Source organism: Neovison vison, chromosome 14 (assembly GCF_020171115.1).
Source record: "Neovison vison isolate M4711 chromosome 14, ASM_NN_V1, whole genome shotgun sequence".
Classification (NCBI taxonomy): domain Eukaryota; kingdom Metazoa; phylum Chordata; class Mammalia; order Carnivora; family Mustelidae; genus Neogale; species Neogale vison.
In genome coordinates this window covers 8,232,277-8,354,397 of record NC_058104.1, presented here as the reverse complement: position 1 = coordinate 8,354,397, position 122,121 = coordinate 8,232,277, and the positions used below count along the sequence as shown (strand labels likewise).

General features: G+C 41.2%; 2 protein-coding genes and 1 pseudogene across 2 annotated transcripts; all 3 read right to left on the bottom strand.

Moving 5' to 3' along the window:
- Nucleotides 1-20,754: 20,754 nt before the first annotated feature.
- LOC122895360 (cytochrome P450 3A12-like) lies at nucleotides 20,755-69,440 on the bottom strand. The gene is made up of 13 exons (XM_044232711.1): nucleotides 69,338-69,440; nucleotides 63,791-63,884; nucleotides 61,832-61,884; nucleotides 55,465-55,564; nucleotides 50,579-50,692; nucleotides 50,059-50,147; nucleotides 48,423-48,571; nucleotides 35,847-35,974; nucleotides 34,737-34,803; nucleotides 29,692-29,852; nucleotides 27,890-28,116; nucleotides 24,296-24,458; nucleotides 20,755-21,117 (listed from the first exon to the last, which is right to left on the bottom strand). The coding sequence occupies exons 1-13, from the start codon at nucleotides 69,406-69,408 to the stop codon at nucleotides 21,034-21,036; spliced, it is 1,500 nt and encodes a 499-aa protein (XP_044088646.1). The 5' UTR covers nucleotides 69,409-69,440; the 3' UTR covers nucleotides 20,755-21,033.
- Nucleotides 22,481-23,372, bottom strand: LOC122895356 (annotated as a pseudogene).
- On the bottom strand, nucleotides 63,803-121,619 carry LOC122895359 (cytochrome P450 3A12). The gene is made up of 14 exons (XM_044232710.1): nucleotides 121,438-121,619; nucleotides 116,399-116,492; nucleotides 114,468-114,520; nucleotides 109,509-109,608; nucleotides 102,616-102,729; nucleotides 102,277-102,365; nucleotides 100,721-100,869; nucleotides 94,398-94,525; nucleotides 93,339-93,405; nucleotides 86,606-86,766; nucleotides 85,111-85,337; nucleotides 80,398-80,560; nucleotides 78,825-78,992; nucleotides 63,803-63,884 (listed from the first exon to the last, which is right to left on the bottom strand). The coding sequence occupies exons 1-13, from the start codon at nucleotides 121,506-121,508 to the stop codon at nucleotides 78,897-78,899; spliced, it is 1,512 nt and encodes a 503-aa protein (XP_044088645.1). The 5' UTR covers nucleotides 121,509-121,619; the 3' UTR covers nucleotides 63,803-63,884; nucleotides 78,825-78,896.
- Nucleotides 121,620-122,121: the final 502 nt, after the last annotated feature.

Here is a 122,121-nt window from a genome sequence, read left to right as displayed (position 1 = left end):
CGCTATTGATCACCATCCTGCCTTCCCCGGGAAGGCATCCCTGCCATAAAAGGCCCTGGAGGGGTGCCGGTGTCCCTCCACTTCCCCATCGCATCCTAGGCTACAGATGGGTGCCTGGTGAATGGACTAGGAAACTGCTATGCCATGCCATTGTCTGTCCTGAAGACTGCATACTGTTTTGCCGTATTAACCCATGGAAATACTAGAAAAGTTTGGCAAGGGGAAATTACCTAATTTCATAGCTATAAGCAGTTTGTAGAAGACACGAACAAGAAACAGTAAAGGCTGAAATCCATCATGGTCTAAGCGACATTCCAACACATGTGGTCCTTGCAGCCAACTTCCCTAGGAAACGGTCCCCGGTTGCGTTTTAATTCAATCGGGTACTGGTTTCAGCTGGCTCCCAGTGGAGGTCTCGCGGCCAGAAGTGACTAGACCAGGGATGTGGAGGGGATCACATTAGATCAATCAGGAGGAAACCTCACACGGGAGTCTTAAGATTGGCAGCCGTCCTGGTGACTTAGGTGGCTGTCCCGTGCCCAAGAGAGACAACTTTCTATAAGAACAGGAATAAAGAGAGGACATCAAGTTTCTGGGTCTTATTGCCATTCCGGCCAGGGTACTAACTTACAGCCAAAAGGCAGACGCTCTCCTCCCCGTAGAGTAGCCACGGGCTAGAGGATTACAGCCTGAGCAATTGACATGCAAGTGTTCCAATAAGACCATACTCCTTGAGAAGCCCTGAAATCAGAGTAAAGGAAAAAGAGAGAAAAGTACTCACCAATTTTGCACCGAAGCTCAGAGTCCAAATGTAAAGATTCACAAATCTCCTGGCTGGCTCGCCAAAATGATGAAGTTCTAGAGCCTAGGTGAGGTTCGGAGCCGACGGCTAAAGAAAGAATTCTTAAGACGTTTCTGGTGCAAAAAGGTGGTTTATTAGAGCACGGGGACAGGACCCGTGGGCAGGCAGAGATGCGGCTGCCCCGAGCCTGTGAGGAGTGTCTGGTTATATACACAGGAGTTGGGTAGGTGAGGACAAAGGGGTGTTCAGAAGAGCTATTGGGGCAAAGAATACTATCAGGATATTGAAGGCCTGGTTACTATCAAGTCAAGGCCACTTCCCTTCTAATGAGGCATTAACATAAAGACAATTGGGAGTTTCCTGGTGGAATGTTACATTCCTGCTATCAAGCATCCTTGTGAGTGAGATTTAGGTTTAGAAGAAATTTAACTTTATTTACTTTTCTTTTTACCTCCACCTCCTTTGGTTTCTCATGGAGGGGAGGGTGGCATTAGGGCTTGAGGAACTGAGTTATGTGTCCTTGGAAATTGGGCTATTGATAAGGTAACTTCTTTGTTGTAAATCTCAAGGACATTTGCAAACAAAGGGAGACTCCTGCCTTAAGGGACTGTGATCTCTGCAAGATAACCATTTGTTCTTCTTTCAGGGCAGTCAGGGGTGCCTGAGGAATGTCACACATATTATTAAGGGGAGTGGGTGGAGAGGGGGTGCAAGGCGCCAGCCCCTGCTCCTTCCTCAGCCAGCCTCCTGCTCCCTCATCATATATTTGTAGAGAGGCCTGGAGCAACAACAGTCTTATTTCTGTACAATTAAAACTGTGTTCGAGGCTCTACTGACCTTACTGAAAAGTGAGATGCTTTCGGCTCCACCCAAGTCTATTGTCAGGCACTCTGGTTCTCTTGTAGCACAGAGAAGGGGGACTGACCTGTGTGTGCCCTAAATGATACCATATGAAAGAATCAGTAAGAAACAATCCATTTCCAGGCCATTCTTCCCCTCATGGCATCTGGTCCTTCAACCTGAGATACTCACTGGCTCAGCACACTGTCAGGTATACTCATTTTTTTCAAGATGGTCACTCACAAAGAGTTTACCAACTCTGTGCATCAGCTATCTCAAAAGCCCATTACAGATGGTGCTTCCAATGGCAGGGCTACCTGCCATCATCTTTCATGTGTCCCACAACTGAGGGTTCTAGATTCTTGCAGTCCTTCCTCTTAGGTGTTGCTGGGAGATGACAGAGTGTTGGAAGAAGAGAGGTGGGGGAAGAGGCTGCCAGAAACCATTTTAACCATGAGCCTGCTAAGCCTACAAGGCTAACCCCATCGAGGCAAATAAGGAAAGTATGGTAGGTAGAAATGGCTCAGCAAGCCCTGAGGTGTTTTCAGCTAACTGATAGGGGGGCCTTCAAAAATCCAGGTACCTCCAGTTGACAGCAGAATATGTATTATGCAACATAAAATGAGTAATGGTAAAATGTTCCAGAGATTGGGATTAAGGCCTTGTCTCCTCTTCTTTGGAGGCTAGCCTTTAATGGAGTACAGGTTCTGAATGTTCTGTTCAAATCCAGCAAATATTATATTTTATAGTCAAAGAAACCCACAAAGTTGCATGAAAGGACATGTGCTTTAGGAACCTGGCAGAGACACCACAGGTCCACCTGGGTATTTGGATCCTTCCTCTACTACAGCTAGATGCATCAGTACCAATTGCAGAAGCCAGGGTGGCCTTGGTTAGTCCCACCTCCATTCCTTCTTTACCATCCCAACCACAACAAATCAGTTCCCGTTTCTGAACATTCAACATGCTACATGAATTCCCAAGTGAAGCCAAGCAAGTGAGTGAATGTGTCAGTAACACCGGACCCAAGGACAGATCTGATCTAGTGTCTAAACTCACATGGATCCATAAGAAGGCAGAAGGTGGACTGGATGAATTTTTCTGATTCTTTCCAGCTTTCCTCTTCTTGGTAGAGTCATGCTGGTGTTGGCACAAATGAAGGGGCTAAAAATAAAGCCACTCATTTTTATTGCTATTACATCGCATTCCATGCAGAGGGCATGGTCTATAGCTACTGATTTTTGCCCACACCAGTGTCTTCTAAGTCTACAGGGTTGTTTGCCTGGTGGTGACAGGATCCAGTGACAGCTCCACTGCCAGACAGAAAACACACAATGTGGCTTACATGGTGGTCTTGTCTACTGGCTTCAAGCAGATGAGATGCTAATCCTGTGGTCCCGTGATGACCTTCTGTAGGGCCAGGTTCAAGGAGTATCCCCAGAAGTCTTCTCTGAGGGAGGAATATTCTCCCTCTTCATCCCCAGACTTAGCTGGATGCTTCTCACATCAGTACTGAATCACAGTCTCACTACTCACCTGTGCTGAAAGGTTAAAATTGTTGCTGGGTACATGTATTAAAAATACATGGTGTTCCATCAGAAGGTTATCCCCAGAAGCAAATAATGTCACCTAAACCCTCCTAGCTACAGAAATTGTAGTAGAGGTCTGGGTGGGGGGCACTCCTCAGGAGATCTGGTAAGGGTAATTATGACCCCTTAAGTGTGCCTAGCATTTCTGAAGTATCCAACACTATAGCAACTTCCCCATTGTTAACTCTTGTTCCTCAAAACAGACAAGGAAAAGGGGTGGATGCTGATTAGCAATCCAACTCAAAGGTTCTGGAGGCAATGAATCTGGACAGTTACTCACAGATAGAACAGAACCAGGATGGTAGCCAGAAGAAGCCAGGTTTCCATGGAAAAGCTTGGAATCAGGTCCATGGCCACTTTTCCTCTGTGAATTCTCTCTGCTTCTGTTCAGCAGTGTGTGCTAGTCTTTGCCGGCCTGTGTGTGCGGAGCTTCCCTTCCCACCAGCGGTGATTCAGTGAGGCTGGACTATATATACTGAAAAGGGGGTGGGGCTGGACTGCAGTCACTAGCACGTCTCCACCCCCAACCAGCCATGAGTGTTGGCAAAGCATTGTGGACACTCCCAGATTGACCTTTGAGTTCATAGTCTGTCCAAAATCAGTAAACAACTCAGTCAGTGTTATTGGTAATTTCAAAGGTTACAGAAAGTCAGGTAGTCACTATCCTTAAATCTCTAACTTGCCCTTGTCACATGGCTGCCTCTAACTTTAAATACATGAAATCATTCAAATAAGCTTGGTCTGTGTGTCTTTACCCATGAGGGTTCCTCTGCCTGGAAATGCCACCGTGGCCCTTAGAAGGAACTATTCATCCTTCAAACCCAGCTCTGACAGGATCCCCTGCATTAGGGTCTTTCCTCACATGCCTCCTTTAACACATATAACCAACCTCCTCCTCCTCTGGGAAATTTCTACACCCCCAGCCCTAGTTCTATTATTATTGTCCTCTCCACCCTCTAGCCCCATTGTTGGGCTCCACACCTATTAGCCATAGATAGAGAGCTTCTCAAAGGTGAGCCTGAGTATTTGTCAACATTATGTCCCTAGTCCCCTGCAAACCACTATATGCTCAGGGGGGCATTCAGAAAGGTGGTTGGAGTTGAGCTGGTAGGGGTGAAATTGCTGGGCTTCCTGTGTGTCCTTTCTGGGTGGATTGTTGGTGACCAGACCACAAACCTGCTGGGAGAGATCTGAGAATATAGCATCTGGAAATTACACTGGCTTATTATCATCACTCTGACTGTGATGATGTTCTGTGTCTGCATGGCCTGAGAAACTGTGGATTATGTGGCATACCTCAGGAATCGCTGGGAAAATGGAGCCCTACAAAGAAAGAAGTGACTCCAACTTGAATATCAACAATGGATAGGCATGGGAAGGAAGATGCCCCTCAGATGAAGTAGAAGAGAAAGTTCTAGGAATTCTGAAATATTTCTGCTCCCTTTGGTGCCTTCACTGGGCACCATTTAATAGGGTCTTGCAATTATCCTTGTTTACAGAAGTAGAGACTGAGACTCAGTGACTGCAATGGGCTTTTCAACAGTCACTGATCACAAGAACAAATTGTAAATAAGTAAACATGAAGAGAGACTGAAAAGTCTTCTGAATTATGCAACACTGGTAATCAACATTTGCCCTTTCCTGATAAGGGTCATCAGAAAACTGAGACCTAAGACAACAAAAGCAAATTGGTTAAACTTCTGTTATACCTCCATGGCGACCTGAACAACAGCTTTCTTATGTGTCTTCCTGAATGACAGACTATGCCTCACCTCAGCAGGGAACACAGATACTAGTCAAGATGACAGTAAGAGTATTGTTGAGAGGGAACTGTCTTCCTATGTTCCCGAGTACACAGAATACATGCAAACAAGGAAAGAATCAAGTCATCTGATAATCTGGACAACTTAATTCTCTCACTTGAACAGAAAGCCTTTCTCATTTTACTTAGAAACCAAGCCTCTGTGGAAACTAATGGACTTTCATCTTCCTCCAAAATTCATGCTTGGCTATGATGATTTCATAGCTAATCCTAATACAAGCATCTGCCTGCCTTTGTCACCTCAGGGTTTCCTCCAGTTGTTTGGAATCTATCTCAGTCATTGCTGGGGACTAAAATGCAGCCAACACTGACCCAATGAAAATGACCTTGTCTACAAGGGGGAAATAATAGAGGTATGAGGTATGCACCTCATCCTTCCCCAGAAGGGAACACCTGACATGAGGAAACTTGCATCCTCAGAGTTGTACAGAAGGTGTGAAGGAAGACACCATGTGTCAGCAGAACACCCCACACACCCCGTGGCTCTCATCTACTCTGTCCTGCACTACGCACATCATGTACTTTCCATTCTCTGCTCTAATGCATGGGGTAGAAATATAACTAAGACTCAGACATGATTCTGGGTGAAGATAGAAGAATCTAACAGATAGTTCTGGTACAGCCTATCTGTAGAAAAGAAACCATGAGTCCTCCTCAACAGTAAAAGATTCATCTGCTTTCTCAATCTTCCTAGATATTGGTCAAAATTGAATCTCAACTACCATTCAGGGAAGACATAGGCTCAGATATCAGTATAGATGGACAGGTTGTCAGAACGTCAGTGATGTGACAAGCCCTGGCTAATAGTCCCATCCCTTTGTATTGTGAGCCCATATGGTGCCTCTTCTCAGAAGCTGGGTCTGATTTCTACTGACCAAGAAAACTGCTCATGGTAGGGAAGCCAGTGTTGTTCTGGAATGATTTGTGCATTACATTCAAATTTCACAGGCCACAATCTCAAGTGTACAAAAATGAAAGCAAGATTATGTGTCTGTTCCTAAGCTGTCAAGCTCCCATTCTTTTCAGTAAGGCCAAACTTGATCTTTCCAATTCTGGATAACCAGTGGTATCTAAGTGTTGGTGGTTGGGCCTTGTGGTTGGTGTGGCAGTGGTGAGGTAAGTGACAAGTCCGTGGACATTCCTGCCATTGGAGGAGGTGGGCCCCTCTCCCACTGTCATTCAGGATTGCTTGGCTTTTATATCTGCTGCATTCAGTCCACAGGCCAAACACTAAATATTAAAAAGTCAAAATCCTCTCGTCTTTCCAATTGAAGGGGGAGGTGAACCATGAGAGACTATGGACTCTGAAAAACAATCTGAGGGTTTTGAAGGGGCGGTTGGGGTGGGAGGTTGGGGGAACCAGGTGATGGGTATTAGAGAGGGCACAGACTACATGGAGCACTGGGTGTGGTGCAAAAACAATGAATACTGTTACGCTGAAAAATAAATAAATTTAAAAAATAAATTCCAATTAGTTAAAAAAAAAAGTCAAAATCCTTGCCTTATGAACTTGACACTCTAAAGGGATGAGAGACACTAAACAAATAACCACACAACTATCAAGCTATAAATCAAAACCTGCTATAAAGTAATGGTATTTGGTTTATCTGTTGACTTTGCCCAGCCAGATACCTAACCCTCACAGGCCCTTTAGAAACGTTCACTGAATATGAACTAAGAAACAGTTCAACTTTTATCCATTTCAAGTTTATCTTTGTGTACAGTGTAAAAGAAGGTTGAGTTTCTTTCTTCTACATATAGCTGTCCAATTTTCCCAGCACCATTTATTGAAGAGACTGTCTTTTTTCCATTGTATATTTTTTTGTGTTTTGTTGAAGATTATTTGACCATAGAGTTGAGGGTCCATATCTGGGCTCTCTACTCTGTTCCACTGGTCTATGTGTCTGTTGTCATGCCAGTACCATGCTGTCTTGGTGATCACAGCTTTGTAGTAAAGCTTGAAATCAGTAACGTGATGCCCCCAGTTTTATTTTTGTTTTTCAACATTTCCTTAGCGATTTGGGGTTTCTTCTGATTCCATACAAATTTTAGGATTATTTGCTGCAGCTCTTTGAAAAACACTGGTGGAATTTTTTTTAATAAATTAATTTATTTATTTTCAGAAAAATGCTCCATGCAATCTGTGCCCTCCATAATACCCACCGGTGAAAATTTAATTGGAATGGCATTGAAAGTATAGATTGCTCTAGGCAATATAGACATTTTAACAATGTTTATTCTACCAATCCAAGAGCATGGAATGGTCTTCCATCTTTTTGTGTCTTTTTCAATTTCTTTCATGAGTGTTCTGTAGTTCCTTGAGTGCAGTTCCTTTACCTCTTTGGTTAGGTTTATTCCCAGGTATATTATGGTTATTGGTGCTATAGTAAATGGAATCGATTCTCTAATTTCCCTTTCTGTATTGTCATTGTTAGTGTATAAGAAAGCCACTGATTTCTGTACATTGACTTTGTACCCTGCCACATTACTGAATTACTGTATGAGTTCTAGTAGTTTGGGGGTGGAGTCTTTTGGGTTTTCCATATAAAGTATCATGTCATCTGTGAAGAGAGAGAGTTTGTCTTCTTCATTGCCAATTTGGGTACCTTTTATTTCTCTTTGTTGTCTGATTGCTGTTGCTAGGACTTCTAATACTATGTTGAACAAGAGTGGTGAGAGTGGGCATCCTTGTTGTGTTCCTGATCTCAACGAGAAGTCTGAGCTTTTTCCCATTGAGGATGATATTTGCTGTGGGTTTTTTCATAGACAGATTTTATGAAGTTCAAGAATGTTCCTTCTATCCCTATACTTTGAAGCGTTTTAATCAGAAATGGATGCTGGATTTTGTCAAATGCTTTTTCTGTATCAGTTGAGAGGACCATGTGGTTCTTCTCTCTTCTCTTATTGATTTGCTCTATCACACTGATTGACTTGCGAATGTTGAACCATCCTTGTAGCCCAGGGATGAATCCCACCTGGTCATGGTGGATAATCTTTTTAATGTGGTGTTGGATCCTATTTGCTAGGATCTTGTTGAGAATCTTAGCATCCATATTCATCAGTGATACTCAACGTGAGTCAGGAATCCATGAGAATCCTAGAGGAGAACATAGGCAGTAACCTCTTCGGTATCAGCCACAGCAACTTCTTTCAAGATATGTCTCCAAAGGCAAAGGAAACAAACGCGAAAATGAACTTTTGGGACTTCATCAAGATCAAAAGCTTCTACACAGCAAAGAAAATAGTCAACAAAACAAAGAGGCAACCCACTGAATGGGAGAAGATATTTGCAAATGACAGTACAGACAGAAGGCTGATTGATACCCAGGATCTATAAAGAACTCCTCAAACTCAACACACACAAAATAGATAATCAAGTCAAAAAATGGGCAGAAGATATGAACAGACACTTCTCCATAGAAGACATACAAATGGCTATCAGATACATGAAAAAATGTTCATCATCACTAGCCATCAGGGAGATTCAAATTAAAACCACAGTGAGATACAACCTGACATCAGTTAGAGTGGCCAAAATTAGCAAGACAGGAAATAACGTGTGTTGGAGAGGATGTGGAGAAAGGGGAACCCTCTTCCACTGTTGGTGGGAATGCAAATTGGTGCAGCCTCTTTGGAGAACAGTGTGGAGATTCCTCAAGAAATTACAAATAGAACTTCCCTATGACCCTGCCATTGCAATCCTGGGTATTTGCCCCAAAGATACAGATGTCGTGAAAAGAAGGGCCATCTGTACCTCAATGTTTATAGCAGCACTGGCCACGGTCACCAAACTGTGGAAAGAACCAAGATGCCCTTCAACAGTCGAATGGATAAGGAAGATGTGGTCCATATACACTATGAAGTATTATGCCTCCATCAGAAAGGACGAATACCCAACTTTTGTAGCAACATGGACGGGACTGGAAGAGATTATGCTGAGTGAAATCAGTCAAGCAGAGAGAGTCAATTATCATATGGTTTCACTTATTTGTGGAGCATAACAAATAGCATGGAGGACAAGCAGAGTTCGAGAGAAGGGAGTTGGGGGAAATTGGAGGGGGAGATGAACCATGAGAGAATATAAACTCTGAAAACCAATCTGAGGATTTTGAAGGGGTGGTGGGTAGGAGGTTGGGGGAACCAGGTGGTGGGTATTAGGGAGGGCACGGATTGAATGGAGCACTGGTGTGGTGCAAAAACAATGAATACTGTTATGCTGAAAATAAATAAATAAATAAATAAATTAATTAATTAAAAGAAACAGTTCTTCTGGTGGCTGAGAGAGGACCAGAGTTATAGAGTCACCCCAAATGATGCAAAGCCGTTTCTTTTAGCAGGAGGAGGAGACATGAGTTCAAGTTTTAAATGAAACATAACTAAAAAGGTGAGAGTCCACTGGATGTGGACTATTGACCTTTTTCTTTCTTATCGATTATGTGTAAATGGCTCTTTTTATTCCACTGAGGGTAAGGAGCCGCTGAGGACATAAATGTTTAGAAACTTCATTTTCTGGATTCTAATTGGAGCCTACAGTGTCTGTCCCACTGTGTAAACACAGGGCAGAGAGCAGGACAACCACACCTCACTTTTCCCCACCTCTGTAGGATCTAAAGAAACTCTAGGATGAGAACCCACTTGTCCTCCTTTCCTAGTGGGCAGAATTTGTCTCTAAACAGATCCCTAAGTGGAGGGCCTTGTGGGTCAAGAAAACTTAAATTTCAAAATCATGAAACAGCAGGAGAAAGGACAACTCATTCTCTCTCTACCACCACAGTGTTTTAGAAAATACAGTCGGATTCCAGGCAGGACTAGGACCAGAGAAAAGAGTGATGCATTCCACTTAAGGGCAAAATTTCCAAATTCTCAGTAATCATACAAATAACACACTTGATTTGAACATGATTTTTTTGGTTTTTTTTTCCCTAAGATTTTATTTATTTATTTGACAGAGATTACAAGCAGGCAGAGAGGCAGGCAGAGAGAGAGGAGGAAGCAGGCTCCTCGCCAAGCAGAGAGCCAGACAGGGGCTTGATCCCAGGACTCTGAGTTCAGGACCTGAGCCAAAGCAGAGGCTTTTAACCCACTGAGCCACCTAGGCACCCTTGAACACGATGTTTTAAAAATCAATATTAATGCAAAGAAATCAAGGAAGGAAATGATAAGATTCCATCCTTTTTGGTGGCTGAGACACACACACACACACACGTATATATGCCACATATTCTTTATCTGAGCTTCAATGGAACTGGAGGGTGTTATGCTAAGCAAAATAAATCTATCACAGAAAGGGGATTATTATACAGTTTCACTCATGTGTGGAATTTAAGAAACAAAACAGAGGATCATAGGAGAAGGGAGGGAAAAATAAAATAAGACAAAATCAGAGAGGGAGAGAAACCATAAATGACTCTTAACCATAGGAAACCAACTGAGGGTTGCTGGAGGAAAGGTGGGTAGGGGATGGGGTAACTGGGTGATGGACATTAAGGAAGGCACTTGATGTAATGAGCAATGGGTGTTATATGCAACTGATGAATAACTGAACTCTTTATCTGGAACTAAAAAGAATAAATAAATCAAAATAAGTCAATCAGAAAAAAATAAATGAAGCATAACAGATCAAAACTTTAAATAAAGACATGTTCACTCGTTAATTTTATGTGAATAATTCACTCCAAAAAAAGGTACAGAAAGGTAGGAAAACTAGAGAATAATTCAAGGAGTCCCATTATCTGACCATAGGGGTTTCTGAACAAAGAAAGGATAAAATGAAAGAAATAATTCAAGAGAATTTCCCAGGATTGAAGAGCAAGTCTCAAGAATGAAAGGCCAATCCACTGTGTTGTCTAATACACAGCACCCAGACACATGTGGCAAGTTACATTTAGATTTACATTTATTAAAAATAGATAAAAACAGAAATGCGTTCCTCAGCCACACCAGCCACATTTCAAGTGCACAGTAGCTTCATGTGGCTGGAGGCAAGCATGTTGGACAACACAGATACAGAACATTTGCCTCGTCGCTGAAAGGCCTCTTGGACACCTCTGCCTACCATAATGGATGACAGCAGATGCATGAAGGCACACTATAATCAACTTTCAGAATATCAGGGACAAAAAGAAGATCCCAAATGCTTGCAGAGAGTGTGAGGGGAGCAAGATGAAGGTCCCATACAAGGAATCAGAAACCAGAAGAGTACTTATCTTCTCAGCAGTGATACTAGAGACAAGTATCTAGGTCTTCAAGTTCACAGAGAAAATCCTAGCCCACCTGGAGGTCTATGCTCAAATCATCCATCAAGCTAAGAGTGCAGAGCAGAGATATTTTCATACACACACATTCTTAAGAAAAATTTACTCCTTTGCATCATTCTTCTGAAAACTACAAGGAGATGGCCTCTTGCCAAGAGGAGGGAGAAAACTAAGAAAGAGATCAGGTGAAGCAAAGGTGTCACTACATTTGCTATAGCCACTATAGTACTGGTTCAACTTTCTAAAGCATGCACATCTATACATTTATTCTTAAAGATAAATTTTTACAAGCCTCAGACAAGATATCAGCTCCCCCAACCCCCTCTGGAGACAAGCGCTCCTTCTCTGTGCTCTCAAACCACTGCAGTTGACCTTCCACCATATTGAATCTATTGAGTATATCCATGAGTCTGGACTTTGCCCTGCCTACAGGGCATATTTGGACCCGATCCAGAGTGGTAACTAGGAAATGTTTGTCGATCTAAACAAAAACCAGAGTAAGAAACTTCTTGCTGACCTCTAGGCATTTTTGAGGTTCAGATGAGCCTCGGATAGCAGGTGTTGGGAAGTGCCCAAGTGACAAAACAATAGAGGTAATGGTGGAGTTCACAGGCTGCATCCAAGATGTGTCTCACAAACAACCACGATATTTTGCTGAAGTGAAGAACACTGTGTGCTCAGCACTGCGTAGGCTCTGAAAGGACAGCTGTGGGGTCAGCATTAGTCACAAAGCCTTTTCTGTCCTTTGGGGCGAGTGGGCTCCAGCCCAGCACTGGGACTAATGAAATTGTCTGGAAGCAGCTCAGCATAGTGAGTGAGGCCACAGGTCAAAGGGCTCCAACTTTTCTACTTTCTCACTGTAAGCAAGTCACTAACCTCTCTGTGCCTCAATTTCTTCAGAGGGCTATTAGGAGGATTAAATGAGAAATCTGTAAAATTAAAGTCTTCGATTTCAACAGTGAGATCTTTCCAGCTTGCTGATTCTTCCATTTCATCTTTGTTAATCAATCAATGGTGATATGGTTCCAACTGCAGAAATGGGACTGCTCTTTTTTTTTCTTTTTTTGTGATTGATTAAAAAAACATTTATTAAGGACCAATTTTATATCAGATACTTTGTATAGTAGAACACAACTTTTAGCATTTGAATGTCTAAATTCTACTTAGACCACTTGCTAGAAGTGTGATCTCAGACAGATCATCCCACATTCATTTCTTTCTTTCCTTCTTTTCCTTCTTTCTTTCTTTCAAGAATTTATTTATTTGAGAGAGAGAGAGTGAGAGAGGGAGAGGGAGCATGAGTCTGGGGGAAAGGTAGAGGGAGAGAGACAAGCAGACTCCCTGCCCAATAGCAAGCCTGACACAGGGCTTGATCCGAGGACTCTGGGATCATGATCTGAGCCAAAGACAGATGCTTAATTGACAGCCACCCAGGTGCCCTGGTCATCTCATATTTATGAGCCTTAGTTTTATCATTTTTTATATAGGAAGAATAATAGTATCCACCTTCCAGTTTTGTTGGGAGGACTTTAGATGAAATAATATATGTAAAGGGCCTATACAACTTCTAGTGTGCAGTGGGTGTGGACTAAAAGTTCTTTATTTGCCACGTGGGATGAAGAGGTGAACATGTAGGAGCTAGCCTACCAAAGGAAGTTGATTTCTTCTTTGGATTGGTACTGGACTTCTATACAAAGAGAATACATAAATAATGATGTATATTGGCTTCTGTAAAATTTCTTTGTGATCTCTTTGTGGACAGAATGAAGAAACATGGGCTGAATGATGGAGTAGCATATGATCCCTAAGTTTAACTCCAAAATAGTTGATTTAAGTTTTATGACAGCCTAAAAGAGATATCTAGCTATATACTAGACTTGTTACTTTTCTAGACAACATTTTAATCAATGATATGAAGATATAGACAGTGATATAGACAGTGATATGGTTAAATTGAAGTTGACAGAAAGCTGGGGAAAAGCGTTAATATGTTGAATGTCAGAATCAAGATGTAAAAAATTTTTGGATAAACTAGTATAGCATGTCAAAACAAACATAATAGCATTAAATATGAACAAAATAGGTCTTGCTTTTGTAACTACAAATATCTAGGACAGGGACACTGAAGAATAAACCAAGAACCAGTATGAGAAGGAGGAGAGTATTGTGCCTTAAAATACAAAGGATAGAAAATCTCTCAAGGTCTACTGTACCCTGGAGCTAGCTTTCCTTTGATCTGCATACCAAAAAAGCAGCCTGTGGTTTTAGTAGCTTTTTTTTTTTAGCAGCCATGTCGTAATTTTAGCTCATAACTGAGCTTTCTATCATTTGCAATTCCCAAGTCTTAGCTATAAGAATTGTAATCCATTCAGACAGACTGTTCTTGAAAACACATAGATGTCCAAAGAAAATGTAGATCTTTGATTTTTTTGTCATTGACATCATCATCCCCATGAGACTCTTCTTGGGGTGACATTGAGGAGGAAGGATTTCTTGTTACCATCAAGAACTTCTTGGTCTCACTTAGATAATGAGCTTCTGAGTTCAGTCTTTCTGATCCCCCCACCCCATTTCCCTCTCCCTGCTCCTCCCAGAATGAGCTCAGGATGTTTGGGGGTGTGACTTCTTCTGAGCTGGGAAAGTGGGCCTCAGATCTTCTCTCTGCTCTGGACTTTACAGGTGGCACCTGGCCTCTTCCCTGGCTCTACAGAGGGTTCCGTGATGGTCTGTAGCTGTGTCCATGGCTCCATGAGGACTTGGAGCTGCCCTTGCTGACCTGGGTCCTTCTCACTAATACCCAGGACCTGTCTCACCATTCCCCCCAACTCTGATGAGAGTACACATTCACTGCTGTGTGTTCTCTAGCCCTCGGTGACAGGCATGTGAAGGCCCACTACTATCATCCCTGCATCATAGATGGGGAAACTGAGACCCTTAGGTTGAAATAACTAGATCCCCTAGCTCGTTTTAGCACAGCTGGCTTTGGATCCAGGCAGAGTCTGCCCCTCAACCAGCACAGCCTAGTGGTGGCAGTAATCTTCAGCTTCCCAATAGAACAACTGCTGGGACCCTACCTCTTTACCTATGTGTATGCATACCCATTCCAACACACTCCCTTGTACCCAAACCCCTATATATACACACATGCCCCCCTATACACACATCCTGTACACAGAAACACACACAACTTCTGGACACACACACTCCCCTGTAAACACAAACACACATCTAAACACACACTCCCATTACACAAAAGCCACACACACACACATACACACACCCCTAGACATACACACCTCTGGACACAAACACACCACCACCACCATCACCCCCCTCTCTGCCCAACAAGCCCAGCAGACAGTCAACCCCTGGACACTCTGCTGAGTTCTAAGCTGTGGCATCTAAGACATCCCAGCTCCTCTGTCTCTGTATTAGTTACTACACTGTAATCAATTACCATAGAACACAGTGGCATAAAGCAATGATTTTATTATCTCAGAATCTGTTGGTGAGGAATTTGGAAATGACTTAGCTGAGTGGTTCTGACCAGAGCCTCTCATGAGGCTGTGGCCAAGCTCTTGGCTGGGGCTGCCATCCTCTGCAGGCTGGACTGAGCTGGAAGCTACATCACAAGTAGCTCACTCATGGGTTTGGCAGGTCAGCACCAACTCTGACAGGTCTCAGGTGTGTACCATGTGGCCACTTTACTGTCCTTACAACATAGCAGCTGACTTTTCCTAGTCACTTGACCAAGAGGGGCAAGGTGGAAGCATCTTTTTCTCATATGACTCAGCTGCAGTCACACACTGACATGCCCAAAATATCCTCCTGGTATCCCAGGCCAGCCCTGTTCATGGGGAGGGACTACACACCAGGGGGAGAGATACTGGGGTGCTCTTCAAACCTAGGTACCCTACAGCCAAAGTGTTGTCCTACTGAGAGGCATGGAGGGGCATAAAGCCTTGGTGTCATGAAGGTCCAGCATGTGACAGGTGCTCAAGAAAGTCAGTCCTCTCCCTTCTTCCCTTTTGTCCTGATCCACAGGACTCCAAGAACCACCCCTGTTTAGACAACCATACTCCTTTCTCTGAGCTCATCCACAACCCCACTGCTGCCTCCATAATTCACAGGAACTGAAAGGTGATGGCTTCCACCAACTTCCCCCAACTGTCACCTCTCTTCTGGGTCCTATACATCTGACTCCACTGAAGTAAAGAAGGGGTATTGCAATGATTTAATGTAGCATGACAGACCACCCAAAAGGACTGTACAATCTTTTCTTTTACCCATGAAATAAGGGACTGGACTCAGCTGGCCAACCCTTGCTTGGAGTCTCATGTGGTTGGAGACAGGTTGGGGCTGGAGTCATCCTGAAGGCTCTCTTTCCATGTCTGGTTTGAAGAGACCTGAACATCTGGGCCTGGAATGCCTGGGGCTTCTAGAGACTTCAGCATTTCTAGATACGTACAACAGTGACTGGTGATGATGAGGATAAATAGATAAATGATAGATAGATTATAGATAGATATATATATATATAGATAGAGATAGAGATGACAGGTAGGTAAAGAGGTAAATATGATTAGGTGATAAAGAGATAGAGACAGGTAAATAGAGAATTCTATATACTTACATATAGACTTACAGTACTACATTTACAAACAAGGATTTGCATCTTCAAACAAGATTCCATGGAGAAGACAACTCTTGAAATAAAAAAAGTGAATATAGAAGTTCACACACCCTATAGGTCCTATCAGTCCCATGGACAGTCACCTCCTCTGCAGAAGCTAATCTGTCACAGGAGAAGAAATAAGCCCCTGAATGAACTAATTTTGACTCGACATTTCTGGTCCTGCCTTTGACCCTCAAAGATTTAAGTAGCTCTCATCTGAGCTCTTCATGTATCCTGGACACCGTACAGCGTGAAGATGACCAGACACACTAGGCAGAACTCTGGTACCAGAAAAGCAATTCTAAGAGAGTCCTGGAGAGAAGCCATCAGAACACGGAGCTATTACTGCAGTGCATCCCGGGCCCCAAGACTGCCTGCTCCTAGTCGTGATGACTGTTAACCTTAAAACTAAAACCTGCCAGTTGTTCTAATAGCACAGAGGAAGTTAATCAGGAAGAAATGAGAATTGCAATCCAGAACAAACAAGCTGCAGCAACCATAGCCAAGTCTGAAGAACAAAAGGGAGCTGTACTTTTTCAGAAGGAAAGGGGAAGCAGGGAAGGCTGTTATAAACAGGAGTCCATTGGAGTAACCCAGGAGTCTCAAGTGTGCTGGCTTCTCATTGCCAGAGCTCTTGTGGGGCAGAAGGGGTGGTAGTTGTGGTGACAAGGAGATCACTTTTTCCTCCAGCTGGGATAGTAAGGTAGAGAGCAAGGCCAAGTTCCTTTGAGGCCAAGTCCATCACTTCATGTTGGGTCTGGGTGCTAGGGCATGAGGGTGCCCCTGCTGACCATCCCAGTGAGGTTCACATGTTGATTTTCATCTTACAAAGTCACTTCTAGATGGGGGGTGTTTATATTGTTTTTTGGAAAATTCCTGGACAAGACCAGCTGAGGCATTAGTATCTTCATAGTTAAGCCTCTGGGAAAGATGTCTGCAATTACTTTCTCAAATGGCAGATTGAAGCTGGACTTCACAGGGATGGAGCCCAAATGTCCAAACAAACATGGTCTCTAGAGGACTGAGGCTAATACAGCTACGAGAGTAATAGTCAACATTGATTATGAGCTTGCTGCATGCGCCCTGGTCTGTGTCCCAAACACCTCACACACATAATCTGGTTTCATCATTATGTCAGATAGGCACCGGTATTCTGCCCCTATTTTACACAATCTGAGGCACTAAGTACCAAGGAGGGAAGGTGTTAACTAATTAACTCCAGGTTCCATGAAAAGTGTCTGTAGAGGAGGCGGGTACCAGACTCCCGTCGCTAGGCAGCATACGCATCCCCCAGTCTCTGGCAAAATTCATTCTTATGAGCTCAAGCTGCCCCACTCTCTGGGGAATCACCCTTGGCCAATCTGAACCCACTTCACCTAGGAGTTTGTGCCTCTTGGAGGCGGGAAGGCAGTCTATGACCCACTGATGGAGTAGAAAATGCTAGTGACTAACTCATAGTGATATCAACTCTGTAATACAATTCTAGCTCCAGAGCTCTCCATGATACTAGGCTCCCCCTGCCCCAGCTTTGCTCAGTTTGTGCTCCTGCCCTACCCAGCTCCCCTCAATCCTTTATCCTGAGAGCATTGTCTTAGTAAACCATTTGCTCTAGAACCCCCACCTCAGGCTCAACTTTTAGGGACCTGACCTGAGACAATAAAAAAGCCCTAGCTAACTTCTGCACAGTGGCATTCAGCTAAGGGGCATACAGGTGCTAAAATGTGGCCCAAAGCTTGTGGGCCCAGCTATGCAAAGGGGGTACCTTTTCTTTCTCCTGACACATCTCAGAGTAAATGCTGACCCGATATTTCAAAATCCCCCATATTCCTATGAAGATATCTCTATCAAAGTCAGGAAGTGGATGATGACACATTACGGCAAGGAACAACCAGAACCTTCAATTCCCTGGTGGCTCAGTCAGTTAAAGCCTCTGCCTTCTGCTCAGGTCATGATCCCACGGTCCTGGGATTGAGCCCGCACTGGACTCTCTGCTCAAAAGGGAGCCTCCTTCCCTTCCTCTCTCTCTGCCTGCCTCTCTGCCTGTTTGTGATCTCTGTCTGTCAAATAAATTAATAAATAAAATCTTTTAAAAAAGAACCTTCAATTCCCTCAACTGGTCTCACAATGTCCTTTATAGCAGAAGGACCCTGCTCACACACTGAGGTTACATGTCACCCTTCTTTAGTCTCCTTTGTTCAGTCTGGAATACTGCCTTATTTTGTCTCTGGTATTTTGTTTAAAAACACAACAAACAAAACAAAATTCTGCAAGCAACTTGAACATCGGATTGGCTTTATTAAGCAATTCATGAACTGGCACCATCCCACCTGCCAACTCGAAAGATGCTCCCAGGAGGTGTACAAATGCACGGTTTTCTAGGGACGAGAGTGGGGCGGGAAGAGCACAGAGGGAAAAGGAAGCATTGCTTCAGGACAGGACACCTTCATTCTGGGGAATGGACTTGCAGGGTTTCTATCCTGCAATGACTCACTAGTGTACATCAGGAAATTTCAGACAGACTCTTGAAAGGTCCCCTTCCTGGGATAGGTTGAAACACAGTTGCTTGCTGTAAGGTGGGGTTGTGGACCAGCGACTCCAATCCTGGCTTGTGTTTTCTTTTTTTATTGCTTTCAGGACCATGATGTTGTAGAAGATTGCACACCAGTTACAAATTAGGAGTAGATATTCTTTTATTTCAGTGTGTCTCACAATTTGGGGGGTTTCTTTTCAGGTTTGCCTCCTTGGCAAGAATATACCAGAGGGGACGCTGGGTTCCTCCAACCACATCCTATCTGATGATGCTCCATCCCTTCCTCCTGTTCCTGATGGTGCTCACTGGTCTGCCGGGTCTCTGCTCTGTCAGCTGCTCTTTCTTCAGGAACTCATGGGTGTCTGAGCTGTAGTACTTTGAAACTGTGATAGTACTTTGAAACTGTAGTACTTTGAAACTGTGTCCTCATTGATTGTAATCTGTTCCTGTATTTCTCTCCACCTGTGGGTACTCGAGTGTCCAGTTTTATTCAATGGGCTATAATCTCTCCCTATCGCTAGTTAACATGATGCCCAAATTGTTCCTGAGGGGTGGAAGAGACCCCACATATTAGCACTGTGTCCTGTGGATGATTCCCCATCACTGTGGAGTACACAATGCCCCTGGCTCATCATGTGCTTTCCCAGCCTGGAATCAGTCATTTCTCTCAAATTCCCTAGTTCCCTTCAGTGGAAAATGACATTTGTGAGCCAAGATCTGGGCAGTAGGTATGCTCTTTGCCCTTACCACGTGACTGTTTCTAAGAACTGTCCGTGGAGAGAGGTAGGGGATATGTGTTCTTGCACAAACACAGACAGACACACACATTTCTCTCTCTCTACCAATCTGACATCTATCCATAGGAAAGCATGACATTGCATTGACACACTCACTTCCAGTCTCTGAATACACAGGCTTCATTTGGCTTTCTCCCTTTCCAAATCAGTGACTCCCTTCTCCAACAGTGAGAAAGTCCTGACACCATTTAGCGGTAATATATTTACCTATTTGATCAATCCCCCTTTATGTAACTAACCTTTTTTTTTCCAATTTATTTATTTTCAGAAAAACAGTATTCATTATTTTTTCACCACACCCAGTGCTCCATGCAAGCCGTGCCCTCTATAATACCCACCACCTGGTACCCCAACCTCCCACCCCCCCGCCACTTCAAACCCCTCAGACTGTTTTTCAGAGTCCATAGTCTCTCATGGTTCACCTGCCCTTCCAATTTACCCAAATTCCCTACTCCTCTCTAACTAACCTTTATTCCATCTCTTACCACTCATGTATGCACCGACCATACTACCTGGGTTCTCCACACTGTACTTGGGCTCCCAGGGCTCCTTCAGACCAACCTCTGTGTGGGCACACTTCTCATCTAGCTTGGGCTCCCACACCCATGCCAGCCTGCTTTTCCATGTATACACCCTCCCCACCCCACTCAGTCTCTAACTTGGAGTCACTATGACTCTTCTCTGCCCCTGACCCCAGCATGGGGCTGCCACCTGGCTGTGCCCCACTGATGGCATTAGGACTAAATTATCTGGAAAGGAAAGGAAAAGGAAGTGGCCAGGAAAGGAGATAGAAGGGGCTGGAGGGAAGGGGAGAAATGGGAAGAATTCTATGCAGCAACTCATACCAACTGAAATGGACAGATGTTTTTAGCCTTCCTGCCAAGTCAACCGGCCAATCAACCACATCTGATTCAACGTTCATTCTGTCAGGACATTTGGGAGCTGAGGCTAGAACACAAAGAGAAAGCATGTCCTCTGGGTACCAGAATATCAGGGCAGATGAAATAAAAACTAATCATATAATACTAAGTGCCTCAATTGAGAGTTAGAAAAAACATGTGCTCCAAAACCTGTAGAATTCAATTGTGAATAGACTTTCTGACCAATGGGCAAAGTCACAGTGGATTAACTCTCACTTATCTTAATATATCACACTGGAGTTCTGAACGAGCTCCTCCCACCCAGCGACTGTGATGGTCAAAACATTCAGTCACTGGCTCTCACTCATCATTCTACAGATTCCCTTTTAATGTGCACAAAAACATCAGTTCAGAGTTTTGTAAAGTGATATTGATAGACTTGATCAGTGTGATAGTTAATGTGGCATATTCAAAATAAGACATGTGATACTATCACTCCCATAGTCATGACAATAATTCTCATTTTCATTAAAGTAGGTTGATAAAATTGTTGAGAAAGTTTTATTCTTGATCAGGGGAACAGATGGTACTAACTGGGGTAGTCTGTGTGAACCAGACAGGCTGAGTCGACATTGCTGGCTCTTATTGGGCACCTCCTTCACTCTCCACAATACATAATGCTCTACACAGACACCAAAAAGGCTAAATGAAGGTATGGAAGCCCTAGTCATCTGTCACAGGCAGTAGATGCAGGCCATCTTCATTTCTGGGTTTTACTCACAAAGGAAACTGAGGTCTCTGGTGATCTGGGATACAGCTTCTTGGAGAACAAAAGGGAGGTCCATAGGGGAAGTCAGGCTCCATTTACACTCCGTCTCTTAGCTCAGCCTTGAGAACAATGGGTTTTTCTGGTTGAAGTAACCCTTGAACGTTTAATTTCATGGGGATCTGCAACAGTTAAACAAGCATATGAGAATCAACAAATGAAACCCTGCCAACAACAGAAGCAAAGAAGGCAAGATACATGAAGGACAACAATGCACTACAAACATATAAATACTATTACTAGATTCATCTATCTCTGATTTTTTAAAAGTACTCTGTAAGCTGTCAAGACTGGAGCATGAAGGCATTCATCCATCACTCATTCAACAGATGATCTATTGTTACTCTGTACCAGGCTGGAGACACATTGATGTTGGCTGGTGTTCTTCTTTTATTTATTTATTTATTTATTTTTAACACTTCTTGTTCTTTGTTTTTATTTAACTCAAAATAGCTAACAACAAAACATTTAAAAAATATCTCCCACACATGAGTATTCAGTTATTTTTGGTTCACGACACTAGATTACGGAGTCCTTGCCTGTTTCTAGCATGAAGTAACACATCTATCATAAACATGATCTCTCAAAGTCTGCAGCAGGCTTGAAACCCGTATATTTAGATCCTAACCAAAAACCATGATTTAGTTATTCATTTTGAACCCAAATATTTTTCTCCCACACAGATGCTTAGTAAAATGAATAACCATAAATAGGCTAGCTATTAATCAGTTTTCGACGAAATGCCCCCATACGGCACATACATAAAAGTCTGTATATATGCTTTTGTCCTTTACTACTCAAAATATGAATGTCAGTGAGATGTACAGTGGGGTCAGCTCATTCGTTGAACTTACATCAATTCCATATAGGAGGTCAGCGAAAAGGAAACAATAAGGAAAATAACAATGAATCCCATGAAAATCTCACCAGTTGAATGAAAGAGTAAACCCTGATGAGGGTTGAAGAACCTTGAGGAAACCAAGCGCTACCACTGTGGCGTCTCCTCAGGTAAAGTCAGTTCACGTCGGTCTCTCAGAAGACAAGCATCCTGGACAGCGCAGGGTGACTGATTCTAGTGTTGAAAGGTATGCGGTTCTATGCAACATTGCCCTAAACGAACACCGACAGTGTCAAATGGTCTTCAATGGAAGAAACTGTCCTTTCTTCCAATACCAGAGGAAAACCTGGTTGCGTTGGATGCGCAGATTTCCCATAAGGCGCCTTTTGAAACGGCTGTCAAGGAGGCGCTCTCCACGTTCCATTTCATCTTGGGTCCTGACACGAGAAGCTAAACCCCGGGTATGAAGCAACTCCACTGCCGTGTGAATCGCAAAGACAAGAGTCTTAAAAATGCCCTAACATCGTCAGCATAGTTTAATTTCCAGTTAGGTCCGTCCTCACATCGAGCACAGGCTGTTTCTGTGACCCTCGCATGGAATGTACCTATCACTGACCGAGAAAATCTCATGATGAAAAGACCGGCATCCTAAAATCTGAACAACAAAAAAAGCTACCAAAGCAGATAGGTCTCAGCCATGGTTCCGGATAAGATGTTCAATCAGCAAACAGTGCAACTAAAGCACAGAGTAACTTCTGTTTTGTTACACTTGCCCCTCCCCGCCATTGCCTACAGTTTCGAAACTGGCAGTTACCTTCTATGTCTCAAACACTTGGCCTTAACCTCAGCACCGCCCAGGTTCAGGTTCTATTTTTAAAAGCACCATTCTAATGGAAATGTCCCTGCCCTGCCTTAAGCTGGGGCTGTGAATTTGACTGCGGGCTAGAGCTGTTATGTCGTAGAGTTTAGGTTAATTTGGCAGGTAGCGATTTCCGTGAAACCCGCTTCAGCTTCTTCTAGCCGTGGAGGATTTCTACCTGGGCTGTAGATGGGGGTAAAATACCCCATGGAGGACCCCTTCAGTAACCACATTTGGAAAATCGCTGGCTGTAGGCAAGACGAATGGATCCCTGAGGAAGAGCGGCACGGGCTGGTGGGACTGTTTGCTTGATTCTTCAGATTCTGTCTCATCAAAAGGTCCACAACTCTCTGCCTTTGGTAGCGAGGGCAAGTGTCACACGTTTAGGAAATCAAGGAACAGTTTGGGAAGCTCTTCATTTTCCAAAATGACAGCCTGTATGTTTTCAAACCTTGTCGCCGTTGTTCCAAGACCTTTGGCACCCAGTTCCTAACATGTTTAGAAGGGATTTCTGGAGTTTTTATACATTTCTTCAGCTTTTTGTGCAAGGCGTGAAATTCGCTGTACCTTTTTTCAACAAAGTGTTTTCTTCCATTCATTAGCACTTCTATCTTAAACACCGTGTAGCCCCGCTCCAGGTCGCTCTCCTCGTAGCGAAAGGACGGGATGTAGACCTACATGGCCGCTCCAGCCGGCCGGCGGAGGGCCGTTCTTCTTTTATTTTAAGGAAAAAGGGTGAGTCTTTACCATTTAAAACAGATTCTTAGCCATTGTGGCAAACAATTTTGAAAAGTGCCAGAGTTAATTTTCTATACGTTGACTCCTGAGTGTTTATTACACATTTTGTTGTATGGACATCCACACTGCTAAACACGCTGTCACCTCTCTCGTGGAAACATCCATTCATGATGACAGATTGGGATGGAAGGAAGCACAGCCTGACAGGAGCTAGACTTGCAGAAGGGGGAGTCACGTACCCAGGATGGCCTGGACCCTGGGAGTCCTTCACATCAGGCAAACATGCTTCACACCAGATTCTCAACCTTGCTTGCCCTTGTGAATCACACAGGCTTCATTAAAGGGGGCACCTTTAAAGTCACACTGGGTAAATTAGGTTAGAGTTTCTGAGATGACCTGGGCATCAGGATTTTTCACAAACCCACTGATTCCCACGTACAATGAGGGTTTGAGAACTTCGGTCACCAGAGTGTCTGTAAGTCGTGGTGGAGAGGAGCATCCTTCAAAAGTCACAGTGTGGTTATCACTGCAAGTCATGACTATGCACAACTTGGTTCCTTCCTTTCCATGGACTTAAAAGAAATTTAAAATATTGCTCAAGGTCATCATTCTGTGTATAATGATGTCACATGAACTGTACTGACCATGTGACCCTTATGGTTGGGTGGTCATAAACCACAGATATGGCACTCAGGAACAGAAGGGCCCTTGAACATCACAGATGGCTTCAAATAGATTCTCTGACGGATAAAACAAATTACTAGGCATGAATGAGTCCACACACACACACACAGCTCTATTCCATATCCCTTAATTTAAAAAAATACAATAAAACATTCTTTTTACAGAAAATGCTCTCTCTGACCTGTGTTTCTTTACAAGGTTTGAAGGAGAAGTTCTGCAGGACTTTGACAAGGGCAAGTTTCATGTTCAAGATCGCAAACCTCATCCCAAGGCAATTTCGGGGTCCAGTTCCAAAGGGCAGGTATATATAAGGGTTTATGCTGTCCTTGTTCTTCTTACTGAACCTGATTCCACAACAAAAGTTGGAAACAAGTTAGGGAAGCTTAAAAATCACAAGAGCTACATATTTGGGGTTCTCAACCAGGGATACATAGGAAATTTGATGGGCTGGTTACAGAAGTCCTGCTATGCTACTCTGCTGTGGTCATTGCTACAGGTCATTGGATACCCCTTCCCCTATGGGGTCATTCAGTCTTGTTGAAGAGATGGGAGGAATGTTTTTGAAAAGATTTATCTTAAATACTCAAATTATATTCAAGGTGGTGAGATGTTCACCCTCTGAAAGGCAAGAAATGAGCCTGTTGAAGGAAATGTAGGATCTCGCCTACACTGACTGATGTTGGTCTTATATCCATGGAGAAAGGAAGCAGGACAAATGCCCTCCATGATTTACATTATTATTATTTCCCTTTACCTCCTTACCCTCCTGCTAGGACAACCCCAACCAATTTCCAGATGATTTACATAGGTATGTGATACAACTCCACTATAATCATACTCACAATTATGAATAATCACTCTAATTACTGAGTTTTTGTCTACCTGCGCCACAAAAGCTATAAATTCCTTAAAGGTTAGAACTACAATTTATTTACAATTCATTCCTCCATATTTATATCAATGAAAAGTGATAATGGCATTGTGGAGAGGTACTATTTAAAACTCACTATATTATAGAGAAGATACTAGAATGTTTACCGATGATATGTTTTAATGTAATACAGAAAATAGATAAGGAATTATAACAGTGCATGGATGGGGCAGCTGATATGGGTTGGTGTTTGTTGGGCAGGTGATGGGCACAGATAGGTTCATGTAAAGTATTTCATAGACTTGCTTCTATAGAATATGCTTGTACATGTGTCAAAAATTCTCCACAATAGGGGCACCTGGTGGGTCAGTTGGTTAACCATCTGCTTTCAGCTCAGATTATAATCCCAGGGTCCTGGGATCAAGCCCCATGTTGGGCTCCCTGCTCAGTCCGGAGCCTGCTTCTCCCTCTCCCTCTGCCCCTTCCCCCACTTGTGCTCTTTCTCCCTCTCTCTCACTCAAATAAATAAAATCTTTAAAAAAGGATTTTATTTATTTATTGGACAGAGAGAGAGACAGAGCGAGCAAGAGAACACAAGCAGAGGGAGCAGGAAAGGGAGAGGCCGGCCTCTTGCTGAGCAGGGAGCCTGATGTGAGGCTCGATCCCAGGACCCGAGATCATATCCCCAGTCAAAAGCAGCTGCTTAACAACTGAGCCACCCAGGTGCCCGTCAAATAAATAAATAAATAAATAAATAAAATCTTCAAATAAATCAAATAAATAAAATCTTTAATAAAATTATCCATAATATGCATTTTTAATACTTGGATTGCATACTGCCTGGCACAGTCCCTGACCCACACAGATAAGCACTTCCTCTTGTGACTGAATGAATCACAGACAAGTATCAGGAGTGCTCCCTGTTTTCCATTAGAGAAGCTACAGGAGAGGGAACTGCTGAGCTTCTGGGAACCATCAGGTCTCCTGGTACAGAAAACAGATGACTTGGTCATTTTGAGATCTTTCAGCAAGTACTATGTGTGGATGCATTGCTAGCACTAGGGACGCCATGCAACAGGACAGGGGCTCTGCCATCAGGGAGCTTAGAGACAAGGTCTAAACGTCTAAATCCCTAAAATGTTCATCCAGATTTTGCTCAGCAATACAATAAACAGGAAAACACGGACTGTAGCAGAATTCATGCTGCACCCAAAGCCAGACTGCTCTGAATCATCAGAAGAGAAAGCTCAAGACCCCTCCAAGGAGGATGGCTCAGACAGCTAGAGAACAGATGAGCTTGCTCTGCATGAACCCCAGATGCTGAGAGAGGTGGGAGTCTACGGCCATACCACCCTGAACGCGCCCGATCTCGTCTGAGAGAGGTGGGAGCTGGCACAGGACTGCAGCCACAGACAGCACAGGCCTGTGTGCCTATGTCCTCCTGAGGCTGTTCCTCCTGTCAAGGACGTGATCTCTCAGCTCCACAGCTGCTGCTCTCCCACTACAGCTAGCAGAAACGGGGGCCCAGGGTTGCAAAGATGGAATGTGAGAATGTGAGGAGTAAATTTAGATAGCTAGAGGAAGCAGAAAAACTTAAAGGAAAAAAAGTCCCATTGTCTTCTTTTTTAATTTTTTATTTCTTTTCAACGTAACAGTAGTTATTGTTTTTGCACCACACCCAGGGCTCCATGCAATCCGTGCCCTAATACCCACCACCTGGTTCCCCCAACCTCCCACCCCCCACCCCTTCAAAACCCTCAGATTGTTTTTCAGAGTCCATAGTCTCTTCATGGTTCACCTCCCCTTGTCTTTTTTTTAAGATTTTCTTTTTAATTTTTTATTTGACAGAGATCACGAGAGACGGAGAGGCAGGCAGAGAGAGGGAAAGGAGGAAGCAGGTTCCCCACTGAGCAGAGAGCCCAGTGTGGGGCTTGATCCCAGGACCCTGGGACCATGACCCAAGCCAAAGGCAGAGGCTTAACCGACTGAGCCACCCAGGTACCCCAAAAAAGTCTCATTGTCTTAAAAAGGACAATGGTAACATATATTATGGTATATGCATAATCACAAACACAAATATGGTATTTTGTTTATAGCTTACTGTTATGTCAAGTAAGTAGTTCAAAAAATATATAATGCCATTGTATATAAGGACCATGTCTTCATAAAGAAGATATGGACAATAGGAAGATATGGACCAAAGAAGATATGGACCATTATATACAATGGAATATTATGGCTCCATCAGAAAGGATGAATACCCAACTCTTGTATCAATATGGTTGGGACTGGAGGAGGTTATGCTGAGTGAAATAAGTCAAGGAGAGAAAGTCAATTACATGGTTTCACTTACTTGTGGAGCATAAGGAATAAAATGGAGGACATTAGGAAAAGGAAAGGAAAAGTAAATTGGGAAAATCTGAGGGAGAGATGAACCATGAGAGACTGTGGACTCTGAGAAACAGAGTTTTGGAGGGGACTGGGGTGGGGGGTTAGGTGAGCCTGGTGGTGGGTATTAAGGAGGGCATGTATTGCATGGAGCCCTGGATGTGGTGCATAAACAATGAATCTTGGAACACTAAAAAAAAAAATCTAAATTTTAAAAAAGTACATATATATATAATGCCATCCTTTTATTAATTTGTATGCATAGAAAAATATCCACAAGGACATATATCATATGATTAATAATGATGTATGTGACTGGTGATGACATTAATCTTTTTTCTCAACTAGAGTTTGCAAAATTTTGACAATGATCATCTTGTAATAAAAAATACTTCTAAGAATAAAAAGATGTACAAATAAATAATTGTACAACCATATGCTTGTCATCTATATGAAGGAAATATCGGAATATCCTCCAATATGAGGGTGGGTTCCCCATTCCAAGTTTTCCTGTACCTTTCAGGACGGAACTCCTCAGGCTCGGGCCAAAGATCCTGGTCTCGTTGAAGAGTAAAGACTGGCACCATCACCACTGTCCCTTTGGGAATAAACACACCACTGATCTCCACATCTTTCTTACAGACCCTCTCAAGTCTACCACCGATTGGGTATAATCTCAGAGTTTCATTCAACACCATGTCCAGATACTCCATCTGTACAAGGCCATCATAAGTAGGTGGTGCCTGGAAGGAAAGGAACAGATTTTGATACATTGAGATGTGGAATCAACATTCAACTCACTCTATACACTACTACTGAAGTGTTAGGAGCACCTAAGAATCGTGAATTTTGGTAAAGGGCATTTATGGTCGTTTTAATATCTACCATGTCCTTTGATCTGCTCAGTGGCCCGCTGACATGTGTGCAATAGTAATGACGAGGGGAGACGGCTGGGACAATCCCCTAAACAGGGTCTGAAATCCTTCCTAGGTAGTGATTTTTCTTCCTCGTGTGAACAAAAGAGACTAAGACTGTGACACTTAATGGGGGTTTATTTTAGTTTTTTATTTAAGTTCAATTTAGTTAACATATAGTGTATTATGAGTTTCGTGTGTAGAATTTAATAATTCATTAGTTGCATATAACACCCAGTGCTCATTACATCAGGTGCCCTCCTTAATGCCCATCACCCAGTTATCCCACCCTCCCATCATCTCCCTTCCAGAAACCCCCAGTTTGTTTCCTATACTTAAGAGTTATAGTTTGTCTTCCTCTCTGTTTTTTTAATTATTTTTTAAAATTTCTTTTCAGCGCAACAGTATTCATTGTTTTTGCACCACACCCAGTGCTCCATGCAATCCGTGCCCTCCCCAACACCCAGCACCTGGTTCCCCCAACCTCCCACTCCCAGCCCCTTCAAAACCCTCAGATTGTTTTTCAGAGTCCATAGTCTCTCATGGTTCACCTCCCCTTCCAATTTCCCTCAGCTCCTTTCTCCTCTCCATCTCCCCATGTCCTCCATGTTATTTGTTATGCTCCACAAATAAGTGAAACCATATGATAAGTGACTCTCTCTGCTTGACTTATTTCACTCTGTTTTTATCTTATTTTATTTCTCCCTATGACCCTTAGTCATCAGTGAAATATGTTGAAGTCACCATTTCCTTTCAAAACAGAGGTCACACACCCACACCATAAAAGAAGAACATACAACAGAAAATATCTCCTCTTCCACATAAACTCTTCTAGTGGAAATATCCTGCTTTCTATCTTTTCAATTATATTTACAGTATTTTAAGAGAAACACTATATTACATAAAAACCATAATTGGGGGAGACACTAGTTCCTTTCAACACAAATAGGACAAGAGAGGGGTAGGACTGGATGCCACCGACTGTGGGAACACAGTTTCAGTTCTAGGGAATATTGTGAAGGGGATCAGATCTCAGCCCCACTCTCTGTTGCTGGAAAAGTCTCCTCATTGTTGGTCTGGGGTTTCACTGTTTGCTCAATAAGGTACTCCAGCTCCCGAGGCCAGGTCTCTTCATAAGCTGGGAGCTCCTGTTTAGGCAGCTCTGTTCCTTGTTCCCCAACCAACAATTAGTCCCCAAGTTCCAGATAATACAGGTAAGAAGGTGGAGCCTCTTTCACCAGTACCACCAACAACTATATGAAGCAGAGACTCACCCCATGCTGGACATGCAAACATGAGTTAGATGTAAACCTTTTTATGAAAACCCTCTGGATTTGAGAACTAATCTGTTACTGAGATATAACCAAGCCTATTCTGACTCCCTCCTCAGTAGGATCCACTCACCTTCTTGGGGAAAGTCGCATCAATCTCCTCCTGCAGTTTTTGCTGGACATCCGGGTGAGTGGCCAATTCATACACAAGAAAGGAAAGAGAAGTGCTAGTGGTCTCATAGCCAGCAAAAATAAAGATAATAGATTGGGCCACGAGTTCCAGATCAGACAGAGCTAAAAGGAGAAGAAAGATATTTGAGCTAAAACAGATGAATATAAAATACCACATTTTAGATGATGAGAAATCTATTTGAAACTCACATTTCCTTTGGAGGAAATTTTAAAAACAATCCAGAATCAAACTCACAGGGGTTTGCACTCTGATATCTATCTTACAGAGCCAGAAAAGCCATAAGTTGTCTTGACCTGGTTATTCCCATAGCCAATTCTCATGTTCTTGACCATCCATTCCTGCTCATGCCACCTTCCCCACCAACTTGGATAGGTGATTTCAGAAAATGGCATTTCATCTAATGTACACAGAGTTATCAGTATGTCCTTTGGAGAATCCCAACAGGACTTCAGTCCTAAGTCACATGGGATAGTATTCTCTCCCAGGAAAGTTTAAATCCTTTCCGCTAAAACAGAACATAAATTTCTTTAGAGAATTTGCAATGCTAAGGCTTAATTTTCAGGAAAAATGAATGATGTTTTACCTAAGCATATTTGTGGGGAACTTTAAAGAATGCAAATGGGCTACAGATAAATCTCGCTGCCCCAAATTGGGATCTGCAGTATCTGGGAGCTTATTAGAAATGCAGACTCTCAAATGTCACCCTAGAACAATCGAATCAAAATCTGACCTTTCATGAGATGTGGTGATCTGTGTGCACAACCTATCTTGAGAAGCACAGCTTATACCTTTCCGAGGTCTCAGCTAATAGACCTGGCACACAACTTCTCAAGTGGATGACCTCCAGTATGTACAGAAACTATGACACAGACAAAGTGAGAAGAGTGGTGACTAAACTAGGATAATTCATGCCATTAAAGGAGCAGAAGAAAGAAGGTATCAATAGAGGGTACTAGTTAGCAAGAAACAGACAAACTGAATCCAGTGAATGGCATTAGCAATGCCTATTCAATCAAAACCTGAATGTCACCTTCCTTAGTGAATGGCCCCACTCTGAATACAAGTTGGCATCTCCTTTGACTTTTCTCTTGGCAGAAACTCAGCATGGTCATGCTCTAATTTCTTTCATCACAACTGTGTCAGGACATTTAGATACTTAGAACACTGAAATGAACATGGTACCTGCCACCAATATGTAAGTCACAACTAAAAACAATACAAAAAGTCTAAGAAAGGGGCGCCTGGGTGGCTCAGTGAGTTGAGCCGCTGCCTTCAGCTCAGGTCATGATCTCAGGGTCCTGGGATCGAGTCCCACATCGGGCTCTCTGCTCAGCAGGGGGCCTGCTTTCCTTCCTCTCTCTGCCTGCCTCTCTGCCTACTTGTCCTACTTGTGATTTCTCTCTGTCAAATAAATAAATAAAATCTTAAAAAAAAAAGTCTAAGAAAGGTCTGTAGAGTTGTGATATGACAGTCTTACTTTCTGTGATGCTGCTGTGGATAAATTCAACAATCAGAGTTTTTCCATGATTTCCATGAGCCCCACTATAATCAAAGTTTGGGGCTGTGCTGTCCAATAAGATAGTTACTTGCCAGATGTGGCTATTTCTATTTGCTTTACTTAGTTATATTAAATACAATATAAAATTCAGATCTTCAGTGATACTAGCCACATGTCAAGTGCTCGATAACCACATGTGTGTAGTGGTTCTGTACAGAAACAAGCATATATAGAATATTTCCTTTATCATAGAATGTAGTAGAATGAGAGAGAGAGAGAGAACAGAATGATATAGGAATATGTGGGAGGCTCAGTCTGCCCCTGGCTCAGATCATGATCCCATAGTCCTGGAATCAAGCCCCACATCAGGTTCCCTGCTCTGTGGGAAGTCTGCTTCTCCCTCTCCCCGTGCACCTACTTGTGTTCCCTCTCTCACCATCTCCCTCACTCTCTCTCTGTCAAATAAAGAAAGTATTTTTTAAAAATTTTTAAAAGAATAGAAATAGACATCATAATAGATACAGAAATACAGATATTAGTGGTGTGGTAAAGTAAGCTAATCATTTTTTCTCTAGAATAAGCTGTTATATAAGATACAGATGTCGTGAAAAGAAGGGCCATCTGTACCCCAAAGTTTATAGCAGCAATGGCCACGGTCGCCAAACTATGGAAAGAACCAAGATGTCCTTCAATGGACGAATGAATAAGGAGGATGTGGTTCATATGCACTATGGAGTATTATGCCTCCATCAGAAAGGATGAATACCCAACTTTTGTAGCAACATGGACTGGACTGGAAGAGATTATGCTGAATGAAATAAGTCAAGCAGAGAGAGTCAATTATCATATGGTTTTACTTATTTGTGGAGCATAACAAATAGCATGGAGGACAAGGGGTGTTAGAGAGGAGAAGGGAGTTGGGGGAAATTGGAAGGGGAGGTGAATCATGAGAGACTGTGGACTCTGAAAAACAATCTGAGGGGTTTGAAGTTGTAGGGGGTGGGAGGTTGGGGTACCAGGTGGTGGGTATTATAGAGGGCACGGATTGCATGAAGCACTGGGTGTGGTAAAAAAATAATGAATACTGTTATGCTGAAAATAAATAAATTAATTTAAAAAAAAAGAATTTTGTAAGGTGGTTGTCAAATCATGCATGACTTAAAATTAACCACAATGGGAATATTTCTGTCACAAAAACAACTATAAATCAAACCCCCTTTTTTCTTTCAGATGCGGAGACCATAATTAGATCACTGGTTATGGTTATAGAAATATTTATGTTGATTAGTCCTATGTAAATATAGTTAACATTCAGGCCTTGACCTACTGAGAGGAAATAGAAGCAAAGACACCCTCATAGCAACAAGCACTCCTAGATCCCAGATTCTGGTTCCTAAATACCATTCTTACTAAAAGGAAACAGAGCTTCTTGGAGAAAATGGCTCATTCCAAGGGATCATCACAGGAAACAGTAGAGAAACTGGAATGTTTCACAACAGAATGCAAGAAAATGCTCAGGAAATAATATGGTAAAAGGATACAGAATACTCTGTGTGCCATAATGGTGGATATACATCACTATACATAGGTCTAAACCCATAACATATACAACACCAAGGGTGAACTGTAATGTAAACTATGGATTTAGGGTAGTAATAACGTGTCACTATAGGGACATTGTCTATAACAAAACTACCACAGGGTAGGGGATTTTGATAGAGGGGGTGCTGCATGTAAGTGGAGCAGGGGGAATATGGGATAAATCACTGTGTCTTTCACTCAGTTTTGCAGTGAACCTAAAATTGCTATAAAAAATAAAGTCTGTGATAGTTGTCTTTCTCCGCTTGACTTATTTCGCTAAGCATGATACGCTCTAGATGATCTCCCTGATATGAGGAAGTGGTGATGCAACATGGGGGCTTAAGTGGGTAGGAGAAGAATCCATGACACAAGATGGGATAGGGAGGGAGACAAACCATGATTGACTCTTAATCTCAGGAAACAAACTGAGGGTTGCTGGGGGGAGGGGGGTTGGGAGAAGGGGGATAGGGATATGGACATTGGGGAGGGTATGTGCTTTGGTGAGTGCTGTGAAGTGTGTAAACCTGGTGATTCACAGACCTGTACCCCTGGGGATAAAAATATATGTTTATAAACAAAAAAAAATAAAAAAAAAATCTGTTGAGACACCTGTGTGGCTAGAAGGTTAGTTAAGGTTAGTTAAGTGGCTAGAAGGTTAGTTAAGTGGCTGTGTGGTTAGTTAAGCTTCTGCCTTCAGCTCAGGTCATGATCCCAGAGTCCTGGGATCAAGTTCTGTATCAGTCTCCTTGCTCTGCAGGGAGCTTGCTTCTCTTTCTGTCTGCTGCTCCCTCTCCTGTGTTCTCTCTCTTTTGCTCTCTTTAAATAATAAAATAATTTATAATTAAATACTATAATTTTATAATTTAATTATAACTAATTTTATAATTTAATTATATTTAAATACTTAAATAATGAAATATATAAAAATAAATAATAAATAAAAAAATAAACAAATCTTTAAATAAATAAAGTCTACTGAATACATAAAAAAAGAAGTTAAAAGGGAAAAAAAAGGACACAGGAGTCCAAATGAAAGTGTTTACAGAGGATAAATCTGAGAAAATTAACAATCCAAATAAAAAATGATATAAAAGACTAGTTAGTAATATATGAGATCATACTGACATATATAAATAGACAAATACAGAATACTGGATTTTATACGCAACTAGTGAATTGCTGAACACTGCATAAAAAGTCATAATATACTCTATGCTGGCTAATTGGACATAATAAAAATAAAAATAAAAAATAAATAAACAAATACAATAATGATGGTGAATGGAAAGCTGACCCTAACAATGGACTATCACTCCTAATGTAGAAGCAATGGCAGAAGTAGAAAGTCATCATCTGCAACCATCATAGTAATAATGGTTTTAGTCAAATACCATCCATGGATGATAAAAGTAATAGGTGATGACTTAAAGAGAAACACCGTATGTACACAGTCACAAAGGCATCCTGCACCAGTTACTTCTTAATTACAAAAGTAAAAGAAAAACTTGCAGTAGATTAAGTCAGTGAACACAAGTTTAACCAAGTGTTCCAAGTGAAGGTCACCAATACTGCAGCCAGGTGCCTCATGATGTGATGAAACCTTGATGTGAATTTCCAGGCAGAGGTTTTGATTCAGTGGGCCTAGATTAGGCTGGAGGATAGCCATTGCAAACAAGACCCTATGTGGCAGACCACTGAGAGCTTTGTCTATCATTGCCCTTCGAGCTTTGAACAAATTGTCACTGTATTCTTCTGGAAAAAGCTCTGGCTACCATTTGTATCTGAACATGTGTCTTCCTTCAATTTTCTGATATTCCATCTGCTAAAAATCTTCCTCTGTATCTGAGAAATATCTCCTGTCTCTGGGCTGCCCCATCAAGAGCCCTCTGTAGCTCTCCTGGCTTACCTTTCTGGGTGTCCATTTCTTTGGAATTCTGGGAGTTAATCATCAGCTGAAGAAAATCCACTCGGTGCTGGACACAGAAAGAGACATTTCAATGACAAAAAGTCACTTGTGAAGCCAGAAATACTAACTTCTTTCCTAAGTATATGATGCCTTTACACCTGGAAATTTAACTAATGTTGTCAGAGTCATCAGTGAACAAAAATGTCCAGCAACAAATCTTGGAGAGCACGATATTTCCCTGACAGGAATCCAGACATTATGTCCCACTGCTTTTTGGCTCTTGCTCTCTCTGTTCCTCAGCTTCTCTGGCTTTTGAACACAGCTTCCTGGCCCAAGAGTTGCCTACTCCCTCTTCTATCACACCTACTAGCTCAGGAGAAAGTATCTGATTTTAGTCTGTTTGTTTTTTCAGCCTCAATTGTTAATGAATGGCCATATATATGAATCCCCTGGCCTCTGTAGATTCCACAGGAAGCTTCTGTGTCAGCATCTTCCAATGTCCCACCCTTCCAGAGCTCTGCACAATCCTCAGAGACATCCTGGGGGACCCAGCTCTGTCTCCCTGTCCTGCACACATCCTAGTGCTGGCCACCAGGCTTCAGGAAGGCAAAGCCTGCTTGGCCAGATTGCAGCCTCAGTGCCCAAAGAAGACACCTGTTCACTCCATGACAGCCTCAAATTTAATATAAGCAGGTGCCTGGGGAGAACTTCCACTGGAGAATGGGTAAGAAAAGAGGCTTGGAATTGAAGGGATTCTTTGCCATCATAAGATATGGCAAAATTATACTACCAGGAAAATGATTGTACACATAATTTTTATGTTTTGACCATTTATTGAAGGGAAGTGGTAGTTTTTCTCTCACCAAACTGATGCAGTGACATACTAGTTGGCATGCTTATTCTTGAATTTTAAACATCAGCTGACTCATCTTATTGCCTCTCCTGACCTCTACCTTCTTCTTTCTCTCTAAAGTGTTAGAAATCTCTTGCCCTAAACTCTAGAGTTCTCTATTTACCATGAAAACATACTTAGTAGCATGTACATCAGATGTATACAGCTCAATAAAAGATCAAAGGTGAATATGCACATGTAACCACCATTGGATTTACCTTTTGTTTATCTTGGAGGCGACTTTCCTTCATCCTCTTTATAGATTTCTTGAAAAAATCAATAGTACTTTTTGGAAATAGTGAGATATTTAACATTTCAAAAACTGGGGTAAGAAATGGAAACAGTACTATAAGAAAAAAAAATGGAAATATCAATGAAAATTCAAAATTTCCCTGGAGCATGTATAATTTCCTCTACCAACTGAGGATTAAAAGACATCAGGATTCATTCATATCAGGAGTTAATCCCTCTATGAACTTTACTTGAACTTTCAAGCCAATGGCTGAACCAGAGCAAGTCACACACATGGGCCACCAATAGAGCAGTCAGATCCAAAGGAAGGGGATTACATTCCCAGATCTCTTAGACTTTTATTTTTGGACTAGAGAATATTTGGAAACACCAGATCATAATATGTTACTTTGATTTATCACACCGTTTAAGAAATTGTGTCTGGATGGAAATAATACATAGGTATACCCTTCAACTACAATGGAATAAAATTAGAAAACAAGAACACAACTAACATGGAAAACCCATGAATCTGTGGAAATTACACAATACACTTTTATATAGCCAGTTAGCAAAGAAGAAATCTAAAGTGCATTTTAGAATTACTTGGAGAACACAAAAATGAGGAAACCACATACCAAAACTCATGGGATGTAGCAAAAGCAATGGCTGGAAAGAAATTTTTCATTATATATGCCTATCTTTAAAGAAAACCAAGATTTCAAATATACGACCCAATACCCTGTAAAAAACATGCCAAAGAACCCTCTTACACTGTTGGTGGGAATGCAAGTTGGTGCAGCCACATTGGAAAACAGCATGGAGTTTCCTTAAGAAGTTAAAAATAGAGCTTCCCTATGACCATGCAATTGTACAACTGTATATTTACCCCAAAGATACAGATGTAGTGAGAAGAAGGGCCATCTGTACCCTAATGTTCATAGCAGCAATGGCCACGGTCACCAAACTGTGGAAAGAACCAAGATGCCCTTCAATGGACGAATGGATAAGGACAATGTGGTCCCTATACACTATGGAGTATTATGCCTCCATCAGACAGGATGAATACCCAACTTTTGTAGCAACATGGATAGGACTGGAAGAGATTATGCTGAGTGAAGTAAGTCAAGCAGAGAGAGTCAATTATCATACGGTTTCACTTATTTGTAGAGCATAAGAAATAACATGGAGAACATGGGGAGATGGAGAGGTAAAGGGAGTTAGGAGAAATTGGAGGGGGAGACGAACCATGAGAGACTATGGACTCTGAAAAACAATCTGAGGATTTTGAAGGGGCAAGGGGTGGGATGTTGGGTGAGCCTGGTGGTGGATATTATGGAGGGCACGGATTGCATGGAGCCCTGGGTGTGATGCATAAACAATGAATTCTGGTACACTGAAAAGAAATTTTAAAATAAATTTTTTTTTAATGCCCCAAATATGAGCATGCTAAAAAAAGCAAGCAGAAGGAAGCACATAATACAGACAAGAGCAGAAACTTAGGAAATAGAGAATAAAAAAACAAGAGAAAATTCAAAGAAAGCAAAGCTGATTCTTTCAAGGACCTTTAGCTAGACAATCAAGGAAAAAGGAGAAGAGATTCCAATTACTGCCAACAGAAGTAAAAGAGGAAATTACTGCTGACATTACAAAACTAAAAAGGACTATAGGGAATACTATGAACAACAGAATGCCAAAAAACTAGACGGAATGGAAAAATTCCTAGAAAAAGAGAACTAGAAAGTGACATAAACAACACACGCACACACGCACACACACACACAGACACAGAGGCAATATGAAAGACAAATAAAATGACTGAGTTAGTAGTGAAGAAACTGCTGACAAAAAAGAAGCTCAGTTCCAGGCGATTTCTCAGGTGAGTTCTAGCAAATATTTAAAGTGCAATCAACACCAATTTTTCACAAATTCTTCCAAAAATAGAAGAGATAGAAACACTTCCAAACTCATTCTACTTGGCCAGTATTACCCTAATACTAAAACCAGACAATGATATTACAAAACAAGAAAACTACAGACCAATGTATCTTATGATACAGATCCTCAAATTCTCAACAAAATACAAGCAAACTGAACGCAGCAACATATCAAAAGAAGGATATACTATAACCAAGAGGGGTTTATCCCATCAATTCCAGGTTATATAATACAATAGAATGACAAAAAATTTTAAAAACCACACAGTCATCTCAATACATCCAGAGAAAGTATGTAACAAAAATCCAACACAATTTGGCAACAAGAATACTCAACAAACTAGAAGCAGAAAGGAATGTCCTCAATCTGATAAAGGGCATCTATGAAAAACTCAGAGCTAACACCACACTTATTGGATACAGACTGGACACTTACCCATAAGATTAAACAAAATGAGGATGTCTCTATCACCCTTCTATTCAACATTGTACTAGAAGTTTTAGCCAGGAAATATATGCAAAAAAGAGAGAGATAAGAAAGAAGAAAGAAAGAAAAGAAAGAAAGAAAAGGAAGAGAGGGAGGAAGATGGAGGGAGGGAGGGAAAGGGAGTGAGGAAGGTAGGAAGGAAGGGAGGGAGGGAGGAAGGGGAAACACAAGTTATTCATAGAGGAAATAAAGAAGTAAAAGCATCTCTATTATCAGAGAGCATAATGTTGTATATAGAAAATCTGAAGGAATGCAATAGGAGTCTATTGGAAATAATAAAACAGTTTAGTAGGGTTTCAGAATACAAGATCAACATACAAAATCAATTGTATTTCATAAACTACAATAAAAAATCCAAAAGCGAAATTAGGAATACAACTCCTTTGCAATAACATCAAGAAGAACTGAATACTTAGGAATAGCTTTTTTTTTTAAGGTTTTATTTATTTATTTGACAAAGAGAGAGATCACAAGTAGGCAGAGAATCAGGCAGAGAGAGGAGGAAGCAGGCTCTCTGCTCAGCAGGGATGCTTCAGCAGATGCGGGGGTCACCCTGAGATCATGACCTTAGCTGAAGACAGTGGCTTAATCCACTGAGCCACCCAGGCACCCCTTGCTTTTTTTTTTTAAACAAGGAAATATATTAACTGATAGCTCCCTAAAAATATAAACTGAGAGCAAAATGGTTTAATTGCAGAATGTGGAACAGATTTAATGAAAGAAGTGCTATACTTTGAAAACCGCAAGTATTGATGAAATAAATTAAAGAAGATCTATGTAAATGGAAAATATTTAATGACCATGAATTAGAACTTAATATTGTCAAGATGGCAATAACTCCTCAAGCTGATCTAGAGATTAATGCATTCCCTATCAGAATCCTAGTTGGCTTCTCTGTTGAAATTGACATACTGAATTTAAAATTCATATGGAATTATAAGAACCCAGAATGACCAAACAATCTTGAAAGAAAAAAGAATAAAATTATAGAACTCCAACTTCCAGTTTCAAAACTTAGCACAAAACTATAATGATCAAGACAGCATGGTCCAGCACAGGGAGGGGCTGGCTCCCAGAAAGCAGCGGAACAACGGAGCACAAAATCAGGACTTTTTAGAAATCTGCTCCACTGAGGGACATCGCTCCAGAGGCTAAACTGGGGTGAAGCCCACACGGGGTCAGCATGGCCCCAGGTCCCACAGGGTCACAGAAGGATTGGGGGTGTCTGAGTGGCACAGAGCTCACAGGTATTAGAGCAGGGAAGCCAGCTACAGAGACGGAGCTGAGGAGTGAGCTCTCAGCTCAGGGTTACCTTGAACCAGTCACACGAGCTAATTGAGCTCAGAGTGCAGCTGGAGGCCAGGGAGATGGGAGTGACTGGGCACTTTTCTCTGAGGGCACACTGAGGAGTGGGGCACTGAGCTCTCAGCTCCTCTGGGCCAGAGATTGGGAGGCCGCCATTTTCATTCCCATCCTCCTGAACTCTACAGAAAGCGTTCAGGAAACAAAAGCTATAGAAGCGAACCTGAGCGGATTACTTAGCCTTGCCCCTGGTAAGGGCGGTGCAATTCTGCCTTGGACAAAGACACTTGAGAATCACTACAACAGGCCCCTCCCCCAGAAGATCAACAAGAAATCCCACTTATCAAGGAGAGCAGCAGAATTCCAGAGAAGGAGAAAGCAAAGCATGGAACTGATGGCTTTCTCCCCATGATTCTTTAGTCTTGCAGTTAATTTAATTTAATTTTTTTTAATTTAATTTTTTTTCTTCTGCTAAATTTTTTTTAAATTTTACCCTTTCCTTTTTAACGTTTTTAAACTAGTTTATCTTAACAATACCTTTCAAAAAATAATAATAATAACCTTTTTTGAACCTTCATTATTATAGTCATATTTTATCCTTCATTGTATTTAACTTTATTTTTTGTATACACATTGGGTTTCTTCTTCTAAAAAATTTGGGGTACAACTTCTTCTAATAGATCCAAATATACCCTAAATCTAGCTCCAGGATTGTTCTAGTCTTCAGCCTGAGCAAATTCTCTCTACTTTCTTTTTCTTTAGTCTCCCAACCAACTTACTTTATCAACTCCTTTTATAGAAATTTAAAAAAATTTTTTTTCATCTTTATAGGCATATTCCATCCCTTCATTGTGTTTTACCCTTATATACGTTTTTTATTCTTTTTTTATTTTTTATTTCTTTTCAGCATAACAGTATTCATTGTGTTTTTTTCCAATTTATTTATTTTCAGAAAAACAGTATTCATTATTTTTTCACCACACCCAGTGCTCCATGCAAGCCGTGCCCTCTATAATACCCACCACCTGGTACCCCAACCTCCCACGCCCCCGCCACTTCAAACCCCTCAGACTGTTGTCTACGGCCATACCACCCTGAACGCGTCCAATCTCGTCTGATCTCAGAAGTATTCATTGTTTTTGCACCACACCCAGTGCTCCATGCAATCCATGCCCTCTCCAATACCCACCACCTGATCCCCCCAACCTCCCACCCCTTGCCCCTTCAAAACCCTCAGATTGTTTTTCAGAGGTAGTTTCTTCTAAGAGACCATAATACTCCCAAAATTAAGTGGGTGACCCTGTTCTAGTCACCAGTCTAATATATGTGTATTTTTTCTTTTTTATATTTTTTCTTTATTTGTTTTCTTTTCTAATTTTTTTTCTGAACCTCGTTTTATCCCCTTTCTCCCCCCGCCAAATCTTGGTTAAATGCACATTTAATGTGGTTAAAGCACATTTTCCTGGGGTCTTTGCCACCCTTTTAGTATTTTATTTGCTCCTTCATATATTCTTATCTGGACAAAATGACAAGGCAGAAAAAATAAATAAATAAATAAGAGGCAGTACCGAAGGCTAGGGACCTAATCAATACAAACATTGGTAATATGTCAGATCTAGAGTTAGAATGACAATTCTCAAGGTTCTAGCCAGGCTTGAAAAAGGCATGGAAGATATTAGAGAAACCCTCTCTGGAGATATAAAAGCCCTTTCTGGAGAAATAAAAGAACTAAAATCTAATCAAGTTGAAATATAAAAAGCTATTAATGAGGTGCAATAAAAAATGGAGGCTCTTCTATGACCTTGCAATTGCACTAATAGGGATTTACCCCAAAGATACAGATGTAGTGAAAAGAAGGGCCATCTATACCCCAATGTTTATAGCAGCAATGGCCATGGTCACCAAACTGTGGAAAGAACCAAGATGTCCTTCAATGGATGAATAGATAAGGAAGATGTGGTCCATATACACTATGAAGTATTATGCCTCCATCAGAATGGATGAATACCCAACTTTTGTAGCAACGTGGACAGGACTGGAAGAGATTATGCTGAGTGAAACAAATCAAGCAGAGAGAGTCAATTATCATATGGTTTCACTTATTTGTGGAGCATAACAAATAGCATGGAGAACATGGGGAGATGGAGAGGAGAAGGGAGTTGAGGGAAATTGGAAGGGGAGTTGAACCATGAGAGACTATGGACTCTGAAAAACAATCTGAGGGCTTTGAAGGGGCAGGTGGTGGGAGGTTGGGGGAACCAGGTGGTGGGTATTAAGGAAGGCACGTATTGCATGGAGCCCTGGGTGTGGTGCAAAAACAATGAATACTGTTACGCTGAAAAGAAATTAAAAAAAAAAATTTAATGGAGGCTCTTACTGCTAAGATAAATGAGGCAGAAGAAAGAACTAATGATATAGAAGACCAAAGGACATAGAATAAAGAAGCTGAGCAAAAGAGAGACAAACAGCTACTGGACCACAAGGGGAGAATTTGAGAGATAAGTGACACCATAAGACAATAGCATTAGAATAACTGGGATTCCAGAAGAAGAAGAAAGAGAGAGGGAAGCAGAAGGTATACTGGAGACAATTATTATAGAGAATTTCCCTAATATGGCAAAAAGAACAAGCATCAAAATCCAGGAGGTGCAGAGAACCTCCCTCAAAATAACAAAAATAGGTCCACACCACGTCACCTAATAGAAAAATTTACAAGTCTTAGCAACAAAGAGAAAATCCTGAAAGCAGCCCGGGAAAAGATGTCTGTAACATACAACAGTAAAAATGTTAGATTGGCAGCAGACTTATCCACAGAGATCTGGCAGGCCAGAAAGAACTGGCATGATATATTCAGAGCACTAAATGAGAAAAACATGCAGTCAAGAATACTATATCCAGCTAGGCTATCATTGAAAATAGAAGGAGAGATAAAAAGCTTCCAGGACAAACAAAAACTGAAAGAATTTGCAAACACCAAACCAGCTCTACAGGAAATATTGAAAGGGGTCCTCTAAGCAAAGAGATAGCCTGAAAGTAGTAGATCAGGAAGGAACAGAGACAATATACAGTAACAGTCACCTTACAGGCAATACAATGGCACTAAATTCATATATCTGAATAGTTACCCTGAATGTTAATGGGCTAAATGCCCCAATCAAAAGAAACAGGGTATCAGAATGGATAAAGATACAAAACCCATCAATATGCTGCCTACAAGAAACTCATTTTAGACCCAAAGACACCTCCAGATTTAAAGTGAGGTGGTGGAAAACAATTTACCATGCTAATGAACATCAGAAGAAAGCTGGGGTGGCAATCCTTATATCAGGTCAATTAGATTTTAAGCCAAAGACTATAATAAGAGATGAGGAAGGACACTATATCATACTCAAAGGGCCTGTCCAACAAGAATATCTAACAGTTTTAAATATCTATGCCCCTAACATGGGAGCAGACAACTACATAAACCAATTAATAACAAAATCAAAGAAACACATCGACAATAATACAATAATAGTAGAGGACTTTAACACTCCCCTGACTGAAATGGACAGATCATCCAAGCAAAAGATCAACAAGGAAATAAAGGCCCTAAATGACACACTGGACCAGATGGACATCACAGATATATTCAGAACATCCCATCCCAAAGCAACAGAATACACATTCTTCTCTAGTGCATATGGAACATTCTCCAGAATAGATCACATCCTAGGTCATAAATCAGGTCTCAACCAGTATCAAAAGATTGGGATCATTCCCTGCATATTTTCAGACCACAATGTTCTGAAGCTAGAACTCAATCACAAGAGGAAATTTGGGAAGAACACAAATTCATGGAAACTAAACAGTACCCTGCTGAAGAATGAATGGATCAACCAGGAAATTAAAGAAGAATTGAAAAAAATCATGGAAACAAATGATAATGAAAACACAACAGTTCAAAATCTTTGGGACACAGCAAAGGCAGTCCTGAGAGGAAAATATATAGCGGTACAGCCTTTCTCAAGAAACAAGAAAGGTCTCGGGACGCCTGGGTGGCGCAGTTGGTTGGACGACTGCCTTCGGCTCAGGGCGTGATCCTGGAGTCCCGGGATCGAGTCCCACATCGGGCTCCCAGCTCCATGGGGAGTCTGCTTCGCTCTCTGACCTTCTCCTCGCTCATGCTCTCTCTCACTGTCTCTCTCTCTCAAATAAATAAATAAAATCTTTAAAAAAAAAAAAAAGAAAGAAACAAGAAAGGTCTCAAATACACAACCTAACTCCACACCTAAAGGAGTGGAGAAAGAACAAATCCACCAGGAGAAGAGAAATCATAAAGATCAGAGCAGAAATCAATGAAACAGAAACAAAAAAAAATAGAACAAATCAACAAAACTAGGAGTTGGTTCTTTGAATTAATAAGATTAATAAATCCCTGCCCAGACTTATCAAAAAGAAAAGAGAAAGGACCCAAATAAATAAAATCATGAATGAAAGAGGAGAGATCACAACCAACACCAAGGAAATGAAAACAATTATAAGAACATACTATGATAATTGACTCTCTCTGCTTGACTGATTTCACTCAGCATAATCTCTTCCAGTCCCATCCATGTTGCTACAAAAGTTGGGTATTCATCCTTTCTGAGGGAGGCATAATACTCCACAGTGTATATGGACCACATCTTCCTTATCCATTCATCCGTTGAAGGGCATCTTGGTTCTTTCCATAGTTTGGCGACCGTGGCCATTGCTGCTATAAACATTGGGGTACAGATGGCCCTTCTTTTCACGACATCTGTATCTTTGGGGTAAATACCCAGGAGTGCAATTGCAGGGTCATAGGGAAGCTCTATTTTTAATTTCTTGAGGAATCTCCACACTGTTCTCCAAAGAGGCTGCACCAACTTGCATTCCCACCAACAGTGTAAGAGGGTTCCCCTTTCTCCACATCCTCTCCAACACATGTTGTTTCCTGTCTTGCTAATTTTGGCCATTCTAACTGGTGTAAGGTGGTATCTCAATGTGGTTTTAATTTGAATCTCCCTGATGGCTAGTGATGATAAACATTTTTTCATGTGTCTGATAGCCATTTATATGTCTTCATTGGAGAAGTGTCTGTTCATGTATGGTTTCACTTATTTGTGGAACATAACAAATAACATGGAGGACATAAGGAGATGGAGAGGAGAAGAGAGTTGAAGGAAATTGGAAGGGGAGGTGAACCATGAAAGACTATGGACACTGAAAAACAACCTGAGGGTTTTGAAGGGGCGGGGGTGTGGGAGTGGGTATTGGGGAGGGCACATATTGCATGGAGCACTGGATGTGGTGCAAAAACAATGAATACTGTTATGTTGAAAAGAAATTTAAAGAAAAAGAAAAAGAAAGAAAGAAAGAAATTAAAAAAAAAATAAAAGAACATACTATGAGCAACTCTACGCCAACAAATTCGACAATCTGGAAGAAATGGATACATTTCTAGAGACATATAAACTACCACAACTGAACCAGGAGATATTGAAAACCTGAACAGACCCATAACCAGTAAGGAGATTGAAACAGTCATCAAAAATCTCCAAACAATAAAAAAAAAAATCTCCAAACAAACAAAAGTCCAGGGCCAGATGGCTTCCCAGGGGAATTCTACCAAACATTTAAAGAAGAATTAATTCCTATTCTCCTGAAACTGTTCAAAAAAATAGAAATGGAAGGAAGATGTGGTCCATATACACTATGGAGTATTGTGCCTCCATCAGAAAGGATGAATACCCAACTTTTGTAGCAACATGGACGGGACTGGAAGAGATTATGCTGAGTGAAATAAGTCAAGCAGAGAGAGTCAATTATCATACGGTTTCACTTATTTGTGGAGCATAACAAATAGCATGGAGGACAAGGGGCGTTAGAGAGGAGTAGGGAATTTGGGTAAATTGGAAGGGGAGGTGAACCATGAGAGACTATGGACTCTGAAAAACAATCTGAGGGGTTTGAAGTGGCAGGGGGGTGGGAGGTTGGGGTACCAGGTGGTGGGTATTATAGAGGGCACGGCTTGCATGGAGCACTGGGTGTGGTGAAAAAATAATGAATACTGTTTTTCTGAAAATAAATAAATTGGAAAAAAAAAAGATATAGATGTCGTGAAAAGAAGGGCCATCTGCACCCCAATGTTTATAGCAGCAATGGCCACGGTCGCCAAACTATGGAAAGAACCAAGATGCCCTTCAATGGACGAATGGATAAGGAAGATGTGGTCCATATACACTATGGAGTATTATGCCTCCATCAGAAAGGATGAATACCCAACTTTTGTAGCAACATACACTATGGAGTATTATGCCTCCATCAGAAAGGATGAATACCCAACTTTTGTAGCAACATGGATGGGACTGGAAGAGATTATGCTGAGTGAAATCAGTCAAGCAGAGAGAGTCAATTATCATATGGTTTCACTTATTTGTGGAGCATAACAAATAGCATGGAGGACAAGGGGTGTTAGAGAGGAGAAGGGAGTTGGGGTAAATTGGAAGGGAAGGTGAATCATGAGAGACTATGGACTCTGAAAAACAATCTGAGGGGTTTGAAGTGGTGGGGGGGTGGGAGGTTGGGGTACAAGGTGGTGGGTATTATAGAGGGCATGGATTGCATGGAGCACTGGGTGTGGTGAAAAAATAATGAATACTGTTTTTCTGAAAATAAATAAATAAATTTAATTTTAAAAAACTGTACTACAAAGAACACAGTGTTATATGCAAACAATGAATCATGAAACACTACACCAAAAATTAATGATGTACTCTATGGTGACTAACACAACATAATAAAATTAAAAAACATAAGTGAAAAGATACCTACAGAATGGGAGAGAAAAATTGCAAGTCATCTATCTGATAAGGGACTTTTTCTAGAAGATACAGAGAACTCTTACAAACAGATGAATGACAAAACTATAATTGAGCAAGAATTTGAACACACATTTATCTAAAGAAGTTATGATGTAAGCAGCAAGCATATAAAAATGTGCTCAACCCCACTAGCCATTAGAAAAATGGAAAACAAAACCATAATAAGATACCCTTCACACCATTAATGTGGCAATCACCCAAAAGGTAGACAGGTGTAGACCAATGCACCAAGGATGGACAGAAACCAGAACCTTCTTACTTTCTGGTGGGAATGTAAAATTGTATTTCTATTGTAGAGAAAAGTTTGGCACTTCCTTATTAAATTAACCACACTATATCTTAGCAATGTAACAAGTTACAATACAAAGCATTGTACAAACATAGCAAATTTACTTCACAATTCCACCTCTGAGTACATACCCAAAAGAACTGAAAAGAGGTATTTTTTTTATTATTGTGTTCTGTTACTCACCATGCAGTACATCATTAGTTTTTAATGTAGTGTTCTATGATACACTGTTTGTATATAAAACCCAGTGCTCTGTGCCCTCCTTAATACCCATTACCGGACTTACCATCCTCCATCCCCCTCCCTCCTAAAACCCTCAGTTCGTATCCCAGAGTCCATAGTCTTTCATGGCTCATCTTCCACTCTGATTTCTCCCCCATCATTTTTCCAATCTCCTAATGGTCCTCCATGTTATTCCTTATGTTCCACAAATAAGTGAAACCATATAATTGACTTTCTTTGTTTGACTTATTTCACTTAGCATTAAGAGGTATTCTAACAAAAACTTGTGCATGAATGTGGATAGTAGCACTATTCACGATAGCCAAGAGTTGGAACAGTCCAAACATCCATCAAATGATGAAAGGATAAACAAAAGACAATATGTCGACATGATGGAATATTAACTGGCCATAAAAAGAAAGTTCTGATGGATGGTGCCACCTGGATAAACCTTGAAAACATTACACTAGTGAAGGAAGGCATCCACAAAGATCACATGTTACATGATTCTATCTGTATGAAGAGTCCAGAAGAGGTAAATCTATTAAGACAGAAGAGGATTAGTGGTTGCTTAGGGCTAAGGAAAGTGGGAAGTTATGGTAAAAAAAAAAAAGTACAGAATTTCTGTGTTGACAACAATATTCCAACCACTGACTGCAGTAAAAGTTGCTTGTTATCTTTGAATGCACTAAGCAGAGTTTTCAGCTTCCTTGAGTTATAACAGACATACAGTACTGTATATGATAAGGCACACTATATATACTTGACACACACATATAAAAAATGATTAGCACAATAAGATTAGTTAACATCCATCATCTCATATGGTTATAAAACCAAATTTTCTATTATGATGAGAACTTCTACAATCTACTCTTAGCAACTTACAAAACATCATATAGCAGTGTCAACTACAGTCACCGTGTTGTGTTTACAGTCCAGTACTCATCCATCTTGTGCCTGAAAATGTGTACTTTTGGTCACCTTCATTCAAGTACCACCCCACAACCCCTGCCTCTGACAACCACAAATATAATCTCCTTTTCATAGGACTTGGTTTCTTGTACTGTTTTTTTTTTTTTATTCCACATGTAATTGAGGTCATATAGTATTTGCCTTTCCCTGTTGGACTCATTTCACTTGTCATCATGCCCTTGGGATCCAACCATACTGTCCAAATAGAGAATGTCGTTCCATTTTTATGGCTGAATAAGATTTCATGGTATATACATACCACATTTTCATTATCCATTCCTTGGACGATGAACACTCAGACTATAAAAATTGAATCATACATTTTAAAAGGGGGACATATATATTAGATGAAGTTCTATCTCAGCAAAATTGGTGTAGAAAGGTAGGAAGGGAAAAAGTGAAGGAGGAAAGAAAGAAGGGAAACGGGGGGAGGAAGGAAAAAGGAAAACTAGTATTGTACGTACATATTGAGAAGAAAAATGGATCAAGGAAATCAAATTTTAAGAGCTTCTTAATATTTTCCACAAAGGGATCCTGTGGGTTGTTGAGGGAATCAATGTTCACTCCAAACGATGTGCTGGTAATCACATCCATGCTGTAGGCTCCAAAGACGCTGTGAGAGAAAGAAAAACATATGTAATTAAAATCACCACCTCTTTACTGTCCTTATCCAACACATGCAGCAAAAAAGGCTTATAGATTCTGATGTCCAGACAAGACAAATGTCACACATTCAGAACCAGCTGCTGCATCATCTGAAGAGTCTAGGTGCCATCACACTCACTCATGAGGTGCTTGTGAGGTGCCAATGATGTAGCTGGCCTTGTGCTAGGGATGATGGGGACACTGGGACACATTAGACACACCTATGAGCTCAAGGAGCTCAGTCATGAAGGCATAGAGACCCAAAGTTGGACAAATTACAGTAGTGTGTTTTGAATATGGGCAGCAGGAGGTGGTTAAGCACTGTCTGAGAAGGACAAATGGTGGGATAATTAACTCTTCCTCATGGTGTCATGAACCATGAAACTGATCTGGATCTTCTCTCACCACAGTATCTGTGCTCAGAGCTGATTTCTTTTCAGCACATCACAGAACACCAACACCCTGTTCCGTGCTGCCAGGAACACCATCCCTTCTTCTCTACACCCCTGCTAAGTCTCCTTCAGGACCCACTCTGTCTCATCTTCATTGATCTGAGATTGCCCTGAGGATGCACTCATTTCTGGAAAAAAGAAGAACTAAGAATGTTCATCCTTTAAATATATGTTAAATCACACCAAAATTGATTTAGGAGATTCCATAGATAAGTGATTATATGCCACTATTTTTCCTAGGACAGACCCTATGTACATCAGTTCATCCTGCATAATTAAAATATATCCCAGATTATTCTCAGTGCACTTTGAACCTGGAAAACAATCCAAACAGGCCCATGGCATTACGGGGCCAGGAGGGGGGACACGTCCCCTCCATCCAGGAACCGTGATGTCTAAGAAAATATATCCCAGATTAGCCAATAGATATATGATGGATAGATAGATAGATGACAGATAAATGATGATAGAGAGATAGAGAGATAGAGAGATAGATAGATAGATAGATAGATAGATAGATGATAGATAGTCACACTCCCATCCCATGAACAGGGCCTTCTCTCTTTTGAGATAGAAAGAAGGATAGCTGGGGCTGAAGCTGTTCCATGTCCCACATGTTAATGTTCCTGCCCCACCCCAGTGCCCACCAATATGTACCAAGTGCCTTCCCCTCCCACCATACCATACCCTCCTCACTCAAAGATTTGGTACAATCATGTATTTTTTTTCAGGCATGTAGTGTTGTCTTCCGGAATTTGCAAGGTGACAGTTAAGCAGATAAATTAATCCTGATTCATGTACACTAAAAGAGACCCTTTCTCCCCTGACTGCCCTGCCTTTTTAGGTAAGCTACCTCTTCCCGGCTGGCCCACTGGAGTTGTAACACCACACGCATACTTCAGCTGCTTCACTGGAGTGACTCAACAGTGGCAGTTGGCTCTGTGGCAGCAGCTGGAAAATGTCATGACAGAGCTGGAATCCCAGCAACTGCACTCCTACTTACTCTTTCAAGTTGATAGGCTTGCCTTTCTCGGCCTCCTTCCTCATGTTCTTCACCAACACATCTCCATATTGGTCAATGATGGAGAACATCTACACACAAAATATAACACCACCTGAAGTTAAATCTGAGAATCAAGTCCTAGAGTGATGTAGCTCTCACAAGCACGGAGCAGTGATTTGTAATAACAAATCTTATCATGTCTCTTATAGGACATAAAAAGACCATTTTTATGAATCCCAAATTCCACAGACTTCCCCTTAGAGATAGACTTATGATTGTATTTCCTACCTGCTCCCAGATGTATTCCTTCCTTTCTTTTTTTTTAATGTTGAATTTTTAGACTGTTTTATTACTATTACTTTTTTTTCCAATTTATTTATTTTCAGAAAAACATTATTCATTATTTTTTCACCACACCCAGTGCTCCATGCAAGCCATGCCCTCTATAATACCCACCACCTGGTACCCCAACCTCCCACCCCCCTGCCTTACTTTCTAATTGAATGTCTTCTTTTCTTACCTCCTTGAGCTTTCCACTAGTGAAAGTAGGGGACAACAATGTTCGCATCCTCTTCCATTCTTCATCCTCAGACAAAGAGATTGCACTTTTCATAAATCCCGCTGGACCAAAAGACTAGAGTCAAAGAAAAACACAATTTGCCCTACATAAGTTTTGGAGGTCTCAAAGGTTGTGGAAAATTTGTTAAACAGGCAGAAATTATTCAACAAACATTTTGGATTATCAACTTCATTGTAGGCCCAATGTAGGTAATCAACAGATACTTATCCCAAAGGCCTATCCTTTTGCAAGGCTGGGGATACATCCAGCCACCTGCTATGCTTTCCAGCCTTTATATTCCATCTTCATTTCAGTGCAAATGTCGTATGAGGGAATTTGGAAGGAAAACAACTCCTCCAGTGGAGTACACAGGATTAACACCTAATACAGTCTCCTAAACTGAACTGAGTAGAATTGGATTGGTGGAAGGTAGTCAGTTGTCCTGGCAAACTGTATGTTGCCTCAGACCAGTTCTACATTTTATATATATCCACAGCATGAGAAACTTGAAAACTGGATGTCTTGAAATGGTGATTTAAAAAAAAAAACAACAGGGCGCCTGGGTGGCTCAGTGGGTTAAGCCACTGCCTTCGGCTCAGGTCATGATCTCAGGGTCCTGGGATCGAGTCCCGCATCGGGCTCTCTGCTCGGCAGGGAGCCTGCTTCCTCCTCTCTCTCTCTCTGCCTGCCTCTCTGCCTACTTGTGATCTCTCTCTGTCAAATAAATAAATAAAATCTAAAAAAAAAAAAAAAAAAAAACAACAACATTGTAGTTAACAGTAAAAAGATTAGGAATCTCTTTGCTCTTGTGACAAAATGGTACAATAACATGGAAATTTCTTCCCCGTTTTTTCCCCCAAAAGAACATAAGGAAAAAGGAGAAAAATGTTAACAACTCAGGGAACAACAGATGTTGGCAAGGATGCTGAGAAAGGGAACTCTCTTCCATTGCTGGTGGAAATGCAAACTGATGTAGCCAGTTTGGAAACAGTATAGAGATATTTCAAAAAACTTAAAAATAGAGCAACCCTACAACCCAGCTATTGGACTACTAGGCATTCATCAGAAGGATACAAACATAGTGATTTGAATCCCAATGTTTCCCATCCAAGTACTAACCAGGCCTGACCCTGCTTAGCTTCCGAGATCAGACGAGATCGGGCGCGTTCAGGGTGGTATGGCCGTAGACTGAATCCCAATGTTTATAACATTCCAATATTTATAGCAACAATGTCCACAATTGCCAAAATATAGAAAGAGCCCAGGTGTCCATGACAGATAAATGGAAAACAAAGACCTGGTGTATATATATATAGATATATGTGTCTACATATATACACCCATACATACATACATATATACATGCACATACACACACAATGGAATATTACTTAGCCAGCAAAAGAATGAAATCTTGCCATTTGCAATGACATGGATAGAACTGAAGGGTATGATACTAAGAGAAACAATTCAGTGAGAGAAAGACAAAGGCCATATGATCTCACTAATATGTGGAATTTAAAAAATAGAACAGGGGTGTATGTGTGGCTCAGGTCATGATCCTAGGGTCATGGGATTGAATCCCACATCGAGCTCCCTACCCAGTGGGGAGGCTGCTTCTCCCACTCCCTCTGCTTCTCTTCCCTGCTTGTGCTCTCTCACTCTTTCTCTGTCAAAAAAAAAAAGATGAACATATCAGAAGGGAAGGAAAAATAAAACAAGAGGGAAACAGAGATGGAGGAAAACCATAAGATACTCTTAACTAAAGGGAACTATAGGGAACAAACTAAAGGTAGCTGGTGGGGAGGGCAGTGAGGGATGGGGTAACAGGATGATGGGCATTAAGGAGAGCACTTGATATAATGAGCACAGGATATGGTATGCAACTGATGAATCACTGAATTCTACCTCTGAAACTAATAATATAGTACATGTTACTTAAATTGAATTTAAATTTTAAAAAATTTTAAAGATTTATTTATTTTTCAGAGAGAGAGAGAGAAAGACAGCACAAGTAGGGGAGCAGCAGGCAGAGGGAAAAGCAGGCTCCCCACTGAGCAAGAATCCTGAGGCAGAATTAGATCCCAGGACCCCAGGATCACGACATAAGCCAAAGTCAGATGCTCAACCAACAGAGCCACCCAGACATCCACCCCTCCAAAATTTTTAATTACAATAAAATGAAAATAAAAAATGAAATGGATACCTTCAACACCATTTCACAATAAAAACTCACAAATGAAGAAGAGACAGAAAGTTCCTCAACTTCATAACAAGCATCTAAAAACCTTACACCTAACATCACCCCAGTGAGGAAAGACTGATGTTATATCCCTAAGACGATGAAACAGGACACTTCAGCCTCTAACACCCCACAAACAACAACAATCAGACCGCTATCCACAAAGCAAAAATAGGCTCAAGGGCTTAGGAGTCCATTTAAGAAGCTTCAACAACACAGTGGAGCAGAACTCCTAAGAATAACTGAACAAGAAAAGTAGGGAGAAGAGCTTCATTTTGCCTGCATCACCCCATGACCCAGGCCAGCACCGCTCAGCACCAAGAGGACCCCCTCTGACCTGAGATAGTTCACCTTCCTGGGGAACAACAGAAGGGTAAGCGACCATTAGCCCCAGCCCTTCAGGGCACAGCACAAATTACACAAATTACCCGTTTTGGTTTCAAACCTCTCAGAGACTGGCATGGCTGACACAGGTGGCCACAGCTAGGAACAAAGAAGAACAGGACTACCAGTATCAGTCAAGTGGAAGGAGTGACCATGCTTCTCTGTGTCCTGCTCTGCAGAAGTCTCCAGCAGGCTTTGCTGCTGAGATGAACAGTTGGCCCAGCACTGTGTACCCTCTAAGACTTTGCTGCTGATAATCCCAGAGGTTTTCACACTTGCAGAATCAAGGTGCCAGAGTCCTGCTGTGTCCCATCTGCACTCCACGAGTTGCCTCAGCCGGTGCCACCACCCACACTGTGACCTCCAAATCTACACCACCAGCCAATATTCGCCTTTATGACTGGACATATGGACAACACCAGCCCAAGCGCCAGCAGTTTCTGGGCCTGAGGCCAGGCCTGACTCCTGTCGCTGGACTGCACTGACACGAGACCACAGCTAAACCCTGAAGATGCACACCTACACACTGCCAGCCTGACCTCTGAGCCCCACTGCTGGGCATGCCATACTGGCTAGCCCTGAAGCCACGTGAGTACACACAGACAGCTCAGGAACTCAAAGCTACCTGTATGCCCACAGTTGGTACAGCCCCCACCACTGGCCTAGCTCTTTGGGGCATGAGCCTGCTTTCAGCCCTCCAGATGAGTGTGTGCATAGCACCAACTCTGGCCATTATTGTCCTTCCCCAGTCTCCAGGCACTGGATCTGGTGGTGCTGCTGAAGACCCCAATAGCTACCACAGCCACAAAGAACCCTCCTCTGCTCCTGTTGCCAAGGATCATGCAGTTGCTCAAGGTGTGGCCCCCAAATGCATGAACTAACCATACCCTCCTGGATTATTTTAAATTATCCAGTCAGGGGCGCCTGGGTGGCTCAGTGGTTAAAGCTTCTGCCTTCGGCTTGGGTCATGATCCCAGTGTCCTGGGATCGAGCCTCACATCGGGCTCTCTGCTTGGCAGGGAGCCTGCCTCCCCCTCCTCTCTCTCTCTCTCTCTCTCTCTGCCTGCCTCTCTGCCTACTTGTGATCTGTCAAATAAATAAAAATCTTTAAAAATAAATAAATAAATAAATAAATTATCCAGTCAGAGTGGGGAACAAAAATGAAAAGAATTGGGGAAAAAGCCTACAGGACTTACAGGACACCATCAAGTGAAACAACATTCACATTATGGGAGTCCCAGCAGGCAAGGAGAGAAGTGGGCAGAAATCTTACTGAAAGAAACAATGGCTGAAAACTTCTCAAATGTAGAGAAATGTATGGAAATCTTGGGTCATGAGGCTTAAAGTCCCCAATAAGATTGAATCTGAAAAGGACATCTCCAAGAGACATTATAATAAAACTGTCAAAAATTAAACCCCACCAAAATCTTGAAAGCAGCAAGAGAAAAGGAGTTCAACACAGCCAAGAGAACACCATGCGACTACCAGTGGAATCCTCAGTGGAAATCATGAAAGGCAGAAGACAGTAGGTGATTTATTTGAAATGCTGTTAAAAATACCAACTAAGAATACCTTACCAAGAAAAACAAGGCTTTCAGAAATGAGAGAGAGAAAAAGACATTTCCAGACCAAAAAAGGTGGACAGAATTCATTACCACTAAGCCTGCCTTACAGGAAATATTAAGGAGTTCTTCAAGCTGAAAAAACAAAAGGGCTGTGACTAGTAACATGAAATCACGTGAAATTATAAATCTCTTTGGTAAATACAAATGTCTAAGTTCAGAACACAGTGATATTGTACTGGTGATGTAAGAATTACATATGTCTCTAGTAAAAGCTTAAAACATAAATAATTTTAAAAACCACAACTAACTTCTTATAGATCTTGGATACCAGCCCTTTATCTGTAATGTCATTTGCAAATATCTTCTCCCATTCTGTGGGTGCCTCTAACATAACATAATTTTTAAAATGGAAAAAAAACAGGATGGCAAATATGAGTGCATATAAAACTGTTGAAATCTAAGTTCTGTGACTAGAACCAATGTCAAATTCAGCTTGGATACTGTACTATGGTTATGCAGAATATTACCATAAAGGAAATGGCCTGAAGGTTTCATGACATGGGACCTTCTGTGACAACTTCCTGTGAATCTATTCTTATTTTAAAATAAAAGTTTTATATTTAACTATGCAAAATTTAAAATACATCCATGCCTACCCGCCGGTTTGTGAAGACAGAATAACATTCTTTCACTAGTACTGTCTTGATCATGTCCGTATCTGTGATAGCCAGCACAGGCTGTCGCCCATCATAAAACCTGTGTGGGGAAAACAGACCTGATTATACTTAACCTGACAGTTTCTACAGTGCAGTCATGCCTGGAAGTAGACCTTTTTTTTAAATATAAAGAGCTTTACTTTTATTTATTTATTTTTCATTGTCCTTTATTTTTTTTTATTTTTTCAATTTATTTATTTTCAGAAAAACAGTATTCATTATTTTTTCACCACACCCAGTGCTCCATGCAATCCGTGCCCTCTATAATACCCACCACCTGGTACCCCAACCACCCACCCCCCTGCCACTTCAAACCCCTCAGATTGCTTTTCACAGTCCATAGTCTCTCATGATTCACCTTTGTTTTGTTTCTTTTCAGCATAACAGAATTCATTGTTTTTGTGCCACACCCAGCGCTCCATGCAATATGTGCCCTCCTTAATATCCACCACCTGGCTCCCCCTACCTCCCACCACCCGCCCCTTCAAAACCCTCAGATTGGTTTTCAGAATCCATAGTCTCTCATGGTTCAACTCTCCTTCCAATTTCCCTCAACCCCCATCTCCTCTCCATCTCCCCATGTCCTCCATGTTATTTCTTATGCTCCACAAATAAGTGAAACCATATGATAATTGACTCTCTCTGCTTGACTGATTTCACTCAGCGTAATCTCTTCCAGTCCCATCCATGTTGCTACAAAAGTTGGGTATTCATCCTTTCTGATGGAGGCATAATACTCCATAGTGTATATGGACCACATCTTCCTTATCCATTCGTCCATTGAAGGGCATCCTGGTTCTTTCCACAGTTTGGCGACCATGGTCATTGCTGCTATAAACACTGGGGTACAGATGGCCCTTCTTTTCACGACATCTGTATCTTTGGGGTAAATACCCAGTAGTGCAATGGCAGGATCATAGGGAAGCTCTATTTTTAATTTCTTGAGGAATCTCCACACTGTTCTCCAAAGTGGCTGCACCAACTTGCATTCCCACCAACAGTGTAAGAGGGTTCCCCTTTTTCCACATCCTCTCCAACACATGTTGTTTCCTGTCTTGCTAATTTTGGCCATTCTAACTGGTGTAAGGTGGTATCTCAATGTGGTTTTAATTTGAATCTCCCTGATGGCTAGTGATGATGAACATTTTTTCATGTGTCTGATAGTCATCTGTATGTCTTCATTGGAAGCAGACTTTTATCCTGATCATACCTAATCCATTCTCTGAGATCATGGTTAGAAAAAAAACATTAGAACAATTATTAAGTTTAGATTTGTACATGTATATTTCCTGGACCATTCTCCATAATTTTTTGTATGTTCATAGCAGCAATGTCTACAATAGCCAAACTGTAGAAAGAGCAGAGATGCCCTTTAACAGACTAGTGGATAAAGAACATGTGGTTCATTTGTGACGATATGGATGGAACTAGCGTGTATTATGCTTAGTGAAATAAGTCAAGCAGAGATAGACAGCTATCATATGATCTCCCTGATATAAGGAAGTGGAGATGCAATGTGGGGGGTTTGGGGGTGGTAAAAGAATAAATGGAACAAGATGGGATTGGGAGGGAGACAAACCATAAGAGACTCTTAATCTCAAAACAAACTGAGGGTTGCTGGGGGAGAGGGGTAGGAAGAGGGTGGTGGGATGATGGACATTGGGGAAGGTATGTGCTAGGATGAGTGCTGTGAAGTGTGTAAAACTGGCGATTCACAGACCTGTACCCCTGGGGCTAATAATACATTGTATGTTAATAAAAAAAATAACATGTAGTTCATATATACAATGGAATATTCTCAGCCATCAGAAAGGATGAATACCCAACTTTTGCATCAACATGGATGGGACTGGAAGAGATTTTGCTAAGTGAAATAAGTCAAGCAGAGAAAGTCAATTATCATCTGGTTTCACTTATTTGTGGAACACAAGGAATAGCATGGAGGACATTAGAAGAAGGAAGGGGAAAATGAAGTGAGGAAATTGGAGGGGGAGACAAACCATGAGAGACTATGGACTCCAGGAAACAAACTAAGGAATTGAGAAGGGAGGGAGTAGGGAAATGGTTGAGCCTGGCAATGGGTATTAAGGAAGGCACGGATTGCATGGAGCACTAGCTGTTATACTCAATGATTCACAGAACACTACATCAGAAACTAATGATGTACTGTATGGTGACTAACACAATAAAAAAAGAGTAAGGTTTACACTTAGTTGAGACTTAGAGAACATCACATTGTATGTGTTTGTCATGTTAAAATAGCTACCAATAAAAATAAAATATTTTGTTTATTTGAAAAAAAAAATTTTTTTACGAAAATTAAAATACTGTTTTTCTGAAAATAAATAAATTGGGGGAAAAAAAAGAAAGCAAAAAAAAATCAGGGATTTTATTTGGTTATGTTTTTTTTCCAATTTATTTATTTTCAGAAAAACAGTATTCATTTTTTTTTCTCCCAATTTATTTATTTTCAGAAAAACAGTATTCATTATTTTTTCACCACACCCAGTGCTCCATGCAAGCTGTGCCCTCTATAATACCCACCACCTGGTACCCCAACCTCCCACCCCCCCCGGCACTTCAAACCCCTCAGGTTGTTTTTCAGAGACTATGGACTCTGAAAAAAATTTTTTTTAACTTCACCAAAAAAGACTTACAAATGGCTGACAGACACAAGAAAAACTGTTCAACATCATTAAACAATCAGGGACATTCAAATCAAAACCTCATTGAGATACCAACTCACACCAGTTAAAACGGCAAAAATTAACAAGGAAGGAAACAACAAATGCTGAAGAGGATGTAGAGAAAGGGGAACCCTCTTACACTGTTGGTGGGAATGCAAGTTGGTGCAGTCACTTTGGAAAGCAGTGTGGAGGTTCCTCAAAAAATTGAATATAGAGCTACCTATGATGCAGCAATTATACTCCTGGGTATATACCCCAAAGATACAGATGTAGTGAAAAGAAGGGCCATATGCAACCCAACATTCATAACAACAATGCCCACAATAGTCAAATGGTGCAAGGAGCAGAGATGCCCTTCAACAGACAAATGGATAAAGAAGATGTGGTCCATATATCCAATGGAATATTACTCAGCCATCAGATAGGATGAATACCCAGCTTTTGCATCAACATGGATGGGACTGGAGGAGATTATGCTGAGTGAAATAAGTCAAACAGAGAAGGGCAATTATCATATGGTTTCACTTACTTGTGGAACATAAGGAATAACATGGAGGACATTAGGAGAAGAGAGGGAAAAACGAAGGGAGGAAATTGGAGGGGGAGATGAACCATAAGAGTCTGTGGACTCCAAGAAACAAACAGGATTTTAGAAAGGGGAGGAGATAAGTTGGCCTGGTGATGGATATTAAGGGGGGCAAGTATTGCATGGGCACCGGGTGTTATACACAAACAATGAATCATGGAGCACTATATCAACAACTAATGACATATTGTATGGTGACTAACAATAAAAATTAAAAAAATTATTGTAAACATTTTAGAAGTATGTCAAGCATTTAAAATAATTTATCTATATTAACAAAAAGGAAATGAGGGTGGTAAATAACTGAAGGTAAGTAAATTATCTAGGAACCAAAAAAATGGAGAATCCATCTACCCAGTAACTAAACATTCTAATTTTGAAGCTGTTTCAAACATGAAAGACATTAGAGAGAATATTAAATGAAAATTGTGCATACACTGACCACATATATGGAAGATGCCTTTGCAAATGAAAAGACTTGGAATGCTCAAGAAGTGATGGTTAAATTAGGAATTATTTCTTTGCCCTATTTACTAAAATATGCTTCCCAGTTACATTCAAAAGGAAGTATTATTTTTAATATTGGGAGAGATCCTTGACAGCATTAAGTCAGAAATTTTTCAAACTAAAGAAAAGAGGAAAAATAAATACAGAAAAGTATAACTTATTTTGAATATATTTCCTTTTATTATTTATATTTATTCTTATATGTGAGTCCCAGGTGTGAATTCCTTGGGCTTCATGTGACATCCTTAAGCAGCAGGCCATGCCCACTTTTGCACATGTCTCACACAAAGCTGACTCTTTATATGTGATCCATCCTTTTTTTTTAAAAAATAACATATAACATTTAATGTATTATTTGCTTCAGGTGAATCATCAGTCTTACACAATTCACAACGCTCACCACAGCACATGCCCTCCCCAATGTCCATAACCCAGCCACCCTATCCCTCCCGCCCCCACCCCTCAGCAACCCTGATTGTTTCTTGAGATTAAAAGTCTCTTATACTTTGTCTCCCTCCTTGGTCCCATTTTGTTTCATTTTTTCCCTCCCTTCCCCCCACAACGCCGACCCCACCCTGCCTCTCAAATTCCTCATACCAGAGAGGTCATATGAGAATTGTCTTTCTCTGGTTGACTTATTTCACTTAGCATAATACCCTCTAGTTCCATCCATGTCATTGTAAACAGCAAGATTTGGGTGTGTGTGTGTGTGTATGTGTGTGTGTTTTAATTATTTTTTTTACTTCTTTTCAGCCTAACAGTATTCATTGTTTTTGCACCACACCCAGTGCTCCTTGCAATCCGTGCCCTCTCTAATACCCACCACCTGATTCCCCCAACTTCCCACCTCTCCGCCCCTTCAAAGCCCTCAGATTGTTTTTCAGAGTCCATAGTCTCTCATGGTTCACCTCCCCTTCCAATTTCCCTCAACGCCCTTCTCCTCTCCATCTCCCCTTGTCCTCCATGCTATTTGTTATACTCCACAAATAAGTGAAACCATATGATAATTGACTCTCTCTGCTTGACTTATTTCACTCAGCATAATCTCTTCCAGTCCCGTCCATGTTGCTACAAAAGCTGGGTATTCTTGATGGCTGCAGAGTATTCCATTGTATATATATACCACATCTTCTTATCCAGCCTGACTTGATTGTCAGTATGGCCTGTTAATGGGAATCTGTCACCAGCATGAGGTTTACCTTAAGCTTAATTATACCATAAATAAATAAAATTTATTTTGTTTCCACTATTTATTAGAACAAACTGCATTTGCATTTACTAGAACAAACTGAAAGATTTTCCGCAAGTCCTCTATTCTCTCCTTGACGTCATAGAGGATTTTCAAATGGTTTCGTGATCACATCTAAAAATGGATGAGACCACTACACTAAATATGACCCATCTCCAAAAAGTATTCTAAAACTCAGAAGGTTGTAGTGGGGGTTGGGTACATTTAGTGTTAAAGCAGTGATAGCAGTTACTGAGGTGGCACTTAGGTCTGCTCTCCCAGCAGCCTGATCATATTTCTTTGATGATTTCCCTTGTCCCATCATGTTTCTTCAGAAACATGTGGGTGGACAAGGGACAGTGCTTTAGGGTAACCTTTTTTTTTTTTTTTGAGATGTCTTTCACCATAGCTTTTTTTTTTTTTAAATCCAATTAGCCAACATATAGTACATCATTAGTTTTTGGTATAACGTTCAATGATACATTAGTTGCATATAACACCCAGTGCTCATCACATCATTTGCCCTCCTTAATGCCCATCATCCAGTTACCCCATCCCCCCAACCACCTCCCTTTCCACAGCCTTCAGTTTGTTTCCTGGGGTCAAAAGTCTCATGGTTTGGTTCGCTCTCTGATTTCTTCCCATCAGTTTTTCCTTCCCTCCCCCATGATGATATGTGCTAACGCTTTATATTTATGGTCTCACCCAGTCCTAATATTGCTTCCACTACTAGTTAAATTCAGATTCTTGGGAGAGACCCCATATCCTCCAGATTCAGCATTCTGGAGGATGGAAACAAAGAATCTGCCTTTTTAATAAGCTCTCCCATGTGGTTCTTATCCACAGTCAACCATGAGAACCATGTACTTTTGGCAGAACTAAGGTCCATGATATAAGACTGGCTCCATCCAGAGCTGACCAGGACTGAATGTGGGAAGGGGCAGTGGAGCTGAACCACTGGTTATCCAGAGATCTGGGTTCTTTCTATGCCACCATATTGCTTATGGGCTAAAGCAACTCAGCAGAGTCTGCTGGTTTCTGAAGACATGACTACAGAAGATAAAAAGGTACAGAGGGGTACAACACTGGCTGTGAGTGGCCCAGCACCCCATATACCTCTCCAGACCCAATTCATACTTAGACCTGCACACCTGGTGACACATGGGACCCCAGGAATCAGAGGTTCCAGAAGCTTTACTACAGCAGGCTTTATCCCAAAGGGCTCTCAATAGAGACTGTTCACAACACGAGGGCTTCATCATAATGAGCCTATCCAATGAAATTTTCCAGAATACTCACCCCCACATTCTTCCATACTTTCTAAAACATGTCTCGTCAAAAACAGAAAAACCCTGCAAGAAGAAACAAAACATATTACTAATCTAAATGTACTGAGTCCTACCTCCAACAGGGACAAAAATGACCCAGACCGCATGAAATGCAGCTTACTACCTCTCACTGGTAGTGAGAGGGAAGCTCTTATTCACAGGTGTCTTACTGGAAAGGAGAAAAAACAAGAGGATATTGAAATGGAGAAATTCAAGCCCCTCTTGAATCCCTTCCAAGTATTGCAGATACTGAACAACTCACCCCATCTGTCAAGGCTACAGAACCTCTGTATTTCTGGCATGTTTGGCTTGTGCATTTGTTGTCTCTAAATCTCAGAACCCTCTGTATTATTACCTCAGGGCCACGTGGGAAAACAAGAGCTGAGGGAAAGTCAGTGTGGCCTGCACACTCTGAACCCCCAGTCAGCATCCTGTACATTGATCTCAAAGCCCAACTGAAATTCCAATGGATTTAGGAAATTAAGACACCAGTGACCTCTTTTCACCTAGCAAATTTACATAACTCTAAACATGTTGGTTGAGTGAGAAAGTGAGAGATGAGTGAATGAATGATAAGGCAGCTTCACCTTTCACTCATCCAGCTCCACACAGAAAGGGGGGACCAGGCCACCACTCCACAAGGGTGGAGAACAAATTAGAACACTTGATAGGAGTTTTCAGTTTTGTCACTTAAGAAAAAACAATAAAACTTCCTGTCCCTAAGTTTCAGCTGTGATTTTGATGTTCTAATCATGCAAAACAGGGTCCCAGAAATGTGGATCTTGGGGTGCTGGTACTAAGGAGTTGATCTGAGAAAAGTGGAAAGGGATTACTGCTTTTTCAGAGAGAAAAAGTCCGGGGAGGTATTAGACGATATTGGTCACTGAGGGTCTCAGTGGGGAGAAGTGGGATCTGAGAAACAAGCCTCAGGTCTGGGGGAAAGGAACCCCACAGTAGAGAGCAGCCTGCACATGAGACTGCCAGCTCACCCTCTGATAGGATCTCCTAACCTTCAGGGGCAGGGCCTTACATGAGGCGTAGGAGCTACATGAGCCACAATGGCTCCACCAATATCAGTCTGTGTTTCTGCTAGTACATCCCATTAAGTACATTAATTTCTTAATAATTTTGTCAAAGCATCTCTTTTCTAGTGATTTTGTATGCATGGTTCTACCTTTGTGTGAAAAACAGCACATGCATACACACACCTCAATCAAATGTTAAAATACAAAGTCAATAGACAAGCACCACCTCCCCTCAGCAAAACTCCCTCTCTGCTCAACTCACCGAAAAGGTACCCACAATGAAAGTAGAGAAGTAAAGCAGAGAGCTCTGGGTCAACCTCTCAAATCCCCAGAGATGTCACCATTAGCAATGGGGGAGTTAGAGTTTGGAAATAACTGCGGGGGGTTGGCAATTCTTGAGATGGTTCAAGTGTGTGCACATCCCCAAAGGTGAATTTGGGCTGCCCAATAAAATGAAGTTCCAGAGGTATACAGCAAAACAAAAGGTGGCCCAGAGCTTGTACAATGAACAGAAGAGTCTGACTCTAGCATACACAGTTTAATGGACCACTAGCATGGACCCCCTTGATACTTTTCTCCTCATACCAAGTATGGTGATGCCTTCCTGGGAATCTTCACCTGCCAGAAACAAAAGCCTCTTCTTGATGCTCACAAGCTAGAACAGTAAGCCCTGGGTTGAAGCAGCCAGAGAGCTGGTCTGCCCACTGAGGCAAACCCTGAGGCTCCAAACAGCAGAGAATAGAGCCCTGGGGTAGACCTGGCCTTATGCTAGGTGGTGCCTGTGACACCACTTCTGCGAAGTCTGAAACCTAAGTACTTCTCCTGAGGAGGAGAGTATTCACTATGGAGTTAAGCTAGGATTAGCAAATATAAGATGCAAAAGAGGGAGCTCAAACAACACTCACCTTGCGGTAGGCCAGAGCAGTTCCCACAAAAGGCAGAGGTTTTGGCCCAGGAATTCCCAGCTTCTTAAAAAGTCCATGTGTGGAGGTCCCATATCTATGAAGTGAAAGAGAAAGCCAGGTCACAGGAATGGTGCCATAAGCTCTGAGGCTGGCCAGTCACTAACACAGAGCTGGGCAGGCAAGGGAAGGAGGAAACATATAGGCAAGAATAAGAGCGATCCCAATGGCAATAAATATATTGATTCATCATCTCCTTTCCCACCTCCACTGCGAGCCCCACAAAACATAATGATGATTGTGTAAGAGCAGCTGAAATCTTCACGGTCCCAATCCTAAAGTGAAGACTTGATAAGTGTTTCCACACTTGAGTGCTCCTTCAAGGCTCGTGCTGATTTTTTCCAGAAAATTCACTCATGCCTATTTAGTAAATGATTCTTCCATAACTTTCTCTAGGGAGAAGAAAAATTTCTTTCTGTTCCAAAGATGAGATTTTGTTTAGTTATATCCACTCAATAGTAGAGGGTTTGTGAGAGCCTACCATGAAAGTGTGTTGCAGTTTTCTCAGAGACTTTTGTGTTTTCCCTTCCTTGCAGGACCTATCACTGTGTGAGATCTGGTCCTTCTTAAATCTATCTTCATTGAGACACCTTGAACAAGTTTTCTCATTTCTATACAATGTTTCCAAGGCTCCACTGGGCTCATTGAAAAGTGAGATGCTTTCAGCTCCACCCAAGTCTCTGTTTTCAGGCACTCTGGTTCTCTTGAGCTGCAGAGAAGAGGACTGACCTATAGGTGCCCTAAATAATACCATATAAAAGAATCAGCAAGGAAACAATATGTTTCCAAACCATTCTTCCCCTTATGGCATCTGGTCCTTCAACCAGTGTATCAACAGATACACTATTTTTTTTTTCAAGATAGTCACTCGCAAAGCAGTTCATTTACTAATTCTGTGCATCAGCTGTCTCAGAAACCCATTATGGATTGTACAGCCTACAGCAGGCTCGTCTACGATCATCTTTCATGGGTCATGTGTGGAATCCCACAATTAGTGTTCTGGATCCTTGCAAGACTTACACTTACGTATTGCTGAGAGATGGCAGAGTGGAGGAAGAAGACAGGTTGAGGGAAGAAGCTGCCAGAAACCATTTTAATCATAACTTGCTAGTCCTACAAAGCTAAACCCATAGAGGCAAATTAGGAAAGTGTGCTACAAAATAATGTTAGGAAGAAATGGCTCAACAAGCCCTGTAGGTGTTTAAGCTGACTGATAAGGGGCCCTCCAAAGTCCAGATACCTCTAGTCGACAGCAGAATCATGTTATGCAACATAAAATGAGTAATAATAACATATTCCAAGATTAGAATTAAGACCTTTTCTCCTCTTCTCTGGAGGCTAGCCTTAAAGGCACTACAGGTTCCATATACTCTGTACAAATCCAGCAAATCTTATATAATCAAATAATTCCCCAAAATTGCATGAGAGAGCTGGGTTTGAGGAACCAGCAGAGATACCTCAGCCAGGAACAGATGGGTGTTTGGATCCTTCCTCCAGAACAACTGGATGCAGGAACACCAACTTCCAAAGCTGGAGTGGCCTCAACCCACCTCCATTCCTTCCTTGCCTCACCACCACAATTATCAATTCCTGTTTCTGAACATTTGACATGCTCCATGAACTCCCAAGTGAGGCCAAGCAAGTGAGTGATGTGACCCAAGGAATGATGTGGTCTAGTGTCTAAACTCACATGGCTCCATACGAAGGAGCAGAGGGTGGGCTGGGTAAATTTTTCTGATGGTTTCCAGTCTCCCTCTTCTTGGTAAAGTCATGTTGCTTTTGGTACAAATGAGGGAGTTAAAATAAAGCCACTCATGTTTCTTGCCTTTACATTACACTGGCATGTGGAAGGTATTGTCTATAGGCAGTAACACCTGGCATACCAGTGTCTTCTAAGTCTACATGATTGTTTGCCTGGTGGTGACAGTATCCAGGGACAAATCCACTGCCAGTCAGACCTCACACAGTGTGATGTATATATAGTGGTCCTCTCTCTTGGCCTCTAGCAGATGAGATGCTAATCCTGTGATCCCGCAACAATCTTCTGTAGGACAGGATCAAGGAGTATCTCTCAGAGTTCTGCTCTGAAAGAGAAATATTCTCCTACTCCATCCCAGAGTCCTACCTGGATGCTTCTCACATCAGTAATGGCTCACAGTCTCACCACACACCTGTTCAGAGAGGTTTAAATAATCTGCTGGGTCAATGTATTTAAAAAATATACAATCTAGGCCACAGAAGTACGTATGGGTACACCAAATTCATAATGCCAATATTACTCTAGAAGGCTGAGGTTAGATGTGTACCTTTATAGTCACAAAAGCTGAACCAACAACCCTGTTGTATTGTTCAGAAAGAACATGCTGTAAATAGTCTTCTCTCAGTAGAAAACCTATTATTAAATAGAATTAAATTAAACTATATCAATTAATCTTTTGTATGTCTGGTTTCTATCTCATTGATCTCTGCTAATCTTAATTATTTCCCTCCTTGAGCATGGGTCAGGCTGAATTTGTTGTTGATTCACCAGTTATTTAATATGTAAAGATAGTTTTTGTATTTGGGATTTTTCTGGGGTTTTTTGAATGAGGATTGAGTATCTATATATTCCCCCCATAGGACTGCCTTTGCTGTATCCCATAGGTTTTGGCCTGGAGTGTTTTCATGAATTGTTTAAGTTCTTCTTTGATTTCCTTGTTGACCCAAACATTCTTTTTTTTTTTCCAATTTATTTATTTTCAGAAAAACAGTATTCATTATTTTTTCACCACACCCAGTGCTCCATGCAAGCCGTGCCCTCTATAATACCCACCACCTGGTACCCCAACCTCCCACCCCCCCGCCACTTCAAACCCCTCAGACTGTTTTTCAGAGTCCATAGTCTCTCATGGTTCACCTCCCCTTCCAATTTACCCAAATTCCCTCCTCTCTAACGCCCCTTGTCCTCCATGCTATTTGTTATGCTCCACAAATAAGTGAAACCATATGATAATTGACTCTCTCTGCTTGACTTATTTCACTGACCCAAGCATTCTTGAGCAGGGCGGTCTTTAGCTTCCCAGTGTTTTAATTTCTTCCAAACTTGTTCTTGTGTTGGAGTTCCAGTTTCAAAGTACTGCGGTCTGAGAATATGCAGGGGAAAATCTCAGTCTTTTTGTATCAGTTGAGACCTGATTTGTGACCCAGTATACGGTCTATTCTGGAGAAAGTTCCATGTGCACTCGAGAAGAGTGAGTATTCTGTTGTTTCAGAGTGGAATGCTCTGTATATATCTGTGAAGTCCATCTGGTCCAGTGTGTCATTCAAAGCTCTTGTTTCTTTGTTGATTTTCTGCTTAGATGATCTGCCTCTTGCTGAGATGGAGTACTGAGATCTCCTACTATTAATATATTATTGTCAATATATCTCTTTACCTTGGTTAACAATTGGCTTATGTAGTTGGCTGCTCCCAAGTTGCAGGCACAGATATTTACAGCTGTTAGATCTCCTGATTGGATAGACGCTTTAAGAACAATATAGTGTCCTTCTGTATCTCTAACCACAGTCTTTAGCTTAAAATCTAATTTGTCTTATCAGAGAATTGCTACCCCAGTTTTCTTTTGAGGTCTGTTGGAATGAAAGATGGTTCTTCATCCCTTCACCTTCAGTCTGGAAGTATCTATAGGTTCTTTAGAATCTTTTGTAGGGTCTTTCTTTTGTAGAGACTTTTTTAGCATCTTTCGTAGATAGCATATGGATGGGTCCTGTCTTATTATCCAATCTGCAACCCTGTGCCATTTTATGGGAGCATTAGTCCATTCATGTTGAGTGATTATTGAAAGACATGATTTTGTTGTCATCATGTTGCCTGTGAAGTTCTTATGTCTATAGATTGTCTCCATAAATTTCTCTTTTATATCACTCTTGGGGTCTTTCTCCTTTTATAGAACCCCTCTGAATATTTCTTGCAGGGATGGCTCAGTGGCCACATATTCTTTCAGTTTTTGCTGTTCTTGGAAACTCTTTAGCTTTCCATCATTCGAAATAACAGCCTAGCCAGAAAAAGTATTCTTGGCTGCATGTTCTTCTCATTTAGTATGCTGAATGTGTCTTGTCATCCCTTTCTGGCTTGCCAGGTCTCTGTGGACAAGTCTCACATTATTCTGATGTTCCTCCCTCTGTATGAAAGGAATCTCTTCCTCCTTGATCTTGGGGGTTCCTCTCTTCCTCTAGGACATGAATGCTTGTTTCATTCCCCAGAACAGGGAAATTCTCAGCTATGATTTGCTCAAATATATCTTCTAGTCTTCTCTCTCTCCCTCCACCCCCCACCAAATGTTATCACACAGAATATGTGTTGCCACAATACCTGGCATTCCTAGCCTTTCTCTCAGGAAATGAAAATGAGGTTTCCATATTATATGTTCATATCCTCATGATTTCCTATACTTAAAGAATGTGAAATTGAGACGGAGGTCAAATGTGACATCAACAGTCTGTCTCTACCCCCGCTGTGAAACTATGTCCTTTCCCAACCTGTTCCATGATGCTGGAAAACCCACGACTGAAAGGAAGTCCTCTGATAGATGGTTTGATTCTTCCTACTGTAGTATAACATAAAGGTAAAAACAATTTAAAATCCATTAGGTTTTAAAGGTAAAAACAATTTAAAATTGGCTTTCAGGGCTCGGTCACTGACAGATTTCATATCATGAGTAAAGAAATCTCCATACTGATTCAAACCCTCCCAGAGACTGGAAAGAAAAGGTGAGATGAATAAAATATTAAGAAATCTGCCTTGTCTTCTCAACTCTAAAGATGCTCATTTAGGGGTATAGTATGTATATATTATATATTATGTATATTATGGGGGGAGGAGGCTCTGGCCAGGAGAACGGCAGGAAAGAAGGAAGAGCCCAGTCGTGAGAGGAAGGTGAGGCATTTTCAGCCCCCCTGTAAGTCTAGTTGCAACAGGTGCCTTGTATACATCGTGCTTGGCAGTGGAGGGAGGGGAGCAGGAACCACCTAAATGACACAGGCCCCGTCCTTCTACATGCTCTCCATAGTGAACAGAGAGGAGAAGGTGAAAATAATGAGACAAAGACTCCAGCCACTCCCTCAGCCTCCAGAATCCCCACAGCTTGGGAAGGGCTTGAGGACCCCAGAGCACCAGACCTGGTGATTTTACTCTGCCTCTGCCGAATTATGATTGATTAGTCTAGGTCCCAGCTGCTAGTCAATCAGAAGCTCATCCCTAGAAGCAAATAATGTCACTCTACCTCCTGGCTATAGCAATTGGAGTTGGGATGAGGGGGCCACTCCTCCTTCAGATCTGGTGAGGTCAATAATAACCCCTTACCTGTTCCTAACATGTTTGAGGTGCCCAACACTTAAGCAACTTCCCCTTTGTTAACTCTTTTGATCCTCAAAGCAGAAAAGGAAAATGGGGTAGATGCGATTAGCAACCCAGGTCCAGGGTTCCAGAGGCAGTGAGCCTGGACAGTTACTCACAGATAGAGGAGGACCAGGCTGGTAGCCAGGAGAAGCCAGGTTTCCATGGAAAAGCTTGGGATCAGGTCCATGGCCACTTTTCCTCTGTCAATTCTCTCTGCTTCCGTTCAGCAGTGTGTGTTAGTCCTTGCTGGCTTGTGGGTGCGGAGCTTCCCCTCTCACCAGCGGTGATTCAGTGAGGCTGGGATGTATACACTGAAAAGGGGGCGGGGCTGGAGCAACAGCCAGTAGCATGGCCACCTGAGCTCCACCCACAGGTGCTCCCCAGCCATGAGTGCTGACAAAGCATCCTGGACACTCCAAGTCTGACCTTCTGAGAGTTCATACCTTGTGGGAAATCAATAAACAATTCAGTGTTATCAGTTATCTCAAAGGTTACAGAAACTCATTAAAGTCACTGTCCTTGGGGGCGCCTGGGTGGCTCAGTGAGTTAAGGCCTCTGCCTTTGGCCCAGGTCATGATCCCAGGGTCCTGGAATCGAGCCCCGCATCGGGCTCTCTGCTCAGCAGGGAGCCTGCTTCCTCCTCTCTCTGACTGCCTCTCTGCCTACTTGTGATCTCTGTCTGTCAAACAAATAAATTTTAAAAAAGTCACTGTCCTTAGATTTCCAACCTGTCCTTGTCAGCATGGCTCCTTGAACCTCTAAATACTTGAAACCCTTCAAACAAGAATGGACAGATCTACACCTCTTTACTGATATAGTACTCTGTGCCTAGAAATGCCCCTTACACCCTCCACAAGGATCCTCCTCATCCTTTAAACCCATCTCCATAGAATCCCCTCTGTTAGAGTCTTTCCTCCTCAGCATCTTTGAAGAGATATAACCACTTCATCCTCTGGGAAATTTCTGTCCCCCAGTCCCACTTCTATTATTACCTTTTCTACCTTCCAGGCCCTGGACATCTATTAGCCTTACAGAGAGCTTCTCAAGGGCACAGTCTGTGTACTCATCAACATTATGAACCTAGTTCCCCTCGAAGCACCATAAGCTCGGGGACAACCAGAAAGGTTGGTGGTGTTGAGTTGGTAGAGGTGAAATTACTGGGCTCCCTGTGTCCTTGCCTGTGGGTCTTTGGTGACCAGGCGACATTCCTAATGGGAAAGATCTGAGAACATAGTCTGGAAATTATACCAGCTCATTATCATAAGTGTGACCCATGTTCTTTGTCTACAAGGCCTGAGAAACTGGATTATGTGGTATACCTATGGAATCCAGGGGACAATGGAGACCTACAAATAGATAGTTAATGGCTCTTAGTGACTCGGCTGGATAAACACCTGCCTTTGGCTCAGGTTGTGGTCCTGGGGTCCTGGAATTTAACCCCACATCAGGTTCCCTGCTCAACAGGGAGTCTGCTTCTCTCTCTCCCTCTGTCTGCTGCTCTGTCTGCCCATTCTAGTGCGCTCTCTCTCTCTCTCTCTCTCAAGTAAATAAGACCTTTTAAGATTTTGTTTATTTATTTGAGAGAGAAAGAGAGAATGAGAGAGAGAGAGCATTAAAGGAGAGAGGTCAGCAGAAGAAGCAGACTCCCTGCTGAGCATGGAGCCCGATGTGGGACTCAATTGCAAGACTCCAAGATCATGATCTGAGCTGAAGACAGTCGCTTAACCAGCTGAGCCACTCTGGCGACCAACACCAAGCCTTTCTTATTTTACTTGAAAATCAGGCATCTGTGGAAACTAATGTGGCTTTATCCTTGTCCAAAATGCATACTCAGTTATGATGATTTCATAACTAAGTCTAATCTGAGCATCCACCTGCCTTTGTCACCTCACCACCTGCCCCAGCTGGATGGATCTATCCCAACAGTGATAGACTAGTTAGTGCTGGGGGCTGATAAACAGCCAGCACGAACCCAGTGCAAATGGCCTTGTCTGCAAGGGGATAACAGAGGCTTGAGCTTTGCACCCCACCCTTCCCCAGAAAGGAACGCCTGACATGAGGGAACTTGCATCCTCAGAGTTGTACAGAAGGTGTGAAGGAAGATACCGTGTGTCAGAAGAACACCCTAAACACCCCATGGCTCTCATCTACTCTGTCCTGCACTATACGCATCATGTACTTTCCATTCTCTGCTCTAATGCATGGGGCAGAAATATAACTAAGACTCATACATGATTCCGGATGAAGATAGAAGAATCTAATAGATAGCTATGTACAGCCAAAGAAAAGGAACTACGCATCCTCCTCAACAGTGAAAGATTCATCTGCTTTCTCAGTCTTCCTAGATATTGGTCAAAATTGAATCTCAGCTACCATTCAGGGAAGACGTAGGCTCAGATATCAGTGTAGATGGACAGGTTGTCAGAATGTCAGTGATGCAATGAGCCCTGGCTGTCTAATAGTCCCATCCCTCTGTGTCGTGAGCCCATATGGTGCCTCTTCCCAGAAGCTGGGCCTGATTTCTACTAGCCAAGAGAGCTGCTCATGGTAGAGGAACCAGTGTTGTTCTGAAATGATTTGTGCATTACATTCAAATTTCACAGGTCACGATCTCAAGTTTACAAAAATGAAAGCAAGATTATGTGTCTGTTCCTAATTTGTCAAGCTCCCATTCTTTTCTGTAAGGCCAAACTTGATCTTGCCATTTATGGATAACCAGGTGGTATTTAAGTGTTGTTGGCTGGGCCTTGACATTGGTGTGGCAGTGGTGAGGCAAGTGACAAGTCCGTGGACATTCCTGCCATTGGAGGAGGTGGGCTCCTCTCCCACTGTCATTCAGGATTGCTTGGGTTCTATACCTGCTGCATTCAGTCCATGGGCCAAGCACTAAATATTAAAAAGTCAAAATCCTTGCCTTATGAACTTGACACTATAAAGGGATGAGAGACACTAAACAAATAACCACACAACTATCAAGTTATAAATCAAAACCTGCCATAAAGTAATGGTATTTGGTTTATCTGTTGACTTTGCCCAGCCTGATACCTGACCCACACAGGCCCTTTAGAAAGATTCCCTGAATACAAACTCAGAAACAGTTCAACTGGTGGCTGAGACAGGACGAGTTATAGAGTAACCCCAAATGATGCAATGCCATTTCTTTTAGTAGGAGAAGACATGAGTTCAAGTTTTAAATGAAACATAACTAAAAAGGTGAGAGTTCACTGGATGTGGACTATTGACCTTTTTCCTTATCGATTATGTGTAAATGGCTTTTTTTTTCCACGTGAGGATGAGGATCTACTGAGGACATAAATGTTTAGAAACTTCATTTCCGTGCTCGCTTCGGCAGCACATATACTAAAAATAGAAACTTCATTTCCCGGATTCTAATTGGAGCCTGCAGTGTCTGTCTAGCCGTGTAAACACAGGGCAGAGAGCAGGACAACCACACCTCACTTTTCCCCACCTCTGTAGGATCTAAAGAAATTCTAGGATGAGAACCCACTTGTCCTCCTCTCCTAGTGGGCAGACTTTGTCTCTAAACAGATCCATAAGCATAAGGCCTTGTGGGTCAAGCAAACTTAAACTATAAAAGCACCAAACAGTAGGAGTAAGGACAACTCATTCTCTCTTTACCAACACAGTGTTTGAGAAAATTCAGTTGGACTCCTAGGCAGAACTAGGACCAGAGAAGAGAGTGACATTTTCCATTTAAGGGCAAAATTGCCAAATTATCAGTAATTATACAAATAACACACTTGATTTGAACACATTGTTTTAAAAAATAAATATTAATGCAAAGAAATCAAGGAGGGGAATGGTAAGATTCCATCCTTTTGGTGTGTGGGTAACATTCCATTGTGTATCTATACCACTTCTTTATCCATTCATCTATTGATGGACATCTGAGCTTGCATGGAACTAGAGGGTGTTATGCTAAGCAAAATAAGTCCATCAGAGAAAGGGGATTATCATACAGTTTCATTCATATGTGGACTGGGTGGCTCAGTTGGTTAAGCGGCTGCCTTCGGCTCAGGTCATGATCCCAGCGTCCTGGGATCGAGTCCCACATCGGGCTCCTTGCTCGGCAGGGAGCCTGCTTCTCCCTCTGCCTCTGCCTGCCACTCTGTCTGCCTGTGCTCGCTCTCTCTCCCTCTCTCTCTCTGATGACTAAATAAAATCTTTAAAAAAAAAAAAAAGAAACAAAACAGAGGATTGTAGGGGAAGGGAGGGAAAAATAAAATAAGACAAAATTAGGAGAGGAGACAAACGCTTAGAGACTCTTAACCATAGGAAACCAACTGAGGGTTGCTGGAGGGGAGGTGGGTCAGAGATGGGGTCACTGGGTGGTGAGTATTAAGGAAGGTACTTGATGTAATCAGTAATGGGTATTATATGCAACTGACAAATAAATGACCTATTTATCTGGAACTAAAAAGAATAGTCTTTTAAGCCTTGCCGGTCTTGAAAACTCTAAATAAGTCAATCAATGTGGTTTTTTTTAAAGATTTTATTTATTTATTTGACAGACAGAGATCACAAGTAAGCAGAGAGGCAGGCAGAGAAAGAGGAAGGGAAGCAGGCTCCCTGCTGAGCAGAGAGCCCGATGCAGGGCTCAGTCCTAGGACCTTGGGATCATGACCTGAGCCCAAGGCAGCGGCTTTAACCCATTGAGCCACCCAGGCGCCCCAATCAATGTGGTTTTAATTTGAATCTCCCTGATGGCCAGTGATGATGAACATTTTTTCATGTGTCTGATAGCCATTTGTATGTCTTCATTAGAAAAGTGTCTGTTCGTATCTTCTGCCCATTTTTTGACATGATTGTCTGTTCTGTGTGTGTTGAGTTTGAGGAGTTCTTTATAGATCCTGGATATCAACCTTTTGTCTGTACTGTCCTTTGCAAATATCTTCTCCCATTCCGTGGGTTGCCTCTTTGTTTTCTTGACTGTTTCCTTTGCTGTGCAGAAGCTTTTTTGTTGTTGTTGTTCATTATTATGTCTTTTAATTTTTTTTTCAATTTATTTATTTTCAGAAAAACATTATTCATTATTTTTTCACCACACCCAGTGCTCCATGCAAGCCGTGCCCTCTATAATACCCACCACCTGGTACCCCAACCTCCCACCCGCCCCCCCGCCACTTCAAACTCCTCAGATTGTTTTTCAGAGTCCATAGTCTCTCATGGTTCACCTCCCCTATCTATACTTTTAATGCCATTCCGATCAAAATTCACTATGCCTCCATCAAAAAGGATGAATACCCAACTTTTGTAGCAACATGGACGGGACTGGAAGAGATTATGCTGAGTGAAATAAGTCAAGCAGAGAGAGTCAATTATCATATGGTTTCACTTATTTGTGGAGCATAACAAATAGCATGGAGGACAAGGGGCGTTAGAGAGGAGGAGGGAATTTGGGTAAATTGGAAGGGGAGGTGAACCATGAGAGACTATGGACTCTGAAAAACAATCTGAGGGGTTTGAAGTGGTGGGGGGTGGGAGGTTGGGGTACCAGGTGGTGGGTATTATAGAGGGCACGGCTTGCATGGAGCACTGGGTGTGGTGAAAAAATAATGAATAATGTTTTTCTAAAAATAAATAAATTGGAAAAAAAAGTATAGATTGCTCTAGGCAGTAGAGACATTTTAACAATGTTTATTCTTCTGACCCAAAAGCATGGAATGGTCTTCCATCTTTTTGTGTCTTCTTCAATTTCTTTCATGAGTGTTCTATAGTTCCTCGAGTACAGATTCCTTATCTCTTGTTTAGGTTTATTCCCAGGTATCTTATGGTTCTTGGTGCTCTAGTAAATGGAATTGATTCTCTAATTTCCCTTTCTGTATTTTCATTGTTAGTGTATAAGAAAGCCACTGATTTCTGTACATTGACTTGACAGGGATGGAGCCCAAATGTCCAAATGAACATGGTCTCTAGAGGACTGAGGCTAATACAGCTACGAAAGTAAAGGCCAACATTGATTATGAGCTCGCTGCATGCTCCATGGTATGTTTTCCAAAGACCTCACACACATCATCTGGTTTCATCATCATGTCAGATAGGCACCGGTATTCTGCCCCTATTTTACACAATCTGAGGTACTAAGTACCAAGGCAGGAAGGTGTTAATTAACTCCAGGTTACCCGTAAAAGTCTCTATAGAGGAGGAGTGTACCAGACTCCAGTCGCTGGGCAACATACTCATCCCCAGTTGCTGGCAGTATTCACTCTTATGAGCTCAAACTGCCCCTTTCTCTGGAGAATTGCCCTTGGCCAAACTGAATCCACTTCACCAAGGAGTTCTTGCCTTCTGGGGGCAGGAGGGCAGTCTATGACCCACTGATGGGGTACAAAATACCAGTGACTACTTCACAGTGATATCAACTCTGTAATATAGTTTTGACTTCAGAGCTCTCCATGCCCTGCCCTACCCAGCTCCCCTCAATCCTTTCTCTTGAGAGCACTTCCTTAGTAGACCATTTGTTCTAGAACCCCCACCTCAGGCTCTACTTTTAGGGACCTGACCTGAGATAATGACAAAGCCCAGGCTAACTTGTGTATATTGGCATTCAGCTAAGGGGCACACAGGTGCTGAAATGTGGCCCAAACCTTGTGGGCCCAGCTATGCAAAAGGGGTACCTTTTATTCATTTACCCAAGGTCACTGATTGGTCTAGACTCAGCCCTGGACTGAGCTGGGATTCAAACCCCAAGAGCTCCAGCCTCAGAGTTCCCCATCTCTCAATCACTATGTTTATTAAATAATACAAGTCAGACAACAACAAAGAACGGAGAGAAATGTGTGGTCTCAAGCTGTTTTGATGACCCTCTCCTCCTGAAAACAATCACAGCCTTCCAGAAGAGTCTCTTCCAAGAACTATGTTCCTGATATATCTCAGAGTAATTGCTGACACGGTATTTCATAATCCCCTGTAATCTATGAAAGTCAGGAATTAGAAGCTGACAATTTTGCAAATAACAGTCAGATCTTTCAATTTCCCTAACAGCCCCATAATGCCCTTCATAGCAGAAGGACACTGCTCACACACTGAAGTTACATATCACCCTTCTTTAGTCTCTTTTGTTCAGTCTGGAACATTTCCTTACTTTGTCTCTGGTTTTTGTGGGAAAAAAAAAAATCCAGCAAGCAAGTTGAACATCTAATCGGCTTTGTTAAGCAATTCATGCACAGACACCATCCCACCTGCCAACTCGACAGATGCTCCCAGGATGTGTACAAATGCAGGGTTTTCTAGGGAGCAGAGTGGGGCAGGAAGAGCACAGAGGGAAAAGGAAGCATTGCTTCAGGACAGGACACCTTCATTCTGAGGGATGGACTTGCAGGGTTTCTATCTCGCAGATGACTCACTAGTGCACATCAGGAAATTTCAGACAGACTCTTGAAAGGTCCCCTTCCTGGGATAGGTTGATCCACAGTTGTTTGTTGTGAGGTGGGGTTGGGGGCCAGTGACTCCAATCCTGGCTTGTGCTTTCTTTTGTATTGCTTTTTTATTGCTTTCAGGGCCATTACATTGTAGAAGATTACACACCAGTTACAAATTAGGGGTAGATATTCCTTTATTCAGGTCTGTCTCACAATTCAGGGGATTTCTTTTCAGGTTTGCCTCCTTGGCAAGTATATCCGAGAGGGGACGCTGGGTTCCTCTCACAGCAACCTCTCTGGTGATGCTCCATCCCTTCCTCCTGTTCCTGATGATGCTCACTGGTCTGCTGGGTCTCTGCTCTGTGAGATGCTCTTTCTTCAAGAACTCGTGGGTGTCTGAGCTGTAGTACTTTGAAACTGTGGGTGTCCTCATCAATTGTAATCTGTTCCTACATTTCTGTCCACCTGTGTGTACTCGAGTGTCCAGTTTTATTCAATGGGCTATAATCTCTTCCTGTCGTTAGTTATCATGATGCCCAAATCATGCTTGAGGGGTGGATGAGACTCCACATGTTTGCTCTGTGTCCTATGAACATGTACCCATCATTGCGGAGCACAAGATGCTCCTAGCTCATCATGTTCTCTCCCATTCTGGAATCAGTCATTTCTCTGAAAAGCCCTAGTTCCCTTCAGTGGAAAATGACATTTGGGAGCCAAGATCTGGGCAGTAGGTATGCTCTTTGCCCTTACCACGTGACGGTTTCTAATACTGTCCATGGAGAGGGGTAGGGGATATGTGTTCTGGCACACACACAGACACACACACACATTTCTATCTCTCTACCAATCTATCATCTATCCATAGGAAAGCACAACATTACATTGACACACTCACTTCCCGTCTCTGAATACACAGGCTTCATTTGGCTTTCTCTCTTTCCAAATCAGTGACTCCCTTCTCCAACAGTGAGAAAGTCCTGACACCATTTAGTGGTAATATATTTACTTATTTGATCAATTCCGCATTATGTAACTAACCCTCACTCTATCCCTTAACACTCATGTATCACCCCCACCATGCTACTTGGGTTCTCCATACTGTACTTGGGCTCCAAGGGCTCCTTCAGACCAACCCGTTGTGTGGGCACCCCTCTCATCTAGCTTGGGCTCCCACACCCATGCCAGCTTCCTTTTCCATGTATACACCCTCCCCACCCCACTCAGTCACTAACTTAGAGTCACTGTGACTCTATTCTGTGCCTTTGACACCCAGTGTGGGGCTGCCCACCTGGATGTGCCCTACCGATGGCATTAGGACTGAATTATCCATAAAGGAAAGGCAAAGGAAGAGGCCAGGAGAGGAGATAGATGGGGTTGGAGGGGAGGGAAGAAATAGGAAGAATGCTATGCAGCTCCTCATACCAACTGAAATGGACAAATGCTTTTAGCCTTCCTGCCAAGTCAACCAGCCAATCAACCACATCTGATTCAACGTTCATTCTGTCAGGACAGTTGGGAGCTGAGGCTAGAACACAAAGAGAAAGCATGTCCTCTGCCTACCAGAACATCAGAGCAGATGAGATGAAAACTAATCATATGATACTAAGTGCCTCAATTGAGAGTTACAAAAAACATGTGCTCCAAAACCTGTAGAATTCAATTGTGAATAGACCTTCTGACCAATGGGCAAAGTCACAATGGATTTACTCTCACTTATCTTAATATACCACACTGGAGTTATGAATGAGCTCCACCCACCCAGCAACTATAATGATCAAAACATTCAGTCACTGGCTCTCACTCATTGTTCTATGGATCCCCCTTTAATGTGCACAAATCTATCAGCTCAGAGTTTTGAAAGTGATGTTGATTGACTTGCTCAGTGTGATATTTAATGCAGCATGTTCAAAATAAGACATGTGATAGATATATTACTACCATAGTCATGACAATAAGTCTTATTTTCATTAAAGTAGGCTGATAAAATTATTGAGAAAGTTTTATTCTTGATCAGGGGAACAGATGGTACTAACTGGGGGTAGTCTGTGTGAACAAGACAGGCTGAGTCTATATCTCTGGCACTTATTGGTCACCTCCTTCCCTCTCCACAATACAGAATGCTCTATACAGACACCAAAAAGGCTAAATGAAGGTATGGAAGCCCTAGTCATCTGTCACAGGCTATAGATGCAGGCCATCTTCATTTCTGGGTTTTACTCACAAAGGAAATTGAGGTCTCTGGTGATCTGGGATACAGCTTCTTGAAGAACAAAGGGGAAGTCCATAGGGAAAGTCAGGCTCCACTCACACTGCCATCTCTTGGCTCAACCTTGAGAACAATGGGTTTTTCTGGTTGAAGTAACCCTTGAATATTTAATTTCATGGGAATCTGCAACAGTTAAACAAGCATATGAGAACCAACAAATGAAATCCCACGAACAACAGAAGCAAAGAAGGCAAGATACATGAAGGACAATGATGTATTACAAACATATAAATACTATTATTAGATTTATCTATCTCTGATTCTTTAAAAATACTCTGTAAGCTGTCAAGACTGGAGCATGAAAGCATTCAGCCATCACTCATTCAACAGAAGATCTATTGTTACTCTGTACCAGGCTGGAGACAGATTCATGTTGGCTGGTGTTCTTCTTTTATTTTAATTTTAAGGAAAGAGGATGAGTCTTTAAAATTTAAAAGAGATTCTTAGCCATTATGGCAAAAAATTTTGAAAAGTGTCTGAGTTAATTTTTTATATGTTGACTCCTGAGTGTTTATTCCATATTTTGTTGTATGGACATCCACACTGCTAAACACGCTCTCTCATTGAAACATCCATTCATGATGACAGATTGGGATGGGAAGGAAGCAGAGCCTGGCTGAGCCAGGCTTGAAGAAGGTGGAGCCACGTACCCAGGATGGCCTGGACCCTGGGAGTCCTTCACATCAGGCAGACATGCTTCACACCAGATCCTCAACCTTGCTTGCCCTTGAGAATCACAAGGGTACCTTTAAAGCCACACTCTGGGTGAATTAGATTAGAGTTTCTGAGATGACCTGGGCATCAGGATTTTTCGCAAACCCACTGATTCCCATGTACAATGAGGGTTTGAGAACCTCGGTCACCAGAGTGTCTATAAGTTGTGTCTGTAAGTCTAGAGGTGTCTATAAGTCTGTAAGTTGTGGTGGAGAAGAGCATTGTTCAAAAGTCACATCATGGGGGCGCCTGTGTGACTCAGTTGATTGGGCAACTGCCTTCGGCTCAGGTCATGATCCTGGACTTCCAGGATCGAGTCCCACATCGGGCTCCTAGCTCCTTGGGGAGTCTGCTTCTCCCTCTGACCTTCTCCTCTCTCATGCTCTCTCTCACTCATTCTCCCTCAAATAAATAAATAAAATCTTTAAAAAAAAAAGTCACATCATGGTTATCACTGCAAGTCATGGCTGTGCACAACTTGGTTCCTTCCTTTCAGTGGACTAAAAAGAAATTTAAAATATTGCTCAAGGTCATCAGTCTGTGTATAATGATGTCACATGAACTGTACTGTCCATGTGACCCTTATGGTTGGGTCACATGGACAGCACTCAGGAACGGAAGGGCCCTTGAACATCACAGAAGTCTTCAAATAGATTCTCTGGCTGATAGAACAAATTACTAGGCATGAATGAGTACACACACACAAACACACACACACACACACACACACACACACACACACCTCTATTCCATATCCCTTAGTTTAAAAAAAATACAATAAAACATTCTTTTTACAGAAAGTGCTCTCTCTGACCTGTGTTTCTTTACAAGGTTTGAAGGAGAAGTTCTGCAGGACTCTGACAAGGGCAAGTTTCATGTTCAAGATCGCAAACCTCATCCCAATGCAGTTTCGGGGTCCAGTTCCAAAAGGCAGGTAAGTATAAGGATTTATGCTGTCCTTGTTCTTCTTACTGAACCTGGTTCCACAATACAAGTTGGAAACAAGTTAGGAAACATAAAAACCACAAGAGTTATATATTTGGGGTTCTCAACCAGGGGTACATAGGAAATTTGATGGGCTGGTTACAGAAGTCCTGCTACGCTACTCTGCTGTGACAATTATAAGCTACAGGTTGCTGTATACCCCTTCCTCTATGGGGTCATTCAGTCTTGTTGAAGAGATGGGAGGAATGCTTTTGAAAAGATTTATCTTAAACACTAGAATTATATTCAGGGTAGTGAGATGTTCACCAGCTGAAAGACAAGCAAGAAATGAAACTGATTGAAGGAAATGTAGGATCTTGCCTCCACTGACTGATGTTGGTCATATATCCATGGAAAAAGGAAGCAGGACAAATGCCTCCCATGGTTTACATTGTTGTTTTTTCCCTTTACCTCCTTACTCTCCTGCTAGGACCACCCCAACCAATTTTCAGATGATTTACCTAGGCATGTGATACGACTCCACTATAATCATATTCACAATTATGAATAATCACTCTAATTACTGAGCTTTGGTCTATCTGTCCCACAAAGCTATAAACACCTTAAAGGTTAGACCTACAATTTATTCAAAATTTATTCCTCTGTATTTATATCAATGAAAAGTGATAATGGCATTGTGGTGAGGTACTATTTAAAACTCACTATATTATAGAGAAGCTACTAGAATATTAACTGATGATATGCTTTAATGTAAACAGAAAACAGATAAGGAATTATAATAGTGCATGGATGGGGAAGCTGACATGGGTTAGTGTTTGTTGGGCAGGTGATGGGCACAGATTGTTTCGTGTAAAGTATTTCATAGACTTGTATCTATACAATATGCTAGTGCAGGTGTCAAAATTCTCCACAATAGGGGCACCTGGGTTAGTCAGTTGGTTAAACGTCTGCCTTCAGCCCAGGTAGTTTCGTGTAAAGTATTTCATAGACTTGTATCTATACAATATGCTAGTGCAGGTGTCAAAATTCTCCACAATAGGGGCACCTGGGTTAGTCAGTTGGTTAAACGTCTGCCTTCAGCCCAGGTCATAATCCCAGGGTCCTGGGATTAAGCCCCATGTTGGGCTCCGTGCTCAGTGGGGAGCCTGCTTCTCCCTCTTGCTCTGCCCCTTCCCCCACTTGTGCTCTTTCTCCGTCTCTCTCACTTAAATAAATAAAATCTTTAAAAAAGATTTTATTTTTAAAAGATTTTTCTTTATTATTTTCTTTATTATTAAATATTTATTTCTTTATTATTAAAGATTTTTCTTTATTATTTTTATTATTTTGTATTTTTTAAAGATTTTTATTTTTTAAAAATTTTATTTATTTATTGGACAGAGAGAGAGACAGAGTGAGCAAGGGAACACAAGCAGGGGGAGAGAGAGAGGGAGAATCAGGCTTCTCGCTGAGCAGGGAGCCCAATCTGAGGTTCGATCCCAGGACCCTAAGATCATGACCCAAGCTGAAGGCAGCTGCTTAACAACTGAGCCACCCAGGTGCCCATCAAATAAATAAAATCCTTAATAAAATTATCCATAATACGCATTTTTAATACATGGATTGCATACTGTCTGGCATAGTCCCTGACACACATAGATAAGAACTTCCTCTCATGACTGAATGAATCACAGACAAGTACCAGTAGTGTTCCCTGGTTTCCATTAGAGAAGCTACAGGAGAGGGAACTGCTGAGCTTCTGGGAACCATCAGGTGTCCTGGTATAGAAAACATATGACTTGGCCATTTTGAGATCTTTCAGGAGGAATGTGCAGATGCATTGCTAGCACTAGGGATGCCATGCAACAGGACAAGGGCTCTGCCATCAAGGAGCTTAGAGGCAGGGGCTAAACATCTAAATCCCTAAAACGTTCATCCAAATTTTGCTCACCAATACAAAAAACAGGAAAGCATGGACTGCAGCAGAATTCAAGATGCACCCAAAGCCAGATAATGCTCTGAGTCATCAGAAGAAAAAGCTTAAGACCCCTCAAGGACAATGTCTCAGACAGCTAGAGAGCAGATGAGCTTGCTCTGCATGAATCCCAGATGCTGAGAGAGGTGGAAGCTAGCACAGGACCACAGCCTTTGGCACAGGCCTGTGTGCCTATGTCCTCCTGAGGTTGTTCCTCCTGTCAGGGACATGAACTCTCAGCTCCACAGCTGCTGCTCTCCCACTACAGCTAGCAGAAACGGGGGCCCAGGGTTGCAAAGATGGAATGTGAGAATGTGAGGAGTAAATTTAGACAGCTAGAGGAAGCAGAAAACTTAAAGGAAAAAAAGCCCCATTGTCTTACAAAGGATAACGGTATTGTATATTATGGTATATGCATAATCACAAACACAAATATGGTATGTTGTTTATAGCTTACTGTTACATTAAGTAGCTAAAAAATATAATGTCATTGTATACAGGGACCGTATCATTTTATTTATTTATTTATTTATTTATTTATTTATTTATTTATTTTCAGCATAACAGAATTCATTGTGGGTTTTTTTAATTTTTTTCTTTATTTTCAGCATAACAGTATTGTTTTTGTACCACACCCAGTGCTCCATGCAATACGTGCCCTCTATAATACCCACCACCTGGCTCCCCAAACCTCCTACACCCTGCCCCTTCAAAACCGTCAGATTGTTTTTCAGAGTCCACAGTCTCTCATGGTTCACCTCCCCTTCCAATTTCCCTCAACTCCCTTCTCCTCTCCATCTCCTCATGTCCTCCATGCTATTTGTTATGCTCCACAAATAAGTGAAACCATATGAGAATTGACTCTCTCTGCTTGACTTATTTCACTCAGCATAATCTCTTCCAGTCCCATCCATGTTGCTACAAAAGTTGGGTATTCATCCTTTCTGGTGGAGGCATAATACTCCATAGTGTATATGGACCACATCTTCCTTATCCATTCATCAACTGAAGGGCATCTTGGTTCTTTCAACAGTTTGGCAACCGTGGCCATTGCTGCTATAAACATTGGGGTACAGATGGCCCTTCTTTTCACTACATCTGTATCTTTGGGGTAAATACCCAAGAGTTCAATTGCAGGGTCATAGGGAAGCTCTATTTGTAATTTCTTAAGGAATCTCCACACTGTTCTCCAAAGAGGCTGCACCAACTTGCATTCCCACCAACAGTGGAAGAGGGTTCCCCTTTTTCCACATCCTCTCCAACACATGTTGTTTCCTATCTTTCTAATTTTGGCCACTCTAACTGGTGGATGGTGGTATCTCAATGTGGTTTTGATTTGAATTTCCCTGATGGCTAGTGATGATGAACATTTTTTCCTGTGTCTGATAGCCATTTGTATGTCTTCGTTGGAGAAGTGTCTGTTCATATCTTCTGCCCATTTTTTGATATGATTATCTGTTTTGTGTGTGTTGAGCTTGAGAAGTTCTTTATAGATCCTGGATATCAACCTTCTGTCTGTACTGTCATTTGCAAATATCTTCTCCCATTCCGTGGGTTGCCTCTTTGTTTTCTTGACTGTTTCCTTTGCTGTGCAGAAGCTTTTGATCTTGATGAAGTCCCCAAAGTTCATTTTCGCGTTTGTTTCCTTTGCCTTTGGAGACATATCTTGAAAGAAGTTGCTGTAGCTGATGTTGAAGATGTTACTGCCTATGTTCTCCTCTAGGATTCTAATGGATTCCTGACTCACGTTGAGGTCTTTCATCCATTTTGAGTTTATCTTTGTGTACGGTGTAAGAGAATGGTCGAGCTTCATTCCTCTACATATTGCTAGAGACCATATCTTCATAAAGAAGATTTTATGAAGATATGGTCCCTATATACAATGAAATATTATACCTCCATCAGAAAAGATGAATACCCAACTTTTGTATCAACATGGACAGGACTGGTGGAGATTATGCTGAGTGAAATAAGTCAAGCACAGAAAGTCAATTATATGGTTTTGCTTACTTGTGGAGCACAAGGAATAGGATGGAGGACATTTTGAAAAGGAAAGGAAAAGTGAACTGGGAAAATCTGAGGGGGAGATGAACCATGGGAGACTGTGGACTCTGAGAAACAAACTGAGAGTTTGGGAGGGGACATGGGTGGGGGATTAGGTGAGCCAGGTGGAGGGTATTAAGGAGGACACATATTGCATGAAGCACTGGTGTGGTGCATAAACAGTGAATCTTGAACGCTAAAAAAAATTTAAATTTTAAAAAAGTATATATATATATATATATATATATATATATATATATATATACACAAACATACACATATATACGTATATATATAATGCCATACTAACTTTTATTAATCTATATGCATAGAAAAATATCCACAAGAACATATATCATATGATTAATAATGATTTATGTGACTGGTAATGACATTAATCTTCTTTTTTCCCAACTAGGCTTTGCAAAATTTTGACAATGATCATCTTGTAATAAAAAATACTTCTAAATACAAAAAGATATAGAAATAAATAATTGTCAACCACATGCTTCTCATCTATATGAAGGAAATATCAGAATATTCCCCAAAATGAGGATGGGTTCCCCATTCCAGGGTTTTCTGTACCTTTCAGGGCAGAATTTCTCAGGCTCTGGCCAGAGATCTTGGTCTCGGTGAAGAGTAAAGACTGGCACCATCACCACTGTCCCTTTGGGTATAAACACACCACTGATTTCCACATCTTTCTTACAAACCCTCTCAAGTCTACCACCGATTGGGTATAATCTGAGAGTTTCATTCACCACCATGTCCAGATACTCCATCTGTACAAGGGTATCATAAGTGGGTGGTGCCTGGAAGGAAAAAAACAGATTTTGATACATTAAGATTTGGAATCAACATTCAACTCATCTATACATTATTATTGAAGTGTTAGGAACACCTAAGAATCATGTATTTTGGTAAAGGGCATTTATGGACGTTTTCATATCTACCATGCCATTTGACCTGCTCAGTGGCCCACTGACATGTGGGCAATAGTAATGACAACGGGAGATGGCTGGGACAATCCCCTAAACAGGGTCTGAAATCCTTCCTAGGTAGTGATTTTTCTTCCTATTGTGAACAAAAGAGACTAAGACTGTGACACTTAATGTTTTTTTTTTTAGTTTTTATTTAAATTTAATTTAGTTAACATTTGGTGTACTATGAGTTTCAGGTGTAGAATTTAATAACTCATTAGTTGCATATAATACCCAGTGCTCATTACATCAGGTGCCCCCCCTTAATGCCCATCACCCACTTACCCCAGCCTCCCATCCACTCCCTTCCAGAAACCCCCAGTTTGTTTCCTATACTTAAGAGTTATAGTTTGTCTCCCTCCCTATTTTTATCTTATTTTATTTCTCCTTCCCTATGACCCTTAGTCATCAGTGAAGTATACTGAAGTCACCATTTCCTTTCAAAACAGAGGTCACACACCCACACCATAGAAGAAGAACATACAACAGAAAATATCTCCTCTTCCACATAAACTCTTCTAGTGGAAATATCCTGCTTTCTATCTTTTCAATTATATTTACAGTATTTAGAGAGAAACACTATATTACATAAAAACCATAATTGGGGGAGACACTAGTTCCTTTCAACACAAATAGGACAAGAGAGAGGTAGGACTGGATGCCACCGACTGTGGGAACACAATTTCAGTTCTAGGGAATATTGTGAAGGGGATCAGATCTCAGCCCCACCCTCTGTTGCTGGAAAGGTCTCCTCATTGTTGGTCTGGGGTTTCACTCTTTTCCCAATAAGGTACTCCAGCCCCCGGAGGCCAGGTCTCTTCGTAAGCTGGGAGCTCCTGTTTAGGCAGCTCTGTTTAGTTCCTTATTCCCCAGCCAACAATTAGTCCCCAAGTTCCAGATAATACAGGTATAAGAAAGTGTAGCCTCTTTCCCCAGTACCACCAAACAACTATATGAAGCAGAGACTCACCCCATGCTGGACATGCAAACGTGAGTTAGAAGTAAACCTTTTTATGAAAACCCACTCAATTTGAGAGCTAATCTGTTACTGAGATATAACCAAACCTATTCTGACTCCCTCCTCAGTAGGACCCACTCACCTTCTTGGGGAAAGTCGCATCAATCTCCTCCTGCAGCTTCTGCTGGACATCAGGGTGAGTGGCCAGTTCATACACAAGGAAGGAAAGAGAAGTGCTAGTGGCCTCGTAGCCAGCAAAAATAAAGATAATAGATTGGGCCACAAGTTCCAGATCAGACAGAGCTAAAAGAATAGAGACATTTGAACCGAAACAGATGAATATAAAATACCACATTTTAGATGATGAGAAATCTATTTGAAACTCACAATTCCCTTGGGGGAAAATTTAAAAGCAACCCAGAGTCAAACTCACAGTGGTTTGCACTCTGATGTCTATCTTACAGAGCCAGAAAAGCCAGAAGTTGTCTTGACCTGGTTATTCCCATGGCCTATACTATTATTATTTATTTTATTTTTTTATTTCTTTTCAGGTAACAGTATTCATTTTCATTGCACCACACCCAGTGCTCCATGCAATCTGTGCCCTTTCTAATACCCACCACCTGGTACCCCAACCTCCCACCCCCTGCCTCTTCAAAACCCTCAGATTGTTTTTCAGAGTCCATAGTCTCTCATGGTTCACCTCCCCTTCCAATTTCCCTCAACTCCCTTCTCCTCTCCATCTCCCCATGTCCTCCATGTTATTTGTTATGCTCCGCAAATAAGTGAAACCATATGATAATTGACTCTCTCTGCTTGACTTATTTCACTCAGCATAATCTCTTCCAGTCCCGCCCATGTTGCTACAAAAGTTGGGTATTCATCCTTTCTGATGGAGGCATAATACTCCATAGTGTATATGGACCACATTTTCCTTATCCATTCATCCGTTGAAGGGCATCTTGGTTCTTTCCACAGCTGGGCGACTGTGGCCATTGCTGCTATAAACATTGGGGTACAGGTGGCCCTTCTTTTCACTACATCTGTATCTTTGGGGTAAATTCCCAGTAGTGCAATTGCAGGGTCATAGGGAAGCTGTATTTGTAATTTCTTGAGGAATCTCCACACTGTTCTCCAAAGTGGCTGCACTAACTTGCATTCCCACCAACAGTGTAAGAGGGTTCCCCTTTTTCCACATTCTCTCCAACACACGTTGTTTCCTGTCTTGTTAATTTTGGCCACTCTAACTGGTGCAAGATGGTATCTCAATGTGGTTTTAATTTGAATCTCCCTAATGGCTAGTCTTCGACAAAGCAGGAAAAAATATACAGTGGGAAAAAGCCAGTCTCCTCAACAAATGGTGCTGGGAAAATTGGACAGCTATAAGTAGAAGAATGAAACTCGACCATTCTCTTACACCATACACAAAGATAAACTCAAAATGGATGAAAGACCTCAATGTGAAACAGGAATCCATCAGAATCCTAGAGGAGAACATAGGCAGTAATCTCTATGATATCAGCCACAGCAACTTCTTTCAAGATATGTCTCCAAAGGCAAAGGAAACAAACGCGAAAATGAACTTTGGGGACTTCATCAAGATCAAAAGCTTCTGCACAGCAAAGGAAACAGTCAGGAAAACAAAGAGGCAACCCACAGAATGGGAGAAGATATTTGCAAATGATAGTACAGACAGAAGGCTGATATCCAGGATCTATAAAGAACTTCTCAAGCTCAACACACACAAAACAGATAATCATATCAAAAAATGGGCAGAAGATATGAACAGACACTTCTCCAATGAACAATGAAGACATACAAATGGCTATCAGACACATGAAAAAATGTTCATCATCACTAGCCATCAGGGAGATTCAAATCAAAACCACACTGAGATACCACCTTACACCAGTTAGAATGGCCAAAATTAGCAAGACAGGAAACAACATGTGTTGGAGGCGATGTGGAGAAAGGGGAACCCTCTTACACTGTTGGTGGGAACGCAGGTTGGTGCAGTCACTTTGGAGAACAGTGTGGAGATTCCTCAAGAAATTTAAAAAAAAAGAACTTCCCTATGACCCTGCGATTGCACTACTAGGTATTTACCCCAAAGATACAGATGTAGTGAAAAGAAGGGCCATCTGTACCCCAATGTTTATAGCAGCAATGGCCACGGTCTCCCAGCTGTGAAAAGAACCAAGATGCCCTTCAACGGACGAATGGATAAGGAAAATGTGGTCCATATACACTATGGAGTATTATGCCTCCATCAGAAAGGACGAATACCCAGCTTTTGTAGCAACATGGACAGGACTGGAAGAGATTATGCTGAGTGAAATCAGTCAAGCAGAGAGAGTCAATTCTCATATGGTTTCACTTCTTTGTGGAGCATAACAAATAACATGGAGGACATGGGGAGATGGAGAGGAGAAGGGAGTTGAGGGAAATTGGAAGGGGAGGTGAACCGTGAGAGACTATGGACTCTGAAAAACATTCTGAGGGGTTTGTAGTGGTGGGGGGTGGGAGGTTGGGGTACCAGGTGGTGGGTATTATAGAGGGCACAGATTGCATGGAGCACTGGGTGTGGTACAAAAACAATGAATACTGTTACGCTGAAAATAAATTTTAAAAATGATTTTTAAAAAAGACATACAAATGGCTATCAGACACATGAAAAAATGTTCATCATCACTAGCCATTAGGCCTATACTATTCTTGACTATCCACTCCTCTCGTGCCACCTTTCCCACCAACACAGATAGGTGATTTCAGGAAATGACATTTTGTCTAATGTACACAGAGTTATCAGTATGTCCTTTGGAGAATCCCAAAAGGACTTCACTCCTAAGTCACATGGGATAGAATTCTCCCCCAGGCCAATTTAAGTCCTTCCAGCTAAAACAGAACATAAATTTCTTTAGAGAGTTTGCAATGTTAAGGTTTAGTCAGGAAGGTATTGTCAGGAAAAATGAATGATCTTTCATCTAATCATATTTGTGGGAACTTAAGAGAACATAATTGGGCTACAGATAGACTCTTGCTGCTCCAAATGTGGGATCTGCAGCATCTGGGAGCTTATTAGAAATGCAGAATCTCAAACATCGCCCTAGAACAATCAAATCAAAATCTGACCTTTCATGAGATGTGGTGATCTGTGTGCACAACCAATCTTGAGAAGCACAGCTTATACCTTTCTGAGGTCTCCACTAATAGAAGACCTGGCATACAACTTCTCAAGTGGATGACCTCCAGTATGTACAGAAATCACGACACAGACAAAGCAAGAAGAGTGGTAACTAAACTAGGATAATTCATACCATTGAAGGAGCAGAATAAAGGTGTCAATAGCAGGGTATTAGCTAGCGAGAAAGAGACAAACTGTATCCAGTGAATGGAATTAGCAATGCCTATTTAATCACAGCTTGAATGTCACCTTCCTTACTGAATGGCCCAACTCTGAATATAAGTTGGCATCTCCTTTGATTTTCTCCTGGCAGGAACTCAGCATGGTCATGCTCTAATTTCTTTCATCAGAACTGTATCAGGATATTTAGATACTTAGAGCTCTGAAATGGCACCCACCACAAACATGTAATTCATAACCAAGAGTAACACAAAGAGTGTATAAAAGATCTATAGAATTCTGATTTCCCAGTCACAATTCTGTGATGATGCTGTGGATAAATTCAACTATCAAATTCTAGCCTCGATTACCAAGAACCCCATGATAATCAAAGATTAGAGCTGTTCTGTCCGATAAGGCAGCCACTTGCCAGATGTGGCTATTTTTGTTTAAATTTTACTTAGTTATATTAAATCCAATATAAGATTCAGATCTTCAGTGACACTAGCCACATGTCAAGTGCTCAAAGGTCACATGTGTGTAGAGGTTATATACAGAACCAAGCATATATAGAGTATTTCCTTCATCATAGGAAGTAGTAGAACTAGAGAGAGAGAGAGAGAGAGAATAGAACAATACAAGGGCACCTGGGTGGCTCAGTCTGCCTTGGTTCATATCATTATCCAGGGTGCTGAGATCAAGCCCTACATCAGCCTCCCTGCTCAGCAGGAAGTCGGTTTCTCCCTCTCCCATTCCTCCTGCTTGTGTTCTCTCTCTCACTGTCTTTCTCTCCATGTCAAATAAATAAATAAAACTTTTTTTTTAATTCTTTTAAAAAGAATAGAAGTAGACATAGTAATAGATACACATATACAGATATTAGTGATGTGAAAGAGTAAATCCATCATTTTTCTCTAGAATAAACTGTTATATAAATCCAAGAATTGGGGGCACTCAGTGGATTAAGCCACTGCCTTCGACTCAGGTCATGATCTCAGTGTCCTGGGATCGAGCCTCTCATCGGGCTCTCTGCTCAGCGGGGAGCCTGCTTCCCCTTCTCGCTCTGCCTGACTCTCTGCCTACCTGTGATCTCTCTCTCTGTCAAATAAATAAATTTTTGTGAAATGACTGTCAAACCATACATATCTTGAAATTAACCACAATGGGAGTATTTCTGTCATTGAAATCACTATACATCAAGCCTCCTTTTCTCTTTCAGATGCAGAGACCATATTAGATCACTGGTTATGAATATAGAAATATTTATCTTGGGCCCCTGGGTGGGTTAAGCCTCTGCATTTGGCTCAGGTCATGATCTCAGGGTCCTAGGATCCAGCCCTACATCAGGGTCTCTGCTCAGCAGGGAGCCTGCTTCCCCCCCCCATCTCTGCCTGCCTCTCTGCCTACTTGTGATCTCTGTCTGTCAAATAAATAAATAAAATATTTTTTAAAAAGGAAAAAAAGAAATACTTATATTGATTAGTCCTGTGTAAATATAGTTGATATTCTGGGCTTGACCCGCTGAGAGGAAATGGAAGCAAAGTAACCCTCATAGCAACAAACACTCCTAGACCTCAGATTCTGGTTTCTAAATACCATTCTCACTAAAAGAAAACAGAGCTTCCTGGAGAAAATGGCTAATTCCAAGGCTCATCAAGGGAAACAAAAGAGGAACTGGAATGTCCCACACCAGAATGCAAGGAAATGCTCAGGAAATAATATGGCAAAAAGATAGAGAATACTCTGTGTGCTATAATGGTGGCTATACATCACTATACATATGTCTAAACCCATAGTATATACAACACCAAGGGTGAACTGTAATGTAAACTATGGATTTGGGGTGGTAATAATGTGTCAATGTATGGACATTGACTATAACAAAATTACCACATGGTGGGTGATTTTGATAGAGGGGGCTTGTAAGTGGGGCAGGGGGAATATGGGAAAAATCACTGTGTCTTTCACTCAATTTTGCAGTGAACCTAAAACTGTTATAAAAATTAAAGTCTAGGGCCGCCTGATGGCTCAGATGGTTAAGCAACTGCCTTTGGCTCAGGTCATGATCCCAGAGTCCTGGGATCAAGTCCCACATTGGGCTCCAAGCTCCATGGGGAGTCTGCTTCTCCTTTTGACCATCTCTCCTCTCATTCTCTCTCTCACTCTCTCTCTCTCTCAAATAAATAAATAAAATGTTTTTTAAAAATACGTAATGTCTATTGGGATGCCTGTGGCTCAGTCAGTTAAGTGTCTGCCTTCGGCTCAGGTCATCATCCCAGGGTCCTGGGATCAAGTCCTGTATTAGTCTCCTTGCTCAGTAGGAAGCCTGCTTCTCTTTCTGTCTGCCTCTCCCTCTCCTGTGTTATCTCTCTCACTAACAAATAAATTAATTAAATCTTTTAAAATAAATAAAGTCTACTGAAAACATAAAAAAAGAAGTTGAAAGGAAAAAAAACACAAGAGCCCAAATGAAAGGACTTACAGAGACAAATCTGAGAAAATTAACAATCTAAATAAAAGGAAGATGTGGTCCATATACACTATGAAGTATTATGCCTCCATCAGAAAAGACGAATACCCAACTTTTGTGGCAACATGGACGGGACTGGAAGAGATTATGCTGAATGAAATAAGTCAAGCAGAGAGAGTCAATTCTCATATGGTTTCACTTATTTGTGGAGCATAACAAATAGCATGGAGGACATGGGGAGATAGGAGAAGGGAGTTGGGGGAAATTGGAAGGGGAGGTGAACCATGAGAGACTATGGACTCTGAAAAACAATCTGAGGGTTTTGAAGGGGCAGGGGGTGGGAGGTCGGGGTACCAGGTGGTGGGTATTAGAGAGGGCACGGATTGCATGGAGCACTGGGTGTGGTACAAAAACAATGAATACTGTTGTGCTGAAAATAAATTTTAAAAAAAAATTTTTAAAGGAAAAGAGTACAAATAATTATCATGAATATGGATGAAAAAAATCACAAACAAAATATAGCAAATATGGTCAAACAAAAAAAATTATATAAGAGACTAAATAAGTAATTAATATATGAGATCATACTGACATTTATAAATAGACAAATACAGAATACTGGATATTATACACAATGAACTGTTGAATACTGCATAAAAACTCATGATATACTCTATGCTGGCTAACTGGACATGATTTAAAAAATAAAAATAAAAAATAAATAAGCAAATACAATAATGATGATGAATGGAAATCTCACCCTAAGAATGGACTATCACTCCAAATGTAGAAGAAATGGTGGAAGAAGGAAGTCATCACTTGCAACCATCATAGTAATAATGGTTTTTGTCAAATACCATCCTTGACTATCATTACCCTTTGAGCTTTGAACAAACTGTGGCTGTGTTCTTGAAAATGCTCTGGCTACCATTTGTATCTGAACATGTGTCTTCCTTCGATTTTCTGATATTCCATCTGCTAAAAATCTTCCTCCGTATCTCAGAACCATCTCCTGTCTCTGAGATGCCCCATCAAGTGCCCTTTGAAGCTCTCCTGGCTTACCTTTATGGGTGTCCATTTCTTTGGAATTCTGGGAGTTAATCATCAGCTGAAGAAAGTCCACTCGGTGCTGGACACAGAAAGAGATATTTCAATGACAGAAAGTCACTTGTGAAGTCAGAAATAAACAGGGGTGCAGAGCCTAACTTTCTCCTGAGACTATGGCTCCTTTATACCCAGAGTCCACAGAAGCTTCTGTGTCAGCATCTTCTAATGTCCCACCCTCTCAGAACTCTGCAAAATTTACAGAGATATCCTGGAGTACCAGTCCTATCTCTCTGTCCTATATACATACACCCTAGTGCTGGCCACCAGGCCTAAGAAAGGCTAACCCTACCTGGCCAGCTTGCAGCCTCAGTGCCCAAAGAAGACACCTGCTCATTCCAGACTATGACCGCCTCAAATTTAACATAACCAGGCACCTGAGGGGACCATCTACCAGAGAACATGTAAGAAAAGACACTTAGAATTGAAGGGATCCTTCACCAATGTAATATATGGCAAAATTATACTACCAGGAAAATGATTTTACACAGTAATTTGTATGCTTTGACCATTTATTGAAGGGAAGTGATAGCTTTTCTCTCACCAAAGTTTATGCACTGACATACTCATTGGCATACTTATTCTTAAATTTTAAACACTCTCTGACTCATCTTCTTTTTTTTTAAATTTTTTTTATTTTTTTTAAAGATTTTATTTATTTATTTGACAGAGAGAGATTACAAGTAGGCAGAGAGGCAGGCAGAGAGAGAGGAGGAAGCAGGCTCCCCGCTGAGCAGAGAGCCTGATGCGGGACTCGATCCCAGGACCCTGAGATCATGACCTGAGCCGAAGGCAGCGGCTTAACCCACTGAGCCACCCAGGCGCCCCATCATCTTCTTATCTCCTCTCCTGACCTCCACCTTCTTCGTTGTCTCTAAAACGTTAGAAGTCTCTTGCCCTAAACTCTAGAGTTCTCTGTTTACCATAAAAACATACTTAGTAGTGTACATATCAGATGCATACAGCTCAATAAAAGATCAAAAGTTAACATGCACATAGAACCACCACTGGATTTACCTTTTGGTTATCTTTGAGGCGACTTTCCTTCATCCGTTCTACAGATTTCTTGAAAAAATCAGTAACTCTTTTTGGAAATAGCCATATATTTAACATTTCAAAAACTGGAGTAAGGAATGGAAACAGTGCTATAAGAAAAAAAATGGAAATATCAATTAAAATGCAAAATTTCCCTAGAGCAATTATAATTTGGTCTAGGGGATTAAAAGAGGATTAAAAGACACCATCATTCATGGTTATTCCCTCTATGACATTTATTCAAACTTTCGAGCTAATGGCTAAGCCACAGCAAGTCACACACACAGGGCACCATTAGAGCAGTCAGATCAGTGTCTCCTGCCACATCTATGGAGTGACCAAAGGAACAGGATTACATTCTTGGATCTCTTAGCCTTTTATTTTTGGACTAGAGCCTCTTTGGAAACACAAGACCATAATATGCTACTTTAATATATCACACCATTTAAGAAACTGTGTCAGGATGGAATAATACATAGTATGCCCTTCAACAACAATGGAGTAAAACTAGAAAACAAAAACACAAATAACATGGAAAACCCACGAATCTGTGAAAATTACACAATACATTCTTATACAGCCAGTCAGCAAAGAAGAAATCTAATGGGCATTTTAGAATTACTTGGAGAATATATGCATGAGGAAACCACACACCAAAACTTATGGGATGTATCAAAAGCAATGACCAGAAAGAAATTTATCATTACATATGCCTACCTTTAAAAAGAACCAAGATTCCAAATCAATGACCCAGCTTTCTGTCAAAAACGTGCCAAAAATAAAAGAGCACACTAAACTAAAAGCAAGCAGAAGGAAGCATATAATACAGACAAGAGCAGAAACGTAGGAATTAGAGACTAAAAAACAAGAGAAAATTCAAAGAAAGCAAAGCTGATTCTTTCAAAAGACCTTTAGCTAACAACCAAGGAAAAAGGAGAATACATTCTAATTACTGCCATCAGAAGTGAAAGATGAGATTACTGCTGACATTACAAAAATAAAAAGGACTATAGAGGTGGTGCGGCTGGGTGGCTCAGTGGGTTAAAGCCTCTGCTTTTGGCTCAAGTCATGCTCCCAGGGTCCTGGGGTCCTGTATCCCAACCCCACGTTGGTCTCTTTGCTCAGCAGGGAGCCTGCTTCCTCCTCTCTCTCTGCCTGCCTCTCTGTCTACATGTGATCTCTGTCTGTTGAATAAATAAATAAATAATCTTTTTTTAAAAAAAGACTGCAGGGAATACTACGAAACTGAATGCCAATAAATTAGACAAAATGGGAAAATTCCTAGAAAAAGATAAACTATAAAGTGACATAAAATGACACACACACACAGGCAATCTGAAAGACAAAAAGACAGAGTTAGTAGTGAAGAAACTACTGACAAAAAGAAGTTCAGCTCCAGATGGTTTCTCAGGTGAGTTCTCGCAAATATTTAAAATGCAGTCAACACTAATTTTGCACAAATTCTTCAAAAAAATAGAATAGGTAGGAAGATTTTCGGTACTGGCATAAAAACAGACACATAGACCAGTGGAACAGAGTAGAGAGCCCAGATATGGACCCTCATCTCTATGGTCAATTAATCTTCGACAAAACAGGGAAAAATATACAGTGGAAAAAAACAGTCTCTTCAATAAATGGTGCTGGGAAAACTGGACAGCTATATGTAGAAGAATGAAACTCGACCATTCTCTTACACCGTACACAAAGATCAACTCAAAATGGATAAAAGACCTCAATGTGAGACAGGAATCCATCAGAATCCTAGAGGAGAACATAGGCAGTAATTTCTTTGATATCAGCCACAGCAACTTCTTTCAAGATATGTCTCCAAAGGCAAAGGAAACAAAAGCAAAAATAAACTTTTGGGGCTTCATCAAAATCAAAAGCTTCTGCACAGCAAAGGAAACAGTAAAAAAAAAAAAAAAACAAAGAGGCAACCCACGGAATGGGAGAAGATATTTGCAAATGACAGTACAGACAAAAGGTTAATGTCCAGAATCTATAATGAACTCATCAAACGCAACACACACAAAACAGACAAGCATATCAAAAAATGGGCAGAACTCCTAGGTATTTACCCCAAAGATACAGATGTCATGAAAAGAAGGGCCATCTATACCCCAATGTTTATAGCAGCAATGGCCATGGTCGCCAAACTATGGAAAGAACCAAGATGCCCTTCAACGGATGAATGGATAAGGAAGATGTGGTCCATATACAATATGGAGTATTATGCCTCCACCAGAAAGGATGAATACCCAACTTTTGTAACAACATGGACGGGACTGGAAGAGATTATGCTGAGTGAAATAAGTCAAGCAGAGAGAGTCAATCATCATATGGTTTCACTTATTTGTGGAGTATAACAAATAGCATGGAGGACAAGGGGAGATGGAGAGGAGAAGGGAGTTGAGGGAAATTGGAACGGGAGGTGAACCACGAGAGACTATGGACTCTGAAAAACAATCTGAGGGGTTGGAAGTGGTGGTGGGGTGGGAGGTTGGGGTACCAGGTGGTGGGTATTATAGAGGGCACGGACTGCATGGAGCACTGGGTGTGGTGAAAAAATAATGAATACTGTTTTTCTGAAAATAAATAAATTGGAAAAAATGGGCAGAAGATATGAACAGACACTTCTCCAATCAAGACATACAAATGGCTATCAGACACAGGAAAAAATTTTCATCATCACTAGCCATCAGGGAGATTCGAATAAAACCACATTGAGATATCACCTTATACCAGTTAGAATGGCTAAAATTAGCAAGACAGGAAACAACATGTGTTGGAGGGGATGTGGAGAAAGGGGAACCCTCTTACACTGTTGGTGGGAATGCAAGTTGGTGCAGCCTCTTTGGAGAACAATGTGGAGATTCCTCAAGAAATTAAAAATAGAACTTCCCTATGACCCTGCCATTGCACTACTGGGGATTTACCCCAAAGATACAGATGTCATGAAAAGAAGGGCCATCTGTACCCCAATGTTTATAGCAGCAATGGCCACGGTCACCAAACTGTGGAAAGAACCAAGATGCCCTTCAACGGACGAATAGATAAGGAAGATGTGGTCCATATACACTATGGAGTATTATGCCTCCATCAGAAAGGATGAATACCCAACTTTTGTAGCAACGTGGATGGGACTGGAAGAGATTATGCTGAGTGAAATAAGTAAAGCAGAGAGAGTCAATCATCATATGGTTTCCAAATAGCATGGAGGACATGGGGAGTTAGAGAGGAGAAGGGAGTTGGGGGAAATTGGAAGGGCAGGTGAACCATGAGAGACTATAGACTCTGAAAAACAATCTGAGGGGTTTGAAGTGGCGGGGAGGTGGGAGGTTGGAGTACCAGGTGGTGGGTATTAGAGAGGGCACGGATTGCATGGAGCACTGGGTGTGGTGAAAAAATAATGAATACTGTTATGCTGAAAATGAATAAAAAATAAATTAAAAAATTTATATGGAAGGTAAGGGACTCAGAATGGCCAAAACAACCTTGAAAAAAAAGGAATAAAATTGTAGAGCTCCAACTTCCAGCTTCAAAACTTACCACACAGTTATAAAAATCAAGACAGTGTGGTCCAGGCATAAAGAGATCAATGGAATTGAATTTGGAATCTAAAATTATACCCATGTATTTATGGTCAACTGAATTTTGATAAGGTTTCCAATACCAACCAATGAAATAAATAATCTTCAATAAATGGTACTGGGATATGTCACATGACCTCAGATTTTACAATAAATTCTTAAATATAACATTAAAATCACAGATGATAAAAAGAAAACTACACAAATTATATATCATAAATATTAAAAATTTTGTGCTACAAAGAACACTATGAAGAAAGTGAAAAGACACCTACAGAATGGGAGAAAAAATCTGCAAATTACATATCTGATAAGGGTCTTTTATCTAGAAGACACAGACAACTCTTACAACTCAAAAACAGATGAATAACTGAACTATAAATGGGCAAGAATTTGAATGTACATTTATCTAAAGAAGATATTTGCAAATGACATTACAGATAAAGAGCTGGTATCTAAGACCTAAAAAAAATCTTCTCTGGCTCCTTGGTGGTTGGCTCAGTTGGTTAACTTAGGTCATGATCCGGGAGTCCTAGGATGGAGTGCTGTATCAGGCTCCCTGCTCAGCAGGGAGTCTGCTTCTCCCTCTGACCCACCCTCCTCTTATGCTCTCTCTCTTGCTCGCTCTCTCTCTCTCTGATAAATAAAATCTTTAAAAGAAAAAAAAACTTCTCAAACTTGGGCACTTGGGTAGCTCAGTAGATGAAGCATCTGCCTTCCACTCAGGTCATGATCCCAGGATCCTAGGATGGAGCCCAGCATTGGGCTCCCTGCTCAGTAGGGAAGCCTGCTTCTCCCTCTCCTGATCTCCCTGCTTGTAAGCTCACTCTCTCTGTGTGTGTTTCAAATAAGTAAACAAAATCTTTAAGAAGAACTTCTCAAACTCAACACCCAAAAAACAATGAGATACCATGTTACACCAGTTAGAATGGCAAAAATTAACAAGGCACGAAACAACAAATGTTAGTGAGGATGTGGAGAAAGGGGAGCCCTCCTCCTACACTGTTGGTGGGAATGCAAGCTGGTATAGCCACTCTAGAAAACAGTACGGGGTTCCTCAAAAAGTTAAAAATAGAGCTACCCTATGACCCAGCCATTGCACTACTAGGTATTTACCCCAAAGATACAGATGTCGTGAAAAGAAGGGCCATCTGTACCCCAATGTTTATAGCAGCAATGGCCACGGTCGCCAAACTATGGAAAGAACCAAGATGCCCTTCAACAGATGAATGGATAAGGAAGATGTGGTCCATATACACTATGGAGTATGATGCCTCCATCAGAAAGGATGAATACCCAACTTTTGTAGCAACATGGACGGGACTGGAAGAGATTATGCTGAGTTAAATAAGTCAAGCAGAGAGAGTCAATTATCATATGGTTTCACTTATTTGTGGAGCATAACAAATAGCATGGAGGACAAGGGGCGTTAGAGAGGAGAAGGAAATTTGGGTAAATTGGAAGGGCAGGTGAACCATGAGAGACTATGGACTCTGAAAAACAATCTGAGGGGTTTGAAGTGGCGGGGGGGTGGGAGGTTGGGGTACCAGGTGGTGGGTATTATAGAGGGCATGGCTTGCATAGAGCACTGGGTGTGGTGAAAAAATAATGAATACTGTTTTTCTGAAAATAAATAAATTGGGAAAAAAAGACCTAAAATAAATGGAGCAGCACCTCCTTCATGGAAAAAAAAAAAAAAGAAAGTTCTGATGGATGGTGCAACATGGATGAAACTTGAAAACATTATGCTAATGAAGGAAGGCAGCCAGAAAGATCACACGTTATATGATTCTATCTGTATGAAGAGTCCAGAAGAGGTTAATCTGTCAAGACAGAAAGTAGAGTAGTGGTTGCTTCGGGCTAAGAGAAGTGGGTAGTGATAGTAAAACAATAAAGTACAGAATTTCTGTGTTGGCAACAATATTCCAACCATTGACTGCAGCAAAAGTTGCTCATATCTTTGAAGGCACTAAGCAGAATTTTCAGATTCCTTGAATCATAACAGACATACAGCACTGTTTCTGATAAGGTGTACTGCATACACTTGACATACATATATAAAAATGATTACAATAAGATTAGTTAACATCCATCATCTCATATAGTTATAAAAAACAAAATTTTCTGCCATTATGATGAGAACTTCTACAGTCTACTCTCTTGGCAATCTACAAACACATCAGACAGCAGAGCTAACTATAGTCCCCACATTGTGTTTACAGTCCAGTTCTCATCTATCTTATAACTGAAAGTATACAACTTTGGTCACCTTCATTCAAGTACCACCCCACAACCCCTGCCTCTGATAACCACAAATCTGATCTCCTTTTTTGTAGGACTTGGTTTCTTGTACTGTTTTTTTATTCCACATGTAATTGAGGTCATACAGTATTTGTCTTTCTCTGATTCATTTCATTTATTATAATGCCCTTGGGATCCATCCATGTTGTCCAAATACAGAATGTCTTTCCATTTTTACAGCTAAATAAGATTCCACGGTATATACATACCACATTTTCATTATCCATTCCTTGGATGATGAACACTCAGGCTGTAAAACTGAACTGTACATTTTAAAAAGCGGGACATATATGTTAGATGAAGTTATATCTCAGTAAAATTCATGTAGAAAGGTAGGAAGAGAAGAAGTGAGGGAGGAAGGAAGAAAGGGAAAAAGAGGAAGGAAGGAAAAAAGAAAACTAGTACTGAACGTACTTATTGAGAAGAATAATGGATCAAGGAAATCAAATTTTAAGAGCTTCTTAGTATTTTCCACGAAGGGATCCTGTGGGTTGTTGAGGGAATCAATGTTCACTCCAAACGATGTGCTGGTAATCACATCCATGCTGTAGGCCCCAAAGATGCTGTGAGAGAAAGAAAAAACATGTGTAATTAAAATCACCACCTCTTCACTATCTTAATCCAACACATGCAGCAAAAAGTGCACGTAGATTCCAGTGTCCAGACAAGAGAAAAACCACACATTCAAAACCATCTTCTGCATCATCTGAAGAGTCTAGGTGCCATCACACTCACTCATGAGGTGCTTGTGAGGTGCCAATGATGCAGCTGGCCCTGTGCTAGGGATGATGGGGACACTGGGACATGTTAGACACACCTGCGAGCTCAAGGAGCTCAGTCACGGAGGGATAGAGACCCGAAGTTGGACAAATTGCAGTAGCATGTTTTTAGTATGGGCAGCAGAAGGTGGATAAGTACTGTGTCTGAGCAGGACAAATGGTAGGATAATTAACTCTTCCTCATGGAGCCACGAGCTGTGAAACTGATCTGGATCTTCTCTCGCCACAGTATCTGTGCTCAGAGCTGATTCCTCTTCAGCACATTACAGAACACCAACACCCTGTTCTGCGCTGCCAGAACCACAATCCCTTCTTCTCTACACCCTGGCTAAGTGTCCTGAAAGACCCACTCTGTCTCATCTTCATCAATCTGAGATTGTCCTGAGGACTCATTCATTTTTGGAAAATGTAAGAACTAAGAATGTTTATACTTTAAAGATATATATTAAGCCACACCAAAATTGATTTAGGGGATTCCATAGCTAAGTGACCACATGCCAATAGTTTTCCTAGGACAATCCCAAAGTACATCTGTTCATCCTGCATAATTTAAAATATCCCAAGTTGGGAAAAAATAAATATTTTTTATTTTATGTATATTATACATGTATGCATGTGTGTACACACACACACACACACAACCACTTATATATACACACACACACATATAGTATCACCATTCCATTACATGAGCAGGACCTTCTCTTTTTCGAGATTGAAAGAAGAACAGCTGGTCATGAGAATTAATATTCAGTGTTTTGCTAATATCCTCAACAAAATCAAGAAGGGTCTTAAGTTGTTCCAAGTTCCACATATTAATGTTCTTATTCCACCCAGTGCCCATCAATATGTACCAAGTACCTTCCCCTCCCACCATACATACCCTTTACACTCAAAGATTTGGTACATTTTTTTTCCAATCATGTATTGTTGTCTTCCAGAATATCCAAGGTGACAGTTAAGCAGATAAATTAATCCTGCCTCATATACACTAAAGGAGACCCTTTCTCTTCTGACTGTCCTGCTTTTTAGGTGAACTACCTCTTCTTGGCTGGCCCACTGGAGTTGTAACACCACACGCATACTTCAGCTGCTTCACTGGAGTGACTCAACAGTGGCAGTTGGCTCTGTGGCAGCAGCTGGAAAATGTCATGACAGAGCTGGAATCCCAGCAGCTGCACTCCTACTTACTCTTTCAAGTTGATAGGCTTGCCTTTCTCGGCCTCCTTCCTCACGTTCTTCACCAACACATCTCCATATTGGCCAATGATGGAGAACATCTACACACAAAATACAACACCACCTGAAGTTAAATCTGAGAATCAAGTCCTAGAATGATGTAGCTCTCACAAGCATGGAGCAGTGATTTGTAATAACAAATCTTATCATGTCTCTTATAGGACATTAAAAAGGCCATTTTTATGAAGCTCAAATTCTGCAGACTTTCCCTTAGAGATGGACTGTGATTGTATTTCCTACCTGCTCCCAGATGTATTCCTTACTTTCTAATTGAATGTCTTCTTTTCTTACCTCCTTGAGCTTTCCGCTAGTGAAAGTAGGGGACAACAATGTTCGCATCCTCTTCCATTCTTCATCCTCAGACAAAGAGATTGCACTTTTCATAAATCCCACTGGACCAAGAGCCTAGAGTCAAATAAAAACACAATTTGTCCTACATAAGTTTTGGAGGTCTCAAAGGTTGTGGAAAATTTGTTAAACAGGCAGAAATTATCCAACAAATATTTTGTGATCATCAACTTCATTGTAGGCCCTATGGTAGGTGATCAACAGATACTTATCCCAAATGCCTAGCTTTTTGCAAGGCTGAGGACACATCCAGCCACCTGCTGTGCTTTCCAGCCTTTATATTCTATCTTCATTTCAGTGTATATGTCGTATGAGAGAATTTGTCAGGGAAACTGCTCCTCCAGGGGAATACACAGGATTACCACCTAGTACATTTTCTTAAACTGTGCAGAGTAGATTGGATTGGTGGAAGGCAGCCAAATAGCCTGGCAAACTGTATGTTGCCTCAGACCAGTTCTACCTTTTTCATATATCCACAGCATATGAAACTCAAAAACTGAATGTCTTTATATGGTGATTTAAATTTTTTTAAAAAGCATTGTAGTTAACACTAAAAAGATTAGGAATCTGTTTGATTTTGTGAAGAAATGGGTATAGTAACATGGAAATCTCTTCCCCCTGTATTTTCCCCAAACAAACATAAGGAAAAAGAGAGAAATGGCTCTATTTCTCATCTTGGGATTGATCTAGCAAGCCAACCAGTTTGAATATTTCTTCTATTTTATAAAATTATATTTTGTTTTAAAATAGATATCTCCATGGCTAAAGTTAACAACTCAGGGAACAACAAGTGTTGGCAAGGATACAGAGAAAGGGAACACTCTTACACTATTGGTAAAAATGCAGACTGGTGCACCACTCTGGAAAACAGTATGGAGATTCCTCAAAAACTTAAAAATAGAGCTATCCTATGACCCTGCAACTGGACTACTAAGTATTTATCAGAAGGATACAAACATAGGTCAAACATAGATTTGAAGGAACACATGCACCCCAATGATTATAGCAGCAATGTGCACAATTGCCAAAATACAGAAAGAGCCCAGATGTCCATTGACAGTGGAGTGGATAATGAAGACATGGGGTGTGTGTGTGTGTGTGTGTGTGTATCTATATCATATACATGGAATATTATTTAGCCATCAAAAGGAATAATATTGTGCCATTTGCAACAACATAGATGGAACTAGAGGGCATTATGCTAAGGGAAATAAGTTAATCAGAGAAAGCCAATAATGTGATTTCACTCATATGTGGAATTTAAGAAACAAAACAGATGAACATAGAAGGGAAGGAAAAATACAATAAGATAAAAACAGAGGAGGCAAACCATAAGACACTCTTTAACTATAGGGAACAGACAAAGTTGCTGGTGGGGAGGGGGGTTAGGGGATGGGGTAACTACATCATGGGCATTAAGTAATGAAGTAAAGAGCACTAGGTGTTGTATGCAACTGATGAATTACTGAATTCTACCTCTGAAACTAATACTACAGTATATGTTAATTAATTGGATCTTAATTTTAAATTTTTTAATGAAAATAAAATAAAAATAAAATGGATACTTCTAACACCATTTCATGATAAAAATTCACAAACTAAGAAAAAACAGAAAGTTCCTCAACTTAATAACAAGCATCTAAAAACCTTACAGCTAACATCACCTCAGTGAGGACAAACTGATGTTATATCACTAAGATGATGAAATAGGACACTTCAGCCTCTGTCATCCCACAAATAACAACAATCAGACAGCTATCCAGAAACAAAAATGGCTCCAGGGCTTAGGAGTCCATTTAAGAAGCTTCAACAACACAGTGGGGCAAAACTCCTGAGAATAACTGTACAAGAAAAGTAGGGAGAAGAGTTTTATTTTGCCTGCATCACCCCATGACCCAGGCCAGCACTGCTCAGCACCAAGAGAACTCTCTCTAACCTGAGATAGTTCCCCTTTCTGGGGAACAGCAGAAGGGTGAGCGACCATTAGCCCCAGCCCTGCAGGGCATGCACAAATGACCTGTTTTGGTTTCAAACCTCCCAGAGACTGGCATGGATGACACAGCTAGATATAGCTAGGAACAAAGAAGGGCAGAACTACCAGTATCCATTAAGTGGAAGGAGTGACCATGCTTCTCTGTGTCCTGCTCTGCAGAAGTTCTCCAGAACGCTTTGTTGCTGAGATGAACAGTTGGCCCAGCACCACCCTCTAAGATTTTGCTGCTGATAGTCCCAGAGTTTTTCACACTTGCAGACTCAAGGTTCCAGAGTCCTGCTATGTCCCATCTGCACTCACACGAGTTGCCTCAGCCAGTGCCACCACCAACACTGTGACCTCCAAATCTATTCCACCAGCCAGTCTTCGCCTTTACGATGGGGCATATGGACAACAACAGCCCAAGCTCCAGCAGTTTCTGGGCCTGAGACCAGGCCTGACTCCTGTCACTGGACTGCACTGACACTTGAGATCACAGCTAAACCCTGAAAATGCACACCTACACACTGCCAGCCTGACCTCTAGTTACAAGCCCCACTGCTGTGCATGCCGTACTGGCTAGCCCTGAAGCCACGTGAGTGCACACAGACTGCTCAGGAACTCAAAGCTACCTGTGTGCCCACAGTTGGTACAACCCCCACTGGCACTAGCTCTGTTTAGGGCATGAGCCTGCTTTCAGCCCTCCAGATGAGTGTGTGCATAGCACCAACTCTGGTCACCATTCTCCTTCCCCAGTCTCCTAGCGCTGGATCTGGGGGTGATGCTGAAGACCCCAACTGCTACCGCAGCCACAAAGAACCCTCCTCTGCTCTTGTTGTCAAGGATCATGCAGTCGCTCAAGGTGTGGCTCCCAAATGCATGAACCAACCATGCCCTCCTGGATTATTTTAAATTATCCAGTCAGAGTGGGGAACAAAAATGAAAAGAATTGGGGGAAAAGCCTACAGGACTTACAGGACACCAACAAGTGAAACAACATTCATATTATGGGAGTCCCAGTAGGGATTTTCCCTAGTAGAGAAATCTTACTAAAAGAAACAATGCCTGAAAATTTCTCAAACCTAGGAAAATATATGGAAATCTTGAGTCATGAGGCTTAAAGTCCCCAATAAGACTGAATCTGGAAAAAAACTTCTCCAAGAGACATTATAATAAAACTGTCAAAAATTAAACCCAAAGAAAAAGTCTTGAAAGCAGCAAGAGAAAAGAAGCTCATCACATACAAGGGAACACCATGGGGCTATCAGTGGAATCCCCAGTGGAAATCATGAAAAGCAGAAAACAGTGGATGATTTATTTGAAATGCTGAAAAAAATCCCAACTAAGAATACCTTACCCAGAGAAACAAGACTTTCAGAAATGTGAGAGAGATAAAGACATTTCCAGACAAACAAAAGTGGACAGAATTCATTACCACTAAGCCTGCCTTACAAGAAATACTAAAGGGAGTCCTTCAAGCTGAAAAACAAAAGGGCAGCTAGTAGTAACATGAAATCACATGAAAGTATAAATCTCTCTGGTACATATAAATACATAAATTCAGAATACAGTGGTATTATACTGGTGATATACAAATTACTTATAACTCTAGTGAAAGTTTAAAACACAAATAATTTTTAAAACTACAGTTAAAAGAATTTGTTAAATACACAATATAAGATATGTAAATTGTGACGTCAAAAACACAAAATTGGTGGGGGAGGAATAAAAGCATTGAGTTTGGAAATAAACACGTTAAATTCTTATCCACTTAAAACAGACTACTATATCTAGAAGATATTTTATGTAAACCTCCTGGTAACTGCAAAACAAAAACATAGAGCAGATAAAGAAAAGAAAAAGAGGGAAAAAAATCAAAGCATACCACTGTAAAAAAAAATGTGAAATTAAAAAAGAAAGATATGTACCAGGAATAATTGATCTATGAAACACCAGGACTAACAAATGACAATAGTAAATCCTTATCAATAATTACTTTAAATGTAAAGGGAATGATGAATGGATAAAGACAATAAAATATTACTTGGCCTTAAAAAGGAAGGAAATCCTGCCATTTCCAAGCATGGATGAACCTGGACAACAGGGACAACATGCTAAGGGCACTAAACCAGATACAGAAGGACAGGATTTGCAGGATCTCAATTATAAGTGGAATCTAGAAAAATAAAGTCAAGCACAGTAAACAAATAGTGGAATGGTAGTTATCAGGAGCAAAAGAAAGATAGAAATCAAATGGTACAAACTTTTGTTAATGAGATGAAAAAGTTCTAGAGACTGAATATACTTATGGTGATTATAATTATTAATACTATACTATACATTTGAAATTTGCTTTAAAAGTAGATCTTACATATTCTTTTTTTTTTACATTATGTTAGTCACCATACAGTACTTCATTAGTTTTTGATGTAGTGTTCTATAATTCATTGTTTTTTTTTATTTCTTTTCAGCGTAACAGTATTGTTTTTTGCACCACACCCAGTGCTCCACGCATTCATTGTTCTTAACACAAACACACACACATACACAAAGAAACTCTGGGAGAGGATAGATATGTTAATTCATTTGTCATAATCACTTCACAATGTATACATAAATCAAAACATCACACTTAAATATATACAGTTTTCATTATAAAAAATGTATGTATAAATATTTAAATGGTGAAAGACTGAATGCTTGCCCCTAACATCAGGAACAAGACAAAAAGTGTACTCTCACCACTCTTATTTAACAACTTACTAGAAATCCTAGCTAGTGCAATAATATAAAACAAAGAAATAAAGTCGTAAGATTGGAAAGATAAAAATAGGAACATCCCTATTTCAGGTTCTGTAATTGTCAATGTAGAAAATCTTGAGGAACATAAAAAGAACACTTCTGCATCTAATAAATGAGCTAAGCTAGGTTACAGGATATAAGATCAACACCAAAAATCAACCACATTTCTATATAATAAGAATATGTCAAAACACATTAAAAACACCATAACAATTATAATCACACAAAGAAGGTGAAATACTTTAGATGTATATTTAACAAAACATAAACGGTTTTCCAGTGCTGAGAACTAAATGTGGGTGAAAAAAATCAGAGAAAACCTAAATAAACACATATTGCATTCATACACTAAAAGATGTGACTTGGTAAAGATAGAGATTTTCTGCATACTGATGGATAGGTTTAAATCATGTCTTTAAAAATCCTCACAAATATTATGTAAACATAGATAAGCTAATTCTAAATTTGTATGGAAAGGCAAAGGAGTTAAAATACCTAAAACAATTTCAACAAAAAAATAAAATGGGAGACATCATTGTTCATGATGCTGACTTACTGTATGGCCACAGTAATCAAGATTAGCATTGATGGAGAGAGAGACACAGAGATCAATGAACAGAACAGAGAATGAGAAATAGACACACACACACACGCCCAGCTCAATTTTTTTAGAGTTTTTTTTTAATTTTTTTAAATTTTTTTTCAATTTATTTATTTGCAGAAAAACAGTATTCATTATTTTTTTTGTTTTCCTCAACTTTTTTTCCAATTTATTTATTTTCAGAAAAACAGTATTCATTATTTTTTTTGTTTTCCTCAACTTTTTTTCCAATTTATTTATTTTCAGAAAAACAGTATTCATTATTTTTTCACCACACCCAGTGCTCCATGCAAGCCATGCCCTCTATAATACCCACGACCTGGTACCCCAATCTCCCACCCCCCCGCCACTTCAAACCCCTCAGATTGTTTTTCAGAGTCCATAGTCTCTCATGGTTCACCTCCCCTTCCAATTTACCCAAATTCCCTTCTCCTCTCTAACGCCCCTTGTCCTCCATGCTATTTGTTATGCTCCACAAATAAGTGAAACCATATGATAATTGACTCAATTTTGATACTGGTACAAAAGCCATTCAATGGAGGAAGTACAGTATTTTCACAAATGGTGCTAGAGCAATTAGACATCCATAGGCCAAACATGAAGATCTTTCACTTAAACTTCAGACCTCACAATTAACACTTAAAATTAACACAAAATGGATCACAGACTTAAATGTCAAAGTTATAACTATGTAAGATATACATTATAACTACTTAAATGTAAAACAAAAAAATAACTACTCGGAGAAAATCCTTAGGATTTAGGGTTAGGTAAAGATTTTTCAAACTTGATGCCAAAGTCACAATCCATAAAAGGATAAAAGGATAACCTGGCCTTATCAAAATAAAAAAAAAAAGCTTGCTCTGCTGAAGATCCTGAGACAAGGAAGAGAGAAACTACACACCATGTCTATAAAAGAATACTAAGGAGACTTTTTGGTAATGGAACAGCTCCATAACATCATTGGGTTACACAAATCTACATGTATGATAAACATTCAGAGAACAACACACCCACACCCACACACACAAGTGCATATAAAACTGTTGAAATCTGGGGGCGCCTGGGTGGCTCAGTCATTAAGTGTCTGCCTTTGGCTCAGGTCATGGTCCCAGGGTCCTGGGATTAAGTCCTGCATTGGGCTCCTTGCTTGGTGGGAAGCCTGCTTCTCCCTCTCCCACTCCCCCTGTTAGTGTTCTGTCTCTCACTGTCTCTCTGTCAAATAAATAAATTAAAATCTTCTTTTAAAAGGTTGAAATCTAAGTTCTGTGACTAGAACCAATGTCAAACTCCGCTTGGACACTGTATTATAATTAAGCAAGATATTACCTTAGAGGAAACAGCTTGAAGGTTACATGACACGGGACCTCCTGTTACAACTTTCTGTGAATCTCTTTTTATTTTAAAAAAAATGTTTTATAAATAAATAAATATGTAAATTTAAAATAAATCCATGCTTACCCGCCGGTTTGTGAAGACAGAGTAACATTCTTTCACTAGTACTGTTTTGATCAGGTCCGGATCCGTGATAGCCAACACAGGCTGTCGCCCATCATAAAACCTGTGTGGGGGGAAAATAGACCTGATCACACTTAACATGACAATTTTTACAGCTGCAGCCATGCCTGGAAGTCCAGACTTTTATCCCGATGGTACCTAATCCATTCTCTGAGATCATGGTTAGAAATACGATTACAATAGTTATTAAGTTTAGATGTGTACATGGGTATTTCCTAGTCACTTTCCATAATTTTTATATGTTTAAAATCCATCAACTATTTTAGAAGTATTTCAAACATTGCAAACAATTTATGTATATTATCAAAAAGGAAGTTAGGTTAGCATAGTACTAGAAGTGTAGCAACAGCAACATGGACAGGAATGGAAGAGATTATGCTGAGTGAAATAAGTCAAGCAGAGAGAGTCAATTATCATATGGTTTCACTTATTTGTGGAGCATAACAAAAAGCATGGAGGACAAAGGGAGATGGAGAGGAGAAGGGAGTTGAGAGAAATTGGAAGGGGTGGTGAACCATGAGAGACTATGGACTCTGAAAAACAATCTGAGGGGTTTGAAGTGGTGGGGGGTGGTAGGTTGCGGTACCAGGTGGTGGGTATTATAGAGGGCACGGCTTGCATGGAGCACAGGTGTGGTGAAGAAATAATGAATAATGTTTTTCTGAAAATAAATAAATTGAAAAAAAAAGGTATTCAAATTGGCAAAGAAGAAATCAAACTCTCTCTCCTTGCAGATGTCATTATATTTTATATGGAAAACCCAAAAGACTCCACCCTCAAACTACTAGAACTCATACAGCAATTCAGTAATATGGCAGGATACAAAATCAGTGTGCAGAAACCAGTTGCCTTCTTATACACTAACAATGAAAATATAGAAAGGGAAATTAGAGAATCAATTCCATTTACTACAGCACCAAGAACCATAAGATAACCCAGGAATAAACTTAACCAAAGAGGTAAAGGATCTGTACTGGAGGAGCTACAGAACATTCATGAAAGAAATTGAAGAAGACACAAAAAGATGGAAAAGCATTCCATACTGGTGGATCCAAAGAAAAAACTTTGTTAAAATGTCTATACTGCCTAGAGCAATCTATACTTTCAATGCCTACCTGATCAAAATTCCACCAGCATTTTTCAAAAAGCTGGGACAAACAATCTTAAAATTTGTATGGAACCAGAAGACCCCAAATTGTTAAGGAAATGCTGAAAAAGAAAAACAAAACTGGGGGCATCATGTTACCTGATTTCAAGCTTTACTACAAAGCTGTGATCACCAAGACAGCATGGTGCTGGCACAAAAACAGACACATAGACAAGTGGAAAAGAGCAGAGAGCCCAGATATGGACCCACAACTCTAGGGTCAAATAATCTTTGACAAAACAGGAAAAAATATCCAGTGGAAAAAAGACAGTCTCTTCAATAAATGGTGCTGGAAAAATTGGACAGCTATGTATAGAAGAATGAAACTTGACCATTCTCTTACACCATACACAAAGATAAACTCGAAATGGGTAAAAGACCTCAACAGGAGACAGGAATCCATCAGAATCCTAGAGGAGAACATAGGCAGTAGCCTTTTCAACATTGGCCATAGCAACTTCTTTCAAGACATGTGTCCAAAGGCAAAGGAAACAAAAGCAAAAATGAACTTTTGGGACTTCATCAAGATCAAAAGCTTCTGCACAGCAAAGGAAACAGTCAACAAAACAAAGAGGCAACCCATGGAATGGGAGAAGATATTCACAAATGACACTACAGATAAAGAGCTATTATCCAAAATCTATAAAGAACACCTCAAACTCAACACACAAAAAACAGATAATCACATCAAAAAAATGGGCAGAAGACATGAACAGACACTTCTCCAAAGACATACAAATGGCTATCAGACACGTGAAAAATGTCCATCATCATTAGCCATCAGGGAGATTCACATCGAAACCACACTGAAATACCACCTTATACCAATTAGAATGGCCAAAATCAACAAGAGAGTAAACAACAAGTGTTGGTGAGGATGTGGAGAAAGGGGTACCCTCTTACACTGTTGGTGTGAATGCAAGTTGGTGCAGCCACTTTGGAAAACAGTGTGGAGATTCCTTAAGAAATTAAAAATAGAGGGACGCCTGGGTGGTGCAGTTGGTTGGACGACTGCCTCCGGCTCAGGGCGTGATCCTGGAGTCCCCGGATCGAGTCCCACATCAGGCTCCCAGCTCCATGGGGAGTCTGCTTCGCTCTCTGACCTTCTCCTCGCTCATGCTCTCTCACTGTCTCTCTCTCTCAAATAAATAAATAAAATCTTTAAAAAAAAAAAAAAAAAAGAAATTAAAAATAGAGCTACCTTATGACCCTGCAATTGCACTCCTGGGGATTTACCCCAAAGATACAGGTATAGGAAAAAGAAGGGCCATCTGTACCCCCAATGTTCATAGCAGCAATGGCCACAGTCACCAAACTGGAAAGAGCCAAGATGCCCTTCAACAGATGAATGGATCAAGAAGATATGGTCCATATATACAATGGAGTATTACACCTCCATCAGAAAAGATGAATACCCAACTTTTGTATCAACATGGATGGAAATGGAGGAGATTATGCTGAGTGAAATAAGTCAAGCAGAGAGAGTCAATTATCATATGGTTTCACTTACTTGTGGAGCATAAGGAATAACATGGAGGACACCGGGAGATGGAGAGGAGAAGTATAGTTGGGGGAAATCGGGAGGGGGAGATGAAGCATAAGAGACATTATGCAGAGTGAAATAAGTCAAGCAGAGAGAGTCAATTATCATATGGTTTCACTTATTTGTGGAGCATAACAAATAGCATGGAGGACAAGGGGCGTTAGAGAGGAGAAGGGAATTTGGGTAAATTGGAAGGGGAGGTGAACCATGAGAGACTATGGACTCTGAAAAACAATCTGAGGGGTTTGAAGTGGTGGGGGGGTGGGAGGTTGGGGTACAAGGTGGTGGGTATTATAGAGGGCACGGCTTGCATGGAGCACTGGGTGTGGTGAAAAAATAATGAATAATGTTTTTCTGAAAATAAATAAATTGAAAAAAAAAGAGAGACTGAGGACTCTGAGAAACAAACCGGGTTTTGGAAGGGAGGAAGGTGGGGGATTGGGTGAGCCTGGTGGTGGGTAGTAAGGAGGGCACATATGGCATGGAGTACTGGGTGTGGTGCATAAACAATGAATCTTGGAATACTAAAAAAAAATCATAAAATAAAATTACCAAAAAAATGGAACTTAGGTTGGTAAATAACTGAAGGCAAGTACCTTATCTAAGAACAAAACAATAATGGAGAGTCTGCCCACCCAGTCACTACAAATTATAATTCTGAAGATATATCAAACACATGAAATGCATAGGAGAGAATATCAGATAAAAATTATAGACACAATGATCAGAAATATATAAATAAAAAGACTGGGAATGTTTAAAAAGTGATGGCAAAATTATCAATTATTTCTTTGTCCTAGTTACTAAAATAAATTTCCTAGTTATACTCTAAAAGAAATATTATTTTAAATATTATAGAGGTCCTTGATAGCATTAGGTCAGAAAATTTGAAACAAAAATAAAGAGAGAGAGAGAGAGAATAAAGACATACAGAGAAACATGTATAATTCATTTAGACATATTTTCAATTATACATATTTAATCTTATATGTGGGTCCCAAATTGAGTTTCTTGGGCTTCATATGGGTGACATTCCTAGGCAGCAAAGCATGCCCACTTTTGCACATATCTCATACAAAGCTGACTCTTCATGTGTGATCCATCCTTATCAGCCTGACCTCATGACTATCAGTATGGCCTGTTAATGAGAATCTGTCACCAGCATGAGGTTTACTTTAAGCTTAATTACATCACCATTTAGCATCTTGTTTTCCATAATAAATCACTTGCATTTACTAGAACAAAATGAAAGATTTCCCAAAGGTCCTAATTTTTTGAATTACAGAGAAATATCAAATGATTCTGCAATCACATCTAAAAATGGATGACATGAAAATAAATAAATAAATAAAATAAAAAATGGATGACATGAAATGCTACCCATCTCCAGAAAGTATTCTAAAATGCAAAAGCTTTCAGTGGGAGTCATGTACACTTAGCATTGAAGCAGTGATAGAAGTTAATGAGGTGGCACTCAAGTCTGCTCTTCCAGCAGCCTGATCATATTTCTTGGATGATTCCCCTTGTCCCATCCTATTTGTTCAAAAACACCAGGGTGGACAAAGGACAGTGCTTTTGTTTTACTATATATATATTCTTGATCTCACATGGCCTTAATATTGCTTCCACTACTAGTTAGTTCAGTTGAGATTCCTGGGACCCACCCCACATCCTCCAGATTCAGATTCAGTGTTCCTGGGGGATGGGGCTAAAGAATCTGCATTTTTAACAAGCTCTCCCAGGTGGTTCTTATCCACAGTCAACCATGAGAACCATGTACTAAGAGCAGTACTGAAGCCCACGATATAAGACTGGCTCCATCCAGAGCTGACCAGGACTGAATGTGGGAAGGGGCAGTGGAGCTGAACCACTGGTTATCCAGAGATCTGGGTTCTTTCTATGCCACCATATTGCTTATGGGCCAAAGCAACTCAACAGAGTCCTACGGCTTCTGAGGATGTGACCAGAGAAGATAAGGAGGTAAGGAGGGGTACAACACTGGCTGTGAGCAGCCCAGCAACATGTATACCTCTCCAGACCCAATTCATACTTAGACCTGCACACCTGGTGATACATGAGATCCCAGGAATCAGAGGTTCCAGAAGCTTTACTACATCAGGCTTTATCCCAAAGGGCTCTTGACTGAGACTGTTAACACCATGAGGCCTTCATCATAATGAGCCTATCCAAAGGAAGTTTCCAGAATACTCACCCCCACATTCTTCCATACTTTCTAAAACATTCCGTGTCAAAAACAGAAACACCCTGCAAGAAGAAATGAAACATATTACTAAACTAAATGTACTGAGTCCTACCTCTAATAGGGACAAAAATGACCCAGACCACATGAAATGCATCTTACTACCTCTCACTGGTAGTGAGAGGGAAGCTCTTATTCACAGGTGTCTTACTGGAAAAGAGAGAAAACAAGAAGATATTGAAATGGAGAAATTCAAGTACCTCCTGAATCCCCTCCAAGTGTTGCAGACACTGAACAACTCACCTTGTCTGTCAAGGCTACAGAACCTCTGTATTTCTGGCATGTTTGGCTTGTGCATGTGTTGTCGCTAAATCTCAGAACCCTCTGAATTACTACCTCAGGGCCATGTGGAGCTGAGGTAGTAAGAGCTGAGTCCTGCACACACTGAACCCCCAGTCAGCATCCTGTTCATTAACCTCAAGGGCACAACTAAAATTCCAAAGGATTTAGGAAATTAAGACACCAGTGACCTCTTTTCATCTAGCAAATTTACGTAACTCTAAACATGTTGGTTGAGTGAGAAAGTGAGAGATGAGTGAATGAATGATAAGGCAGCTTCACCTTTCACTCATCCAGCTCCACACAGAAAGGGGGGACCAGGCCACCACTCCACAAGGGGGAGAACAAATTAGAACACTTGATAGGAGTTTTCAGTTTTGTCACTTAAGAAAAAACAATAAAACTTCCTGTCCCTAAGTTTCAGCTGTGATTTTGATGTTCTAATCATGCAAAACAGGGTCCCAGAAATGTGGATCTTGGGATGCTGGTACTAAGGAGTTGATCTGAGAAAAGTAGAAAGGAATTACTGCTTTTTTTGGAGAGAAAAAATCCGGGAACTTATTAGATGATAATTGGGCACTAAGGGTCTCAGTGGGGAGAAGTGGAATCTGAGAAACAAGCCTCAGGCCTGGGGGAAAGGAACCCCACAGTAGAGAGCAGCCTGCACATGAGACTGCCAGCTCACCCTAAGATGTGAGCTCCTAATCTTCTGTTAAGAGGCCAGGCCTTGGACAAGGCATAGAAGCTAGATGAGTCACAATGGCTCCACCAACATCAGTCTGTGTATCTGTTAGTATACCTCATTCACTACAATAATTTCTTAGTAATTTTTTCAGAGCATCTCTTTTCTAGTGATTTTGTATGAACAGTCTATGTTTGTGTGAAAACAACACAGGCATACACACAACTCAATCAAATGTTAAAATCTGAAGTCAGTAGACAAGCACCACCCTCCCTCTCTGCTCAACTCACCCAGAAGGGGCTCACAATGAAGGTAGAAAAGTAAAGCAGAGAGCTCTGGGTCAACCTCTCAAATCCCCAGAGATGTCACCATTAGCAATGGGTGAGTTAGAGCTTGGAAATAACTCTGGGGGCTGGCAATTCTCGAGACGGTTCAAGTGTGTGCACATGCCCAAAGGTGAATTTGGGCTACCCAATAAAATGAAGTTCCAGAGCTATTCAGCAAAACAAAATGTTGTCCAGAGCTTGTACGATAAACAGAAAAGTCTAACTCTAGCATACACAGCTTAATGCACCACTAGCATGGACCCCCTTCATAATTTCTCCTCATACCAAGTATGGTGGTACCTTCCCAGGAATCTGCACCTGCAGGAAATAAAAGCTTCTTCTCAATGCTCACAAGCTAGAACAGTAAGCCTGAGTTGAAGCAGCTAGACAGCTGGGCTGCCCACTGAGGCAAACTCTGAGACTCCAGAGAATAGAGCCCTGGGGTAGACCTGTCCATGTGTTGGGTGGAGCCTATGACACCACTTCTGGAAAGTCTGAAACCTAAGCACTTCTCTTGGGGAGGAGCATTTTTACAATGAAACTAAACTGGGATTTGCAACCATAAGAAGCAGAAGAGGGAGCTCAAAAACACTCACCTTACGGTAGGCCAGAGCAGTTCCCACAAAAGGCAGAGGTTTTGGCCCAGGAATTCCCAGCTTCTTAAAAAGTCCATGTGTGGAGGTCCCATATCTATGAAGTGAAAGAAAAGGCCAGGTCACAGGGATGATGTAATAAGTGCTGGGGCTGGTCAGTCACTGACACAAAACGAACAGGTAAGGGGAGAGGTAACATACAGGCAAGAAATAATAACAGCAATTCCAATGGCAATAATTATATTCACTCATCATCTGCTTTTCCACCTCCACTAGGCCTCACAAAAAGTAAGGATGATTAGCTAAGAGTAGCTGAAATCTTCACAGTTCTAACCCTAAAGTGAAGACTAGGTAAGTGTTTCCATACTTGAGAACTCCTGGAAGGTTCATGCTTATTTCTTCCAGGAAATTCACTCATGCTTATTCAGTAAATGACTCTTCTATGATTTGGGAGATTCTCATTCTAGATGGAAAGAGGAAAGACTGCTTCTCTCTTCTGATGAGGAGATTTTATTTAATTGCATCCACTTAAGAGCTGAGGGTTACTGAGAACTTAGAATGATAATGTTCATACAGTTTGCTTGGAGACTTTTGTGTTTTTCCTTCCTTATGAACCCTGTTTTTTGTGGGAAGTGGTCCTTCTTAGATCTATCTTCATAAGGAGGGTTTGAGCAAGACAGTATTCTCATTGATATACAATGAAAACTGTGTCCCAGGCTCCACTGGCCTCATTGAAAAGTGAGATGCTTTCAGCACGGTCCTATTCTGTTGTTAGGCACTCTGATTCTCTTGAGCTGCAGAGAAGGAGGACTGATCCATATGTGCCCTAAATGATACCATATAAAAGAATCAGTAAGGAAACAATCCATGTCCATACCATTCTTCCCCTCATGTCATCTGATCCTCCAACCTGAGATACTCATCTGCTCAGCACACTACCAAATACACTCTTTTTTTTTTCAAGATGGTCACTCACAAAGCAGTTAGTTTACCAACTCTGTGCATCAGCTCTCTTAGAAACCGATTATGGATGGTGTTCCCTAAGTAAGGCCTGCCTTTAATCATCTTTCATTTGCCATGTGTGGAAACCCACAACTGCATCCTTGCAAGCCTTCCACTTAGGCGTTGCTGACAGATGGCAGAGTAGAGTAAAAAGGATGAGGAAAGAGGCTCCAGTAACCATTTTAATCATAACTTGCTAAGCCTACAAGGCTAACCCCATAGTGGCAAATGAGGACAGTATGGTGGGAAAGGATGCTAGGTAGACATTGTTACATGCCCCACAAGTCTTTCAGCTAACAGACAGGGGGCCTTCCAAAGTCTAGATACCTCCAATTGACAGCAGAATACATGTTATGCAATATAAAATAAGTAATGACAAAATGTTCTATAGAATGGAATGAAGACCTTGTCTCCTCATCTCTGGAGTGTAGCCTTTAAGATAGTACAGTTTCCAAACAATCTGTACAAATCCAGCAAATCTTATGTTATAAAATAGTCAAATAAATCCACAAATTTCGTGAATGGACATGTATTAAGGGACCAGAAGAGGGCCTTACCAAGACCCAGCTGAGTGTCTGGATCTTTACTCCAGAACAGTAGGACACATGAGTATCAACTGCCAGAACAGGGGGTGGCCTTGGCTAGTCCCACCTCTGTTCCTTCCTTGCCATCCCCACCACAACAATCAATTCCTGTTTTCTAAATATTTGATGGGCTCCATGAACCCCCAAGTGAAGCCAAGCATGTGAGTGAATGTGTCAGCAACACTGGACCCGGGGAAATATCTGCTTCTGTTTCTAAACTCACATGGCTCCATAAAAAGGCAGAGGGTGGGCTGGGTGAATTTTTCTGATTCTTTCCAGTTTCCCTCTTCTTTTTTTTTTTTTTTGTTATTAAAGAAGTAAATATTTTTTAATTAATTTATTTATTTTCAGCATAACAATATTCATTATTTTTTCACCACACCCAGTGGTGGGGATTATAGAGGGCACGGATTGCATGGAGCAGTTTCCCTCTTCTTGACAGCACCATGCTGCTGGTGGTAAAAAGGAAGGGGCTGACAATAGTGCCATTCGTTTTTATTGCCATTACATTGCATGGCATGCAGAAGGCACTGTCTACAGCTACTGACGTGTGGCTACACCCGTGTCCTCTAAGTCTACTGCTTTGATTGCATGATAGTGACTATATCCAGGGACAGCCCCACTGCCAGACAGACTTCACACAGTGGGGCTTATATGGTGGTCCTGTTCCCTGACTTGCAGTCCCGTGACAACCTTCTGTAGGATCAGGATCAAGGAGCAGACCTCTCGGAGGTCTGCTCTGAGGGAGGAATATTCTCCCACTCCACCCCAAAGTCCTGCCTGGATGCCTCTCATATCAATACCAGCTCACAGTATCACTACTCACCTGTGCTAAGAGGTTAAAATAACCTGCTGGAAAGTAAACAGTCAATAAAACAAAGAGGCAACACATGGAATGGGAGAAGATATTTGCAAATGACACTACAAAGGGCTGGTATCCAAAATCTATAAAGAAGTTCTCAAACTCAACACCCAAAAAACAAATAATCAAGTCAAAAAATGGGCAGAAGACATGAACAGACACTTCTCCAAAGAAGACATACAAATAGCTAACAGACACATGAAAAAATGTTCAACATCATTAGCCATTAGGGAAAAACAAATCAAAACCACATTGAGATACCACCTTATACAGTTAGAACAGCAAAAATTAACAAGACAGGAAACTACAAGTGTTGGAGAGGATGTGGAGAAAGGGGAATCCTCTTAACACTGTTAGTGGGAATGTAAGTTGGTGTAGCCATTTTGGAAAACAGTGTGAAGTTTCCTCAAAAAGTTAAAAATAGGGACGCCTGGGTGACTCAGTGGGTTAGGCTGCTGCCTTCAGCTCAGGTCATGATCCCAGGGTCCTGGGATTGAGGCCCACATCAGGCTCTCTGCTCGGCAGGGAGCCTACTTCCCCCTCTCTCTCTGCCTGCCTCTCTGCCTACTTGTGATCTCTCTCTGTCAAATAAATAAATAAAATCTTAAAAAAAAAAAAAGAATGGCCAAAATCAATAAGACAGTAAACAAGTTGGAGAGGATGTGGAGAAAGGGGAACCCTCTTACACTGTTGGTGGGAATGAAAGTTGGTGCAGCCACTTTGGAAAACAGTGTGGAGATTCCTTAAGAAATCAAAAATAGAGCTACCTTATGACCCTGCAATTGCACTGCTGGGTATTTACCCCAAAGATACAGATGTAGTGAAAAGAAGGGCCATCTGTACCCCAATATTCATAGCTGCAATGGCCACAGTCACCAAACTGGAAAGAGCCAAGATGCCCTTTAACAGACGAATGGATAAAGAAGATATGGTCCATATAAAATGGAGTATTATGCCTCCATCAGAAAGAATGAACACCCAACTTTTGTATTAACATAGACAGGACTAGAGGAGATGATGTTCAATGAAATAAATCAAGGAGAGAAAGTCAATTATCATATGCTTTCACTTACTTGTGGAGCATAAGGAATAACATGGAGGATATTAGAAGAAGGAAAGGAAAAGCGAATTGGGGAAATCTGAGGGAGGGCGAAGCATGAGAGACTGTGGACTCTGAGAAATAAACTGAGGGTTTTGGAGGGGAGGGGGATGGAAGGTTGGGGGAACTAGGTGGTGGGTATTAGAGAGGGCACAGATTGCATGGAGCACTGAGTGTGGTGCATAAACAATGAATCTTGGAACACTGAAAAAATAATTTTTTTTTTTAATCCAAATCGGGGAGGGGCTCCTGGGTGGCTCAGTGGGTTAAAGCCTCTGCCTTCGGCTCAGGTCATGATCCCAGAGTCCTGGAATCAAGCCCCACATCAGGCTCTCTGCTCTGCGGGGAGCCTGCTTCCCTCTCTCTCTCTCTCTGCCTGCCTCTCTGCCTACTTGTGATCTCTGTCAAATAAATAAATAAATCATTTAAAAAAAAATCCAAATTGGGGAGGGACCTGGGTGGCTCAGTCAGTTAAGCATCTGCCTTCAGCTCAGGTCATGATCCCAGGGTCTAGGGATCAAGCTTCACATCAGGCTCCCTGCTCAGTGGGGAGTCTGCTTCTCCCTCTCCTGCCACTCCTCCATTTGTGCACTCGCTCTCTCTCTCTCTCTCATTTTCTCTGAGAAATAAATAAATAAAATCCTTTAAAAATTAAAAATAAAATAAAATTCAAATTGGCTTTCATGATCTGTCTTTGTGGCTGCTGGCAGATTTCTTATGGGCGCAGGGGACAGATTCTTTATACTGATGCTAAACCTCCAAGACACTGGAAAGAAAAGGGGAAATGAATAAAATTTTAAGAAATTGGCCAAGTCTCCTCACCTCTAAAGATGCTCATTTAGAGTTCAAGAGCTCTGCATATTACAGGGCCAGGGGATAGTTAGGAGAAGGGCAAAGAGGGAAGAGCCTAGTCAGAAGAGAAAGTGAGGCATCTCCAGCCCCCCTCGAAGTCTGGGTGCACCAGGTGCCTTGTGTACATGATGGCTGGTGGTGGAGAGAGGGGAGCAGGACCCCCTGAGTGACAAAGGTCCAATCCTTCTACATGTTTCCTGTAGTAGAAAGAGACCAAGGACATCAAGATAATGAGACAAAAATCTAACCCAGTCCCTCTGCCTCCAGCATTCCCACAGCTTGGCAAGAGGGTGAGGACCCCAGAGTGCCAGACCTGGTGATTTTTCTACCTCTCCCGAATGTAGCTTGATTAGTCTACACCCCAGCTGGTAGTCAATCAGAAGCTCATCCCTAGGAGGAAGCAATGTCACTCTACCTCCTGGCTACAGCAATTGGAGTTGGGGTGAGGGAGACACTCCTTCTTCAGATCTGGTGAGGTCAATAATAACCCCTTACCTGTTCCTAGCATGTTTGAGGTGCCCAACACTTACACAACTTCCCCTTTGTTAACTCTTTTGATCCTCAAAGCAGACAAAGAAAACAGATGCTGATTAGCAACCCAAGTCTGGGGCTCCAGAGGCAATGAATCCGGACAGTTACTCACAGATAGAGGAGGACCAGGCTGATAGCTAGGAGAAGCCAGGTTTCCATGGAAAAGCTTGGGATCAGGTCCATGGCCACTTTTCTTCTGTGAATTCTCTCTGCTTCTGTTCAGCAGGGTGTGTTAGTCCTTGCTGGCTTGTGGGTGCGGAGCTTCCCCTCTCACCAGCGGTGATTCAGTGAGGCTGGGATGTATACACTGAAAAGGGGGCAGGGCTGGAGCAACAGCCAGTAGCGTGGCCACCCAAGCTCCACCCACAGGTGCTCCCCAGCCATGAGTGCTGACAAATCGTCCTGGACACTCCAAGTTTGACCTTCTGTGAGTTCATATTCTTTGGGAAATCAATAAACAACTCAGTGTTACCAGTAATCTCAAAAGTTACAGAAACTCATTAAAATTACTGTCCTTAAATCTCTAACCTGTCCTTGTCAGCATGGCTCCCTGCACCTCTAAATACTTGAAACTCTGCAAACAAGAAAGTATAGATCTACATATCTTTACTGATGTAGTTTTCTCTGCCTAGAAATGCCCTTATACCCCCTACAGGGATCCTTACTCATCCTTCAAAATGAGCTACAACAGAATCCCCTCTGTTAGAGTCTTTCCTCCTCAATATCCTTGAACAGATATAACCACTTCATCCTCTGGGAAATTTCTGTCCCCCAGTCCCAGTTCTATTATCATCCT

Excerpts from the sequence above, each read along its gene's own strand:
- LOC122895360 (XM_044232711.1), bottom strand. The coding sequence starts at position 69,408 with ATGGACCTGATCCCAAGCTTTTCCATGGAAACCTGGCTTCTCCTGGCT. Across the intron at positions 63,885-69,337 it reads AGCCTGGTCCTCCTCTATCT|ATATGGGACCTCCACACATG; the intron begins GTGAGTAACTGT and ends TTCACTTCATAG. Across the intron at positions 35,975-48,422 it reads TCCATTTTTCTTCTCAATAT|TACTGTTTCCATTTCTTACC; the intron begins GTACGTACAATA and ends TTTTTCTTATAG.
- LOC122895359 (XM_044232710.1), bottom strand. The coding sequence starts at position 121,508 with ATGGACCTGATCCCAAGCTTTTCCATGGAAACCTGGCTTCTCCTAGCT. Across the intron at positions 102,366-102,615 it reads CTAGCGGAAAGCTCAAGGAG|ATGTTCTCCATCATTGGCCA; the intron begins GTAAGAAAAGAA and ends TTTTGTGTGTAG. Across the intron at positions 78,993-80,397 it reads AACCTTGTAAAGAAACACAG|ATTCCCATGAAATTAAATAT; the intron begins GTCAGAGAGAGC and ends TAACTGTTGCAG.